Below are 144,179 nucleotides of genomic sequence, written 5' to 3' on the forward strand. Positions count from 1 at the left end.
CCCCTGTGGGCCCTCCTAGGCCGGCGGGGCTGCTATGGGCCCTCCTAGTCTCAGAGGGTGCCTTTCTAGGGGCGGCGGGTCTCTGCCAGGGGCGGCGGCGCCCCCAGGGGCCCAAGGCTACTTGAAAAATCTCTTGAGTTAGTTAAAGGATAAAGATGCCTCCAGAATACTCTCGGGATAAATTAAACGATCCAATATTACTGATAATGATTCATTGATTAATTTACACGCTTAATTATTAACCTGGTGTATAACTTCTTGATTAAAGAGTAGATGGGAAGCAACACGTAGTCTCAAGGTAAGCTAAGTCACCATGGTTGAGGTTCCTAAATGGCTATACTTCATGTAGGAAATTATATTAAACAATAATGACAGCAATAGTAATTATATTATTATTATTAACAATATTAGTATTATTGGTGATACCAATATTAATAGTAGTAGAAGATGTATAAATCCTAATAATAGTAGTAATATTACTAATAGTAGTAGTAGTAGTAGTAGTAGTAGTAGAAGAAGTAATATCGGCAGTAGTAGTAGCAGAAGTAGACTTGTCGGAGTAGTAGTAGTAGCAACAGAAGTAGTAGTAGTAGTAGTATTAGCGCTCAGCAGAACCATTACTGGAATAACTCTTGGGTTCTTCAACATCTGTGTGTGTTGTGAGTCCCTCGTCACTCTCTGCCTGCAACACATAAGACAACAGTGGTGACACGTAGCTGTGACAGTATAAGGAGACAGCTGTATTCTCTGAAACACTTTAGAGTTAAGTGGGATGTAATCCAGTTGTTTATAACTGTTATTGTGTGGAATATTTACAGAGGGTTAAAGAAATTATCAGAACTAATAGCTAAGTGATTCGTAGAAGCATGTATTACTATATCAAAGTATGCAACACAGCTATAATGTTTAACTTGTAGTCACCACAGGTAACACAAACTTAAAATGACTGATTCAGACAAACTGTGAAAATTTTTTAGTATATTATTAAAATATTTAAAATTCTGTTGAATATGCAACACAGGTAATTTAAATTGAAAGTGAAATTAGAATTCGTTACACTGATAATAATTTGTAAGAATTTGTGTATGTGTATATATATATATATATATATATATATATATATATATATATATATATATATATATATATATATATATATATATATATATATATATATATATATATATATATATATATATATATACTTAGAAGTACAGGAAATAGAATAACAAATAAGTGTATTAAAAATATATTAAAAAGTAGAGAAGAAAGTTATATAGCAGCAGAGAATAGAGGATAAAACTAATTGGATCACAAATCTGTTTATAAAGAAAATGGATAGAACAAGAAAGCTGATCAGAAGAAACACTATGTCTAAAGAACTTCACATTCCAGGCACACTAATGATATTTTCCTTAAAAACAAATGTGAAGAGATAGATGATGATAACGGGAGATAAGAGTGTAGGAAAATTAACAACAAAAAGGTCTTAATTGGGGTGGGATTCCAAAAAGTGAACAAAAAAAAATTATTTTTCAGGTAAAGACGTAAAAGATATGTTGACAGAGTATTTAGGAGAACTGTACAAGGATAATGATAACGGGGAGGTAAATAAGGAAACGAAAATTAATACCGAGCTACTAGTTTTAGAAACAGAACTTCATAAAAATATGAAATAAATGGAAAATGTGTTACTATTGTTTTAATAAAAATCGCAGGAAGAGAACAAACGTGTGTCTCCGTGAGATGTATTCATTAAAACATTCCCTTACAGCAGAATTTTTTAATAAGTGAACAGAAATAGCATCAAAAGGTGACCAGAATTTCATTAATTATCTTACGACGAAGACCTTCCCGATGATCTAACCATGCAAGAACACAAACGTAAACATACTTGCATAGAGTTGGAAGCCTCCCCAGCTGGGGGATTCGACCCGGCGTCCTCAGGAGGATGAGTGACCTCGACAGCTACTGAAGCGGCGGCAGCATCCTCCTGCTCTATTTGCGCCTGGAGCTGTTATTAACAAGGTTAAGTATCAAATCAGCTCACCTCATGAATAACCTCCAAATTAGCTGACTATGAAAATAATAATTAATTAGTAAAGGTGTTATTAATATAATACCTGACACTGAGAGCAGGACGAAAGTTCGGAGTACAAGCAACAGTAAAAGAGAAAAAAAAATCACTACAAATCAAAGTATATTAAGGAAGGCATAAATACATCCTCAAGATATCAGGAAGAGATGGCAAGGTATTGATGACATACACAAGAGTTGCTCAAGACTCCTGGAAGACACAAAGACTTGCCAAAGTAACACTAACACTCACCACTTCACATATAAGCTGTGGGTGATAATTCCTCCACAGATGATAAAGGATAAGTTTTTATCTCCACGTATTCTCACTAGTCTTATTATATCCAGGCAAGAAGTTATTTCCACTGGAATTAACGACCCGAAGATTATGTACTATACCTGTTAATATCATCCGTAAAGTTGTTGCTCTCTCTCCCCAGTGAAATCTTTAAGTGTGTTAGGGTTAGTATACAAGAAATAAATTCAACTCTACACTCATGTCTAGAATTAATATCGTGACCAGTGTACTTGAGTGGCAAATGCTTCACCGAATGAAAGGCCCATAAAATCTTACTTCCTGGAAAAAAATATACGGTTGAATGAGTCGTAAAATGCATTAGGATCGTTCGCAAAAATGCTTTTAGAATTAAACAAATTTTAATTATGCGAAAGACTATATATATATAAACGTACATACCTCATTTAAATACGCTCCCTCCTTATAAAATTAAAATAAAATTTGTGTGTTGCGAATACTGAGCAAATCTTATGCCATCAGGTCTGTCCACGACGGTTATACACGCTCAGGAACGTAACGACCCTGGGGCTGACGGCCAGCAAATCCAAATGAAAACAACGACCACATACTCTACCTGGACTGACATTTTCTTATTGTTTCCGTAGATTCATATTCTTCAACTAAGAACAAACAATAACACAATAAATATTCTCTCATGGTAACGGAATTTTCTGGAGTTTATTTCATAGTGGATATTAAACTGTTCTTCAGGCTGCAGCAGGATATACTGTGGATACTCGCATTTATAAACATACCAAAAGACACAACTCACTTCAGCCACCTGTCTGAAGTATTCCTCTTCAGCTTCTTTGATGGGGTCGACTGAGGGCTCAGCGTCCTCCTCGACGTCTACCCCTGGTCCTCCTAATGCACCACCACCTCCTCGACCAGCTCCTATCTTGACCCGATCCCTTAGTCGCTGCTCCTTATGTCTAGCCTCCAGGACGCGCTCTCGTCGAGTCTCTCGTTCAAGGATCTGTAATAATACCACCTCGTCACTTCACTAACCACAGAGTTCAATAAGTGGCTTATTACTCGCCTCCGCCAATCACAAATATTGCTTTCGTTTCTGTGACCATTAATTCATCAATTCTGTTTATACCCACCAATTAAAAGACTAGATTTTTGTGATATCATCTCTCTAGTATATATGTAACTCAAAAAAATATTAATTCCTCTCTAATCTACAATTTAAGACATAGATTTCCTTAATTGGGGGAGAAAAAGACTAAAGGCAATTGTAGTACCCACTGTGCAGTATTCTTCACCACCACACCCGTACTCATCATCACACCCGTACTCATCACCACACCCGTACTCATCACCACACCCGTACTCATCACCACACCCGTAGTCATATATTATACCTTTGGGAACTCACCGCTGTAAAGGCAGCCTTCTCGTGCCTGTCTGATGGCTGCACAAGCCTGGGAGGGACGTGCAGCAGGGACACCGTACCCAGCTGTGACCCTGAGGCCAACAGTCGTCCACCCTCATGCATCACCACCACCTCCAGGCCCTCGTCTACCACCTGTCAGAGTGAGGCAAGCTAGTAACTGGAATATCGGGATTAAGATGTGATAAATACGAGATAATGAGATATCGATCAAAGATAAGAGTGAAGGGTAAGTGTGTGTACAGTAAGAATAGGATACAATAACAATGGTAAAAAATTGGTAAATATCGGTGCTCTTGGATTGGCAGGCATTGGTTAGGCACCTCTCTCTCTCTCTCTCTCTGGCCCGACTACTATTACTACATACGATCAAATAATGTACATTATCTACACAAATATGGGGTTCATATAGTAAGTCCAAACAGTAGACGACATCAATTAAACTAAACTTATTAAAGTAACTAAACCTAAATTAAATTATACTAAAGTAGAAAGTACGTATAGCGACATATATCCTCTTTCTCTATACCTTTCAGCTGCTCTTTCCTCCCCTGAACTTCATAAATGAATCAAGAATATACACACGCATCTGTATTCATTAGAATTTGGAATAACATCTAACTAGAAACTAAATTTCCTGCGTGTTTCCTGTCTACAGTTTGAATTCGTCATTTTCTTTGTGCAGTGAAACCTTGTTAATGGGGGATCGCGAGAATCATCTACTTTTGTTTGGCTTTTGAGAGGAGGTAAAAGCTCATGCACGTATCTGATACTGTACGTCTATCTATCTCACAAGAAAATATTTTAGAGTAGACCTCCATAAACAATTTGGTTTGTCTATGTAGGTAAATAATATAAAATGACTATAGACGTGTTTTATTTATGTTTTATCCCTTATATACAAAAAATATATATAAAAAATTTAGTCTAGATTTTAAAGTAGTCTCGCCTCTAACACCACACACCAGACACAGAAAATTCCTTGTACGAATACCTGTGTCGTTCTTTTCTCATTTCGCGATTTGGGGTATCCACGGTGTTACGGTATTTTTGTTTTTGTTTTTACATTTGCTACCATCAACATCACGTGTCAAATTGATAACCAAAGAGGGGAAGGATTAACTCATCTTTCATTACTAGCCAATCACTACCCCGGAATAATTTGTTAATCAATTTACAACCCTCATCACTGCAGGGAAGCGAGAGGCAAATGGTGGAGAGTAGCTTATCGAAACTCTCCTATCTTCGGCCCCTGCGCTCACGAGACTCGCTTGATAACCTCTATCACCAAGGCAGCCACTTACTTCTTAATGAACTGACCTAGCCGTTCCTGGATCAATACTTTGACAGATTATTAATGAGATTATAGAGCGATATAATGATATAGTCCAGGGACAAATAACCTGATTAGGTGTGATTGTGATCAATAATATCTTGGCGGTTCCATAATGAGTTAATGAAGATTCATGATAACCAGACCACAATAACTGCGCTATGATCATGAAACCAGATTATGATCCAGAATAATTAAACCAAGATCATGATAACAAGACTATGATCATATTACCTAGAACAGGATCCAAGATAACCTGACTGTGTTCCTCACTGTACAGTATAACTTTAATTCAAGATCAATGTAACTTGCTGATGCTGCTACTGGACCTTTAGCTTTGAACGATACCAAGTCAATTATCGGTCTACGAGGGTGTAACTCAAAATTGAAAACAATGTGCCGCCGATTGCAGTTATATTACGATGATAGATTCTGGATATTTGTTAAAGAAAGAGCGAGTACTCCAAGCCTTTGACAAAACACCCCCACGCGGACTTCAAAAGACACTAATGTAGAAATCTATTTAGAAATCACAATGAAAATTATTAAATGGCCTCCTATTGTTATTTTAGCTGTACATACGTGTATAGCTGAAACACACACACACACACATATATGTATACACACATTGTGTGTGTGTGTGTGTGTGTGCGCAAGTAATTCACTGTAGGTGCGCGTGATCCAGGTATATGCTGATAACCACAAGCGCTTTCGTGTAATTCACATCTTCAGGGGTGAGTACAGACTAAGGAGAAATACTTGACAAGGCTAATATATACAGTAGAGGAGAGTGAGATCAAGTCCCTGTAAAACAAATGTTAATCAAGAACTCCCTCAACAATGTAGGCTGCATTTACAAGGTTCCTTGCAAGGAATGTAATATATTCTACTTAGGCCAGACAGGTAATGATCTTGTAACTAGACTTAAACAGCATTTATATATATATATATATATATATATATATATATATATATATATATATATATATATATATATATATATATATATATATATATATATATATATATATATATATATATATATATATATATAGTGTTAGGACAGGCCAGGAATCCAATGCTCTGTTCGTTCATATGAGAAGTAATAAGCATTGCGTTGACTGGGATAATGTCTCCTGCCTGTCTATTTGACGGGCTGCCTGCCTGCCTATTTGCCGAGTTGGCTGGCTATTTGTCGTGCCAGTATATGGGCAGGCAGGGAGGTAGGTAGGTAGCTATTTGGAGGGAGGGAGGGAGGGAGGCAGGTAGATATTTGATAGGTTTGGTAAGTATGTGTAGGTAGGTATTTAGGTATTTGGTCGGTAGGTAGATGGGCAGGTAGGTAGGTATATGGAAAATGCTGCCCACACACACTCACACACTGACCTGACAGGTAGAAGCAGGTTTACTCCAGGATGTGAGGAAGTCCCAGGCGTCTAGTGCACCATCCAATCGTGCCGTGAAGAGTACGGAGGACCGCGACGCGCTCCAACACCCACTGCGCATCTGGGGGAATACAGTTATTTTCTATCCTATTTGTGTCGTTCATATCCTTGGGGCATAAAGAGGATTAGTCTATAGAAGTTCGGATCTTTCTTTTGCCCACTTTTGTGAATTATCCAAATGAGTTGACCTCAAATTTAACCTCATCAGCTTTTACTCTGAAGGTTATGTCTGTGAATTATATTTTGTTTTGCTTTTAGGTTTTAATCTATGGTTTACCCTCATAAAATATACCGTATATGGTTTATTGCCATTGTGGGTTTTTTTTTTTTTTTGCCTTGCATTAAGCTGAATTTGCAGTTTACCTTATAGGGTGTAGCTGTGATTTTTGTTTTTTAATTTACTTGCAATTTCACCTCCTGGATTTACCTATGATATCCTTCCCTATTTTTTCCTATGGTTTATCTCCTTGAAAACAAAGGAAATTTGATTTTATCTTTTGGAATTTACCTTTTGAATTATCAAACTGTGGATTATTTTCCTACTTATGACTTCCTTCCAGAGTTAACATGCCTTTATGACTTCGCTAAACTAGCTTACAAAAATAGCATCAGTTGAGTCGATTTTCCTGGGATGGGTTTAGTAAGAGGGGTTTACCTGGGTGGATTTACTATAGATGGGTTTACTTGGGTTTATCTAGGTGGGTTTACATTGCTGGATTTACCTGTGAGGAGGCGGGTTTAGTCCACAACACAGGTGACTCCTTAAAATCCTCCGCCCACAACTTAATGGTCCAATCACCCACCGTCATGAAGTTCTTGAGGAAGAAAGGGTTTCTCTGGATGGAGTAGATGGGCGCGATGTGGGCGTTGTAGATCATACCTGGACATTGAAGTAGATAATAAGAGAAGTTTGACCATGATTTAGTTCTCATACAACTTACTTTGGAATGTTTTGTGGCTTAACGTGAAATTCAGGTGAGATTTAATCGTCGACATTAATTAATACGACATCTACTGCCACCGTACATTCCTCCGAGTAGCCTGACATGTTTTCCTTTCCCAGTAGTCCGTAACATCGTAGAACAGGCATGGGCAACCCGAGGCCCGGACCATGTGTTTATGCGGCCCGTGGAGTGATTGAGATTCTATTTAATGTGGCCCGTGGTTCAGGTAGAGGCAACCAGTTTATGGTGAGTAAAGCAATATTTATTAAAAGAAAAATCTTCACACATAATTCGTTACAGCTTCATCACCTAAGAGTAAGAAACTACGAAAATATAGCGGTGAAATAAGTATATATAATAAATAATATACAAATTTTAACTAGTGCGAGCTTATGGGCCAAGTTCGGCGCGTTTTGTTTGATGGATTAGCGTCTATGTGGCAGTGGGTCAATGGGGAATTCACTAAGGTTAGGTTTGTCCAAGTGGGGCACGGTCGGTGGTCACACTGGTTTTAACTAATTAAGAAATTTCAGAATAACACAAAAGCACTGAAATCACATACTTGGCGAGTAATTAGCGTTTAAATAATGTCATTAAAATATTTCAAGCGTCATTACGACCACTAATTATCCCGTAATCGAATCGTGGACCATAGATTCGGAATTAGCATGCCCAGGAGTACCTATACGGGGATTTTAAACGAAATCTAATTTTTGGCCAAAATATACCTTTCTCTTAGAATTAGAATTTAAAGGGTTATCTAATTACGTACTTCCAAGCATCATTACAGCCACTAATTACCGTGCAATCGAATCGTGGACCACAGGTAGACGTGAAGATAAACAATTTCACTGTCTGTGCTAATGCAATATTAACATTATTTTGGGATAAGTAGGCCCGCATAAAAATACCTACTTCGTAATGCGGCCCATGACTGAGGAAAGGTTGCCTATGCCTGATCTAGAGTGCTGGTCGATGTACACTGTCTAAAACCTTCTCACCTATCTAGATACAAATAATCTTATCTGTAACATCCGTCTACCCACTGATATTTATATCTGCACCTTCTACTAACTAACATGTTTTCTGATAGCATCTGCCTGTCTACGAATTCTCTTAGCAGCACCTTCAGTGTACTTATACAGGGTGATTAAGCAAAGAGTACATTAAATTGGAGGGTGAAATCGTTGGATAATTCTAAACCACAATGTGTCTGTGGTAAAATATCAGATTCTCCATAGTTTCCATGTTACAATACATTTAAGATATTGTATTAATGAGAGTGAATTTAAAGTGAAACTCCCATAGGTTTTTTAGATCATTTATTCACAGACCTCCACTTTGATTGTCTGGCGCGTTCCAGAATGCCTGGACTATGTTTAATTTGCTTGCACCTGTCACGAAGACGTGGGCATATGCAGAACCTGACATTTTACCATAGAGACATTGTGGTTTAGAATTATCCAAGGATTTCATCCTCCAATTTAATGTACTCTTTGTTGAATCACCCTTATATACTCTATCAGAATCAGCCGTCCAGTCAAAGAGCATCTTTCAGCACCACCTGTCTATTGTCTTATATACCTTTTACATCTGTCCTTCACACCATCTGTCTACCGCCTGATTCAATATAACCTTGAACCATTTTCCTTCCACATTTTCCTTCGAACCAACTTTCCGTTTGACCATATACAATTTTTAAGCATAATCTTTCATGCCATCTATTTACCCTTTATATACTTCGTGACCCCGTCCTTTCAGCTGTCCTATCACATTATGTTTTGTTGTCTGACCAAAAGGAACTCACTGATCCTATCAGGGGGACTTCTGGCTCTCCTGTTGCAGGCCACCACTTGGCCCTGTTCCGTGGCTACCATAAGCTTTGTGGGCATAGTGGCCTCGTACTCCAGACAGGTGGCACTCAAGGCCCGCCCGTGGTTAGGAGGGTCTTCTCTCAAGGGGTCGAGAACCAGGCTGTCCGTGGGCTGAGAGAGCTTGCGGGTGTCCCACCACAAGACCTGAGGAGGATGTCGTTATGACTCAGTTATACTGTAGATGGATGGTGGGAAAGAAAGAGAAAACAAGAAAGTAGAACAGGTTAGAGAGTAAAAAACAATGGACGCATCAGCGGTTAACTTGATCGTCATTATTCATCAATTTCCTACCGTTCTAAGTATGTTTATTCCTCACTATCACCTGACTGACTTGTAATAACCTATAGTAATCTTAAACAAGTCGAACAAAAGTGCAGGTGCTAACGAGCCGAGTCGTTAACGAGAATCCCAATCATTCTTGGTCACTTGGTAAGGCTATTGTTTACCTAAGAAAAATTTCATTTGTGCATCATTAATCGAGATCTGTTCATTACCAAAATTCTGGGTTGTGGACAGGTAATAAATCAATAATTATTAACAAATCTTTGCATAGATCAGTCTCCATTGTTCATACGATGGATGAAATTCCAATAACAATGTAATTTTAAGAACAGAAGTACCCTTAAACTAGCGAATTTTATATATTTGTTTACAGAGCAATCGTTACGTGACTGTACTTGTAGTCTACCGAACTGATGGAAATTCAAAATAACTATTTCCATATTTCTGCTGAGATAATTTTTTTCAAACAGGAAAAAATAATCAGTGAAGCCTATCGTAAATTTCCTCGTTTAATCTAGTTGTATTTGGTGATAGGACTCACCTGGCCGTCAGTGGAGACAGAGAAGAGCTCAGTGCGGGTCTTGTGGGCCATCCAGGTGAGGGCTGTTACCATCTGGGTGTGGCTCACCTCAAGCCCCGTCGACTCTACCGGCCTCGACCCCTGCCGCACATCCCACCACGCCACCTGCCCGTTGCTCACACCTGTTGGGGGCAAAATACATGTGTAGTGCAGGTCTGGTGGTGGTGTAGAATCTGCATAGTGTACTGCATATGCAGGCTCTATACATCCCTATATACATGTAATGCAGGTGTAGAACCAGAGTGGTATACCTGTAAGATAGGACATGTGTGGTACTGTACACTGTACAGTGTCACATGAGTTTAATGTAAGTTCTTTCCTCACACCTGTGGGAGAGGAGACCTACGTAGAGCAGGTGTGGTGCAGGTGTAATCTCTGACTTTTAACCTATCTGTTCTTGAGGGCTGTGTAACAGGGAGCGAGCATCAAAATTGTGCGAGTTATGCAAAGAACAAATTTAGGTCTGGGTGCAGAGGCAGATCTATATCAGGAATTTGGAAAAGTAGAGACAGAAAAAGACAAATATCAAGACGCAAAGAGAACATATTAGACGCTGGAAAAGAAGATAAGTAAACAGGTAAAAAAGATGATAATCAAAGAAGCAGAAAGTTAAATCGGTAAACTGCTAAACAAAACACAAACACAGACAAAGAAAACATTACCAAATAATATAACTGACTTTGGAGATGCCGGTCAAAAGTGTATTTTCTCTCTCTCTCTCTCTCTCTCTCTCTCTCTCTCTCTCTCTCTCTCTCTCTCTGCATGTCCTCCAACAACACAACAGGAGTAGGTACGAAGTAAATGAAAATACCAGTCTCAGTTTCGCCCCTTGTCTCTCAGCGCCCTCGTCTCCTTAGATTATGTTGTTTTTTCTTTCACGACTCACAGTTTACGAGAACAAGAAGTAACGTTGTCGGGTGTATATTATTTGGTGACGTGATTCAATCTTCGTCTCTCTACACATAATGGGAGTGAGAGATGTCTCGTCTTGATAAGGATGATAGTCGTCTGTCCGTATTCTTAAAGCCTCTATATCTTATGGACTTTCATAACTTAAAAGCAAATTCACAACATTATTTCAAATTAATTTCAATTTTGGTTTTGAATCAATTCAGGAAATTTCTGTGTAACTGAGCTTCGACACTTTAAAATAAAAATGAATGCTACCATTATACTTATATAATTCGTGATATCAAATGTCAAAATCCATTATTATCAGAAACATAAGTTGTCCCGACAGAGACTCATTTTACAAAACAGGTTAGGAATGTGATAGCCAGCCGATACTCAAATTATTTAGTAATTTATCTTTTACTGATATTCAAACACCGTGGTGACAGATAAGCCGACTGGTTCATGTGGGATACGGATGCCTCTTTCTTCAATACAACAAATAAGCGGGGCAGTGGTTGGTAGGCGCCTGGGCGAGTCCACATGCCAGTGGGCCTATGTGCCATCCCTCTGGGAGCCACTGCTACTCCGAGATCCCCTGCTGGACTAGTCTGGGCCCACAAGACATCCAGTTACCGTGTGTTGTCACGAGGAGGCACAGCAGGAGTCTTGATGGTGAAGTTGCTTCCCTGTTCGACACGAGGGCTAGCCAGCGGCAGTAGCTGAAAGCGAGAGGGAGCAAGTAGTGCTTGCACCTTAATACTAACATAATACTGCCACACGCACACACACACACACACACACACCTGCAGCTATTACGTTGTTGTCCTTTATGTTGTACTGCAGACACTGGATCCACGCTGGTCCCACTAACTCCAGCTCGGGGTGACTGCTCGTGTCTGTCCAACAAGATAATTGATTTGCTGTCACTTAATAAATTATGTCTACCAGTTTAGTATCCGATAGAAATTAATTATCTGATAGAATGTTAGATTATTTGATAGGCAAGGTGATTGATGAGCTGCTAGTTTGGCTATTGATAGATATGTCAGTTGGTTATCCAGTAGTTTGTTATTTGCTGGATTACAAATTATATATCAGTCTAGAGATGCCCGGATAAGCATTAGGCAGATCAAGATGTTGCTTACAATTAGCCCTGAGTACATGCAGTAACACCACTAGCCCGGAGTACATGTAGTAACACCACTATCCCTGAGTACATGTAATAACACTACTAGCCTTGAGTACAAGTAGTAACACCACTATCCCTGAATACATGTAATAACACTACTAGCCTTGAGTACAAGTAGTAACACCACTATCCCTGAGTACATGTAGTAACACCACTAGCCCTGATTACAATATTGCCCATTAAGGGGATGAAAGTCTAGATAAACAAACGTGACGTCATCACCCCGAAGATACATTATATGGGAGCAGAAATAACGAAGGGAAAATATTTTTAGTTCTCAGAAAACGAACACGTAGGTAGTAGAAACTTCTTGATGGCAAGTACATTGATATCTGTTTGTTTTTTATGCCATTCGAGGACGTGTTCTAGGTTTAATAATTCTTCGGCAACAAAAATAACCTTTCCCTCTCTGTACATCTACAGTATATCGTTATTTAATTATCTTTTATTTTCTTACTCTGCCTCTCTTCTGCCTTTATTTATTTACTCGTTTACTCTGAAGATAATGAATGGCCTTACTTATATCCCAAACGTAAGATTCTTTGGGTATTCCTTCTTTCAGTCCCATAAACTTGGAGGAGGAATAAGAAGCAGCTATCTTGTGTCCTCCCTCAGGGGCGAAGCTGAGAGACGTGACCATACGCTGGCCAGCGTGAGGATCCCTGATCACGTTCACTGTTTTAATTGGTTCAGGTTCCTCTACCATCGGGCTCTCTTCGTTTTCAAAATACATTTCATAGATGTCGATTGCGTTGTTTTGCCTGATACAGTGTTCGATTTTCTGAAATCACAAGTCATGCTTAGGAATTAACGTTATCTGGATGAAACAATAGATTAATGCCACATATATAAGTATCATAAGATGAATAGATATAACAAGATGATAATGCAAAAATGTTAATGACTTTATTTAAAGAGAAAGAAGGAAATATGGTTCCCATAGTCATACTGTACAGGTAAAATAATTCTTACTTATAGAAGAAGGATTTTCATAGTCACAGCCTTCTTACCTTAGCACATTCTACAGAAACATTTTGTTTGAGAATCAGTGAATCACAATGAAAATTTTTTTATCTAATAACAGTTCTCATATTTTGTTAGCATTCCAATTCATTGGGACAGGTGTAATTCAGGGAAATTGTAACTATAGGCCTATACAATGGTCTCCTGAAAATGAGACTTTCATTATTTAGCTTGTAGTCCTGTGGTTGAGTGAATATTGCGCTCGCCTCCTACCCTAAGGTCAACCAGGCCGGGAAAAATGGCTGTAAAGCCTTTATTGCTGAAGCCCCCCTTCCCAAACCCATCAATAATTCGACCTGTGAAGAGAAATCTAATTTCACAATTGAATAGAAAGTGATCGATTGTTTCTTTGTGAACCAAATAGCATGCATAAATGATGGTTCCTAATCATTTTGTCCAGAGCAAGGGTTGACAGTTGGTTTTGATTCATCATAACTTTAAAAGAAATTTAGCTACAATGTATAGTACCTCACAAAACTGTGGACTAACACCACCAGAGGGCCAAATTCAAATAAGCCTTCACAAATTTGAGTGAAATACGTAAACTGCCATAACTTTTGATCCATTGCAGATAGAAACACGTTCTTGGTGTTTAAGTTTATTATCTTTCACATAATAGTTACGATGGAATATGAATTTAGACATTCCAAGGTAAACGGCATCGACAAAATTCAAGATGGCTGTCCAAAATATAAAGTGAAACATAAAAATCTCTACATCTTGTGTTAAAATATAGAAATGCATTCTGTATTTTTATTTAGATTGCATTTGACATGATATATGTGACACAAGACCAAGTTCATGCTCACGTCCAAGATGGTTTCCTAAAAAATATGAATAAAAAGGCAATATTTACAGTCTCAATTTCCTCCGGTACTGATCTCACTGAAAGAAATTAAATTATCACCTAGTTTGTCTATTTAAATCATGGTCATCAATACATAAAGTAAAAATAATCCAAAGCACGTAATAGGAGATTCATATTACGAATCCCAGTCCAATTAAGATTCGCTACTTGACAATAATACTGGGTTTAATTCATCAAATTCACTTGAGTCACTGCTTGATATTTTGTGTGGTCTCATTGTCACTGGTGACCCTGGTTTTATGTACTGTACCTTAATGGACAGCACTTCCCAAATCAAAGATGGAATTTTTTCCGTGACCATAAAAACCTTACAACCTGTAAGGGGGTAAAGGTATCTGCTGTCATCTGTGCACTGCGAGCAACTCCTGAAGAATTTATGCTTGCCTCGATCGCTAATCTTGGATATCCATGTTATTGACCTTAAAATGTCTCATTTCATATTTCATCGTAAATATTATGTGAAAAACAGTCAGAATAGCCACCAAAACGTGTGTCTATATGCACTGGATCAAATGGTGTCAACCATTTTAAATTTGACCCTCTGAAAAAATGGTCACGAGACCATTTATGATCCAACTAAAATGCCTATAAGAGCCACTTATACATTCACTTGCCATAAATAAATTTAATTCATTCAATAACTAAGAAAAGGACCAGATAGTTCACAATGTGGCTCACCGCTCCGAGCTGTAGCATAGCGTGGATGTAGTAGTCATCCTTCTCGATCTTTTTCTTGTAACGGATCTTCTGGTCGTCCTCCGTCAGCGACACGTCCTTAGGCCAGCCTCCTTCCGTGTGGTTCATCCCAGCGCACGCGAAGTCAATGGTCTCTGTGTTCACCTGATAGGAAGATGCACAAGGGTAGTAGTTAGCTGCAGCTGAAATATAAGAACACCTGCTGAAACTGTAAGCCTAATGGCTTCCGAATATTTTGCCCGAAATATACTTTTCTCTCGGAATTAGAACTTAGGGGTTTTAACAAATTAAACACGCTTGCAACACATCTGCAACACGTCTACAGTACGCCTGCAATACGCTTGCAAAACATCTACAACACGACTACAACATGCCTGCAACACGTCTGCAACATGCCTGCAACACACCTACTACACCTCTGCAACAAGTCTGCTTCCTAAACACCTGCAACACGCCGGCAACATCTTTAACACCCCTGCAACACATCTACAGTACGCCTGCAACACGCCGGCAACATCTTTAAAACCCCTGCAACAAGTCTACAGTACGCCTGCAACAAGTCTACAGTACGCCTGCAACAAGTCTGCAACACTCAAACACCAAATCGCACCTTGAAACCCCATAGTTGGCGAGTAATTAGCATTTTAAAAATGTCATTAAAATCTTCCAAGCTTTACTACGACTACTAATTACTCTGCAATCGAATCGTGGTCCATAGACTCGGAATCATATTGCTCAGGAGTACCCAAATAATCTATACTAACTCCCTGATACATGGTACGTGACACTACTGACGCATGTTTACCGGGAACACACATAGTACATACACCATCAACAACTACCAGGAATACACACAAAAAAAAACCCATCAACAACTACCAGGAAGACATACAAAGAATCACTCGGGATAACGATGAGACTATTTTCTCATACTCAACACGTGTAACCTAAGATGCAAAATTAACGTCTCAAAACAACCTTCAGAGAACAGCTAACTTTAATAACAAGCAAGAGAATGGCAAAGGAGTTGATTAAGAAAGAGATTTGCAGAGAGACAAAGGGAGGGACGATTCTTATCAATTCATCTTTACATAGAGCATTGGTAATACCCCTCCCCCCCCCCCAGAGGTTCATCATTACCACTAATTGTGTACCAGATTTTATCCCATGTCTCCTTAGCCCTTTCACTTCTTCATATGCCCTCGCAGGTATTGGAAATAATGAGCACTGCTGCACCTTTGGGTGTTTTTATCTGTAATTATCTACCATTTTTATACCTTTAAGCTTCATTCGGCTATCCGTTCGTTTATCCAGTCCTCGGTACGGTTAGTTCATTATTCGGCCTGTTCATCAATCTCTCACTCTGTTTTCGGTCCACTAAGTTTCTCTATCCACCCTATTTGACTTTCCTTTCTAATTTCTCACTTTCCATCTATTCCTGCCTCCTTTCTGCCTCCTCTCACATTACCAATTCTCTCATAATCCCTCCCTCTCTCTTTGCTCTTCTTACACACTCCTCCCTCTTTTCTTCTTTTATACACCCTTCCCTCTCCCCATTCCTCCCTACTTGCCTCCCCAACCTACCTACCTACCTACCTACCTACCTGCCTCACTTTCTTGCCTCCATACTTCACTCCCTACCTACCAACCTACCTCCCTACCTACCTCCCTACTTACCTCACCTCCCTACCTTCCTCCCTCCCTACCTGCCTCACCTCCCTCCCTACCTGCCTCACCTCCCTACCTGACTGCCTCACCTCGTGCTGCGACATCTTAGGTACGGACTGTATAGCGACATCTTGAGTCTCCATAGGAACGAACTGTTGCAGGAGGCTGGGGTCAGGGTGGATGGAGAGCAGTAGCTGGGCTGGCACCTTGTGGAACCTGGCACTCCTACCCTGGTGGAGATATTGAGATAGGGATAAAGAGGAGGAAAAGGAAAGAGAGAATGGTATGAGAGTAAGGCAGAAAGAAAATAAAGTTAGAGCGAGAGATAGACAGAAAGACAGTGAAGTAGATCTTGTGAGATTTTTTTCTCCCTTGCCTTATGGGAGAGACATTGGCAGTAATTGTGTAAGATGAACAATGAAGATAATGATAGAATATGGATAACGTAAGAAATTAATAATAAGGGGTAAGTGATAACAACAGAAATTATCTAAAAAAAAGTATAACTAAAAAATAAGATAATAAAAATAAACCGAAGATCACAGAGAATCAGTTCATAGTAAATTACATTATCAACTTAAAATTAATCTTTGGTTATTTTTTGTCTGTGTTTTTTGTCATTAATGAAAGAAACGTGAGAATAAATCTGAAATACATTACCTTTAATTCAGATTCTTTCTTCCTCAGCACGACCGACATCTTGCCTGCACTAGTGACTCCACAAACATGAACTAGACCCCGTATTAGTGGTCGACGGTCGTCATCACTCCTGAAGCAGAGATAAAACCAAAATAGATTTCATTCATAGACCAACTAAAGAAACCCAATACTTATTGAATGGAATTATGATACAGTAGGTTGACTCATCATAGTCGAGGGCTTAAATTGTTATACTCAAAGTTTATTTAGAGGGTAAAGTTTCTTTTATTCCGAGCTGGTGACAACGGCTGGGTCAAAATAGGTCACGGCCGATAATGCAAATGAAAGAACACGACAAAAAAAAAAGACTTCACTTTCTCTGACTTTAAACACTGGGGATAAAGAGGTATATCACTTACCTATCAATACCATTAACTTCTGTCTGTTTGGGGAGACATTTCTTATACATGTTCACATCAAACAAATTCTAAAGAAAATTGTTTTTGACTTGTCTTTTATTAAACTTTCAGGAGGACGAGATATTAAACCAAGGAGGTCAAAGGTCAAGACAACAACAGTTAAGGGTCATTTGTTTGTACTATCAGGTGGCCCCAAACACTACAGCTTTTTTTTTGGGGGGGGGAACTTTATATTATACTATTTTACTCCAACTAGTGCAGAGTAAGCGCTGTAATCTCGTAATCTCAGTTAACACTTATCTATCCTTGGTGCTGTGCTCTTAATAGACAAAAGTAGTATAAGTCATAAATATATCCCAGTTCTTCTCTTCATCTATCCCAACAACTCTTTCTATCCCTCTTCCTTTTTTCCCCTTTTCCATGATCTATCAGTCTTTCCCTCTTCCATTTTCCTACCGTTATATGTGCCCATGCATAAATGAATTAAATCAAAAAAATTATATTAAATATTCGATACATAACTGCTGTGGATTTTTAATATACCAAACACAATCTATTTTTAATTCATATAACACTCCTAAATTCGTAACAACCCAGATCCTACATCAACACCTTTCGTGAAAGACTGTTACTTACACTTAGTACAATCTCAACTAAAGCGCAGGGTGTATACGATTTCTTGGCCCAGAGCACTTCGGCAAGTGTTGATAGTATTGGCGTCCTCATCACCATGACAACGGACCCACGTTCGGAATGCTCTACCGACTACGACTTCAGCTTTATTGTTTATTTTCTTATTTAGTCTATTAGTACACACCTTGATTTTGGTAAACGTGTCCATTATTTCCTATCATATGTATTTTTGTCAATATCAATGCAAAATTTACATTTAACCGCAAAGCGCTAGTTAAAATAATTAAATATATTTCAAAATTGAAAATACCGTAACATTTGTAACACTGACATATCTCTTATGCAATACCTTGACTTAAATATCAATACTAAATGGACTCTGTAAAGTATACAGTATGTCTGCTTAACACGTCTTCTATACTTCATGTGTATGATCTACAAAAATATATTTTCATCAACACACAAAAGGAAGAAAGCCTCCTCTTGTGTATGACCCTAATTTTCACAACAGTAAAGTACAGTACGTCGTTATTTGGACCACAAGTTTAGTGCCAAAAATAAATCAAGGTGTGTGTGTGTGTGTGTGGGTATGTGTGTGTGTGTGTGTGTGCGTGTGCGTGTGCGTGTGCGTGTGTGTGTGTGCGTGTGTGCGCGCTAGTACTAACTCTCTTTACAATTTTCTTGGCTGCCTTCCATACTCGTGCCAGTGCCAATTTTGCCGGTGGGGTGGACATCGATTACCGGATGAAGGGTCTTTTCAACATAAGACGACTCCAGGCAGCTTCTATTACTGAACTTCAGTATGCAGACAACCTCACTCTTGATACTCACACTGAACGCGACCTGCAGGAGATCCTGAACACCTACGCAGATGCGTATGCACACTTCAGCCTTCAGGTGAATGTACGTAAGACTCATTCTCTTTCAACCTGCCGCAGGTTCAGACACCACACCACCATCTATCCGGCTTAATAGTACTACCCTCTTTAATGTTGTCCACTTTCGGTATCTCGGCTCCCACCTGTCCACCACCGCGGACATCGATGAAGAGATTCAGCATCGGATAAGATGTATATCCCAAGCCTTTGGCAGACTCCGAAACCGTGTCTTCAGCTGTAGGGAGCTGAAATTATCTGCAAAGTTACACGTGGTCCTCCCCACCCTGCTATATGGCAGTGAGACATGGGTTACATACAGGCACTTTCAAGGCACTTGAAAACTTTCACCAACGTAGTCTACGTTCCATCCTCCGAGTTAGCTGGAAAGACAAGAGAACAAATGCCAGTATTCATGCTGACACCAACTGTAGGAGCATCGAGGCTACCATTATCCATGAATACCTGCGCTGGACTGGCCATGTTGCCTGCATGGACGACAGTAGACTGCCAAAGCAGCTACTTTACAGTCACCTAACGAATAGTAAACGTAACGCCGGCGGGCAACTGAAAAGGTGTAAGGATAGTCTTAAGACAAACCTGAAAAAGTGCCAAATCGACCCCCTCACCTGGGAGACGATTACTCCACATCGTAACGCTTGGAGGATCACCACAAGAGGTGTCAAGACTTTAGAGTTTGCCCGACTACAAACCGAGGCAGACAAGCGCCAACGCCGGAAAGACGCAGCCACCGCCCCTCCCGCACTCGATGTAGTCCTCCACATGTGCAACATCTGTGAACAACTCTGCCGGTCCCGTATGGGCTTCTTTAGTCACCTCAAAACTCACCAACCTAGGTGACATTCCTATTAACTCATATCATTGTATCATAGCTGGATGATCGTCATACTCACTTCCGAGTGACAGCAAAGTAGTAGTAGTTGTGTGTGTAGTTGTGTGTGTGTGTGTGTGTGTGTGTGTGTGTGTGTGTGTGTGTGTGTGTGTGTGTGTGTGTGCCCTCGTTTGTTATATTCCGTGTTATTTGGAAAGCTAAAGGTGATGCCATATACCGTGTAGGATTCAGGTTGAGAGGAGAGGTCTTATGTCTATATTGTAGCGCCAGTTATGACACGCGTACCATATAAAGGTCGGAGTGAGCTGTATTTCTTTGTTTTTTTAATTTCTAGTAACTTGTTTTCTTAGTTTTCTTTATGTAGATCATATACAGGAGTGGCCGTCCTTAACTCACCCAATAGGGATGAACCTCACGTTGCCTGACCACCTTACCCCAGCTTATCATTGGTATTTGAGAGGTAAAGTCTTTTTTTTCTATCATATGCACTTAACCTGTCTTTTTTTTTTTCAATTTTGAGTGAATATTTGGTGAAATCTGCTACAATTGTATCATGAAATACCTCCTCCCTGAGAAAAGATAAGACACTTGTTATTTAATATTATTTCAACAATTTAGAGTAAAGTTTGATAAAATTTTCCCAGCGGAGTGAGCAGTAAGACCTATTAATAGCCCCTTTGAGTTTTACAATGACATTTCCAATAACTCTGCTGTTGAACCCATCGCTTCAACTCATCAAAAATGATTTGTAAATGGAAAAATGATGTGTCGTTGACTAAATCACCAATAGCAAGGTGAAATGAAAAGACAGAAGGGGTGAAACAGGTAAACACACAGACAAATAGACAGTTAGACATACAAATAGACATATAAAGCGAATACAGTAGAAAGACATCCTCTCAGACCTGACAACTAGAGCCTCTGGACCTTCCTCAATATTTGCTCTACGATTCACACCGAAATGTTCACCCACACGCTTTCATGAAACAACATACATGACATATAGGTTTCCAGTGACCTCTGTATTAGTGGAGATAGTCTATTAAACCCTTATGTATTAACCCTCACTCTATTAAATAACATCATCTGGCGTTAGGTTAGGTTAGTTTCAGACAACCTAACCATCCGAATATATAGACGTGACTGACGCATTGTGTTTACTGTTGGGTAATGCTAACGTTACACAGCTCTGTGGTGATGGATGATGGGTAATATAAAACTGAGGCATAAAGCGGCAGTCATTATCATTGATAGCAAACATAACTACCATTCATTTGTTAGTAAATAGAATGGACATTTTATCAAACGAATCTGAATGGGCTCTATTCTAAATGGTTCCCAAAACTAATAGCTCACAAACCTAATAGTCCCAGACACAGACCATTGGCGTGACTGTGATGCAACGTAAGTTAATTCCCACTCACAACACTGATCAGGGTTTGATTCCCACTTAAATTGGAAGTGAGACAAATAATTCCTTACCGGTCTTTGGAAGTTGTCTCTGGGTACTCTACTATCTAAGTAACGTGCACAGTAGTCATCCCATTGTCCCAGCATCCCGTTTTCTAAAACGATTTCATTTGCTGTAAGAGAAAACGATTTGCCGTACCTTTTAATTTGTGAACTTTTATTTTGTATGTTGCTGTCTAAGCCTACATGTATGGCTTCCTTACGTTAAACACACACACACACACACACACACACACACACACACACACACACACACACACACACACACACACACACACATACACACACACGTATTGACCATAAATAAAATAAATAAAAATAAAAATTTACGCAACTTGTGGTATCTAAATTAAAATAGTCACTTATTTTAATTATATGGGATGTAAATTCATTATTTGAACTCAATTTATCATACATGGTTATAAACTTTCTTGAGTTAGGTAAGCTGGCGCCTCTCTTCGTTGATCTGATTGTTTGTGATGGTTTTACTCTTTATCCATTCACTGGTCATGGATCAAGTTAATCAGGCCTTTAAGACCTTCCGAGCGGATTCTCGAGTAATATTAAAATGTACAGAATTCGTTTTTGGAAACTTCATCATTAACCACAAGACTTAACAGCTGTTCACTCTACACATAAGACGAGAGATTCAGACCATAGAGTACACAAGACCACTCCACCACACAGCATCTCACAACACTCTAGATTCACCTAAAATATCCCAAGATCTTAACAACTCAATAACTCTCCAACTATCTTGCGGTCTACCTCACTCATCATACCTCCAATCATACGAACATAAATCTTCCCGAACTAATTACTTACCATATGCTCCAGGCTCCATGTGAATAAATCCCAGCTAGGAAGATTTCTAACACTCCCCCCCTCGCTTGGACTATGCCTCGACTTCCCAGCTCGTGATCCTTACCTACCTAGTTAAGATAAAAAATATAACATTATATAGGAAAATAAACTGAACACGCGAACAGGAGAACAGAGAACACTTCAACAACAATTAAAACACGAGACAATTATATTCAAAATAAAATAAAACTTCTTTATAACACAATAACTTGATAGATACTTCACTACTGTGTATGTTGGCTTGTTCCCGTAGGAGAGACGAGAGACTAATACTGTGTCAACACTGTGCGAGGAACTGCTGCTGGCTAGAGGGATATACATACAGGTATTGATGTTGTAGATGTAAAAAAAAAAAACGATTCTAACTACCCAGAGATGAAATTGTAGAGTCAAGAGATGCTCGGGTTATATATTTTGTTCACTGGCTCTTTTATTGCGTGTGTGTGTTTTTTTTAATCCTTTTATTGTCGTTAGGATTTTTGAAAGATAATATCACAATCCACTCTTTTCTCAAGTAGGTGGACTTTATAAGGTTTAAGGTAGACAAGAATGTTTTGAAACCTTAGCCATTGTATAGTGTGTAGTATAAAGAATCTACTGTATGCTAAAAGGATAGAGAAAATTAGAGGAAAAAAACACACATACTTACACTCAGTGAGAGTTGATTAGTTTGGTTTCGTTTCCAATCTGCACTAATGACTTCCATAATTGAGCTATGGCGGTGTTAGTTAACTATATCTAAATCAATTATATAAGTAATTATTTACTTCGTCTATCTTGTTTGTGTAACCATCAATGTCAAAGATCTATCATTTTTGGTTAAAATTTCTGACTGACTACAACCGCGAAACTGAGAGGGTTGTATCGATGGGACTGGGAGGTTGATGTCACTATGGAAGCATTTGGTGGCTCCAGGGTCTATGCTTCGTCCTTCCAGCCCTCTTTTCCCTCATAACCATACCAGCATTAAAGAGGAAACTGACTAAACAATCATCTTTGGTGAACAGTTGTCGCTGGATACCAAAAGGGTAATTGAAAACATTGGGTATAAGACATCAATGAGCTCGTTAATCAGAATATTTATCCCACAATCTTATGTTTTTATGTCTTCACTTATTTCAAACTTGGTCACTGTAAGAGGCTCACATGTATGTCCATGTTTTGTGTTAGTAGAGTTTACATTATAATACTTAGTTAAGCTGTATGTCAGTTCATTGCAATGGGAGAGTTTTTTGTCCTTCATAAATAGAAATACATTTTTAATTAACGTACTGTACATAGTAAGATAAACGTATATACACTTCCTTCGAGTCATCTGTTCTCGGTGATGGTAAATGTTCCTTAAGAATGCATGGGAAGATTAATTGTATACTTAAGAATATAAGTCATAAATGGGCTTTTACGAATACATTTCTGAATATATAAGAAACGTTTCGAATTATATTACTCAAAATTCTTAGGTATGTTTAATTATGATAAATTTTGTATATGACTTTCTATTTAATGTATGGAGGTCTGCTGCTCAAACCTCATGAAGAGGGTGATAGACTGACGCAGAAACGCTAAAATACATATATAAACCATTCTTGTGACTCGTCACCCCATAGTAGCCGTAACGGGGAGGGTGGAGGCGTCCCATACACTATCATGAGACAAAAACTCGACTCAGCCGTTCACCATAACCCGATATACGGTAGTGGTGAAGGAGAGGGATCGACTGCACCGAAAAATGAGGTCGATGAACAGGTCGAGCCAGTTGTTACAGACAGAGTAAAGGAACGAGATAAAATATGAATAATTTTTTTGGGGGGAGGGGGGGGTGGAAGGGGTCTTGTGTCAAGGAAAACGAGAATTGGGTTTACACAATCACTAGTTGTCTGTTTTCATGTTACTAGAGATACTAGTGGCAGCTGAGGATTGGGATTAATCTATCATTCTTATTTCCTTGATATGAACAGTATGCATGTATAAAGCAGGTGTCAAATATCACTGTTGGTATAATCAATTACTTACCTCGTCTACATCGGTCACCTTTATACAACACAGGTGACCCACATAATCAGTCTCTAACATTATCACTCAACCCATCGGTCTTCAACATCACTCTTCCATTATAGGAGTCACCATTCACTATCAACCACTGCACCATTAATCATTGCACCACTAACAATTCAACACTACTCTTCACACTCACCATTCACTATAATTTTTACAACACTATTAATACAACTTGAAGGTAACTATATCACAATCACTGCACGACCGGACACGCTGGCATGCTACTGCTAACAAGTGGTGTCATAATTTTCAGTTAATACACTTTTAGCTTATCATAAGTTAGAGGACAATATTAGCGTAAGGATATTTGCCTATAGTCTGTACTATAAGTAAACGTTGTGAATAGTTATCAAAGTCTCCTCATCCATTCCCTAACCGATGCTAAAAGTCGACCTAATAGAATGCTAGAGCTAAGAGTAATATTTGGAAGTATTTATTGTGTTTGAGCTTCAGTCAGACAATTAGATTCTTTGATCTTCAAATCTTCACTGAACGTCGAATTTCCATCGTACGAACCTTTAAAAATAACTGCACTTTGAGTTCTTCTTGCGTACACGACAAAAATTTCCATTAAACTCCGAAAGACAATTACAGCCACAGTGTATACAAACATCAAAGGTAGCCTGTGTCTGTGTGCCCACCACTTAATTCTAACTAACTGTGAGCTAACTTTGGTCTATCGAGTTAAAACAACAGCATTAAACGGTGCCTTAAAAAAAAACACCTCTACACTCCTGGCGTTGAAAAAGAGTTGTGATGAGAATGTTTAGTAAGACCGTGAAGTTATGTCCTTGAGTCATTACATTACTGTCAATATTACTATTTGTCATTCCTTCGACTCCCGGCTTTCTCTCTGTTGGCTGTAGGTCTTTTACTATGAGTTTCTTTGATCTTTTCTTCGCTTGATGTTTTCCCTTGTGGTCACAGGGTTCCTCTTTTATCAGCTTTTAGAGTATTTGTAGTGGAATCCTGTAAGAGGTCTACAGGTCGCCCATCGGCAACTTTTATAGGTAAATTGGATGTCAGGTGTGACAGTATACACAGGTAAGCTTCGATAATTGATGAGATGAAAATTATTTTATTAATTTATCTTACAAAAAAAAGGAGAAAAAGTCGATTGAAACAGAAAAATCTCAATTAATTTCAGTGCTTGATAAGATCTCTCTCTCTCTCTCTCTCTCTCTCTCTCTCTCTCTCTCTCTCTCTCTCATAAAAAACAAGATAAAATATATATAAAGGTCTCGATGGGTCTATATCAGATCTATTAAGCAATATTTAAGTTAGTACAGTAAATAAACACATTTAAGCACACATTGCTCACCCAACCTAATGGCAATGTTCATTTTTTTATTAATGTGAAACACTTGCCGTAAGATTTTGAAAGCCTTAATATCAAAATAAATTATTAAAATTATCTTAGAATTATGGAGTCTTTCTGCTTTCAAAACTCAAGAACTGGTTTAAATTTGCATAATCAGACGTAAGAGTGTTAACAATAAATGGTGTTACGGTCATGAAATACTGCAAATGAATGTTATCTGAATATGTTACTTAAGTCACTAATAGTTTGATTGACTTTTTACCGGCTTCATCATCTCTGTAATTACACCTTTACTCGCCAGGTGGTCGTGGCTTTACCTGTGGAACACCTGTCTGACAACACCCACACACACACACATTCTGAAGGCCATTTATTAAAATAAGAAATCACAGGAAATTCCTCTAGATGAAGGAGAACCACAAAAATATTTCTAAGTAATAGTTCAGTGACACATAACCTTTAAACTACAGCTTAAATGACTTACAGTAAACAACGCTAACTTTATACCACAATAAAGCTCTTGTGTTGTGTTATTTTTTTTACGTTAACTCAAAAGAAAGTTGGGCGGCCTGGCCTTTAAGGAAGAATTTTGTGGGTGATGGAAAAACATAATTTTAACAGTAATGGAAGTAAGTTGTAATGATTTTGTTAGGCCATCCTAGGTTTAACCGACTGCCTGTTTACCATTGTTAATATACCTGTACTACCTACATATTGTACCTTGTATACGTACACTGCGCATATACTGTATGCCTATAAATGTACAACCTGTATCAATGTGAACGTGTATGATTAATTAAGTGAATAGGTCTGTCTATAGGTCTATCTGTTTATAGGTCTGTCTGTCAATAGGTCTGTCAATAGGTCTGTTCGTCCGTCCGTCCGTCTGTCTGTCTGTCTGTCTGTCTGTCTGTTCACGTCAGGTCACTTTTATTGTCCTAGGTTCAAATCAGTAAAAATAACCCAAATGGCTGGACAGCTAAACAGACGTCGCCTCTCACGATTTCTGGGGTCAACTATCTTAACAGGATCTGACATGACCTAAAATTCACTGATAAAACAGATTTTCCATCACTTGCATATCACATAACCAAATGATTTATTAAAAACATAATCAACGTAACATACGAGTCATTTTTGATACCCGAATCACATAGGCTCTTGATATATGCGATGATCACCCAAAACAAGTCAATATATATATATATATATATATATATATATATATATATATATATATATATATATATATATATATATATATATATATATATATATATATATATTAATTTAGCTTAGCAAATATCCCGAATCCCCGATATGAATTAGTGGATTCCAATTACTCTCTTGAGGTTAAAAGAGAGAACGAAGCAGCAAACGTCTAGCGACAAAAATCAATCAAGTTTTATCTCTGAGTTGGAATCAGGTTCTCTCAATCACCCTAGAAAAGACACGACACAGATTGCAGCAAGGAAGAGTCACAGTATCAAAGACTATAGAGGAGTGTAATGTTCACAATTTAGGTCAGCACTAATGACACTCCTTCATCAAAGCGAGAAGATTATGAGGTAACCTAATCTTAATCAAAATCAATAGCCAAGATCTGTAATTAAATGTATATTGAGAATTAAACTTTGAGATGTTGATGTAATTTGTTAATAGTTAGCCAACAAGACATATTTCTGTTGTTTATGCTTCCGGGAATAAGATATCCAACCTAAACTACTAAACCGAAAACGGGAATCCAAGATATGGGAAGCAGGTTATCATCTTCAAGTGGTTATCCCTGTTTGACTTCCCGTTCTGTGTTATATAATGAGGTCAGTGAATAAATCAATCTCATAATTTCTTCATATCTAGTATAAAAAGTCTAATGTTCTATGTTTAAACCGACCAAACAGTAAACAACTATTCAGCCTCTTCCTGTGTTGTTTGCATTCTACAGCTACTCGATTACGAAAACACAAAACGGGAAGTCAAGCAAGGATAGCAGGTTATCTTCTTGACGTGAGCAATTCCTTATCATAAATCATTTTATTGACGCCATAAATAACATTATGAGACCCTGAAGTATAGTTTCACCCCCAGTACCTCTACCTCCTCCTCCTCCTCACCCATCCCTCTGTATCGAATATCCCGGTGCGCAACACGATTCGAAAGTGTAAATCACAGTGGCGGGAAAATTGTCACTGATAAATTGGTTTTCTTTTAAATGAAAGTAAGGAAGAGATATCCACTGATTGCTCTCTCTCTCTCTCTCTCTCTGTGGTGACCGTGAAGTGAGTTAGAGAGAGAGAACGATAAACGGCAGACTTAGGAGTAAACACAACCGATGACAAACAGGAAAGTCACAAAAGAAAACAGGTTTTAAGGAAGACTCACAATAACACGGATAGAAAGTAAAACTGACTTGACATTTACTCACTTTGAAACACAATAGCGAGCAGACGGATAAAAAAATACTATAAATTGATCATAAAGTTAGCAGAAATAATTTATCAAATGGAGTAAAACAAAAATCGAAGAATATTTGGATAAGTAGACAGTAACACACGATACCAGAGAAACGGAAAGACAGTACATTGGAAAGAAAAGATAGAAACTGTCAGAAGTGCAGAGAGACAGGCAAAATGCAAGTTGTTCAAGCAGAGACGGAAAAGACCGATAAAAAACCATGGCGGAAGTGATCACACACACACACACACACACACACACACACACACACACACACACACACACATTATACCACAGCATCGATTCAGTAAATTTTACAAGCCAGTCATGTGAAACTCCCACGGTAACTGAAACCTTTTTCTCCAATAGTAATCTGAAACTACGTCAAAACTGCCATTCTACGAGGCGCATCCCTACAGCAAATGAGGCCAGTCGGCCCGACAGGAGGAACTCTACCCCAGCACACCTTACGGTTTCTCCGATAGGAATGCATTCATCCGACAGACTGCAGAGTCTCCCATGAATCTCAACATTACAGATATCCTTTTCCTGAAAATTCCCGCAAAAAATATGAAGAATATTCTTATATATTAAAATATTTGAGAATATAATTTACAAATATACAGTATATATATATATACTGTATATATGTATGTAAAGACATTATATAAGATTATGTAATATACCAGACCTGGAGCACCGAAGAGACGTGTTTAAAATTCCTTAACTAGCAACTCGATCGTATAGAAAACGAACTGCGAGAGGATTTCACTGTACAATGTTGGTTGTGGGTTTTTACTCTGGTATTGCTTAGCGGTGTGGGACTCACCAGTGTGAAAGTTGGACGAGCAGTTGGTGTCCTAAAGCCGTAGGAGACAGACAAGGCGCACGGTGCGGGTTAACACCTTCACCATTTTTCCACGATAAACGACGAAAACGAAAAAAAAAAGGGGGGAAAGAAAAAGAGTGAATTATATAGTGTCGATAAGTGTTTATACGGCACATGAATCTAACAGTGAGTGAGTGCGGTGATCCCCTTAACTATGACGTTCTGATGCACCTGTGTCCTGCTTGTAACCCGACCTGCAGAGCCAAGAGGAGAGAAGAGGAAGAAGACTCCCCACAGAAACGCAGACTCAACTCCCTCCATACCATATAGCTCCTTCAACACCACCTCTCCAACACGTCAGATCCATCCACCAACACGAAAATAAAAATGAAGAATCTTGTTGGGTATTTGGCAATTTTCGTGGTGGTGGTGACCCCCTTGGATGGTCAGGTGCCCAGAGAGTGTAAGTACCCGTTTGGCGAGTCACCTGAGTGGGGGTCGGCCTCTCTTAGATTCTAGTTTCCTCTCATTCCTTCTAAGATTATCCTAACTTTTTTTTACGCCTTATCTCTGTCCTTTAATTGGGTTGTTTCCTATAGCACTAACTAGTTTTTCTTTAATTTCACCTTCTTTGGTGGTGTTGTCTGGTTTTTTTTAGGGGGATGGGGATCTGTATCCAAGTTATTATTTTGTCTGAGGAAAAGAACTTGGATTTTCTTTCGTTTCATTTCAATGTGATTTTCTTAAAGGATTATTTCTCAGTCTCCCGAGTTCTTCTTGTCAAGTCGTTTCTCATCGGCTGTCCACCCCCAAGCTGAGCTAAATGTCGTAAGGTGTTTGTCTTAAACTTCGTATGTGTTTTATTTTAATTGGTTCTTATTTATCGTATTAATTTTTCATTTCCTAATTACTTTCCTTTCATCGGTGTTGATGTTTTTATTGTCATCTTATTTATCAGTATTGTCATCATCAATCATCATCATTAACGTCAAGAACTTCACCATTATCATCACAATCATCACCAGTCTTTCCTTCATTATCCTACATGTATTTTACTCTTTTTTTGGGGGGGGGGTTAATGCAATCATCTTCGTCTGCCCCCCTCCCCCTTCCCCCCACAACACCCCCTCCTCCCCATTACCCTCGTCGAACGTACTGAGAAACACAAAAGTATTATTATTTTTCATCATCCGTCGATAATACGTGTCTCCCCCCCCACACACACACACCCACCTCCTACCCCACCTACCATTCCATCCCCACTTACTACCGCACACCTCCCTACCATCCTAACCCACTCATCTAATACCCACCAACCCCCACCTACCCCTACCTCACCCCCACGCTGCTCCTGAGAACCACACAGCCTTCAGTATCTCAGGTCTCCCATAAGAAGGTTTTATTTTTTTATCATAATTTTACCTCCGTATTACATTGCTACACTGTGTCCTTGGAGAGGGTACAAAGGCCGGTGGTAGTGTGGGAAAAGAGGGTCCGTTTTTTTTTTTTTTTTTGCCTTGTTAGTATTGAGGAATGTGTTTTTTTTTGCTGTTTTTTTTTTTGTCTGGCATTCTGTCCATTGTTTTCTCTTTCCATTGATTGTTTTTTTTTTTTTTTTAGCCGTCAAGTTCTCGGCAATTCATGTCTATCTGTCTGTCTGTTTGTCTTTCTAACGCATTCTCCTACCTTTGACTAGCATTGATCTCTCTCTCTCTCTCATTTTCTTATTTTTCAGAAGCTCCACTGATTAAAATTAGGTAACAAATTGCGAGATTGGTCTGTCACTTAACTTTATGGGGAGTGGTAAGATAAGACAGTTTTATGTCTTTATTATTATTGAACACACACACACACACACACACACACACACACACACACACGAGGGAGGATACCTAATCTATATAACTATTATAAATATAAATGGGATTATAATAGAATCAATATATAATCTAAATTAATCCATCCGACACGATATTAACGCTATAAAATAACGCTCTATCTCTCTCCCTCGATGCACAGGTTGAGAAAAAGGGACAAATGATATTAGCAATAACGTTGAATTTTTTTCGTTGGAATTGAATACAACACAAATCTTTTTTTCTTTCTTTTCTCGTTAACAATTCATACGTACACTTAATTTGATTTAGCTGTGGATATTGCTCTGAAAAATGTAATACTGTTATATACACAATACAGTCATAGTTGTATTGGTGGTTGTTCCTTGTGTGTGTGTGTGTGTGTGTGTGTGTGTGTGTATGTGTGTGTTATTGCATTAATTTTCCACCAGTTCTTTGGTAAATATAACAGATGGATATTAATTCAAGCTGTTATCACATTACTCTCTCTCTCTCTCTCTCTCTCTCTCTCTCTGAAAATAATGAATGCGAGCAGTTATATAAAATGAAAGGTTGAAAAAAATTAAAAAAAAAACAGAAATACTATATAATATAGACAAACATAAAATGATGTGTTGAATAAAAACTGAGAGACATTAATTAGGAGGGCGCCACTGTCCATTCACACTTACTTTAGGTTAGGTTAGGTTAGGTTAGGTTAGGTTAGGTTAGGTTAGATTAGGTTATATTAGGTTAGGTTATTAGGCTGAAATAAACTAGTGAGCAGGAGGAAAAATATTCATCTGATCTGCTTTCGTGGACTAGTTTGTTTTGTTTTGTTTTTGTTTTTCACTTAAAGACATAAAGCCTTAATGCAGAATAACAAAGAACAACAAAGATTAATGAAAACACTGTATCCCACTGTATCATACTCCCACACTACGATACCTTCCCCCGTGAGAACCGTAAATAGTATAATAAATTAGAATACAGTCACCACACCTGCAGTTCCGGGTCCTGTTTCACGAGGCTGGGTTGTGTGATCGTGACTCATTAGTCATGTTCGTTATTTTTATTGTGGATTGGAGTCTGTTTGATGGGGTTACAGGAAGAGATAGAGAGAGAGAGAGAGAGAGAGACTGTGGGTGTGTGTGTGTGTGTGTGAGAGAGAGAGAGAAAGAGACTGTGTATAAGAGAGACAGAGCCAGACTGTGTTTACGTGAGAGAGAGAGAGAGAGAGAGAGAGAGAGAGAGAGAGAGAGAGAGAGAGTGAGTTACATACCACCTGAAGCACACAACGAACTCCAGCATATTTTTTTTAAATAACTTTAATTGACAAGAAAAATTATGCAAATTATATCGACGTAATGTTGAAAGAGCCATTATTAGCCCACACGAGAGTTTTAATTTACCTCTTCAGCAATTATCTGCGAATTATCCCGGGTGTCTGTTTGTCCGTCTCTGCATCTGTCAGGATAACTGGCTTATCGGCTTACTGGTTGACAGGATATTTGATTGTCTGTCTGTTCACCTCTCTGTCAAACTGTATACTTGTCTTCTGTCTAGTTGCATGTCAGTCAAAGTTTCGATCTTGGTGGGTAGCTGTTGAGTTTAATTATCAAAGTTCAATAGCTACCAAGACCGAAATTTAATTAAGCGACTATCATTCTGTTTGTGTGTCTGTCTGTCTTTGATGTTGACTTGTTGATACTGTATGTTGTTAATTGGTGTGCTTGTTAGTCTTCATGTCCATAAGTCTGTAGTCGCTTATTAGCTTCTTGTGTTTCCTGCCAATAACTTGTTTGTCAGTTCGGGTAGTTGGATGATTGAGAGGTAAGCTCTGCTCTCACACACACGTAGAGACTGATATATAAACACCCACAGACACACGTGCATAATGACACAAACACAACTCAAAATAATAATAATAATAATAATAATAATAATAATAATAATAATAATAATAATAATAATAATAATAATAATAATAATAATAATAATAATAATAATAATAATAACAACTACAACACTTATATTAATATTAATAATAATATTTTCATTTATTATTATTATTATTATTATTATTATTATTATTATTATTACGCTATAACAGGTTATGGCAAACTGTGGTGGACTGTAATAGGCTGTGGTAAGCTGTGGTAAGCTGTGGTAGGCTGTAACAGGTTGTGGTAAGCCGTGGTAGGCCGTAACAGGCTAGGTAAGCTGTGGTAGGTTGGGCAGGCGGCGAGAGTGGTGGAGACGGAAGCTGGCGAGCGAATGAGGATCTGTCTGGGAGAGGGAAAGTATGTAGGTCACCCACCAACCTACTATACTGCTAGTGCTACCATACCCTGCGGTTCTACCCTACTTTTCTACCCTGCTGTTCTACCCTGCTACCCAACCTTAGTGCCCTATCGTGGTACCCTTCCCTGTACCGCTACCCAGTTTAAAAAGATGGAAACAGAACTGTACGAAAAACTGCAAGAAGAGTAAGGACGTCTTCTAACTAAAATCTTACAAGAAAATGCAAAATGACAGGAATCCATGTTTACTATGACACCCTCTGACAAGACGTAATAAAGTGAGAATTTTTTATAAAGAATCTTCCGAGGAAATGTTTTTTTTCTAAGATAATAAGGTAACATTGTTTCCTAAATTTTAAACCAATTGAAAATATGCAATACTATTTTTGTTTTCCTTTGCTAGAACAAAACAGAGACTGTAGATGTTAATGGAAAATTAGAAGAAAAAAAATAATGAACGCCTCGGTGGAATCATACAAGAAAGCGTAACCAGATGGGCACAATAAACGTCAGAACCTTATAAGAACACTTGGGGAGACTCATCGATGAAGCCTTCCTAGTGTACCCAGTGCCAGAGGGGGAAACTGCTCACTGCATTCTTAAAGAGACAACGTTAGGTGGTGTCTCGCGTCCGTCGATGCTTACAAGAAGAAGATGGAAAGTAAATGATTTCCTTACAAGTGACACTGTATCTCCCTGTTGTAACACACACACACACACACACACACACACACACACACACACACTACGTTGCGTGTGCAGCTGTAGGAGTTGGCAGAATAGACCCCGACCTTCCTTGGCCAGTTATTCTCTCTTGCCATAAAAACTGGAGCTCAAATGGGGCGAGGTTGTGATGGCCGCCCCTGGTGCTTGCAATCGAGGCTTAACTTTTCTGCAATTTTACACGTCATCCTTGAAAAAGCCCTGGTCATCCATCAATGCATCTCTCTCTCTCTCTCTCTCTCTCTCTCTCTCTTTTTTCTCTCTAGGTTTGTCTGTTTTTACTTTTTTTATCTATATCTCTTCTACCCGTCCGTCAGTCCGCCTGCCTGCCTATCTGTCTGTCTGTCTCCCCAGTTTATCATACACACACACACACACACACACACTGATTTGCTGGTGATATTCGATCATGTACCGTACTTGTGACTGTCGTGTTTACCCTGCAGTAGTGTCATGCGTCACACCACACACACACACACATCATCATCAACAAGTGACGCACAATCCAGTCGCCCACCTTGGGATGTGTGTGTGTGTGTGTGTGTGTGTGTGTGTGACTTATCTATCATCTCTAGGACCCACGAGTGTTCATTATGGGTTGTGGGCGGGTGTGGGGGGGTGTGGACGCCTTCTACACCTACCCTGAGTACCACGGGCGTTCACTGTAGGGTATGGGCGCTCCTTTACTCCTATCTCTTATCTCTGGAACCCTCGGGCGTTTACTGTGGGCGACCTCTCCACCTTTTCTGGATCCCCACACCAGTTTTTTCGGCCTGGTCTTGTTCGCTTCCTGTCGGTGGGGAACTGAGACTGGCTGCTGGTGTTCTGGGGGTAAGATTGTGTTGCATCAGCTAGGTAGTGAGTGTGAGGGAGAAGTGTGTGTTTTTTTTATTTATTAATTTAACCTTTCTGAGTATCTGAAATAAATGAAAAAATAACAAGAATTTCAACATGAATGGGAAGTGTGTATATGAGTATTAATGATGTAAAACTTGACAGACGACATACGCACATACACACAAATGCATTCATGCACATACGCACACAAACGCACTCACACACACACACACACATACAGTACACACACACACACACTACAAAGAACGAAAGCCATAGTACAGGCCTTCGAACACCTCACACTCCTTTAACCAGACCTGAGCCTAACACACCGCGTCCGAACACTAACACTGTCTGCTGACTTTAGTATACACAATTGCATTTTTTTCTAGTAGTTGAATATTATAAAAAAATAAAAATAATTTAGACATAACAACAATAATAAATAACAATGAATAAAGATGTTAGAGACGAGAAATTTAATAAAATACAGAGAAATAAGAAAATTGACTCATTAGTTTTAATTATGATATCAAGTTAGGTAGTTATCGTCTGTCTGTCTGTCTGTCTGTCTAAGGTAATAAGGTCGTGGCCGTCGGTCTGTCTGCCTGTCTGTCTGTCTGCCTGAGGTAATGAGGTCGTGGCCGGGGTCAGGTTAGGCCAAAGGCTGTTTACGGTCCAGTGACCTTAATTTTAATCTATCTATTGTGTAGGTTAGGTTAGGTTAGGTGACATCAACATTGAGGATTTAGTTAAGTTATATCATTAAAAGTATATAATCACTATATAACAGGTAACAGGTGTCATTAACAGGTAACAGGATTCCTTAACAGGTAACAGGTGTCATTAACAGGTAGCAGGCGTCATTAACAGATGTCACTAACAGGTAACATTAACAGGTGTCAGTAACAAATGTCATTAACAGGTAACAGGTGTCATTAACAGGTAACAGATGTCATTAACAAGTGTCATTAATAGGTAACATATGTCATTAACAAGTACAGATGTCATTAACAGGTAACATGTGTCATTAACAGGTAACAGGTGTCCTTAACAGGTAACAGGTGTCATTAACATGTAACAGGTGTCATTAACAGATAACAGGTGTCATTAACAGATAACAGGTGTCATTAAAAGGTAACAGATGTCATTAACAGGTAACAGGTGTCATTAAACAAGAGAGATGAAAGGCAAACAATAGACCCATGTTACTGTTCTTATACAGACCTACTTTATATAGTAGTATTGTTTATATGTAAATCTACGCTACCACACCATCGGACACAATAACTACAAAGGAATATTTCATATCCCCTACGTCGGCTTTTACAATGGTCCAATTATATAACGCTCTAAAAAAATATATGCAAATAAAAAAAAATGAAAAAAAAAAATCATAATATTTTTGGATATGCAAATTTGTAAAAAAAATAATAATAATTCATGCCACAAACGAACGGCGGCTACCAGGTCCTTTGTTGATTCCTAACACAATTGGTGGTTGTTTTGTTTACACGACACATGAACACTTTAGTAATTATTATTATTATGTTTGAGTAAAATAATAGTTTTATCGAGTTTGACGGTACAGTTTGATATTTTTCCCAACTATTTTTTTTTTTTAACCGAGATTATTATTATTAATATATTTTTATTTTGTTTATGGAAACTGATTTAGTTCTTGCAGTTGATGTTTTTATTAAGGACTGTTTCAATTTTATCCTGACTTCAGCGCTAATGTTTTTTTTTTTTTTGCTTTTGTATATTACGTGTGATTTTTGCCTCATTCTGTTTTCTTCTCAATTTTTCCTCTAATTCTGATCCTAAAACACATTATCCACGTTGAACATTAACGTCTTTTCCACGATGAACAATGGTGTGTTATCCACGTTGAACAATGATATCTTATCCACGTTGAACAATTCTATGATATCCACACTGAACGCCGGTGTCTTATCAAGTCAAGAAATAATAAAAAAAGTGAATTTCAAAAACCAAATTGAAAAAGTAAGAAAATCAAGGAACACGTTCTCATTCTTGATGTTTGTAAGCTTAGTATAACGTATTATCTTAAAATAGACCAAATATACTTCATTGTTAGATATATGAGTATGTAATCTACCACCTGCTCCTCGTAACCCGTCCTTAATGTCGAGTAATTGGCAACAGATGATATATATTAATATTAGTGTCTTTAACTCAAGTACAGTAGTTTCTGTTACGAGAGTTTGTTACATTAAACTTATACGTATTATAAAATAAATGTTTATACATATTTTTTTTAGCTTGGAAAAATTACAATGTTCTTTGATCTACTGATTCATGTTAATTTCAAGTAATAGAGGAAATTAAAGATGTGATTTTGTGAATAAAAAATCACAGTCAAAATGAAAACAAAACGAGTTACTGTTTTGTCATTCTCTAACTTGCATTAAATCAGAGTAGCAGTGGTGCAAGGACAGGTAGAGACACAGGTAATATGATATCTTCACTATGAAACTTAATACTATAAAGTAAATAGTGAAGAAGAAATAAATTATCTAACATGAAAGATAAAGTTGGTTAGGTTAGGTGCAGTAACTCGTCCTCGGGTGTTGATAAGAAGGACCTCACGTGTTCATGGGGACACCGGGTGGTGTGGTGTTCACGTGGTGCAGTAATTCGTCCTCGGGTGTTGATATGAAGGACCTCACGTGGTCATGGGGACACCGGGTGGTGTGGAGTGGTGTCACAGTACCCCACCCTACTCGGTGGTGTTGTGTTATTTCGAAGTCAGGTGTGAAGCCTACCCACTGTTGTTCCCAGGGTGGACTGATTAGTACCTCCTTGTCAGAAGATGGCGGTCAGTTCCCAGGGGTGCTTATCTCACTGGTGGGTCACGGTTCTCACTGTTACTGTCTAGTGCTGAATTCACTGGCTTAAACACGGTTCATCACTGTTCAACAATGGTCCCACTTCTTTCCCAAACGAAATTGTCACTTTTGATTATGATGATATCCTGGTGGTGAGGATGGTTCAGGGAGAGGGACTTGGGGAATGGGCCGAACATTGGCCAAGAGGGGCAACTGAGTAGCGGGAGCAGCGCCTGAATGGGTCTTGACCTTACGGTGTGTGTGTGTGTGTGTGTGTGTGTGTGCATTCTTCATTCCAGCCATCTAGTATTAAAACGAGAAAAGACGTGAAAGATTGGAGAAAAAATTACATTATCAGATTCATCTTTCGGCCGTTTAGCGTACAACATTTCCTTGTAACAACACATTTATCACAATGAGTCAGCGAGCATTAGCAAGACAGTCCTTGAAGATTAAGATTATGCATTTAGCGGGACAAACGACTCCCATTTGACAAAAGCAGATTTTCCGACTGTGAACCACACTGGATCAGGCGGCAGATCACCGGGGTCAATCACCGTGGGACGACTCTCTCTGGCGTCCTGTTGTGCCCAAAACATCCCCGTAAAAGTGAGATTCAATGATACACCACAAAAGACGAGCACCAGGAAGCGATATTCAATATGATTCTTTTAAAGACCAATGAAAAACGTCAAGCAACTCGATGACTGTGTTCTGTTTATCCTCGCTGTCCTTTGACCGTGACATTTGACCTTTCCTTGTGTCCTTAACTTTTGATGTGCCTGATTCCAAAAGAACTACTCTTGCGTAAATTTACTAATAATGACCCGAATCATTTCGTCTTTCATGTTACTGACAACCAACCAAACAGGAATGTCCGTTCAGCCGTGACATACAAAGTGCCTCTCCTTACATCGCGTTGATCAGGGTAACGAGACACTCTACAAGACCTTAAAAAAAAAAAAGATTCTCAACAGGTCAATCACATGAACGAGACTTGATAACTTTTTATTACCATGAAAAGAGAAAGTTGGTGCTGGTATCCCGCGTATTCTGACGACACATGAGGCTCAGAAGCCGGGCTACTGCACCATTATGAACACACTCAAGTATATTTGTTACGCATCATATATTTACTCTTCAAGACAAATTTACAAACATTGACTCAGGTTTAATTTCTGCTTCTGGGGTTTTCAAATGAGTTTACGCAGTTGATATTATAAAGTATTACTGCGCTTCAATAGCTAAGGTCTCAAATGATATACACTAATTAAGATTATACATTTGACATTAACCAATAATGATTACGATATGTATAATAGAATGACTGGACGAGCACGGGGTAGCTAGATACCATACACCATTAAGGGGTTGCAAATCTTACCTATACACCTTACTAACATTACAAGAAGTGTTTATAAGAACCTGGAACCATATCAGACCAAGTAACCTAACTAGGAGTGTCTTCCATCAGTTCATTATTACGTTACACTAGTCTTAACTAATAGCGAAACGTAACCAGTACAAACAAGGATTATGAGATAGTGTTTTGTTTTACCATTGGCCAATCGATATGATAGGATGTGCTAGTAGTCGAAGCATTAAAAAGAGCTTACAACTTTATGACCTAAACTGTTGTAAAACCAAACTAACTATTTCTTAGAGTAAACAATAATTGAACACAAACATGGAAGGACTTTATTTATACAGCTAGTGTGAAGTCAATGAAAAGAAATCAAAAGAAATAAAATATGTTTAAAGAAAAGTCATAAGGTTCTCCATCTTCTTCCATCAACCTCAGTGGTAATAACGTTACTCCTGTGTGGACGAGGGACTCAATAACCTTCAATATGAATGTACAGCACACTGACGTTGTGGGTACTCTCTCTCTCTCTCTCTCTCTCTCTCTCTCTCTCTCTCTCTCTCTCTCCTGCGTCACCAGCGCGTATATAACAAGTCACTGAACTTATAAACCAGTAGCAGTTCTTCTGGTGTACTATTATATCTCTGTTGAAGTCGAGGTCAGCACAAGAAAACAACAACAGTAATTCTCTGTTAAAAAAGTTGCATAGTTAGTGAGGTAGAACGGTCAAGTTGTGCTAACCATATAGATATACTGTATGTATATGTATACTTATATATATATACAATATTCATAATACCATAATAATAACAATAGTAGTAATAATATATCGTAGGTTTTAATTTTAATGTAAACTCCAAAATACATAAAACAACAGAGACAACAACAAACACTGCCTCAGTATATAATATTCTAGACTAGTTCAACAGTTCATAAAACATGACCTTCACCATTGACACAGGGACTTCAAAGGAACACTTATCACACAGACGGGCATATTGGAAAATCAATACCATAATGTATGCAATATTTATTTACTTATTTCTCAAAGGCAAATAAAGATGATAATATATGTATTCTAAGCCTCAGCTAAAACGGCTTCACTCATCTGAATATTAACGTCATTCATCTCGCACATTGTATGAGTCACTACACCAGCGAAATAACTCCACACACACACACACACACACACACACACACACACACACACACACGTAAGTAACTCGGCCAATAACAACATCAAAGGCTATACAAGAACTTTCATTCTTCACCGCGTTTACTGGGAATGTACAAAATCGCGACCTCGTTATTGCACGCTCTGAAGCTTACCAGGTCATTAGCGGAGGTGAAATACAGGTAACGAGCATATTAGCAATGTCTTGTCACTCGTTAGGGTCGTCGTTCAATTATGTGGTGGACCGATATATTGTTCTGTGGTTGAGGGTGTTGGTTAGTTTCCACCTGGCGCCCTCAGGTATGTCACAGGTACGGTACAATTAACTTAAGATATTTTCCTACTCGTTGTCACGTATTTATGGCATTATTTCGTATTTTAATGAGATAGTCTTTTGTGTTTCATTTAGGATCTGATTATATCATTATAAATAATATAAATGTTCTTCAAAATGATCAGAGAATTACTTATTGATTTCTAGGTTCCTGTTTATTGCGTCCTAATGAGTCCAAAACTATAGTAATTATTTAGGGTTCTAAAATAAAAAAAATATATATATATATATTTATAACCCTGTACATCTGTTGCAACACAAAAATTTAGATATTTGGTATTGTTTTGTGTCGAATTCATTAACTTGAAGGGTAAAAATGTGTTGATCAAACATGTCAATGGTTTAACTCTCTCTCTCTCTCTCTCTCTCTCTCTCTCTCTCTCTCTCTCGCTCTCTCACCACCAGCTAGTGATGGCTCCCCTCCCGCCACGACCTTGCTGTGTCGGCTGTACCCGTTACCCCACTTTTACCGGGAGACCAAATGTTGGGAGGGAGGAGGGAGGAGGAGGGATTCAGGTGGGGAGAGAGGAGGGATTCTGGTGGGGGGGAGGGAGTCTGGAGGGAGTCTGGATGGAGGAGGGAGTCTGGCGAGGGAGGGAGGAAGTCAAGTGGGTGGGAATCTGGTGGGGGGGGGAGTCAGGAGGGAGGAGTGAGTCTGGTGGAGGGAGGAGTGAGTCTGGCGGAGGAGGGAGTCAGGAGGGAGTCAGAAAGGGTGGATGGAGAGGTGGAAGGGTAGACGGTGTCCGGCTGTGCCCACCCTGGCATTTGTCTCAGACGTTGTGACAAACATTTGTTTATCTGTTGCCTGAAACACCATTATTCGTTCTCAATAAAGATAAGTCAGAATTATCCCCAAACCCTCCAGTCATCGCCACCAAAAGCAGTAAACAGTGCCAGGCGTTACCTTCCACCATGCAAACACACGTTTTTACTGTATGCCAAACGAGCGAACGTTTCGTCACATTCTGTCAAGTCAATCTTTTACGGAGAGAAAGTTTTCAGTGTACAGTAAGAACGTAACATGAACGACCGAGACTTTTAGACATTTTTAACATTAAGAGACACAAAGAAATATGTTTATACGTAGTGAAGGGCAGAAGAGGTTAGGTTAGGTTAGGTTAGGTTAGGTTAGGTTAGGTTAGATTAGATTAGGTTAGCTTAGGTTAGGTTAGGTTAGGTTAGGTTAGGTTAGGTTTCTTTTTTGTCAGCCCATATAACTGTAGTGAGGTGGGTGACCTTGTGTGTGATCCTGTAGGCTGTTGCTACACCATCGTCCTCTCCCTTCCGCGTGTCTCTTACACCAGTTCTCGTGACGGCGGTATGCTCCTTCTAATGTATCTAGGAATGTTGATGCATGTAAACTTCTTTTTTTCACCCTGTACAGTTGTGTGGTAGAGGCATACTGAGGTAGGTGTGGGGGTCATGCAGGTGTGGGGCCAGGTAGGTGTGGGGCGAGGTAGGTGTAGGGCCAGGTAGGTGCGGGGCCAAGTAGGTGTGGGGCCAAGCAGGTGTGGGGTCAGGTAGATGTGGGGCCAGGCAGGTGTGGGGGGTCAGGCAGCTGTTTTTTTTTGCGTTGTGACTCATTGGTTCTCGTCAAGCAAAATAAACTCGAATTTATTAATATTTGCACACACACACAAAACACACACACACACACACACACACACACACACACGCACACACAGTCGTGATGTCCCACAAGAGGTCAGTCAGGCTAATAGCTGACTTGCCCCTGACTCAGCCTACACCAGACAAAGAAATCCAACTCTATATGTGTATTTCGTTTTACTTTGGTTACCTGAACAAATCCACTGTCCGCTAGATGCCTTCAGGTATTGCTTGAAACTATAAATCACAAAGATAACAGATGAGGAGTAACATACATACATACATACATACATACATACATACATACATGCATACATATATACGAGAGTAATTTGATAGAAGGGGAATTGTGGAAGGAGAGGGAAGAGAGAATCGTGATGAATACGGGAATGACATATGAACACACGCATAGGAAGAGAAGGAGAGAAGAAAACAAACATAGGAGGAGAGAGATGAAGGGAGAAGTGAAGGTAAACAAGAAGAAGTGATGGAAAAATCTTGACTGTTGATGATGATGATGATGATTGATGATGTTTGATGATGATGATTAATAATGATGATGATGATGATGATGGCTTTCTTCCCTCATCCTCCATTTCCTCTTTTCTCTTCCTCCCTCTCTCCCACCCTTCCTTCCTCTCTCCCACCCCCACTTTCCCCCTCTCCCACCCTTTCTTCCTTCCTCCTCCTCTCTCACCCTCCCTCTCTTTTAATTTCGTCTTCTCCCCCCCCCCCACATCCCCTTCCTCCTCGCTTTCATAGCCCGGAAATACAAGTTCCGCAGCTATTTAACTCACCTTATGGTCTTCATTGTGGCGTAAGGAGGGCCAGGGGGCAGTACTCTTAGTGGCGTGGGTATAGAGTGGATGATACAGTATTTGTGGAGGCGGTGAAGAGGGTAGATGTTTACTTATGGAAATTAGGGGAGTTGGCTAATACACTTGATGGTGCATTAGGCGGGCGGGAAGAAGACGAGGTGGGGTGAGGGAGGAGAAGGGATGTTTTAGCATTGAAGGGAACACGGTGAAGGGGGGGGGGGGAAGGGGTAAGAGACCTAAGAGAGATAAAGAGAGAGAATAAGTTTATAACCTATTAGAAATTTAACTTTGGAATGAATTTATGTGAAAATATATCCCCAGGAAACACAATGACAAACAGCTTGTTTATACTTTACACTGTATGACTCGCACGTCGAAACTTACATAAGAGGAAGAGTTTATATCTGATGTCATTCCTACTTATCGTTAAATCAAAGTGTTCTTGTTCAGTATATTCTATAGGTGTCGTCATATACATATAATAAAATTAACTTTATATACTGTATTATATATCCAGTCAGGCTTAATTTATTCTCAAAGATAAAATTCGACACTAAAAATTTGGAGTCGTACTTTTGAAGACATTCCATATAACTGGTTTCTTGAATAGTTTCCCCCCATTGTAGTTTACTTCCTGTCCATCGTTTTCTATGAGTTCTTCTCGTTTTCTTCTTTCTCTTGATCTTTCTTCTCGTTTTCTTCTTTCTCTTGATCATCTTCTCGTTTTTTCTTTCTCTTGTTATTTCCTTTATTTGTATATCTTTCTTCTATCTTCCTTATCTTGAATTTTTCTTTATATCTTGTTCTTCTCCTTGCCATTTGCTTTAGATTGTGCCCCGTTTATTATTCTATTTTCTTTCTCCTCTCTTATCCCCAAATTCCTTTCTTCATCATTTCCGTTCTTCCACCTCCTGTTCCATTATCCACTCTCTCTTATTCATACTCTTTCACTATTCCTTTCTATCTCCATCCTTTATCTCTTCAACTCCTCTGACCCCTTTTCTGCCATCCCATCCTTCTTCCTCCTCCTCCTCCTCCTCCAACCTCTTCCTCCTCCTCTTCATTTGTATTCTTCTTCTTCTTTTCCCAATAACCATTCCTCCCTCCTTCTCTCCCTCCTCTTCATCTTTCATCACCTATTCCTCCCTCCTCCTCTTCCACATTACACTCCCCATTTATCATCTTCTCTCCATCTTACTCTCTTCTTTCCTCTTGTTTCTCTTTCTTTTCTTTTCTCCTCCCACCTGAACCGTGACTACCTCTTACGTAATCCTCCACCCTTAGGGAGAGGAGCAGGGAGGGAGGGAGGGACGGAGGGAGGGAGAGGAGCAGGGTGGGAGTGAGGGAGGGAGGGGGGAGAGGAGCAAGGGACGGAGAGGGAGGGAAGGGAGGGAAGGGGGGGGAAAGTTGACCTGTGTCTAACCCCTTACCTCACCTTCAGTATCCTACGACAGGTGTTGCGACAGTGGGAGGAGTTGAAGGGTGTGTGAGGGGAGGGAGAGGTGGGGGTTGGTGGGGTAGGAGGAAGAAGAAAGGTGTTGGAGAAGGAGGAGGAAGGTTGTTGCGGGGTGAAGGGGGAGAGGTGTGATGATGATGATGATGATGATGATGATGATGATGATGATGAAATCTGCATGTCAGAGAGTAGGAGTCTAGGAATGGATGAAGGGGGTAGAAAAGAGAGAGGGGGGTGAGAGGATGAGAGGGGAGGTAAGTGAGAGAGAGAGAGGTATACATCACACTCTTGTGAAGGCGACGACAACACAAGCGTAAAACCAAGCCGAGTGAACACAGTCTTTGACCCACTGAAAGGGTTTCACTTGGTAGCTCTCTCTCTCTCTCTCTCTCTCTCTCTCTCTCTCTCTCTCTCTCTCTCTCTAATATTACCTCAGCTCCAAGAATTAGTGGCCCAGGCCCTAACAATATATGAGGCTGAGAGTAGGTGAAGAACACCACCACCCTGTTTATACCACCTGGGGGGGTGGGGAGGATTAGTGGGGGAGGGTGGGGTAGTGGGTGGGTGTAGCAGTGGGGTGAGGTGGTGGGGGAGGGGGAGGGGGTGGGGTGAAAGGGTGGGGTAGGGGTAAGGGAGGGGTGGGAGGAGGGGTTGAAGCCTCATCTGCGATTTTGCGACGAATGAAAAGTTATAATTCCTAGGATTTAGAAAGAAAGAAAGAATGAAAGAAAGAAAGAAAGAAAGAAAGAAAGTAAGCTAGGAGGGGGACATGAAGGACGAAGAAGAAAAAGAACGAGAAAATGAAAATAGAATAGAAAATAAATAGATCAGTAAAAATGATTGAGAAAAATAAGGCGAAGAGAGATATCGGGAAAGAGGTTCAGAAAAATTCAAGAATATATCAGAGGGGAAGGGGGAGAAAGAGAGAGACAGAGAGACAGAGAGAGAGAGACAGAGAGACAGAGAGAGTGTGTGTGTTTTTCCTACTCTTTCCTCCTCTTCCAATCTTTCTTCTCTTATTCTTTTTGACTGTATCCTCTCCCCATGCCCTCCTATCGTCGTCCTTCCTTCCATATCTACCCATCCATCCATCTTCCCACTCCATCATCCCTCTCCATCATCCCACTCCATCATCCCTCTCCATCATCCCACTCCATTATCCCTCTCCATTATCCCTCTCCATTATCCCTCTCCATCATCCCTCTCCATCATCCCACTCCATTATCCCTCTCCATTATCCCTCTCCATCATCCCTCTCCATCATCCCTCTCAATTTCCCTCTCCATCATCCCTCTCCATCATCCCTCTCCATCATCCCTCTAGCTGCTGTCACTACTGTATTTTGTATCCCTGTTGTAGCTGCTGTAACTAGTCTTCTTTCTATCGCTGCTGCATCTGTTGTCATTACTGAATTCACTTTTAATAGTTAATTTATTGTTTCTACTGTAGTTGTTTTTATTATTGCCTTCGCTACTACTACTACTACTACTACTACTACTACTACTTCTGTTGTAGTCTGTATTAACTAATGTAGTTTGCATGTCGTAGTTGCTATTACTATAAACATTACTGTATATACTGTCGTAGTTAGTTGCTATTACTATAAACATTACTGTATATACTGTCGTAGTTAGTTGCTATTACTATAAACATTACTGTATATACTGTCGTAGTTAGTTGCTATTACTATAAACATTACTGTATATACTGTTGTAGTTAGTTGCTATTACTATAAACATTACTGTATATACTGTCGTAGTTAGTTGCTATTACTATAAACATTACTGTATATACTGTCGTAGTTAGTTGCTATTACTATAAACATTACTGTATATACTGTCGTAGTTAGTTGCTATTACTATAAACATTACTCTATATACTGTCGTAGTTAGTTGCTATTACTATAAACATTACTGTATATACTGTCGTAGTTAGTTGCTATTACTATAAACATTACTGTATATACTGTCGTAGTTACTTGCTATTACTATAAACATTACTGTATATACTGTCATAGTTAGTTGCTATTACTATAAACATTACTATATATACTGTCATAGTTAGTTGCTATTACTATAAACATTACTGTATATACTGTCGTAGTTAGTTGCTATTACTATAAACATTACTCTATATACTGTCATAGTTAGTTGCTATTACTATAAACATTACTGTATATACTGTCGTAGTTAGTTGCTATTACTATAAACATTACTGTATATACTGTCGTAGTTAGTTGCTATTACTATAAACATTACTGTATATACTGTCGTAGTTAGTTGCTATTACTATAAACATTACTGTATATACTGTCGTAGTTAGTTGCTATTACTATAAACATTACTGTATATACTGTCGTAGTTAGTTGCTATTACTATAAACATTACTGTATATACTGTCGTAGTTAGTTGCTATTACTATAAACATTACTGTATAAACTGTCATAGTTAGTTGCTATTACTATAAACATTACTGTATATACTGTCGTAGTTAGTTGCTATTACTATAAACATTGCTGTATATACTGTCGTAGTTAGTTGCTATTACTATAAACATTTTATATTAGTTGTAGTTCTTATTAGTACAACCATCTACAGTACACTAGTGTTGCCGCTACTGTTCCCTCCTCCTTTTGCTTATTATTATCATTTCTTTCCTCTATCTCACTCTTTATCTTGTTATTATCATTATTCTCTCTCCACCTCGGCTGACACGACCACAGGATAGGTACGCGAATATACACATAAAAGCTTTAAATATATAAAGATTGTTATACGTCCATCTGATTCAAGACAGAACACGACAGATCCTTACCCAACGAGCTCAGATTTTCATTCCCGAATTTTTAACCTTTGAAACCTCGGTCTCTGTAACCCTAATACTCTCGGTCTCTGAAACCCTAATACTCTCGGTCTCTGAAACCCTAATACTCTCGGTCTCTGAAACCCTAATACTCTAGGTCTCTGAAACCCTAATACTCTCGGTCTCTGAAACCCTAATACTTTAGGTCTCTGAAACCCTAATACTCTCGGTCTCTGGAACCCTAATACTCTAGGTCTTTGAAACCCTAATACTCTCGGTCTCTGAAACCTAACTACCAGTCTCTGAAACCCTAATACACACGGTCTCTGAAACCCTAATACTATCGGTTTCTCAAACGTTGAATTCACAATCTTTGAAAACTTGTTGGTCTTGTTGCTATTGTCAGATATATGCTAATGGGTGATCTTAGTTAGTTGGAACCTGTTGTATATTCAACTTCTCTGCAAGGCTTATGTAGTACAGGTAAGCATTGGGATGTTATTGTATGTGGATTTTACACCTTTACACACACACACACACACACACACACACACACACACTTAGACCCACACACTCACACACACTTAGAGACACACACACACACACACTCACTCACACCTCTACATTACCATACAAAGAAGGGGTAGAAAATATAGCGAGGATAATAAGCAACACTCATGCAACACTTAGTGACGACCAGAGACTTTCATATACCTACCGTCTTGTCAGCCTTCAGGCATATGGTGAAAACTCTTATTTAGTTTCACCCGCTAATATACTCGGTGTTACGATGATAAATTACGGATTTATGACAGGAATGTGGTGAAAGTACCGAGCTCAGATGGTAAACAAAATCACGTGGGAAAAGAAACGGTGCTAATATAACTACTCTCACTTGGTTGGGCAATTTATTATGTAGGATCCCCTCAAGCGGCAGACGGTAACTCATTTTCGGTGGAGAATGTTACTGGGTGGGGGCCTAATGATGAGAATATCCCTCCCTCCCTTCCCCTCCCTCTCACTCTCCCTTCCCTTCCCTTCATCCCTCCCCTCCCATTCCCCTCCCTCCCTTGTGAGCGGTAAAATTTGAATAGTGATGAACGTGAGGACTGATTACTATTCAACCTATCAGTCACTCAGTCAGTCAATCATCCTTCAGCCCATGTTTATGTGTCATCACGCTAATGACCGAATCATCATTATATTGCCTCACGGTCACAACTCCACCTGCTGAGGATGGTCACCTGCACACTAAGAGACATCAAGAGCAGTCAGCAGCCTCGAGCAATTTACATATTCACATAACTTTCTAGTCCAGGGGAAAATTGTTGATGCACTTGTGAAATATGATTACAAAACAGAGTAAAAATAATGTAAAAGTGTAATGGTTGTTTTTCCTTTGATTACATTCACTTGGGCTGCTTGTCATTAATTGCCCAAGTTGGTGGGTGACGTAGGAGCACTGGACTTAGGTGAGATTGAGAGGGAAGTAATAGGGAGAGGGGGAGATAAAGAGGTGGAAGGCTAAGTATAAGGGGAGGGAAGGAGAGAGAGAACAAGGAAGAAAGCTAAGTAGACGGAGTGAGTGAGGGAGGGAGGGAGGGAGGGAGGGAGTATATACTGTATACCAAACAGCTGACATCATTACTACACGTGAGGAGTAACACACACAGATAACTAGGGAAAATATCAGCCATTGCATCAAGAGTTTTATTTACACAATCTCTCTCTCTCTCTCTCTCTCTCTCTCTCTCTCTCTCTCTCTCTCTCTCTCTCTCTCTCTCTTTCCCATCTTTCATTTCCATCTGTCTTTCATATCTGTCTTTCCTGTTTACCTTTCATAATTTTGTCTGTCTGTCTGTCATATTTCTCAACATAGCGATAAGAGAAGGGGACAAGAGAGGGAGAAAGAGGTTGGGGGAATAGTAGAATGAGTGAGGAAACGATTGATAGAGTAAGGGACGAAGAGAAGGAGGCAAGGATGACAGATAGACAGACAGACAGAGAGACACGACCAAACGTTTACTCAACATGAAAAAGGATACATTGTAAGGTGGTCAGATTTATTATGGTAGCTACACGTGGAGGGTATATACAGTATATGTCGTTGTCGTGTTTATTGTTTTACTTTTTATTTGTCTGTCAATTTCTTTCCTCTCTTATTCCATTTTATCGTTGTTTATTTTATTTCCCATATTTCTTCATTTTTAGACTCTCTCTCTCTCTCTCTCACTCTCTCTCTCTCTCTCTCTCTCTCTCTCTCTCTCTCTCCATAATAACTTTCTCTTTTGTCAGAATCAAGACCTTATCCAGGAAGAGTCTGGTTAACGTGAAACATTATCCGAAAACTCTCTCTATCATCATCATCATTATCATTATCATTGTCATCATCATCATTATTATTGTTATCATTATCATCATCATTATCATCATCACCTCTCTTTCTCGTTTTCTTCTACAACAGTTCTTTCCTCACTTTACCTGTACACAATTTCTTTGGTATTTGGTCTAATAAATCTTTTCCTATCTCGTGGGATCCAGTTCAGACTCGTTGGGCCTCTGTTAATATCTCTTCATTTCCTTCCTTTATAAACTGGTGTCATGTGAGTTAGCTTTGAATCCTTACTCGTTTTCAATTCTGTCTCACTCGATATTAAGTGGCCATATTACCTTCGTCAGAGGAAACGATATGATGGAAGGTTACAACACTGAAATATTTCCTCGTTGAGTGTGATATTATCTTTTAATTGTCCTTCTTTAATTTCTTCTCTTCCTTCCTCCTTCCTTTTCATCTCTCTAAGTTTTTTGTCTCTCTCCCTTTCCCTCCTTCCTCTCTCCTTTCTTCCTCCCTTCTGTTTTCTACCTTCCTTACATTCCATCTTCTGACAATCCAGGGCTGAAACCGTCGGATGCAGCATGATGGCAAATACTCTCTCTTATGTTTACTGATGATGAACGTCCTAAGCTGGTGTGACACGCGCGATAACAACCGATAAAACCGATCGAAAAAAAGGGCCAAAAATTATAAAATCGATAATAAAAGGCAAATATAAAATATGCGTAGAAAATAATCGACGAAAAATAATTGATATCTCTTTTAAATCATCCCCAAAACACGAAATGCGGAAGTGTTTACGATTGGGCGTTGGGAGCCGTTCGTGTTTGCGTGTTATCCGAGAGGTTTGTGTGAGACGACCCTTGTCACTACTCCACTGTCTAACTCTTCTCTTAAGGTTCTTCTTGTATGGCATGATGCTTGCATAGCCTCCTATTGGAAAAATTATTCATTAATCTTAATTTATTTAGAATCGGTTATAGTAAACTTTAAAAATCTAACAAAATGTCTAATAACGTGATCTTGTTTATATATCTGTATGTAAATATAATTATGAAGAAGATTGCAATATATCATCTTTAAGTGATTTTCAAAGCATTCAAATAGTTTTCAAATGTAGAATAGATACCAGTTTTTTTTTTTTTTAAGTTTTAGAAGAATTTTTTAAACACTTTGCTAATCTGTTGTCATAATGCGTGTAGTGACAGTCGTTCTCTCGTCATTCCAGTGCGCAACCCGACACCAAAAGAAATAATTGCCCAACTGCTGCTCCGTCGGGCCCAAAAGGGGAACCTCACACCAGGCCCTGTCTTCCGCCGCACTGACCTCACTGATGAAGGAGAAGGTGACGGAGGAGGTGGTGGTGGAGGTGGAGATGGTAGTGTTGGAGGGGATGGAGTAGAAAGTAGTAGTAGTAGTGCTGGAGGAGGAGTAGGAGGGAATGATGGTGGAGGAGGAAATGGAATTGGAGGTGGAAATGGAGGTAAAAGAGTAAATGGAATTGGAGGAGGAAGAAGAAGAATTATCGAGTCGACCCGCCATGAAGTGGAGGACGTGGCCAATCTCGTCACTAATGAAGGTTGTTATAATATGTTGTTGTTATCACCCGCTGTACATAAGGCTGGATAATTATGCATGTACAAAATATTGCTCTCCCCAACCTTCCTCTTAGCCGTGCACGTAACAAGCATGAACTAGCGATTTAAGAATGCATGTGTAGCTGTAATTTATGAGGAGCCTAAACAATCAAGTAACTCATATCTATAATAATAAGTACACACGTATATGCAATGTAACATACAGTTTAATAGTTTTTACTTACATGTGGGTAATACAAGCTGTTTGTGCACACACACACGCACGCACACACACACACACACACACACACACACACACACAAACACATACACACACAAACACACAAACACATACACACAAAACTACTACTTTGCTGTCACTCGGAATCGAGTATGACGATCATCCAGCTATGATACAATGATGTGAGTTATTAGTGATGTCACCTTCATTGGTGAGCTTTGAGGTGACTAAAGAGCCCGATACGGGACCGGCAGAGTTGTTCACAGATGTTGCACATGTGGAGGACTACATTGAGTGCGGAAGGGGCGGTGGCAGCGTCTTCCCGGCGTTGGCGCTTGTCTGCCTCTGTTTGCAGCCGGGCTAACTCGAAAGTATTGACTCCTCCTGGTGCCCCTCCAAGTTTTACAATGTGGAGTAATCGTCTCCCAGGTGAGGGGGTCGATTTGGCACTTTTTTCAAGTTTGTCTTAAGATTATCCATATACTTTTTCAGTTGCTCACCAGCGTTACGTTTACTATTCGTTAGGTAACTGTAAAGTAGCTGCTTTGGCAGTCCATGCGGATAACATGGCCAGTCTGGCGTAGTTGTTCATGAAAAATGGTAGCCTCGATGCTCCTACAGTTAGTGACAGCAAGAATACTTGCATTTTTTCTCTTGTCTTCCCAGCGAACTCGGAGGATGGAACGTAGACTACGTTGGTGGAAGTTTTCAAGTGCCTTGAGGTGCCTCCTGTATGTGACCCACGTCTCGATGCCATATTGCAGGGTGGGGAGGACCACAGCTCAATATACGCGTAACTTTGTACATAATTTCAGCTCCATACAGCTAAAGACACGGTTACGTAGTCTGCCAGACGCTTGAGATGCACATCTGATCCAATGCTGAATCTTTTCATCGATGACCACAGTGGCGGACAGGTGGGAGCCGAGATACCGAAAGTGGGCAACATTAGAGAGGGTAGTACCATTAAGCTGGATGGGTGGTGGAGGTGTGTCTGAACCAGGGACAGGTTGAAAGAGAATCTGAATCTTACGTACTTTCACCTGAAGGCCTAAGTGTGCATACGCATCTCCTGTAGGACGCTCTCAGTATGAGCAAAAAGAGCGAGGTCGTGTGCATACTGAAGTTCAATAATGAAAGCTGCCGACACCTTTGTTCTTTCCTGGAGTAGTCTTATGTTGAAAAGACCCTTCATCCGGTACTCGATGTCCATCCCGCTGGCTAAATTGGCACTGGCACGACTAAGGAAGGCAGCCAAGAAAATGGAAGAGAGAGTTGGTGCCAGTACACACCCTTGCATAACCCCGGTTTGGATAGGGAAGAACTCAAACTGAGTGCCATTGTGCAGAACACTGCCGTTTATGCTATCGTGGAGTTGCCTCACAATGACGATGAACTTTTTTTATGGGGTGGGGGGGGGCAGCCAAAACGGCTGAGGGTCCACCAGAGGGCTTCCCTGTTGACCGAGTCGAAGGCCTTGGTTAGGTCGATGAAAGCCATGTACAGGTCATGACGCTGTTCCCTGGACTATTCCTGTATCTGGCGGGTAGCAAAGATCATGTCAGTGGTGTCACGTGAGGGTCTAAGGCCACATTGAGATTGTGGGAGGAAGTTTTCCGCTTCAGGAAGAAGTCTGTTTACGAGGACTCGGGCAAAAATGTTGCCAGCTACAGACAGCAGCGAGATCCCGCGGTAGTTGCCACAGTCTAACCGGTCTCCCTTGTTTTTATAAATATTGACGATGGAGGCGTCTTTAAGAGCTTGGGGGGGGATTTCCTTCTTTTCCCATATATTCTCCAGGAGAGAGTGGAGACGGCTGGTAAGCAGAGATCCTCCTGCCTTATACACCTCGGCAGGGATTCCATCAGGCTCTGAGGCTTTGTTTCTTTCATCTGTTTGATGGAAGCAGCTACCTCATCCAGTGATGGAGGATAGCTGAGGTGGGTCAGCTGTGGATGCTGAGGGGCCTGCTGGGTAGTCAGGACATCCACACCAGTGTTTCGGTTGAGCAGTGAATGGTAGTGCTCTTTACAGCACTGAAGTAGGCCTGCGTCGTCCTTAATTATGGAGTTACCGTTGGATGAGAGGAGGGGGGCTGCGGCACGAGTGATTGGCCCATAAAATGTTTTGGTGGAATTGAAAAAATCGCGCGCCTTGTGCTGATCTGCACATTTTTGTGTTTCACATGCTTTATTTTTAAACCAGTCATTCTTTAGATTGAGAATTTCCCGCTAGGCTACAGCTTTCGTCTTGCGGAAGGTATCAGCTTTGGTCCGCGACTGATGGTTGTTCTGACAGTCAATTAAAGCAGTACGTTAATCATTGATGAGTACATTGATTGTCGGGTCATATTGTGAGTAAAGACTCCCGGCAGTCATCTCTGCCTGTCCCCGTCGCCACTCGTCCGTCGCCATAGGACTTTTGGGGGTATAGGGGTTTGATGATGAAGAGAGGTATGATGAGCTGGATGATGGCTGCACGTAAGTTGATTTATGTGGTGTGGCAGGAGCGCAAGTTGAAACAACACATCTTGGCTCTCCCTTTTCCTGGTCCAGTGGTGGAAGTGTTGCAACGACTGGGGAGAGGGAGAGTTGCAATGGACTGCTGATAGCTCAGTTTGTTGGGTTTCGCCTGAGTAGCCTGTCCATCAGGCATTGCCTTCATCCGCCGGTGTAGTCATTAGGTTTCCATGGTGGTCACCTCTTCCGCCTATAATGCCGTTGGGGTCTTGTTGGAGCTCTGTAAACATGTCTGCCTGATGCGGGCTCCACCGCAGATTTTTCGTTCGGGATTTACTCCCGTAGCCTTATACCTACCAAGGTTAATCTGCAAGGCAGCGGGGCAATGCCAGGACGTGTCGACATGCCAGTGGGCCTATGCGCTGTCTCTCTGGGACCCACTGCTACTCAGAGATCCCCTGCTGGTCTAACCTGGGCCCACGAGGCACCCAAGTACCGTGTGTTGCCACGAAGAGACACAGCAGGAGTCTTGATGGTGAGGAGGATGTGTACTGGCAGGGGACGACCTATGCAAGTTGCTTCCCAGTTCGCCACGAGGGCTAGCCTGCGGCGGTAGCTGAAAGCAAGAGGGAGCAAGCAATGCCTGCACCTTAACAATAACAGAATGCTGCTACATTAGACGCAATACACCACCCTGTGTACACACACACACACACACACACACACACACACACACACACACACACACACACACACAATTAGTTTCCACATACATTTCATACGTGTACCAGGCTAGAGAAAGAGTTATCACATCAATATATTTCAATTTTTTTATAATCTTTTCATATAATATTTTCTAAATCAGTTGTTATTATTTTTTTCTTAAGACTGTATTAAGAATTTGACACATATGTATCCAATTAATCAAGATAACACGTATAAATGATCAGGATTTTCTGTGGTCTTTGATGTGGTCAGGTGAAAGCCTCGGTGTTTCACATGTGTCTCTGTCTGATTACTTTTGTTTCCATCTGATTGGTAATATTATAGCTACACTGACCTCGACGAGTACAGTTTATTATGAGTGAATAAAGCTTCTTGTTTATTAGGATGGATGAAGTTTATTATTATCTGGATGTTTGAGTAAATGAAGAGAACATTATTATTATTATTATTATTATTATTATTATTATCATTATTATTATTATTACTATTATTGTTATATTATTATTATATTTTTATTGAACATTTTTGTGGAAAATTATATGAAATAAATATTATATCTTCCCTTAAGAGATTAGTTAGAAAGCTGAACACCGCGAAAAGCAATAGATATTTTTTATTTATTTTTTTTTACGAAAGTATGAAAGTCAGAGAAAATTTGAAAATTATCTAAGTGGTAGAAATTCTGAGTAAAATTTCACCATTCAAGGTAATTATGTCATCTTCTCTTGCCAGTTTATTCAGCCATAACCTGAACCCAAATGTCCTTGGCTCAACTATCGGAACACAAACGATCATTATAGTTTACTCAATCGCTAACGAGTGGGAATCCAATTATCCTGCCTGTAATAGCTTCTTCCATCTTCTCATTCCTCTGTTTCCCACATTTATTTTTCCTCTCTCTCTCTCTCTCTCTCTCAGATAGCGTGAATTTTGTTGAGGTGGAGTGTGTGTGTGTGTGTGTGTGTGTGTGTGCGTGTGTGTGCGTGTGTGTGTGTGTGTGTGTGTGTGTGTATTATTCCTATGTCTTCTCATTCAACCTGATCGACTATTTACATGCTTCTTGTCTGCCCATTTGTCCCTCTGTCTCTCTCTCTCTCTCTATTCCTTTATCACCCATATATCCCTCAGGACATCTATATATACTGTAGTACTATATATCTCTACCTATAGGGCCTATCTGTTTCTTATCCCATAGGCCTATAACACTATTCCAGACATTTTTCTACTTGAATTTATGTATTACTCTACATTAAGTGGTAAAACGAAACGAGTATATAAATGGTTTAGTTTCCCGAGCCCAAGAAACCAATGAAACGTGCAATACATTAATGAGCACCTCCAGCCTCTTTCCCTTCCTCCCACCCTCGTCCTGCCTCCCCGTCCACCCTCCCTTCCTCCCACCCTCATCCCGTACCTCCCCGTCCACCCTCCCTCCCACCCCTCGTCCCATGCCTCTCGTCCACCTCCCTTCCTCCCCCCTCGTCCCGTACCTCCCTGTCCATCCTCCTTCCTCCCACCCTCGTCCCCCGTCCACCCTCCCTCCCTCCACCCTCGTCCCTCCCGTCCCCTCCCCTTCCTCCCACCCTCGTCCCCCTCCCCGTCCACCCTCCTTCCTCCCACCGTCGTCCCATGCCTCCTCGTCCACCCTCCCATCCCCAACCCTCGTCCCGTACCTCCCCGTCCACCCTCCATCCCCAACCCTTCCCCTACCTCCCGTCCACCCCTCGCATCTCCAACCCTTCCCCTACCTCCCCGTCCACCCCTCCCATCCCCAACCCTTCCCCTACCTCCCTCTCCCGATACTGCAGGAATCTGAGCTTGATCTCGTGGGAAATCACAACCAAAGCGGGAACACGACAAGACCTGCATCTCCTAAAATGATCTGGGAGGAGATGGCAGCAGGATGGAGGCGTAGGAATCGAATTAGTCCCCAAGATGCTATGACGGATTAGTTTTTTTTTTTTTTTTGTAGATTGGTGTCGTAAATACTGTGATTATTGTTGTTATTGTTGTTATTATCATTGTTATTGTTATTATTATTTGGGTTGTTATTGTTATTAATATTGTTACTGTTATTGTTATTATTATTATTGTTAGTTGTTATTATTATTATTATTATTATTATTATTATTATTATTATTATTATTATTATTATTATTTTATTGTTATTATTAGTAGTAGTAGTTATTGTTTTTATTTTTATTATTGTTATTATTATAGTAGTGGTAGTAGTAGTAGTAGTAGTAATAGTAGTAATAGTAGTAGTAGTAGTATTGTTACTTCCAAAATTACGTGAATTTGTTATTGTTTTATTGATTGCATCATTTATTTACCTGCTTAAGTACCTCGTTAGCGATGTTTACTCTTACCACGCTTATCTCCACCACCACTAGCCATCACTACCACAACCAAGATACTCACTACCATCATTCCCAACAATATCAGCACCAGGATACTTAACTATTACCACCATAACCACCATCAACCACTAACTATTACCAACACTATTGCCACTACTACCACCACCATCAAGACACTAACTATTACCACCACCACAACTACTACCAACACCATTACCACCACCACCACCAGCACTACCACCAACACCATTACCACCACTACCACTACTAATACCAACACCATTACCACCACTAACACCATTACCACCACTACTACTACCACCACAACTACCACCAACACCATTACCACCACTACTACCACCACCAACACCATTACCACCATCAGGACACTCACCCCATCACCATGAAACCGCTTTTATTACCCTCTCCACCAACACACAATCTAATTATCTGTTGTCGCCTCAAATCGGGTAAGTGCATCAGATCGCCTCCCAGGAATGCAAAACAACTTCATAATAGGTATCAGGGCGCATTATACCACACAGGTCCTCGTTGGTGGTCAGGAGGCAATTGCTCCGGGTTTTGTCATTCCAAAGGGCGAAGGAAACGAGAATGAAGGAGGAAAAGACAGACAGACAGACAGACAGACAGACAGATAGACAGGGTGTGGACGGGATGTATCGTATAAATATGTGTCATGTCATTCAATCTTCATGTTCTCTTTTGGTGATTTATTTTCACTTTTCATCTTTTTCCTTATCTCGTTTACTGCGTCTCTCTCTCTCTCTCTCTCTCTCTCTCTCTCTCTCTCTCTCTCTCTCTCTCTCTCTCTCTCTCTGCCACCTTTCCATCTAGTTAATTCTTCTTCTTTGTTTTTCCTCACCTTATACCCATCACCCCCGCCTCCTCACCCCACACCCTCCCCACTCATACCAATCACCTCCATTTCTCACCCCCCTTCCCCTTATACCACTGCCTGACATCTCCCCTAAGCTATAACATGATCCCCGAATTATTGAAAAAGAATCCAGGTTTTCCCTTTATATATTTTTGTTTTTCTTCGTCCTCTCTATCTCTCTGTTTCTCTGTCTCTCAATGTCTCTCTCTCTCATTTCTCTTTCACTATTCCCTCTTCCCTCCTCTCTCTCCATAGTCCCTCTTACCTTCTTACTCCCTCACTCTCAATTTTCTCCCCACCTCCTCCCTCCTCCTCTCTTATTTCTTCCACAATTCAAAATCCTTACCATCGTCCCTCTACCACCACCTCCTCTCCCTCTCCTCCTCCCCCCCAGTGACGTAAAATAGGTTGTCATTCCGCCTCCGGATTTGCGATAAATATCTTCATAAAACTAATGAGGTCAAAAATGATACCACGTATACCCTCCCATCCTTTTCCCTTCTTTCTTTTCTTCCTTCATTCCTTTTTCCTTCCCATTCTTCCTCCTCCTTTTCCTTCCATTCTTCCTCCTCCTTTACCCTCACCCTCTCTTTTGAACTTCTTTTTTGTCCTTTCTTTCTTACCTCTTTGTTTCCTCCTCTTTTTCTCCTCCTTTTCTCTCTTTACCGAATTCCCTTTTCCATTATCCCTGTCCTACTTCTCTCCTCTCTCTTTTAACCTAATTTAACTCCCTTCCCTTATCCTATCTTCTTCACCATTCTCTCTTCCCTTTCATTGTTCCCCCTCGTTTCTTCTACATCATCAGTCTTCTGTTCCTCCACTCTTTCCTCATTTTCTAGGATAATCTCTCTCTCTCTCTCTCTCTCTCTCTCTCTCTCTCTCTCTCTCTCTCTCTCTCTCTCTCAACCCATTAAGTCAATTACACGGTCAGTCAGATCACAATTTTGGTGTTTCATAGTAAAAGTATTGACCCGGTAGAGTAAACAGGGGCTATTATGTACTATTTTCCATTCATTAGTATAGGTGATTCCACGACAAGACTTTCACTCATTCACAAGACTCAAGATTATTGACAAATACACTGTTTTACCTGGACAAGTTTAGTTATCTATTAAGGAATTGAACTACCTGTTAATTGGTTAAAGTATTACGTGACTGAGGATTCGTGAGGTTCTTAAAATATGTGAGAAACCTCGTGTACTTATGAGGTGAAGCACCGAGTCAAGCAGCGACTCGAGAGCTGGCTGAAAGTTGGGCGATTGGAAAAAAAAATCAATCAATGTAGGTCTTAAGTTATTGAGGCTCCTGGGGTACTCCTCTACGAAACACCATGGGGTATTTACATGTATCAATATGTAGTGAAAGACACACACACACACACACACACACATTCATAAAAAATATTGTGATTAGAGTTCATTAAAGTTCACATCATCAGAGAAAAATATAAATTTCACTCGATGATTTAAGCCAGGGAAAGATTTTAGCATCTGACATCTTTAATGTTTAGTCTTAAGAAAGAGACAATTATGTTGCTCTCGTAAGACTCCGCCTTCTTGTAAAGGTTGAGAAGCTTACATGACAGATGGATAAAGAACGTGGGAGGGAAGAGGATTGTGTGTGTGTGTGTGTCAATGTTTTTATATATACAATATATTCAAACCTGCGAGAAAACAAAACACGACATTAACAGTACTATACCAAGTAGTTGCTTATAAAACAAAACACATATTTTAACTGTATTACATAATAGTAGAGAGTAGTAATTACCCGCTTAAAATACTAATAACATTAAAGTAGCCGTAATTACTAAGTGTAATGTTTATTTATTATTTTTTTTGGAGGGAGGGTAAGTTAGTTGTGCATTGTTTGTGTATTGTCTGAGAGCTGCCATGACACCTATAATGTTGCCCCGCCTCGCTCTGTTTGTTGCATGTGTCAGTCATAAAGGTGTGTTAGCTGTCTTTGTCTTACCATCTTCCACAGGTATTATTGGTACTCTCTCTCTCTCTCTCTCTCTCTCTCTCTCTCTCTCTCTCTCTCTCTCTCTCTCTCTCTCTCTCTCTCTCTCTCTCTCTCTCTCTCTCGTTTCTCCCAGTAATGACTGTCTACCTGACTCCTCTTCTCGCTTGTTATGGGTGTCTGTTCTTTCTTGCCCTGTCTTTATTATTCTCTTTCTTTCTTATTCTCTTTTTTTTTCGTATTCTCTCTAATTTATCTATATGAATCGCCCCCTCAAATGAAAATGCTCCCATTCCATTCATTATCTTTCAAACTTCGCCATTTCCTTAGGTCAACATATACATGAGATTAAGAGCAATCATATTATCACGATTATGACTTTCCCTTATTTCTTAACATATTTTTTTATTATCTTTATTCCCTGTCTTTACCATAACCTTATTTCTTGATATTTATGTATTTCTTTGTGTTCCCCCCATGATTATCAGTGTCTTTCTCCTGCCATGTTCTTAAAGTGTGTGAGTCTGTTTGGTTGGTTTGGTTCTTTTAGTTTATTCAGTTTTATGTTTTTGTTTTGTATTATTTATTTATTAATTAATTTGTTTGTTTGTTTTCTTCTCAGTCTTATTTAATTTCTTTTAATTCTCTTTATCCTTGTTATCTCCTTGTTATCCTTTTATCTGTTCTGAGTCTCTCTCTCTCTCTCTCTCTCTCTCTCTCTCTCTCTCTCTCTCTCTCCTTACGCAAGCATGACCTCTCCCCTCCCAGTGCTGTTCCACCCTCTCTCCATCCGTCCTCCCCACCCACCCACCCCCCCTTCCCATCCTTCTTCCCCTTCCCTTCTCCACCCTCTTGACCTAGCTCTCTACTCCCAACGCCTCTTCCATCCCTCCCTTCCTTTCTTCATTTCTGTGTCCATCTTTTAAATTACCTTTCCTTTTTTTTATTTTCTCTTCCTATGTCTAATATTTAACTCTTCCTCTTATTATTTTTTTTCCATTTCTTCCTTCTTTTTTTATTTATTTATGTATTTATTTATTTATTTATTATTTATTTATATTTTGTCTTTCATTTTTCCAACATATACTATATATTTTTCCCCACTCATTCCCGGATATATAAATTTCCCATCCAATTCCACATATAAATCCCTATCAAAGTATTAAATCCCTTATATTTTTGTCTAACCAATCCCTAATCTCTCCCCCCCCCCACCCAAAACTCTTCCTATAGTGTTAGATTCTCTTCTAACCCACAACACCATCCATTCATTTCCCTATTGTTTACATTCTCTCTGAGTGTTGTGTGTGTGTGTCTCTGTTATGGTTCTCGTTTCCATCTACTGTCAGTTCTACTCTCACTTTCTGAGTCATCTTAGTGTGGCATTCTTTCTCTTCACCCAGTATTCACTCTTTCTAAATACTTAACATACACAAACTCTCTCCTTTTCTCTTATCTCTGTCTCTTCTCTCTCTCTCATACGCACCATCCAAGACGCAGAAGCATTGTATCACTTAATTCTCCTCCTTTATTTTTCCCCTTCGTGAAATTTGATTGGGTGCTTGTAGGTCAACACACAGGCGCGCGCACAGATATGTCCCTCCCTTTCTCTCTCTCTTTCTATCAATATCTCTTACAGTATATACACATACAGTAGGACTCATAATTAAACATACATACAAACACACACACACACACACACACACACACACACACACACACACAAAGGTCTCCTCCCTTCCGCCGTGGCTGGCTCAGCTGTCAAAGGTCACGGTACCGCTAAGAGGTCACACGAACTAACCCACACTTAGCCGCGAGCGAGACAAGGCCGTGACGGTGCGTACCTCCCCGATGGAGCTACAACCACCGTCTTCCTCAATCTTCATTTCACCATCGATGTTAAGTATGACTCTTAAACCGTGACTACTGGGAGTGTGAAGACAGTGCTATGATTACACTTCATTACGGTTCATTTTCACCTTGAGTAACTGAAGATAGTGGTATGAACGTCATGCTTTGAGGTCGGGTTTTTTTCTGTTTGTCTCGAAAGGATGAACATAGTGCTATAATCGTTCTCCATTAAGATCTTTCAGCCTTGGGTATGGAATAAGACTTCCCGACTTAAATATGTGATGGAAAATGAGGCGCTCTTTTTTTTTCAGGTGTTTCAAATGGGAGGGATGAACAAGGTCACTTTTCAGTAGTGTAGTCGTCAACCTTGAGCTGTTGTATGTCAGTGGGTTAATTTAATGAAGTAAATACTATAGTTGTGCTCTTCTGTTGTTTATAGTCAGCGTAGATCCCCGGGTTAAAGTTGAGGTGAATTTAAATGCAATGACAAGGCAAGGAGAAGATCCGTTCTCTCTATTAGACGAGTTTTTGCTTCCCTTCGAGGTTACATTTAATCAACTTTTGCCTCACCTTCCACGGCTACCATTATAGGGGTTAGGTTAGATCAGGTTAGGTTAGGTTAGGTTAGGTTAGGTTAGGTTAGATTAGGTGAGGTTTGGTTTTCTATCTATATTTGAAATCTTATTCTTCATTGTTCTCCTTAAGTGGAAGGTAATGTGATTCTTATTATGAGTTTTACTGAAGAACATCATCTGTTACTACTCAACACGAAGCTGCTGGTAATGTGTTTATTTACCCGTTCCCCCGCGGTGCTTGTACAGAGATAGGTTTGTGTGTTTTTATTATTATTTATTATAGAAAATAGTTAAGTCTCGTTATTTAAAGGTGTAGTTGGGACCCAGTTGTAGTTGACCTCGGCCCTAAATGGACACTCCTAACCTAACCTAACCAAATCTTACCTAACCTAACCTAACCTAACCAAATCTTACCTAACCTAACCTAACCTAACCAAATCTTACCTAACCTAACCTAACCTAACCAAATCTTACCTAACCTAACCTACTGCAACTGGGGTTCAAGTGACCTGCCAGTCGCCTCACCTGTTATGAAGAAACCCACCTGACTTCACTCCCCCACCTCCTCCCCCAGTGTCCCCGGCCTCCCTCTCACTCTCCCTCTCCCTTTCACTCCCACTCTCACCGCTTAGTAAATATTGTCGTCTATTTCGTGGGTTATTCAACTTTTGTTATCTGTTGAATGTCTACATAGATATCTGTCTCTCTCTATGTGTGTGTGTGTGTGTGTGTGTGTGTGTGTGTGTGTGTGTGTGTGTGTGTATCTATGTCTCTTTCTCCATCTTATCCGCTTCTTTTTCTCTTCCTCTCTATAATTATTTTACCTCCACTATCCATTACTATTTCCTTTTTCTCTCCCTACTTCTCTCCATCTCTCCCTCTCCACCTCCCTATCTCTCCACCTCCCTCTCTTTCCACCTCTCTCCCTCTCCACCTCTCCCTCCCTACCTCCCACCACCATCAACAGGTCTACCCTCCCCCCCCCGCCTTGCCCTGGACACCCCAGTGACATTCAGAATGGATCATTAAGCTGCAGGTTCGTGCCCAGTGCCCCTGACCTCCTAACAGCTACATCCAGTTGCTCGAACCTATTAAGAGTCCTGGGAACCTGTAGCTGATTGTAGGTGATTGGTAAAATCTGAATGTAACTAGGTTATTAATGACGATCTGAAGTTAAGAATCTGATTATTAGGTGTAAGGTTCTGAATGTCAGGTGAATAGACCCTATCCTCATTAGTTGATACCTGATTATGTTTGTTAAGTTGCACCTGAATCTGTCTGTAGTTGGATATTATTGTGTGTTAGGTGTTAGTATAATACATAGTCGATTTAATAAGTAAAGTGGGTTTTAGAGGCATAATATAATCTGATTGTTAGTTGAATGGCATTTTTATTCGTTGGTAGATGATATAGTCGGATTATTAGGTTAATCCATGGATTAATCAGCGTGGGAGTCTCTACTATAATAGGCTGGAACTAATAGACCCTTTGGGTATTTCTTCATGGATTAATTAAGTTAACACTATTGTCAGTGGCAGATAATAAACACTTTAGGTATTGTTCTTTATAGCACGTCATTACCTGCTCGGATTAACCACTGTTGCTCGTTAAGTTGTTCAAAAGTCCTCGCTAAGAAGTAATTAACGAGCCGAAAAGATTATTTAATACCCAGATAATGATTGTCGGGACATCAGCTTTAGTTAAAAAGCTCTTACGGCTTATAATTATTACGAGCTACACAGTAGCAGGGAGGGGCCGACAGCAACAGGGAGGGGCTGACACCAGCAGGGAGGGGGGTGACAGCAGCAGGGAGGGGCTGACAGCAGCAGGGTATAGATTTCATATTAAAACTGTATATTGTTTTACTATAACCCAATATATATCAAATAGATTTATACATACAAAAAAATGGAAAATTAAAACAAAACATTAAAAGAACTACAATTTGTTTTTTATAAGTTTTCGAAAGTAGATGTATGTTAACGTTAAAGGAATGTTCGGAGTATGAAATGTAAGTCGAAAAGAACCTCACCTCAGTGCTCACTCGGGGACCCTGCCTCCACGGTGTGTGAAGTGGAGGAGTTACACGCTGGGGTGGTAATGAGGCGTTCGAGTGTGTCAAGGACTCTGGCTAGTGATCTCCAGACGAATATGTTGCAGTAAATGTTAGACATACTGACTGAGGTAAACTTTAACCTATCGTCAATAATTTTCGTTATTTAATAAAAGAATAAATGGTGGAAAGTTATTGATCTCTGAATAAATGAAACTGTAGAGATATTTGAGTTACTACCCACTTTTTCACTGTAGTACGGTGACCAGAACTGAACTGCGTAATCCAAGTAAAGTCTCACATACGCAAGATATATTTTAGGATAACCTCGCTAGTCTTGTAACTAGCACTCCTTTGCTAGCCTTGTTCCGAGCAAATACACATTGTTGTCTTGGTTTAAGATTCCTACCCCTAAATCTTTCTCACAGTTGGATGTCAGTGTAACAACGTTGTTCATCTAGTATCTGGTTCTTTATTAACATCATCTAGGCTAAGTACCTTTACATTTTTCCACATTAAATTTCATCTGCCACTTTTCAAACCATAAAAAAAAGTTTGTTTAGATCTTCCTGTAATTTTGCGGAGGCCTCGTCAGATTTAATTACACGTCCTATTTTAGTGTCGACAGCCTATTTACTCATCAGATTTTATAAATAATTTCCTTCCAACAATAAATACGTTTCGTCTATTTACATGACACCATGAACAATTACCACATTTTTCTAATCAGTCTATCACGTCATTAATAAATACCTGTTGGCCCTGTAGATGACACCTGGGACCAGTTGAAGGTGGTGTGAGTCTCCTAGTGGTAGCGGGAAGTGTTAGAGTTTCACCTTCACTTTTGTAAATATATTTTGCCTTTACGCAAATATTTATTTTTGAATTTCTCGCTTTTCTGTAGCTTTTGGCTTTGATGTTGTGTTGTGCCTTATGCAGCATTTTATTTCGCTCTCTTGTCTTCGCATAAGAAAAAAGGTTTAAATTTTCGAAAAAGAGAAATATATAGAAATTATAGCTATTTCCCAAATATTCCTATTTCACGTCAACACCGCCTCACTACCAGCTGTCCTGTGAATCAACCTTGGACATCATAGAGTCATCCAGCTTTCATCTCGTTCATCCACCTCTATAACTTCCCACTTCTTTTTTTAAACCTTCTTTGTTGTTATACGTAATGAATTGCCTCATTAACAACCCCACATCTGGAAAGTTTCCAGCAATTTAATTCGCCTGAAGGCTATATAATTAAAGAGTCGAGAAAAATCGTGACCACTATTTTATAAAGCGTTTCCAAATAAAGATGAAATAGGGGGATGTAGCCGTGAAGTCCCGGTAATGAAGTTGTTTTATGTCAGCTTTACTGTACAACCAAAGTGTTTTAGGTATGTTGGTTATTTGAGTCTCTCTCTCTCTCTCTCTCTCTCTCTCTCTCTCTCTCTCTCTCTCTAATCATGTTCTACATCTCTAAACAACATACAAATTCCTAAATTTGTCAATTCGGTTTTTTTCTCTGTTTTTTTACGGGGATAAGCCCACCCGGGCACAGGTCACTGACCCACATCGGGGCCTGGGGGACTAAAATGTTATTATAATAACAATAATAATGACGACGACGACGACGACAATAATAATAATAATAATAATAATAATAATAATAATAATAATAATAATAATAATAATAATAATAATAATAATAATAATAATAATAATAATAATAATAATAATAATAATAATAATAATAATAATAATAATAAATACAAAAATTAAAAAATATCAAAAGTGAGAAACAATATATGTATGTTGTGTTGTCAATAGTAAGAGAAGTCAGATGAGCAACCTGGGACTTGGTCACAATTTTCGTGATGCCATATGGCAGCAGGGTCTACCATTAGACAACACATTATGCTTCCAATATCATCCCAGGCGGCAGTACCTCCTGTTTGGTAGCTGCCTACTACCTACTTCTTGTGAATGTTATTACCCACAAACTCACCTCCACACTCCCTGACCCCTCTCCTACCTCCACTCTCCCACCTCCACTCTTCCCGACCCCTCTCCTACCTCCACACTCCCTGACCATTCTTCCACCTCCACTCTCCCCGACCCCTCTCCTACCTCCACACTCCCTGACCATTCTTCCACCTCCACTCTCCCACCTCCACTCTCCCCGACCCCTCCCCCACCTCATAAACACTTCATGTTTTTTCTCTACATTTATACCTGCCCTCTCCCACTCATTTCCTCTCTTCAACGTAAATCCCTCTCACCTTCCCATTTTTCCTTCCACTCTCACTCCTCTCCTCTCACCATTTTACCAAGAATAGATCGCAGTTTAACCTGGTATGATGTGCTCGTTAGATCTAAGCTAAAGGGATGCAGTCATTAATTTTTTTTTTGAATGGCAGGTGGTTTATAAATAGATGATGTCTTTTATAAGTTATTAGTTTGTGATATGAGCGTGGGCGAGCGTGGGCGAGCTTGGGCGAGCGAGCTACCGGGATATCTGATTTTAATGAAGCGTTCAAGTCCCCTTAACAATGTCACATTCTCTTATCAAATATCCAAAGACGATGCCCCAAAAGTTTATCTCAAGAATTAAAAACGTGTCATTGTTACGGTATAGGTACAAGCCTTAATGAACTTGTCAGGTGTGTCTGTGCTCCAACCCGTTACCTGGCAACGATCACCACATTACAGTCTTAGTTCTGTTATTGTGTTTGGGGTCCATGCCGTTACGTCTTAATATATAAAATAATTCTTTCTTACTTGTTATTGCTCTCTGATCTGTGTGTGTGTGTGTTCCTCGGTTCTTTCTTAGAAATCATTATTTTTATTGGTGATTGTCTCTTCCCCTTGATTCATCTGTTTTATCTCAGTCTTACACTCTTACCGCCCCCTCGTTCCCTTTTTATTATGTCTTCTCTCTCCCAATCTCCCATCCTCTTCCTCCCTCTCAATATCCCCCTTTTCCTCTTGTCTTCTCACTCCCATTCATCCTGATTAACTCTACATTATACACTATAATTTACCCACACTGCTCTCTCTCTCTCTCTCTCTCTCTCTCTCTCTCTCTCTCTCTCTCCCCCTTCCCCCTACGCCCTCTCACCTCCCAGTATCCCTGCCTCTCACCTCTTCTCATTCATATTCTCCTGTCCTTCCCTCCCTCTCCCTCCCCCATAATCTCATCCTCCTCTCCCCTAACCCCCCTTCTTGCTTCTCCTCCCCACACTTTCTCTCTCGCCCACATTCTCCCTCTTTCACAATCTAATCCTACTCTCCTCACCCCACCCCTCACACCCTCGTCTCCTAACCCCTCTCTCTCTCTTCCTCTCAAACCCTCTTTATCAGTCTTCCCTACCCTTTGTCTTCCTCCCCTCCCCACCCCCTCTCGCCCTCTTTACCAATGTCCCCTGCCCCTCCCTCCCTCCCTACCCCCTTTCCTCCCTCCTCCTCCTCTCTCACCCCATTCGCCTGACCTCTACCCTCTTACAGCCATCCCTTTGCCCCCCCCTTCTCACCCCACCCCCCCTCGCCCCACACCTCGGCCCCCCCCACCGTCCTCCTCCGCCGCCCCGCTCTCCTTGGGCGTGACCGTAAGCGACGTGAAGGTCAGAAGGATAACAACCAGATTCCGGATCCTCAAAAGATGTCTACGTTGATATTTTTTTTTCCTCCTCTTGACTGATCTGAAGACACACTCATCCCTTTGTGGTCTCATTGTAAACATCAACGACATATTGTTCCTTCAGCTGATGACACACACACACACACACACACACACACACACACACACACACACACACACACACACACACGTTCTCACATCACTATTTTTCGAGGTCTTGAGAATCTACAGCAGAGACTTTACTCTTTAGTCGCCACCTTCAGGTTTCATCTCTGGGCGACGGACTTAGGATCTCACACCCTAAGGTTTCGCCCTCCTAGGATCTTACTCTCCTAGAATCTTACTCTCCTAGGATCTCACCCTCCTAGGATCTTACTCTCCTCGGATCTTACCCTCCTAGGATCTTACTCTCGTAGGACCTCACAACAGTGCCACACTCTAGACTTATATCTAGAACCTTAATGGAATGCAAATGAAGACCTCACCTTAGGAAGCTCACATGTGTAAAGCCACACCCTAACATCATCACCTAACCTAACCGAACCTGCCACCTGCCACCAGCCACCTCGCTTTAATATTTTAATCCGTGACTTTTGTGCTTCACTGAAAACTCTAAATTGACGCGCAATTAAATGAAGGATTTTTCACCCTCTCACTCACCCTCTCGCTCACCCCCTCCTCCTCCTCCTCCTTCTCTCATGATTTTTCTATTTGTGTTGTTTGAGGGATTTTTCACCCTTCCCCTCACCCTGCCACCTCCCTCCTCTTCCCTCCTTTCTTCCTTTCCCCTACCTTTTCCTCCCTATCCTCCTCTTCCCCGAGTCCCCCCCTCACCACTTATCACCATACTCCCTTCCCTCTCCTTGTCCCCTTTTCCTTCCCCCTTACTAGCTCATCTTTTCCCCCTTCTCCACCTCTTCCCTTCAAACTCCAGGGCCCCATCTCCGCTCTTCCTTTCCTCCCTCATCACCTCCCCCTTACACCTGAACCTCATCCCCACTCCCCACTCCCTACTCCCCACCACTCCAAACTTTCAATATTAGTATTTATAAGTCATTTAATTTTTAGCAGGAGAATATATCATCAGAAAGTCATAGTAAAATTCGGTGTCTTAAATTGTCGACTGGACTGAGCTCTTTCGATGTGACTTGTTTATGACGTAATGTTAAGTGTTTATGTACGGTATATAATTACGGGTTGTGGTATAAGGTCACATAGAGGATTGTTTACAAGAATGTTGTAGTGTTTTGTATATGTGATTATTATGCTTTGTGTGTGTGTGTGTGTGTGTGTGAGTGTGTGTATATGTGTACGACAGATAACTGAGGAGGTTCGTCGTCGCTATCATCGTCATCATCATCATCGTCGTCGTCGTTGAGGGCACCGTTGCTTCGTCCCCAGTATTTGTAAAATGTGGTCGCCCTTGAGCAGCCATGTTGGAAGCTGCCTCCACCTTTGTTTAAGTCCCTCCCCCTTCTGGAACACTCCCCCCCCCTCCCTCCCTTTCTGGAACACCCCTACCCCTTTGTAACACACACACATCCTCCATCTTCTTCAGTCACTCACGCACAGGAGTTTTTTCTGACCTGTGGTAATGTAACTGTATTGTCCACTTTACCGGGACGTCCAATAGGTCAGTACAACTCTCCTCTCTCTCTCTCTCTCTCTCTCTCTCTCTCTCTCTCTCTCTCTCTCTCTCTCTCTCCTTTATCTTAATCTTCCTTATCTCCCATATTCTTCGCAGGTGCCGGGCGAGGAGACACGATACAATATCTATTATGAAAGTCTATTATCTGGTCACCTAACATTCAGAAGTCCTCCGTGGTTAATCAGGCTACGTGCGATGAATTCTTATTGGTTAAGGAGCAATTTAATTTGAAAGTTGTTTTCTGGTTGGTCAGGTGGACGGTATGACGTCAGAGATTGCTTTCATATAGGTCAGACAGGTTGATGACGTCAGAGGTTGTCCATTGGCTAAGTGGAACTTCTGATGTCTGTGATTGTCCGTCCATTGGCCAGGTGGAACTTCTGACGTCACGGATTGCCCTATGGCCAGGAGGGTCTTCTGGCACCATATATTTCCTTTGCTCGGGTGGATCACCTAACGTCAAAGGTTAGTCATTGGCCAGTTAGAAATTTCGACGTCACAGATTGTCATTGGTCGGGTGGAACTTCTGGCGTCAGGTGTGTATGTGAGTGTTTATGTGTAACTGGTTAAACGCAAGACCTCGTAATGCCCAGCTTGCTCACTGATTGGTCAGCGGGCAGTTTCAACGTCAGCATGAACTCTGCCAAATAAGAGAATTAATCTATACTGTCAGAGGTCATCACGCTGCCTGGAGGTCAGACCAAAGGTCACGGAGTTACTGGGCAGAAATTTTCAACAATTCTTACGTAAATTTATTTTCCCGTAATATAGGATTTAAGAACCTAACCTAACCTGACATACCTTACCTTACCTTACCTCACCTCACCTCACCTAACTCCAGATAAGACTCAAATAAAACAAATAATAATGGTGTCGATATCATACTATCTGTCACAACTTGTAGTTTCTTTTCCATTCTCACTTCAGATAAAACAAGAAAAGAACGAAAATTTAAGAATCTAGATAAAGTTTCCCAAAGAATCTGAACGATAATGATTCCTTCTTCAGTGGTAATAAAGTGACGGTTCTAGTTAAGGTAGAGTCTCGGAGTATTAATGGTATTTTTTTTATGCTGAACATCATAGATAAATCGAACTGTTGAATTCTTAAGTGTTCAGTAACGAGGAAAAGCGTCGCTTGAAATCCGGCTCGGGAACCTTGTGTGGTATATTAACAAGGGGTTTCTTATATCTCCCTCTCTCCTTGTCTCTCTCGCCACTCCCCTTCCTTTATCCCCTCTGCTATCATCCTCAACCCTATTTCTTTCCTTATCCTCCCTCCCTCCCTCATCCCTTCTCCCATCATCCTGCCCTGCCCTGCCCTGCCCTGCCCTGGTGACGACACAGGTAGCCTGGGGTCACCCTGCTCGTAATAAGTGGTACACGTGACCTCAGAGCTCAACTAGCACAAGCAAAGGTCACGGTGTCTATCCTCTCCTCTCCATCTCCCCATTTTCTTAAACTGTACGTTTCTTCTCTCCTATTATCCTCTCCACACCTCTTAATTCTCTACCTCACTTCTTATCCTTTCCCTTGTCCCTTTTCAACCCCTTATCATCTCCTCTCTTCCATTCTCTCTTACCCTTCTTCCCCTTTTTTTCTCTCCCTCTCTCTCTTCATTATTTCATTTACCACACGTGGCTTCTGTTACCAGCCAATCCTCCAAATCTATATTAAGTCGGCTTAAGCTTTTTAGGTTTTATTTTTTAATCTATTTCACAAGTTTCGTCCTGTTTATTTTGTATTGGTATTCATATATTTCAGGGATATGTTTAAGACGTTCTGAATGAATTAATTAAAGTCGGACTCTCAACGCTGTCTGTCTTTTTATCCTTGGGTGGGTTTTTTCTTGTTCTTTTTATCTAAAGTTTTAAAGTGTTTACAATTTTCAGTCAAATTAAATCACATCTGAGGATATTAGCAACACGAGTCTTATGTGTGAGAGAGAGAGAGACAGAGAGAAACTTCTCCTGGTACCTGTAATACGGAATTATATAAGACCATACCCAACACACACACCAACAAGCTTTCTCACCCCCCCCCCACACTGTTCACAAGGCGAGTGGAGGACGTGGCCTTACTATCGATACATCCAGGTATAAAACTCCTGTTGACCACCAATGATTGATTTTCCTTTCCACAAGAATTTATATTTGTTTTGTGACGTAAGAGAAACTTAAAATAGCTGTAGAAGAAATTGCGATTCTAGAGGAGATTCGAAACCTAATCTAGCCACCATTACTACCTACCATAGTTACCACCATCACTACCTACCATAGTTACCACCATCACTACCTACCATAGTTACCACCATCACTACCTACCATAGTTACCACCATTACTACCTACCATAGTTACCACCATCACTACCTACCATAGTTACCACCATCACTACCTACCATAGTTACCACCATCTACCTACCATAGTTACCACCATACTACCTACCATAGTTACCACCATCACTACCTACCACCATACTACCTACCATAGTTACCACCATCACTACCTACCATAGTTACCACCATCACTACCTACCATAGTTACCACCATTACTACCTACCATAGTTACCACCATCACTACCTACCATAGTTACCACCATCACTACCTACCATAGTTACCACCATCACTACCTACCATAGTTACCACCATCACTACCTACCATAGCTACCACCATTACTACCTACCATAGTTACCACCATTACTACCTACCATAGCTACCACCATCACTACCTACCATAGCTACCACCATTACTACCTACCATAGTTACCACTATCGTGAATTCTCGTCGAAGTTCAGCTGTAATCACTTGCCTCCCTCGTTCTCTCGTCCTGACCCCAATTACGACCTACAAGATCATTATTTTCTCACCCTTTTACCCTCTCTATTACTACCCTATTATTATCCCGCTCCCCCCTATTATAACCCATTAAGATCCCATTACTATCCCATTACTACTCTTACTATGTCATTCCCTATTCTATTTTCTATTCCATTATTTCCCTATTACTATTCCATTCATCACCCTTATCATTGTCTTACTTTCTTTGCCTTACTCCTTCCGTTTCTTTCCCTTTCTCCTCTCTTCCAATCCCGTCCCATGCCCATTGCCCAATCCCCTCCCTCCCGTCTTCCACCCCCACCTATTCCCTCCTTTCTCCTCTCATCTCCCTCCCTCCCGTCTTCCTCTCCCCGGGGTCGTATTACAAGGTCACCATCTCTAACCTCGTTCCTCCCTAGTCTTCCCAGGTAACATCACACCCCGCCAGGTGTCCAGGTATACAATTAAGAGAATGGTATTGAGGAACAGAGGTAAATGAATAAAGGAAAGGAAACAGGGATAGGAAAGTGACACGTAGGAATGTCAAGTGAAAAGAAGAAGAAGCATAGGGTGATAATCGTAGGAGAATAGAGAAGAGTAAGAATCAAGAATAAAGGGGAGATAGAGTAAGGGGAGAAACGTGAAATAAAAAAAAAAGGAACATAATTTACCATCATCACTACCTATCATAAGTCATTACCATCACACCACCATACTCACCACCTACCCTAAGTAACCGTCACCACACCACCATACTCACCAACTACCCTAAGTCACCATCACCATCATCACACTACCATACTCACCACCTACCCTGATACCCTAAGTCACCATCATCACCATCATCATCACCATTAGACAACAACTCTTAAAACTAAATAAAACAATAAGGTCTTTCTCTCTCCAACTCCTCATCTTCCTCACATGTCCTTCAGAGACGTCAAGGAACAAATTAACTCTGAAACACTATACATTCTAGTCTTGCCTCTTCTTCCCTTTATTTCCCTGTCTCTCTACCTTCTCCTTAACCCTCTTTTTCCCTCCCCTTCCCCTTTATTTCCCTGCCTCTCTACCTTCTCCCTAACCCTCTTCTTCCCTCCCCTTCCCCTTTATTTCCCTGCCTCTCCTTCCCTCCTCAGTATCCCCACCTGCGCATGTGTACCTGTTGGGAAATACCTGGATGATTTAAAAGACGACAATATACCTGAGCCAGCCAGAACACCTCAGGACTATCATCAGGTACACGCCGCCCTATACACACACCCAGAGCCACTAGACAGGTGTTTTATAACTCATTAGCACAGTACGCATACCTGCACGAGCAAAACAATAGATAAATCAATCCCCCATCTACATATCAGTATAAAGATATCTCTAAAAATTAATAAATTTCTTTTGGTCGTCCGGTAAATTTTGCTATGAATATTCAACAGAAGTTTCCATGCAAGTTAATTTTATGTTTATCCCGTATGTAAGGTAATGGAATAGATCCACTCCCCTCGGGCACCTGAATACTTACGTTAAGAGTACCTCACCATTTCGTCACCTCTACAGACTAAACAGATTCAGACTTATGGCTTCCTAGAGCAAGATGAAGTAACCCTCATTTATTTTACTCCTTTCTTACCTTTATTTCGGTATCATTCGATTGAGGAAATTACACCGTGTACACTTTCAACGTTTCATCAAACACCATAGAACTTTCACTTGAACACACACGACGTGCATCCTGCGTCCTAACCCTCTTCTACACCCTATGACATACACCTTTCACCCTAAGTAACCACCGTCCATGATCTTAAAACTCTCACCAAACACTATATAAACAACTTTCCCTCGAGCACACAAAACCTACATCGTATACCACTTGAGAATATTACAACTAAATTCCTTCACTTACCTACATCACAGCTTATGCACTCATACACAACTCACTACCCTGCATCAGAGACAGTTAACACACAGGCGAATTTCACTTTAACCTAACCTAACCTAACACCACACACACACAGTCTATCTCTTATGCCATAGGTCTTTGAATTCAACAAGCTACACCAACACTTTATACTCGGAACCTTGGAGCTTCATCATCGTGAGAGGAGACACGGGTAGTTGTTGCTCCTTTCACCCTCACCTGGTCAACCCTTCACCAACACCATCTGACTTGACCTGATCTCCCTGCTTAACAAACCTAACCCTACTGTACTGCTGCCTCCCTCTGTCTCATTATAAAGAAGAAAACCTTATCTGAACTTTCTTAACACTCCCTTAGTAACCCAACACCTCCTTCTGTTAACAGGTCCTCATCCTCTGGTCTTCCTTCCTCTGTCACTTGCTTTCTGGCCTCCCACTTCTCTGCCCCCTTAATGATCAAGGGGTCATATTACTCTACTATTTTAATAACATGTAATCTATTGTCTGATTAGTTAGGTGAAATATACTGGTGGATACACGCAGTCAGTCTCTCTCTCTCTCTCTCTCTCTCTCTCTCTCTCTCTTTGTCTTGGTTAACGAGGAAAGAAATGATTTCCTGTATTTGTGTGAGATCATCGATGAGAAATCGTTTAAAGAAGGTGATGATTGAAGAGATAAAGAGAGAAAAGAGAGAACAAGAGGGAGAGAGAAAGATATAGAGGTAAAGTGATAGGTATTTAAAGACAGTGACAGAGAGTAAAGAGAAATAAAATGGACAGACAGACAGAATATTAGATCCAACTTATACATAACTCAATATTCATTAACGTCTCCAAACATTTACGGATAAAAATAAACTAGGCTTTCGGAGGCATTCAGAAGTGAGACTGTGTCGAGATGAAGATTTATTCCCGAGTGTTGTGACAAAAAAGAAAAAAAACATCGATACTCTTTTCATATGTCTCTTTTATTGCTAGGGTGAAGACATATAACAAACAGGCTGTCTACCTTACAAGCGACTATCTAGGTTCCAGAAATAGGAGCGTTCTGTTGGCATCCTGTAGGTGATATATCAACACTGATCCTCGTCTACTACACCACTGGGTAGGGCGGTCATTGTCTTAGTTTCAGCCATTCACAGTCAAGGTTTTCTTCACAGACTCGCCGAACAAAGGGGTCGGACCTGCGTTGATTCTGTGACCTCGTTAGAAACAATCCCTTCACGAAACTCGTTTTGTCACCATTTTGCTAAGGAGCTTTGCTGGTAACCTATGGGCTGGGTGGAGGGAACACAATACGCTTGTTGTCAGTTTTACAGGAATTTGAAAAGAGCTATTTCTTATGTTTTGTTTTAGAAATAAAATGCGAAATAGTGTAAAGGTCAGAGGCAGAAGAGACTCTTCTTTTGTGTCATAAACTTCAGTTTTAAAAATTGAGAAAGATTCTTCAATTCATCATCACTCCTGCTTTAACGTCATTCACAGTCAGGGTAATTGCATAGTAAAGTAATTGATTTTATGAGCAATATAAAAAAAAATAATTTTCACAAAGAAATCATTCTCCTTTACCTAAATCAATCCAGCTCTCTGAACATAAGAAACGCTCACAACTTACAACCCCGAATTTCTGTCATTTAGCTAAAATATCTTTGAAACCTCTCCCTCTCTAATACATATATAACCTCAGAGAAAAATTACATTGAAATCATTTTCCTTAACTTTAAACGTTCCGTCACCTTGACATACAACGGTAAATAACGTGAGGTGACCTCCTCAGACAGCCTCAAAGATCAAAAACAGATGTTCAAAATTGGGGTGAGAAGAAAATGTTGATCGAATTACCTGGTCACTGAACCCAGAGGAAACCTAGAGAAAATAGTTATGTAATATTGGTTGGGACAGACAGTAAGAACTCGAACACACACTCTCTCTCTCTCTCTCTCTCTCTCTCTCTCTCTCTCTCTCTCTCTCTCTGTAAATAAAGACAAACTCAACACAACACATAACTTGAAACACATTCCATAACGTTCACAGTATACACATATAAACAAACGTTACCAACAGTCAAAAAAAACCTCGGAAAATGCACCCAGCCCTAAGCTCACTCCAACACACTGATCAATACACTTCTTTAAGAGCTCATTTGGCTTGCTAGAATGACGTGATTCCCGCTGCTAACGACCAGCCAGTTCCATCATTCCTCAATCTTCCATAACATGTCATTTCAGAGTCTAGTTTTCTCACATTATTTCCTCGTTAGTGTTTTAATTGACCTTTTCTCGGGGTTTTGCTCTCTCTCTCTCTCTCTCTCTCTCTCTCTCTCTCTCTCTCTCTCTCTCTCTCTCTCTCTCTCTCTCTCTCTCTCAACCCAATGACTTCTTCATAGTAGAGACAAGGACCTACATAAATCACTCGTGAGATATAAAATCATTTATCTCACGAATAAAATCATTTATTACCTCCTGATACATAGCTCTCCTCACTTCAGGGACACACCGATGTTCAGTATCTACTTCAACGAGTATCATTCTATAAACTTCAGTGGTATTGAATTCATCCACTTCAGAAACCACAATCTACAGGGTGTCCATAAATGATTACCCTAAAAACAGTATGCTCTCAAGTTTTAATCAGGGTAATCATTTATGGACACCCTGTATATTCTAAAAGATATAAACCCATTAGTTTCTTTTCTATTCTTTTTCAAGTGTATTATTCATTTTCACTATTTTTAGAAGCCTTGGTCTGTTCGTATCAAAGGCTTCACTACGTATGTATTTTATTCTTTATTTCTTTCTCGTTTGTATTTTTGTTAGCACCTCACAGCAACGACCTCAAGCCTCCCTCGCGTTTAATATTCATGGTTCCTGTGTACTTCTTTCCAGACCAGCCAGATATTCCAACACCACCACCATATTCTCTCTCTCTCTCTCTCTCTCTCTCTCTCTCATGATTACATTTCGCCCGGCCAGTCACGTTTGCAACCTCACTGCTCGATCAATTTCCTCTCCCTTCTATCTCTTTTGTATGTACATTTTTTTCCCTCTTCTTTCATCTCCTCAACTAGACATTCTGAGTTGCCTTTCAGCATCACTCCTCCCTCTCCTGCAACCCCCCCCTGCCCTCCTCATCCCCTCTCACCACTCACTTTCCTCATATCTCCCCGTTTCTCCTCACTAATCCCCCCACCCTCCCCTTTCCCCTTTTATTTATCTTCAATATTCTTCCCCATTCCTCTTACCCTCTCTCCCAGCACCACACTCTCCCACCTCTCCTTCCCTCTCAACATTTCCTGCAGTACGTAAAAATGTAGACAGATAGACAAAGCGAGAGAGAGAGAGAGAGAGAGAGAGAGAGAGAGAGATAAAAGGAAGGAGGAAAGGACGATGAAAAAGTGAAAGAAGAAAACGAAGACGGAGGGAAAAGTTCGAAAGAGGAAAATTCTGTAAAAATGAGGAAAGAAAAACAAATATGACCGTGTTTTTTCACTCACCTCCTTTGCTCAGTTGGTATTGAGATCCGCCTCGCCAACGGGTTCGATTCCTGAGGATGACTGCGTGCGATCCCTCCTGCAATTCAGATAGATTTTATAATACTCATTCATATTTCTATATCTACTTTCATCTACCACATATAAACTTACTCCTTTGTTTTGAAAGTTCCTCCCCCTTACCAACCTCTATTTCTTAACCAATCCCTACAAGTTATCTACTATTTAACTATACTCAATCCCATGTTAGCCTTCAACCGGTCTCACTTCATCCTTACCTATCCATCAGTTCTCTTAGACCCTCTTACCCTCCAATCCCTTTCCTTTGCCCTACTACCCCTTAATCATTCTCCATCACCCTCTACCCCTTAATCATTCTCCATCACCCTCTACCCCTTAATCATTCTCCATCACCCTCTACCCCATAGCCATTCCCCATCGCCCTTTAATCATTTCCCGTAACCCCCTACCCTTTCCAGCATCCTACCACCTAATCAGCACCTACCTTCCCCGCCACCCTCTCTATGCTATCCATGCACCCAGGAGCAGCACTCTTCCACTCCCTATGGCTTCCCTATGGCTTCCCTACGGCCACCAGTCCTGTTTGAGCAACCCTTTCACCCACCCTTCAACTTTCCCATTTCTGTTACGTCGTACGGAATAGGAGGGGGGAGGGGGGAGGAAGAAATGGTAAAGGAAGGGGGGGTAGAAAATAGAGGAGTAGGTGGGGAGGAGGAAGGGGAACTAGTAGAGAGGAGGTGGAGAAGGAAGAGGGATAACGGAGGAGGAGGATGAAAGGAAGAGATGAAAATGGGGGAAGGAGTAAGAGAAGAAGAAGAGGAGGGGGCGTAAGGTGGGATGGAAGAGGGGGAGATTAAAGGATGGGAAAAGGACACTAACCTGACAACATTACCAACACAGCCCTGGCAACATTACCAACATGGCCCTGACAACATTACCAGCACTCTCTGGCAATATTACCAACATAACCGTGACAACATTCTCAACACAGCCCTGACAACATTACCAACACTCTCTGGCAACATTACCAACACAGCCCTGACAACATTACCAACACAGCCTTGGCAACATTACCAGCACTCTCTGGCAACATTACCAACATAACCGTGACAACATTATCAACACAGCCCTGACAACATTATCAACACAGCCCTGACAACATTATCAACACAGCCCTGACAACATTGCCAACACAGCCCTGACAACATTACCAACCCTCTCTGGCAACATTACCAACATAACCGTGACAACATTATCAACACAGCCCTGACAACATTACCAACATAGCCCTGGCAACATTACCAACATAGCCCTGGCAACATTACCAACACAGCTCTGACAATACAGTGTAGCCAACACAATTCTGACGGTAACTTCTTGAGGAAACACCTGACCGTGTAGTTCGAAACACTCGCTACTTTAGCCCAGACATGGCCGCACCGAAGCTCTAATTGTCTCGTCAAGAGCAGAATAAAAACATTTATTAGAGTGCAACCTGTCATTCTCGATCATATCCGATAATAATATAAAACAATGCAAATTCCGTCCTTGAATTTGACCGGTATTTCCGGTAATTAACTGTCATTAACAATATTTATCGATTCGTTTTGATGGTGTTGTACAGTTTTAAATTATTGGACAAGTTGTCTGTCTGTCTGGCTGTCTATTTATCTGTCTGTCTGTCTGTTTAGTTAAAGATCATAATCATGTTATTTGGTGATCGTGAACACTTGAAGCAGTCAAGTAATTCACTGACTCATTCTCCTAAACCATTAATACACTCAGGAGATCCTCGTTAGTTATTCGGTGGTATTATTGAAGTAGTTAGAGCACGAGGGCCGGGGGGGGGAGGTGGCTGATGTATGATCTTCACTAAAGGCGTATACGACCCTCAAATTGGAGATCATAGTTCCCACTTTGATCTTTATTGACTTGTAACTTAACGCCGCCCTTCAATCTATTTCAATGTTCTCAAAGTTTTAACATTACGAGGCTTTAGAGGATAATTTGAGATGTTAAAGTTTGGTCTCACGGTTATTAGATTAAGTATTGTTTATGAATTAATGTAGAGAGCCATCTGCGTCAGGAAATCAGAAAACATTTGATCACTAGACGTTTAGAGAGACAATGATCTACAGTTACTGCGGTATATATATATATAAGACATATCTATTACCTACAGACGCATTCATAGACTTGACGCAAAGACGATGGCGCCAACTAGTACGTCCAGTGTCAGCAAGGTCTGGAGACTGTCAAGGTGAACAGCACCACGAGGAAATACTTTTACCTGTCCTAAAGATATACATTCTTCCACCGCCCACCCTCCACGTATCACACCCGCTCTTTATCGCAGCTATTACCTTCGATGTAATGATATAATCTATATAACTGTTTATCGTATGGAGAAATAAAAGACTTTATTATGAAACAGACCCAAGGTGGTGTATAAAAATTTCCCCACAAGATGCAGGATACAGTTTTTCGACCTGGATGTCACTACAGCAACACGTGACCACCATAGTATGTAGACAAGGTCGTTGGCAAGACTCCACCTTCCATACATACAATGGGGCAGTGAAAAATGTGACTCAACCTTCTAACCTATTGTGGAATGTAACGTTCAGTTCATTAGTGTACCTTTATTTAGCAGTGTGTGTGTGTGTGTGTGTGTGTGTGTACGAACCTGACATTTCCAAGGTTGCAAATGTCATACGATAAGCTGGTCTAACTAACTGTACTCTTGCCCCTGCTCCCCCACCATCCTCCTCACCCCCCCCCACACCATCCTGATTTCCTCCTAGACCCAACAAAGAACGTGATCATTTTAGAGGTAGTGTCTGACAACATACAACTAGACTTACAAACTATAACTCATTTCTGATCAGTTTAATTTACAGAACCCAACCGAGATATAATTATAAGTTACGGGAGTATAGTTCATCACTGTATAATCACTGTGAACTACTCTGCTCTTGATAATCCGGAGGAAATCAATATGCATTCTACTCTCCCCTTCCTCAACGCCCCTCACCCCGTCAAAGGTTGCGCGCGCAGTTTTGTTGTCAATAGGACTCTATTATTACGTTTTTCTCTCCCTCCCAAACGAGATTGGGTGAATTTAGAATATTACCTCCTCTAGAGTGTGATTATCCTCACCAACACAACAGGTGGATAAAAAGAATTGACTTAAACAACCTTGTGGGAGAGGAAAAACCAAGTACATTGGCTCATCGTGAATGGCGACTACCTGGGGGCTGTGTTAACACCCACCTAACACATCCCAACATGGTCTTATACCACTTGAGGAAATTGGAGTTGGTGGTATTTATCCACTTCGTTGGGATGGATGGATGGATGGTCTCCTGAGGGAGTTTGTACAGTGAAGGATGAGTGATAAGTGACTCGACTACGGTGTCTCTTGTCGTTAAGGGAAGTGAAGTGGTGAGGGTGTAGACTTATCCACCTATGTGTGTGTGATGCATGACCTAGGTGGAGGAAGGTATTAGATATGTATGTAAATCCATCCATACATATGTAAACAGGAGTATACATAATCCCATATACTGAAGCATACATACACAGTCATACAAGTACACATATACGAAAAATACACACTGACATACATAACACACAGGACATCTACCCACACAAAGAGATTACTAATACACATTCCTACTTTACAAACATATAATCACGTAATATTATAAATAATATCTCTTTTTTTATGTCACTTAATTGTATATTATTATTGGTTCAGTGCCAAGATCACATTCACGCCAGAAGTCACACCCAGCTTGTAAAAAAAAAATAATAATTCACCTTACAACTACCATCATTCTTTTTCATGTATTAATAATGCTAAGATTCATAATAACTACAAGGTAAAACAATAAGTCTCAACCATGATGTTCTTGTTGTAGTGTCTGTCTGTGTCTTTGTAATTGTAAGGCCCTTGTGATGTTACTGTGTGTCCCTTTGTTGATGTTTTAGTGCCCGTAATTTGTTTCTAAATTGGTGATGTTTTCTTCTAGTTTATTTTGTTATATAATTTTCTTATACAATAGCTTATTTTATCTTATTTTTTATGTTTATTCGTTGTTGTAAAGTTATCTCTTTTGTTTTCTTTTATTATCTTAAATCATTGTACTTGAAGAGTTATTATCGTACTTAAGGGGTTAAATTATCTTGCTCAAGGGGTTATGAAAGGAATAACCACATCTTGTTCTCAGACCTTTCATCCTTGGCTGTAATTCTGAACTTGTGAATCAGGAAAACAACACTTAAGTTTACTACCTCCAGGGACCCCCCGCTACACAATATGCGGAGACTGTCACACTGTTCAGGGAAGAGATTAAAACCCTACTTCGAAATTCTAGCCTTGTGGTAATTCTCAAAGTCGATATTCATGTATGCTTCCGAGTCCAGATAAGGATTACAGCCATCAAGGTTACAAAACTTCTGTGTATGATGATAATGTCTTTGTTATCTCTATACAACAGTTGCTAGTCATTTGATGTGTTCTATTAAATAACTTTTTCTTCTCCGTTTATTAACTTGTGTTTAGCTTGACAGATTATTTTTAGCTTTTCATAAAATGTTAGTTATAGGATCAAATCAAGTTTACTTCTGACGAATCTTGTGTTTATAGTTTTAAAGTTATGAGCCGTAATTCTAAAAAGATCGACAAAATTAGCCACTTTGAGGAATATATATTTATCGTCAGTACGTTTACTTTAGCCTTTAAGTTGCGTGTCTTAATTCTTAGAACACGTCGGCGTATTGCTGGAAGAAAACATTATAATTAAGGTGTTAAAGTAGATAAGGCTGGGAGGGATAGTGATAACAGGATGTGGATATAGATAACACTAATGGATAATGTGGATGATGGATAGATAACTCCAGGGTGTGGCTAGTGGATAGATAACTCTAAGGTGTGAATAGATGAGTACAGGGGTGTGGCTAGTGGATGAACGACTACAGGGGTGTGGCGAGTGGATAGACGACTACAGGGGTGTGGCTAGTTGATAGACGACTCCAAGGGTGTGGCTAGTGGATAGATAAAGGTCAAGGATACTAGGGACAGCCAGACGCAAGGGGGCGGGCTGATGGGCGTGGTGATATGAGAGTACTTGTTGTTGTTGGTGGTGGTGGTGGTGGTGATCATTGTGATGTATGTATGTATGTATGTATGTATGTATGTATGTATGTATGTATGTACTGTAGGTGTGTATGTATGTATTGGTGTCACTTTTATAGCCGACATAGAGATGATTAACTTGTTTAAATATTCGGTTAACTTGAATGGCCTCTTGCGCGTGGAAGGTACTTAGACAGCGGTTTGGTTATCTTAGACCACTTGACTTGGTTATCTTTGATACTTAGACATATGGCATAGTTATCTTAGACACATGGCTTGGTTAGGTTAGTCATATGGCTTGATTATCTGAGACATATGGCTTGGTTTATCTTAGAGAATGTGTGTCAGGCTGAGACAACAAGAGGAGAGACACGGAATTATTGGCTTCCGGTAATCCACACCAAGTTTATCCTTCCCTCCCTTATCTTCCTCCCTTATCTACCTCCCTTACCTTCCTCCCGCACCTTACCTTATCTCCCTCCCTCTCCCTCTCTTACCTTCCTCCCCTCCCTTACCTTACCTCCCTCCTCTGCCTGCCTTCCCTCCCCTCTCTCTTACCTTTCTCCTCCCTTCCCTTATTCTCCTCCAATTGTTCCTCCATTCCCTCCTCCCAGCCTTTCTCTCCCTTTTTCTTACTCCATTTATTTCATCTTTCCTCTTCCCAACTGCTCTACCATTCCCCTCTTCCTGTTTATTCCCTTTACTCCACTCTCCCTCATCTGTCTTCTCCAAGCTCCCCTCCCCCTCCACTCCCCCGCTCCCCTCACCCTCACTCCCCTCTTCCTCGCTCCACTCTCCACTCCCCCTCTACCTTCTCCATATATCTCCCCTCTCCGTCTAGCCTTCGCGTGATCGATAAGTGTCCCTGTCCAAGTGACCTACAGTAGGGTGAGGTGTCTGGATGACTAGTTGTAATAGCAAAAAGTATACTGCATATCATTTTCTGCTGCAGTAACCAGGTTTATATTTTAGGATATATTTGTTAATTTATTCAAAGGTGTAACTTATCTGTCCTGTATTCTCTGTGCGTCCAGAAAATAATATTGACGATTTTCTTATCATTATTTGGAAGTGATATATTTTTTGTGACACTTTAAATGGTTTTCTATGTGGGTGGAATTGTGATGTGTGTAAAAGGGGGACTAAGCCTGTTGTGATGAAAAGTCCAAAGAAAATGATTGGTATCTTTCCGTAGGAGAAATATTTTATGAAGGATTTTTCAAAAGCTGCCAATTACTGTCACTGGAACATTTACTGCCCCGAGGTCTTTGAAGATTTTTACAGTAGCGGCCATAATGAATATATTCAGTGAAAAAGGAAGACGAGATTTGGGTTCTGACAGTTGCCTACAGGGATAGAGATATATAAGTTAGGATCAGAGCTAAATTATACCCCAACGGAGAGAACCGACAGATTTGAAATTAATAACAAATATTCAGAAGTTAATTTGAAGATAATAGATTTTCCGTAAAGCTAAAGATTCTAAAAGACTTCCCCCTGTAAAATATTTCCTTCTAACCAGGAGTATAAATATATTATTACCGCAGATCATCAATGACATGTCGACTGGTTTTCCTGAGGGCCATCATTTTTTATGGTGTTTTTACATCACCAACGGAGAAAAAAAACTCTACCTCAGGGCAAAAAAATAAAAAAATCAGCTTCCCTTACCTAGCAGCGTAGAAGTATATCTAGCAAAATACTAGCAGTAAAATATCCATATTTCTATGTTGGATGATGAAAGTGCTGATACAAACACCTCACTCTTCCTCCAGTCCTTCCCTGAACAAGTGATACAAACACCTACAAAGTATTTCCTTCCACAAAAGTCACCAAGCCTTTGATGTTGTTGCATCGCTGCTTATCTTTTTCTCTCTCGTTTCTCTTTGATCATCACTGTTTTAATAGTCTCAACATCATATTTTATACAACAAGGTGAGGAAGTATAAATATTCAACAGTAAACTGGCTGGATAGAGTAGTTTTAAGGTGTTAGTCTTTTACTGTACAAGAGTGGAGGTGTTGGCAGGTGTTGTCAGACTCGTTAATGGACCCAGTAAGCGAGTTTAAAGGTGACACGAAAATGTTTTTTTGATGACTGTGTATAATGTAAATTTGGCTCAAAGAACGAATTCGCTCAGTAAGCTAAAAGAAAATATTACCACAACGCGCTGAGAACGTTTTCAAAATAAACAGAAAGTGAAATTTTGCTTGACCTAACCTAAACCTAAACCTAACCTAAACTACATGGCGATTAAACTAAATTCTTGTTCTTTCCTCTACAGCCTGTACTGATGGCAGCTGTGGCGGTCATGAGTCCTTCAGTGATCGGTGGACTATGCCCCTCATGAAGCTGGGGGATAAACGCTACTACTTGGGTATATTCTTCAAGGTATGTTTAAGGGTATATACGGTATATTTAAGGTGAAAGAGTGTTAATATATTCTTAAGGGATATATTACAGATAGGTTGAATATATACTAAAGATAATATTGAAGCTAAAGTGAATTTGTTTTCTTTTGATAATATTAAAAGTAAGGGAGGATATATACCCTTGTAAATATAATGAAAATAAAAGAAATAATGTTTTCCTTTAATAATTATAGAGGATAGGAGAATAAACTATAGTCATGAAAATATACTTTAGGAAAAATAGTAGAAAGAAGAGATATACTATATAGGGTGTCCCAGAAAAATGCCCCTGCCTCCCTCCCTCCCTGCTCCCTACCTCCCTCCCTACCTGCCCCTTACCTCCCTCCCTGCCTGCTCCCTGCCTCCCTCCCTGCCTGCTCCCTCCCTCCTCCCTGCCTGCTCCTACCTCCTCCCTGCCTGCTCCCTACTCCCTCCTGCCTGCTCCCTCCTCCATGCCTGCTGCCTGCCTGCTCCCTGCCTCCTCCCTGCCTGCCCCTCCCCCTCCCCTGCCTGCTCCCTCCCTCCCTGCATGCCCCCTACCTCCCTCCCTGCCTGCTCCTTAACTCCCTCCCTGCCTACTCCCTGCTCCCTACCTCCCTCCCTCCCTGCTCCCTGCCTCCCTCCTTTCCTCTAACTCACAGTGTCTCAGGGAGCAGACAGGCAAGGAGAGAGAGAGAGAGAGAGAGAGGCACACTTTTCTGGGGCACTCTATATACATTTTTTCTGTGAGTATACAGTGGGATGATATATCCTCATGAAAGTATTGAAAAGAGGAGGGATATATTGTCGTGGGAGTATATCATTAAGTGTAAATAGAGAGATTATAACGAAAATAAACTCTGAGGGTGAAATAGACGATAGCATAAAGGAAGATAGCAGGTTATGATACACTACATTAACTGGGTAAAAGATACGGTAGGAAATATAACAGAAGTAAACTAAAATAATAGAAAGGATATACTCTTAAAAAGTATTTTAGTTTATCGTTTAAAATCACTGGTATATTTTCTACTAAGAAATATCTAATGTAAGAAAATTTATCAGCTGATGATATCAAATTCAGAATGCATAGGAAGATATTGGAAGCTATAGCGTTTATATAAATAGATTATCCTATTTCACATTGAGGTAATTGTGAAGTGTTTAGGTCAACGGGAGATATATAACAAAGACAGATATTACTCGTCTATTAACCCAACCATTTATTAATATTTATAATAAGTACTACACAATTATCCTAACATTAACAAATTCATCTATATTAGTCAAGTTTATTTTCTATTATAAGTTTGTTTTAATCATTTAACAACATAAAGAAATTCAGGTAAATATATGACATTTTAAACTCTCAAGAGAAGTCAGTACAGAATTTATTAAAGGCAGTTGTTATCTTATTAATTAAAGATCAACTAACTGTTGTCTGATTTTTGTCTGAATAAATTAATTGATATGAAAAAATTATGACTTTTAGCTAAAATGTTAAGACACAGAAAAATCATTTATAATTAGTATGTTGACCCTCCGAGTACAAAGATAACCCTGAGTACAATGATAACCCTCTAAGTACAATGATAACCCTGAGTACAATGACATCCCTCTAAGTACAATGATAACCCTGAGTACAATGACATTCCTCTGAGTACAATGATAACCCTCTAAGTACAATGATATAACCCTCTGAGTACAATGACAACCCTCTGAGAACAATGATAACCCTCCGAGTACAATGATAAAGCGTTGAACAACCTCGGTACGCGCTGAACAACCCTGTAACAACAGTATAGCGTCAGCGAGTACTGCTCTTACTTTAATCTATTTTCTAGAATATAATAAAAAACATTCCACAGAAACACAGCTAAGAGGAAATAGCTGAAGGCACACTAAAAACGTATTAAAAAAAACATTCGATGAAAGGCAAGAAAAATTATCTGGGAAAAGTTTATTTGAAAAAATGTGAAAAACACGAGATTCAATTTTGTAAAAAAAAAAAAACACCGGCGAAAACACACACAGGAAATGAGAAAAACACATTAAATATTCATAAATAAGGAATCATGACATAAACCAATGAGAATATAGACAAACACCGATGTAAAAACAATTGAAAAAAAATAAAAAATAAATCAAGACGAGAAAATGAACGAAAAAAAATTTAGAAGGAAAAACCCAGGAGAAGAAATTATAAAATACTAAACCATGAAAAAAAAACACGGAATATTAACTATTAGGATTTTCTCTAAACATATAACGAAAAAAAGTACTGAGAAAAGATCCAATAAAACTCTCAAAAAATATATAAAATAAATCACCCAAGATGTTGATTCTGATAAAAAAAAAACATAAGATGAAACAAACTCTAAGGAAGAATCAATAAAAACACGTAAATATTAACTGGATATAAACAGTTTCGTAAAACAGACTGGTTAAAAAAAATATCGGAGGAAATCAAAATAAATAAATACCTTCAGTTGATATAAAACTGACAAAAACGCAGACGCACATCCTGGGTCTCAAGGGCACGTTCGCTCTGCCTTCATCCTGGCTGTCCCATTGCCGTGAGTAAACACGCTGTCGGTGTCGGCCATTAACTGCTGTTACGTTAGTCATGGATTCCTGCTACGTTGGCTGTGGATTCCTGCTACGTTGGACATGGATTCCCGCTACGTTGGCCATGGCTTGCTGCTACGTTGGCCATGGATTCCTGCTACGTTGGCTGTGGATTCCTGCTACGTTGGCTGTGGATTCCTGCTACGTTGACCATGGATTACTGCTACGTTGACCGTGGATTCCTGCAACATTGGCCATGAGACCTGCTACGTTGGCCATGCTACGTTGGCCATGGGTCCCCTTATAATTTTTGCATCCCAGAATCCAGGAACTATTGATCAGTATAATATAAAATCTATAACAACGTCGTAATCAAATCTGGAAAACCCAATCAACACTGCTTCTGGGACCCTTCTCTACTGATCGACTATTGGATCTCGGTAGTCGGTAACATTGGACTACCTGATGATGAAACTTGGTGCAAGGAATTTGGGTCCTGGAATTCCAATATATCTATCCATTAATTCTGGTATCACGGTAAAGTACATAACTCCGGAATCCTGGTACAGTATATTAGCCTAGGAATCTGAGTACAGTGTGTTGGTTCAGTAATGTTCTGTTTTATATTCAATCTTGTCATCATTACCAAGAGTGGGAGAACGAAGGTGTGTTTGTAATTATTCACGTGTTAACTGTCTACATACTACAATGTTAATTTCAGAGATAAATTGTATCTGTGTCTAGTTCAAGTGCGCAACACAAAGCGTACACTCAAAAGCACATGTCCCGATGCTCACTTGTTACACATCATTGGTCTTAACTTCTTTTGATAGTTAATGTTTACTTTATGATCTAGCTTAGTATACGAGATCTTAATTTTTAATGAGCAACAAAAAACATGAACAGAATTATTTGTATTACATAACGTTACAAGAAACAAAAAAAAAGGTAACGGTGTTATTATAAAGAAACATGACCGTTATATTAATCGTTATTCTTTGCGTTATGTTAGTTACAAAAAAGACAGGCCTGATTGTGGCATAGTGAGAGAGAGAGAGAGAGAGCTGTTATGATTTCTACAGTAATTATTGAAGGACTGGCGTAATTACCAACTTTGTTACGCTCTTCAAGATCTTAGTTGTTGAAGCGTGGTAATAACATTAAAATTATCCATCCACTAATGAGTCCGTAGTTCTTACACTAAACTACATATTGACTGGCCATGGTGGGTATAAGAGTAACATGTCACCCAGGAAACAGACGTATCTACTGTACTGTGACGGTCTAAAAAATATATTGCTTTTCCCGTGCACTGTAAACATTCCCATTTGTTTGGTGCAATATATATATATTTTTTTTGTACTTTTACTGGCGCTCTGTGTGGTGGGATTTAATCTAATGGCATTTCATCTCCATAAACTAAATTCCCTCGTGTAATTTACCTGAAAGGGGAGGAGTTTTGTTGCCTTGGTGGAAAAATAAGCTAAGTCGACTGTATTGATATTTAATTAACATCGGCAGAAGCAGAATTTCCTTTGTACATATTTATTCAAAGTTATAAACTCGTTGTGTAAGTAAGGAGATTTAAAATATATAAATGGCAAATAAAAAGTATTTTTTAGTAACTATGCGTAACAGAGAGCTAAAATATACAGGTATTCGTGTATCAGTTTTCCCAGGTGGTGTAGTGCGTCTGACTACCAAGTTAGGTTGCCAAGTCAGTGAAAGTTATCAATATTAGATTTCACTGACCCTATAGTGTTACCAGTTTGAATTAATGACTTTCGCTAACCCAATATAAAGCAGCTGAAATTACATGAAATCTCTATGTAATCTTCCATGCCTTTCTGTATTTCCTGGAGAACTTAGGTGTGGACAGACTGACGCCAGACTAATGAAAACTATCATATAAAGTTTACCTGAGTTATTGTTCCTATAATAATTAAATTAACTGTTGTGTGTAAAGCAGTTTTTGGAGAGAAGAGACAAGACAAAACTTCAACTGATGAATATAACAATAATATACTGCACTTACTGTACATATGTCTGTATATACATGTAACATTCCTATTTATTCGATTTCTGTACTAATCAATATCTGTAGACTCTAGAATGACAGCTGCAACACACCAGAGACCACTATATAGTTCCGTGTGTCTGTAACTATAGCCAGTGCTTCACGACTCTGGAATGACGTCATGACTCTAAACACTGCCGATTGGTCAGGACACGGACGTATTAATAACGATATGTTATGAATAAATATGATTAATTATTATACTAAATCTTAGGCATTTCATCTGAACACACACAAATATATATCATGTACAGTAATTCACCATGCACTCTCATGCCGATTCTTTTTGTAATCAACTTTTTAAAATGTCATCATCTCTCTTGTAAACTAATTATCTTGTACAACATTTATACCTCACGATCCCTTCATTTTCCCTCACTCTCATACAAGTTTCCAGCTGGTGAGACGTTCGTCGATGTTCCCGGATTATTATGTCAACAAATACCTGATGACATAAAGCATCAACACGTGTAGTGACGCATATTGCAGTAATGCTCGCAGTGCTCCTTAACCTTTGCAAAAGTTTCAGAATTTTTTCGCTGTACTTTTTGATTGTTCATTCCATTGTTGTTGCTATCGTTGCTTTTTTTTTTTTAAGCGAACGTGATTTTTTTTTATTTGGGGGAGGGGTGTTTTTATTTTGTAATTTGTTAACTAATTCACGTGTTTTTTTTTATTATTATTAAAGCCACAAACCAAGTGAGTTAAAGTTCTTGACTCAATCATCTCTAGATATTCTTTAGTGATCCCGGCATGCTGTCTCTTCATCATTCACTAAATCATTGAATTGTCTTGAAGAAAAAGGAAAAATTTCTTGTATTTTACCCCAAAATGAATCAGCTTTCAACTCTTCCCAAAATACGTATATTAATATCCAAGCAAAAGAGTCTATGAATGTAACCAAATTTACTAATGACATTAAAGTATGTCAGATTTACATCACCTACTTTACTAACTCAACAATTTATTTTACAGTTGTATTCTATATGACTAACATTAACACACATTATAATTTTGTCATCAAAATTATTAAAACAATCAAAACAATTTTCATCTTTAGTCAAAATGTTTAATGTCATGGATCTTGTTGTTGTGTTTCTCCAAGTCATAATATCCCAAAATAATTCCTGGAAATTAGTAAAGAGTTTCTGCTTAATAGTTTATAACCAAAAGTGTCAGTTATACATTTATTTACATCAGTTTTGTTATAATTTGTTACAAATCTTAATTTTTCTTTATAGATTTTGCTATCATAACATCAATTATCTAACTCTAACTAAACAATCCTAAATCAGTGTCTTAACTTATGAAATAATTACCCCCCAAAAAATGTATGAAACAGAATGAAAGTCCACTCACGTCCTCACCCAGGGAGGGGAACTACCACCCCTTTATGTCATCCCATCAGTCAACTTTACGTCATCCCATCAGTCAACTTTACGTCATCCCATCAGTCAACTTTACGTCATCCCATCAGTCAACTTTACGTCATCCCATCAGTCAACTTTATGTCATCCCATCAGTCAACTTTACGTCATCCCATCAGTCAACTTTAAGTCATCCCATCAGTCACCTTCACGTCATCCCATCAGTCACCTTCACGTCATTCCATCAGCGACCTTTTAATCCCCTACTCCCCGACCAATACCTTTAACCATCCTATCCATTATCCCCATACCATCCACTTTCGTCCTCCCTATCCATCAATTACTTTCACCTTCAGGTCTCCTCTGCCGACTCCACCAGCCCCAACCGCCATCCCCTCCCTCGCCATCTCCTTCGCTACTCACTCTTCATAGTCCACAACGAGCATACCTTCACTATCGCCACCACCATATTATCTCACCAGCACCACACTACCACCTTCACAACTTTCTTGGGTCGTCGGCCTTACTAACTCGGGTCATTGCAGGCGAACTGGTACAAGGCGGCCCAATTCTGTCGTTTCCATGGAATGCTGCTAGCAGGGGTGGAGACAGAGAGACAGAACAGATTCCTGGAGCAGCACATTCAGGACGCAGGTTAGAGTCTCCCCCACCTCTCAACCACCCACCCCTCCACACTTCATCCCAAGCATCGCCACCTCGATATCCTCTCGTAGCCTCCAGGAGTCGTCGGCCGTGTTGTTGGTCTTCAAGTTGTTCCTCTTCGGGTGATGGTCTGTGGATGGTCTCCGCTTCTCGGTGATGGAGGCTTGGTTGCACTGCCTCTTTTTGCAGGTCCAGGTGGATTGTCTTAAGCTTCATTCTGTGATTCCGATGTTGAGACAACTCACCTACAGCTTGCGTGCCAAGAATCAAGCATTGCGGTCTCTGCATCATGGTTTTTTGCTTCAAGGGTTTCGTCATAGCTTGGCTATATGCAAGGATTCGTTTTGTGCGTCTTCGTCTGCGCAGTATCTTACCGTGTCGCACCCTCAGCACCTAAGTTTATGCATCTTGAACTGTGCATGTATTTTAACACAACGCATGTTGATCGCTGCAAATCATCCTTTGATTCTAGTCAGAAGATGATAATGTTTGAACAGTTAGCACGATTTTATCCTAACCAAATACAGAACTGTAGAACCGTCTCACTTTGCTCTCATTTTTCAAACATTTTACTCTTTCTCAATTTCTCTGGCTTATCTATTCATACTTATGTATAATGTTTTCTTGTGTCACTCACGACTTTCCTGTTTCATTGTCTATATAATTACCAGCAACTATACATTTATTTACACCTTTTTCACTTCCTAATTTCAAAGCAACACTTTGAAAGTAAGAAGTAATATTTAACAGTGTTTATTCTAGCATGTTTTAAGTTAATAGTCTTACTTCCAAATATAGTTACTACACTCCTATAGTTAATAGACTCCTCCTTGAATGTTTAACTATTAAGCAAGGTAGAAAGAAGAAAGATGTAAGTGTTCCTACTCGTGTTGTCGGGAAACTTAACAACAGTTGCGACTCTCAAGGCCCTGTGTTACCAAGCCGCTAAATGAGGAGATACAACCTCATCTACCTCCACTGAGTCAGTCTTAACATTTTCAAAGGGTATATTTATGCAGAAAACTTTCACCTGGACTATCCTAGGGAGGCTTCGCCCCCCCAAAAAAAAATTAATGAGTCTTTCAAGATGAGTGAAGAAAAATACCTTGGTTAAATAGTAATTTGAAAGAAGAAATTATTGTCAGGGTGGGAATTTCGCGTCCAGCTTGTGACGATTGTGGTTAGAGCATCACTGGGAGCATAGCCACACCTTCCCTCCAGCCTCTGTCAATATTGATGCTTCTCGTTATCAATGATATCACAAGTGACTCTCTCTCTCTCTCTCTCTCTCTCTCTCTCTTTCATACTGTTTGGCGACCTTAAATCTCATGATATCCTCCCCCTTGCTCCCTCTCTACCTGTCTATTAATTTCCCTACTGTGGTACAAACGTCACGTATATCATAACCCACATTGTCTTCCCACATCAGCATCTCGTTTACAAATACAAGTTTAACATCATCTCAACACTCATTCTCTCGGTGTTTTTTTTTTCATTTCAGTGATGATTTAGCGCCAACAAATCGTCGAGAGTAAATTATCTTCACTATCTAACACAAGTTTACTGTACATAATGCTCATGGCGTTGACTCATCCTGACTCAGACTTCACGGAAAAAAAAGAGAAAAAATATTAGCATGTCTAAGAATGTATTAGGTGCATGTGGTTATGTCTATACCATTCTCTCGTGACTAATATATTCAACTTTTCAGGGGTTTAGTTCAGACATTCTTACTCTCATCTCACTTTGAAACTCTTTCCTATATACAACACATTAGATAAGTAGAGAAGTTGCCATTACTTGGTTCATTATCAATAAGTTGGTATGTAAATATTCAGAGATTATCAGTTAACATGCATGATGCTCAATAGACTTGTAAATAACGAAAATGGCGTTTATTAATGAACCAATAGGGTGGCACCTTGTCGGCAATTGGTCTATTTGTTTAATCGATGGCGGCAACGGGTTAATGTGTGGGACTGACGCGTTGTTCCAGGCTAACTGGTTCAAGTCGGCGCAGTATTGCCGGTTCCATGGCATGCATCTGGCCTCCATAGAGACGCTCAGGGAGAACACCAGACTGGAAAATTACATCCAAGAAGTCGGTAAGCTCAGAGGAGAACCTGAAGCCTGAGTGACTCGTGGTACTGGTTGTGTTGTTCCCTCAGACGTTGACCATGTTATTATAAACCTTATTTTTTAAGAGTGAAGTCTATGATTAATCCAATGAAATGCTCTCAACATTAACCATTCAATCTTGGTAATTGATAAAGTACATGAATATATATTAAGTCTTTTCAGCAAGATTTTTTTAATTAACTAAAAACTTCACTATCAGTCAAATTATATATTAGTAATTTAAGATCATCCAGTACAGTGCTCGAGCCAGGATTTTCAAGGACTGCCACGGTAAATTGTCATCTCTATATAAGGGAAATAGAATATAGTCTGTTACGATGGAATTTTGTTACAGTCCAACACCACTATCCTATTTGTAAACGTTTAAAATAAATAAATCAAGTCAACATTGAGCAAGAACTTGTGGGGGATAATTCATCTCGCGCTTGTCTCTTGAGATTCCTGAATCAGTATGTTAAATGAGGTAACACTGAGATCAACTGTGTCTGACATATCTGGAACACTACAGGTTTAGGTCATGAACACTTCTGGACCTCTGGGACGGACCAGGGTGAGGAAGGACGCTTCTTCTGGATGTCCAACGGGCAGCCTATCACCTACACCAACTGGAACGCTGGAGAACCCAACAACTTCCAGTATGTATTTACCTATACCATCGACTTCCTTCTTGGTGAATTTAATTATATATAAACAAATCATATGTAAAAAGTTTTCATTGTTCTTTGGGGAATGTTTATGTGGGAAATAGAGTTTTCTTCTGGACAAAAAACGCAGCTATTTTTTCTTTAGTTGTTTGTATGTGAGTTGACGTTCAAGTGAGTGAGAGGGAGTGATAGGGAGAGAGAGGGAGGGAGAGGGAGTGAGAAGGGAGTGAGAAGGGAGTGAGAAGGGAGTGAGGGGGAATGAGGGAGAGGGAGTGAGGGTGTATCAAAATAAGTGTAAAGACAGAGATTAGTCCCCAGTTTACACACCCTAACGCTACTTGGGAATTAGGTTAGATTAGATCAGCGTTAGGGCGGTTAATCTTAACGTGAAATAAACTATAGCTAATCTTGAAATGATCTAATCAGTTACAGAGATGACTATAGAATACTGAAATAAAATAACAAATATATATATTAGCTCTGACAGGGTAAAACTAACAGACCAAAATGATTTTCCAATGAATGAGTTAGACAGGTTCAGTAAACAAAGAACTGATGCCACCCAAAAGTCTAACACGGGATACTAGGTCGATCTAATGGGTCGATTTAATAGACTAATGGAAGCAACATTAGACAGCCAGAAACCTCGTCTGATTTACCCATAAGTCTTACTGGAACCTCATGATAACCTTGATCTATATATTGTAAGTTCTCTTGTTTTGGCCCAACTCCCGGGTCACTTGTTCAGACTCGTGAATACTGAACCACCTTTTTATAGAGATACTTTTGTTTACACTTACTGGTTCATATGTATATACACACAAACAAACACAAACTTACACAAATATATTTAGGTTCATACAGACACAAGTACACATACATACATACATGCAGGTAAACAAACAAAGGCATACCTAACACACTGATAATATATATATATATATATAGACGCACACAATATCACATGTACAAATAAAAATACACACACAAGACACAAGCACACACACACACACACACACACACATACACATACACATACATACACATACACACACACACACACACACACTCGCGCCCACCCAAACCTTAAACATACACACTCACATTCACCCACACGCACACTAGAGGTAATTACAAAGATTCATGGGCAGAGGTAACAGCATTTCAGTATTTCAGGGAACAACCTAAGCTTCACTAACGCCAACATCAACAAGCTGTCTGAAGCGAAAGCAATTAACCCGCTTAGATGTATTACCATACCTTGTTATTCTGCATTCTCTCAACAATTCAAGTTCCTCCATCCATATCTCACCTTCTCTCCATCCATATTTCACCTTCTCTCCATCCATATCTCACCTTTTCTCTCTCTCCATCTTCACATTCTCTCTTTCTCTTTCATCCTTCACAATTATTTCCTTCCTTTGTCTTCGTCACAAAAATTATCCATAATATACAATTTTTCTATCCGTCTTCATCACCAATCCATGACCTTGTTACCGTCACTCTATATGAAGTAATTCATTATTCCACTTCCTTCGTTATTCCACATACTTCTAAAGACTTTTATCACTTAATATTTTTCCCCATTCTAAGTACTTGATAATCTAATTTCTCGTGATTAAATACCAAATTATTTATCATTCTCATTGTGAATTTTGCACAAGCTATATGGGAATTGGAATTATATTGTGTCTTTTTTCTTACTGTTTTCCAGCTCCTAGGTTGCTCGATATTACAACTGCAGAACAAAAAGTAATCTAATAATTGGAATCCAACCCAGAATTGAACCCATTGTACTCTACAGCCGAAACACACTTTTTTTTTTTTTGGATAAATTTAACATGTTACTCTTCTCTGTTTTGATATTTTAGGAGACTACTTAAATTTTCATGTGATAATTGTTATGCTGAAATCTGTTGAAATAGTAAACAATTTATATAATAACTTTACTGAAACTGACTATGTATATGCACTGGAACTAAGCTTAGTAGTCTCCATTAGGTGTTGGTCGGCTGTACTCGAGTTATGTTTTATTCTAAGTGTACTATTTTGTATGGAAACTTTGCATTCAGTGTCAAGTTTAATATATTTTACTAACACTTTAAATGTTCTTTCAGATATGAGAACGGTGAAATGGAACACTGCCTGGAGTTGTGGAACAGAGACGGGAAAGGTCTTAAATGGAACGACAGCCCCTGTTCCTTCGAGACTTTCTTCATCTGTGAGGTGGCCTAGTGACGCTGTGTGACGGCTGAGGAAACTTCACTAATGATAGCTCTCTCTCTCTCTCTCTCTCTCTCTCTCTCTCTCTCTCTCTCTCTCTCTCTCTCCAGCTTACACTCAGAATAAAGAAGCTGCAACATCCATAAGACTCGTCCAATTCTCCTACAAGATGAAAAAAGACGCCACGAAAAATATACACACAAAAAATCGCCTTTTGAAAACCCTTAGAAATAGTGGGGGCGAAGATCCCTTAAATAAAAATTCTTAGAACTTAAGGAAGGTTCATAAAAATCTTAAAGACTTCCCTTCAGAATCCTAACAAAAATGAATAAATAAATAAATAAACGGAGAATTCTAAAGAAGTGGTCGGTCAAGAAGTTCAATGGAACGTAAACATCCCAGTATCAACAAGGCCTCGTGTTCCTTTAGGATACTAGCGGGGTCGTAGTCCACCATAGGATATAAAAAAAAAACCTTAGGTACATAAACTAATATCCTCTAGGAGTAAAAAAATTTAAATTCAGATCAAAAATTAACATTCAATCATATCTTTAAAATTTACCCGTTTTACTATATATTTAATATTATTCCACTCAATTACTTTCCAACGTAAAGGTCTTTTATTTTGGATATCCGCAACAATGGCATCAAATTTTTTGTATAAAGGAGGGAAGAATTTTCTTTTGTTATGTTAGGATTTTGTTTTTAGTTTTGTTTTTCGTCACAGGATTTAGTATTAGAGGGGGAGCTCTTAAGACACGTGTTAATAAGTGTGAATGTTGGACGTCCTTTCTTCCTTCTTGTACCTAATCCCCTTATTCATCTTTTTCTTCCTTCTTTTTCCTGTACTTCCTCCTCCTGATTATCTCCCTTGTCTTCCATCTCTCCTCTTCTTCTCCTCTTCATCTTCCTTGTCGGTATGATTATTATCATTGGCATTTTCTTCTTTGTTGCTCCTGTTCTTTCTTTCTTTGTATTTATCCCTTTACGTGATCCTTCTCTTCAGCCTCATTATCACATTTATCCTTAACGTATTATTTCACTTTCCTCACGTGACTGTTTCTCTCTCTCTCTCTCTCTCTCTCTCTCTCTCTCTCTCTCTCTCTCTCTCTCAAGACTACGAGTTTTCCTTATCCTTTAAAACGATAAAATATTCATGTAATTATCCTCCCCAAGTACATAATATTGCTACGTTTAAGATAATTTTAGATGAGTCTCCCTTACGTGTATATAAATCCATATACATTCCTGTTGTATAATTGCTTAGTATAGATTTGTCAGTATTGAAATCGTGTATAAAGAAAAGTGAAGTGTTTATACTGTATAATAATCTTGAGTAATATAAATATGATGATTATAAGTGGTGAATTAAGGCCTTTGGTTTGTGTCTCTGAAAACAACACATTTCCGACTCATTGAAAAGACACAACATTCAATAACTCCCTTTCTTTAACTTTCATAAAAAAAGCATTTTATCTAATTTAAATAATTTAATAAAAAAAATTCAAAGCAGCGAGTTATATTTTTTTCAACTTTTTTATTACATGTTTTGTATAATGTCAATATTTCTTTTAAGTTTTGTATATTTGATGATGAAATGTGTTTTATTTACATGTTTACGGTCATGTGTATATTTTGTTCATATTATAAGAGCCGACTATGTTTGTGTATATTCAATATTTTAAAGTATATTGTTATATTTCTTAAATAATGTTTATTTTCTCTTTTTTAATCCACATATCTTTTTTTTTCTGTTGATACATAAAAGACCAAACATTTTTTTCTCATTTTACATCAGCCAATCATTTTTTGTGTTTATATGAGCAACCAATCACAGCTTTTGCTGACATAATGGTCAACTAATGACAGGCCATGTTGACATTATGTTCAGCCAATCAACAAGCTTCGCTAGCTGTATTTTCGCGCTTCTTGTCGGCTGTTGCGGAAATCATTCAAATTTTAGCTTCTAGTTTTATAAATTTTGCAACTTGTTCATTATTCATTATCAAAAGCATCGTTATTATTTATAATTTTATTATTTACGACCTTTGCCAGTATCAATACATCTTAGGATATAAATCAAACAATTCGGTTCATTAAATAAAGGAAAATCTAAAATAAAGCATCTCGGTAACTCAACTCTAGATACATGTACAAAAGAGATTAGCTGTTATGTATTTTTGTAACTTTCTGTAAATATCATATAATTTTTGTAACTGATGGAATAAACTAACCCTCGGTGTACAATTATTCGTACACCGATGTCTTCCTTTCTCTCTGATATAAATAAAAATCAAAACTTTCTCCTTGTTATTGTTTTGTCGCCCAAATAGAACCCTAAATGTAATCAGGAGGGAGAGTAACATAATGAGATGAGGAAATGTGGTGCGTGGGAAGGTGGTCCCGAGAACAATCGTGATAGGCAGTATCAATGATTCGTCCCTTCAGAGCGTTTTAGCCGAGTTAAAAGGGGAGCTTAGTTGAGAATACGTTCGAGTGGGAAAAAAATAAAATTAAGGGTATTTTGGGTGAATATATCCCAAGCCAAAGTTTCCAGAGGTAATTGAAAGCAACACAAAGTTAAGATACACAAAGCTGGAACTACTGAAGCTAGAACAGTACCAACCTGATATAGTCAAGGTGTAAATAGTTCGAACGTTATAATTCGGTCAAACCTGTTGAATACAATTCATTTTAGTATTTAAACTAAATCATACATGGCAATCATAGCTATGTAATTAGTCTAATCTTAACACTTACAATGAGTACTTAATTTGCCATATTTTATGTTGTCACAATGATAAACGATGCAATGGACACAGTCTACCTGTGTACATAATAAGTACCAGTTAAACTTACGTGTTGAAAGTCTCAAGAGAAACCAGGTTAGGTGTTGCCTCTGTGGTCTGAATATCTACAGTGCCGATACCCTGCTGTCGCCTCCCCAACCCTCTCTCGATGGGCGAGGGCTGAGTCAGGTGATTATACACAAACAAGCTCCCTTACTACCACCCAACACCTCACCTCCTCTGGATCTCTCATCTTCCACCATCTCAACACTATATATATACTGTATACGGGCAGGCACACCCAATAAACATGACATGACTTAGAGCCTAACATAATGTTTGTTTATGTGTCATCCTACTCATTACTGCTTGCAGTAACAAAGAGATTCACTGAGAAAAAAATGTACGCATGAGGGGGTATAACTTTTCTCCATCAAGAAGAGGACCACTCCAAGCTCATCTGTGTTTAACTTAAGTAGAGTTAAGCAAAATTAAGTGTTTGTTGAAGACTCAGGTGAACTTAGCATCTCAAGTGTCGAGGGAGAAACATTAGAGAAACGGTAGCAAATACTTGATAGGTAATGACAAAGTTACCTCGTGTCAGACTCTCTGGAATCATCCAATGGGAGTTGACTCTTAAATATTTGCTTCTAACATACTTGAATCATAACTTAAATATCTTCCTATAAATAACTGCACTAATGCAGAGAGACCTAAACGAACTATTCAAATGGAGTTGAGATTGGCACATGCTCTTTAACATGTCAAAATACAAGACCCTACACTTAGGGTACAACAACCCTAATTACAACTATTCTGTAAACAACACTTTCCTGGACATTGTCAATAAGGAGAAATATCTAGTGGTTGTGATAAATCACTCACTGAAAGCAGTTTAACAAGTGGGAGCAGCAGTGAGAAAAGCAGCCCGAGACTTGAGAAATGTAAAGCGTACACTCGGTAATTAAAAAAAAAAATAGCGTCACAATCCCTGCGCGAAACAAACTGACACTACAAGCGAAATGTTTCAAAAGGCCCCCCGAGGCATTTCTCGCATTGGTAGCCCTGCACGTATATGGGTTCGACCACACATGCTCGAAACAAGGTTCATGAACCCATAGCTCTCATAACAAAGGTAAACCCAGTACTAGACTTTCCGGAATTATCGACCGTATGGCAAAAACGTCGTTGGGCTTGGGTCCAATTATGACGGCATGCGAAACTGTGGAGCTATTCAGATGTTTCGGAACAGCATGGTCTGTTTTCCAATAAGAATAACGAATGACAATGTGGCAGTAGCCCAAAGTGAAGTAGCAATACAAATACAAATTCGAAATTCGGTTGCTAAATAATCTTATACCTTTACTATATCCACTAATTCTGCCAAACAAATAATGCATTCCTATATGGCAACTCATCCACTTCCATGGTTACTGTAGTCCACGGTGTGTGGAGCATTTAATATAAGATACAGTTTAGCTTATCTAGATATACTGACATTCGCCAGTCATATTGTAACAAAATAATTCAATATTGTCAATGAAATAGCTAATTTTGGCCTACCAAGTTAAGTAGGAAATGTCTTACTTGCAAGCCTACCAACACTCGCGAGACAACGGGAATGTTCAGTTGGAAAATCATCGGACCCCACCGCTACAGTTGTTTTATTACCGAATGTACCTTCGAATACAAAGACAAGGAAATAATCCTTCAACTGTACGAATCTCACATGTGTCCCAGTCTGGATTACTGTGCAGGCATGGAAGCCCTACCTCCAGAAAGACATAAAGACCTAACATCCCCTAGAAAATATATAAAACAGAGCAACTAAGATGATTCCGGAACTATGTCATCTTGATTATCCAAATAGATTGGGGGGCTGAGGACTAACAACCCTTCAGACAAGGCACAATAAGGTAGAACTCATTGAAATATTCAAAATCTTGAAAGGAATGGAAAGCGTGAACCCGGGCCCTTTCTTTGTGATGTTGTAATGACCACGATCGTACGCGTCAGTTAACGTAAAATCAGATGATTCATATTGCGCTCAATAGCCCACAAAACATGTAGCAATGTCTTCTTTATTGAGTCCCCCATCTGAGGCGTCCGTTTTGTCTGACTTCCTGGAACCAACCTCTCTATACAATGAATTTGAATATGAGAGAGGACACCATTGTTTTGAGTCAACTTGGAGGCGTCTGATTATAGTTAAAGCATACAAGATGTTGAAAGTAAGTGAGTGTCGAGTCTGCCAGTACGAATGGCATCCCATGATATTGTCCCTGGGGGGTCGCCATGAATTTCCAATTGCTACTGAAGTTAGATTGTTTTGATGCCCAAACATCAGAGAATCTGATATTTGTAGTTTAGTTAGTGTCAGTTATCTATTAAGAAAGTCATTACTCTCCTGAACTATTCTGTCAACCTGTATAATCTCCAAAATCTAACGTACCCCTGTGAATAGTTCCTTGTTCGCAGCTGTGCTGAGTTTGTAAAACTAGTGTTAACAGCGTGTGTAAATCCACTTTTTCCTGGCAGGCTCAATCTCTGATTAGATTATATGAATAAACTTAAGAGGCTCGCCTGACCCGTGGCATTGAGTGTCATAGTTAAATGTACTGCAACTGAGTTGAATATAATTTCTGTCATTGCGTGAATAGCCTTTCTGGCATGTGTTCCGCACAGGCCTGAGTTGGGGTCAATTGTTATCTAGCTGTTGGGGTCAATTGGTATCTAGTTGTTGGGGTCAATTGTTATCTAGTTGTTGGGGTCAATTGTTATCTAGCTGTTGGGGTCAATTGTTATCTAGTTGTTGGGGTCAATTGTTATCTAGCTGTTGGGGTCAATTGTTATCTAGCTGTTGGGGTCAATTGGTATCTTGTTGTTGGGGTCAATTGTTATCTAGTTGTTGGGGTCAATTGTTATCTAGTTGTTGGGGTCAATTGTTATCTAGTTGTTGGGGTCAATTGGTATCTAGTTGTTGGGGTCAATTGTTATCTAGTTGTTGGGGTCAATTGGTATCTAGTTGTTGGGGTCAATTGTTATCTAGTTGATGGGGTCAATTGGGATCTAGTTGTTGGAGTCAATTGGGATCTAGTTGTTGGGGTCAATTGGTATCTAGTTGTTGGGGTCAATTGTTATCTAGTTGACTAAGCTTTCAAAGGCAAGAATTAAACTGACGTCAAGTACTAATAATGACAGTGCATTGTAGGAGGAGCTTCGCGAGCAGATAATGAGATTTTATTTTAAGTTCCAGCGATAAGTCATTACTGTCACATTTCAGAAGACTATTTACTTTCTATAACAACAATTTCAATACTCCCATCGGATTCTCTGATGTTCATAGATCAAAAATATATGACTTCACTTTTGAATTGCTGTCCCATAAGTTCACAAGAAACATACTGATTTTCAGCTGGCAGATGGGTACTCAAAACACAACGTCTTAAAATTATGTACTCTATACATAAAGATATATGGTGCCTTCAGCATATACTCAATACACCTAGAATGCTTTCTCTCACTGTAGGTATATCTGATTTAAGGTACAATAAATTCATTCACTCTCAATTTCAAATCTCTGAATACCATAAGGGGTATTAAGAAATATCTAAGTCTCTAAGCCTCTAAGGGGTCCATGAGAGAAAACGGAGAACTAAGATGTACCGAAGTGGTGAGAAAACGGACCGTCTCAACTGGTGGACTCAACAGTTTCACACATGTTTTGTGGGCGGTGGAGCATAATATAAACAATTAAGTGTTAAACAGACTAGCCATGCTACTGTGACCATGACAATACCTGCCATATACTACCACATACCTGCCATATACTACCACATACCTGCAATAACAACCACATAACTGCCATATGCTACCACATAACTGCCATATACTACCGCATCACTGCCATATATTACCACATACCAGCCATACGCTACCACATAACTGTCATATATTACCACATACCAGTCATACACTACCGCATCACTGCCATATATTACCACATACCAGTCATACACTACCACATAACTGCCATATATTACCACATACCAGCCATACACTACCACATAACTGACATATATTACCCCATACTAGCCATACACTACCGCATCACTGCCATATATTACCACATACCAGCCATACACTACCGCATCACTGCCATATATTACCACATACCAGTCATACACTACCACATAACTGCCATATATTACCACACCTTCGTATATTGGTATCTAAGAAGCTGTCTCAGTGAATGAGTTTATCAAACCTTATTAAATACTTCACATACATCTTCTAAAACTCAACTCGTATTTATATTTACATATAATATTAGGTTTTCCTTGCTTGTATGTATGTATCTATGTCTTTCCTTCTAACTTCTGGAAGGGTTAAATTTACGCTTCAGGCCTCAAGGGTCTTATAAGAGGTTCAAGTTTGCAGATCTGAGACTTTCCCACTGGCAAATTGGTCAACCTTGATATTAGTGTAGACATGCTTAAAAAATGACATGGGGATGAGTTACGATCTGACGGTCACGAAGTTGCAAATTTTCTACGATGAAATGAGTGAGAGCAATAGGTTAAAGGGGGCTATATCACAGGCTAACCCAACAATAACATACACGTCCCAAACAATATCCCCCTAAATAGTTGACGACGAATACTTCAAGTGCCGCTCTGACTGGAAGTGTCCTAGAGCACAAGTATATGTTGCCCCACCTGCAAGTGTTGGGGCAGAGCGAAAGAACTTTTGAGGTAGTCATCTGATTTAATGATGCTTCACAGTAAACAAAACATCAAAGCCATCTGAACCTGGGAACTGATATAATTAAGGAAGCCAATGAAGTAAATTAGTAAATAAGGCCATCACACTAGACTTTATAAAGAGCTTCAAACTCCAAGTCTAAATTCTATACGTCTCCAAGTTTTACTCTTAGATCCGGGACTAATATGACTTTTCAAGAACAACAAGACTAAGAATTGTGCAGGCAGAAGCTAAACGCCACATAACGAACCTGTGCCAGCTGCTCGTACACAAATGCAAATGTTTTATCTAACAATTTGACTGATCTGAAATTCCGCCCATGTCATTATGTATAATAATGGCTTCCATGTTTGTTTCCCAAGTCAAAACCAAAGAGACTACACGATTCCCAGGTAAAAGAAAAAAAAATCACAGCATGAAAAACATACGACGTTCCATTTGTTCAACAGAATATCTTGGCAGACACTGACCCCAGTCACACACCCTTGAGTGGATGATCCTAGCACCCCAACCACATACACTCGAGTGGGTGGATGGTACCAGGACCCCAGCCACACATTCTCCTATGGGTAATACGTCATCATCATTACCGCTCTACTTACTATAACATAATCGACTTAATGCCTCCCCTTTCATCACAAGCTGAGAGTTCTGGAGACGTGTTTTTTTCTCTAAGAGTCTGTGGCAGAGAGCATCCATAAGTATTCTAGATAAACTCCACATTTTACAAACTTCTTGACTTTTGATCTCCCATTATGAATAACTTAGTTTAATAGCAACAGAACTAGTACTCACCTTCCCCTGGTGGTAGAGGAAGCCTTGGCATCACCCGTCATGTCTTGGGCCAGGGACCATCCTGCCTGAAACAACATTCATGAATGAGGCCACAGTTCTGCTTTCATTGCCATAATTATATACAACTTCATTGATATCAAACCAAAATTTTATAAAAGGTAACACAAGATACGGTGGATACTACCATCCCTCAACAAGGGTCAATATAACTTGAACTTGAAACAGCGAAGTACAAGAAGTCATAATGGTCAAAACCCTGAAGAGTAACTCACTGACAAACCTACATTGACATTTTTCCAACGCTGCGATTCTTATTTGCTTAATTAGGAATATTGTTCAATCACATTTTCTCTAAAGTTAGTGATCCCAATATTCTCATGACCTTTTACCCCTCCTTTCTCCTTATAGTCCTGCCCACTGTCAGGTTTTAGTTAATATTAACCATGAGATATGCATATAACCTACCTATTTTCTCACCAGTTACCGTATTTTTTGCAAGACCGCTTCTCCCTTAGGTCGAGAAAAATTGCAAATTAGTAACAGGATTTGCAAGTTTCATCCTTTTTTTTCCATTTTCTTTGTCTCGGTATAAATAATTAACATATGTCTGCCACATCCGTCTATCGTCAATTTTTTTTTCTTCACATACAAACGTTTACCAACAATCAAATGCTTCCAAGAATAATGCAAAACAGTTTTATGAGAGGAAGGTTAGGTTATGTTGGTTCATCTTATTTATAGTGGAATATACTATGGGAAAACAAAATAAGAATACTACAATTCCTTCATCAAGTAACTAAACTGAAAAAGGTGGTTTACTCATGAGAAGTATAACCAATTTTTCCAGCAACTTTACCCAAGAACATCGCAATTCTAGCACTAATTTTACAATAATACAAAAACACAATGTTGGGTCATCATGGTTAGGTTAGATTAGATCAGGCTTAATTAGTTTAATTTTTTAGTGTTAGGTTAGATTAAGTTAGATTAGGTTAGGATGAGTTAGATAAGAGATTAGATTAGTTAAATAGTTAATTTTATGCTTATTAGGTTAGGATAAGTAGGATTATGTTAGGTTAATTTAAGTTAGGTTAGATTAGATTAGGTTTGACTAATTCATTCTATGTTGTTAGAAATGATTTCGTCTCGTAGTGGCTGACCCGAATGTAAACAGACTTGGATATTTTCATCAGTTTAATTTTTTTTATGGAAAGGTAATCGTGTTTGTGGTCATATCTGATTCAACTATTTATAACGACAACCGAACTAACCAAACCTGATTTAGCCCACCTAACTAAAATTTATAGTAAAGCCATTTGGTTAGGTTAGATTTCCTTGGTTCGATTCCCAAATTTTGCAAGTTGTGTGTTAAATTGCTGAATCTGATGCGCATTTTATATCATATTTCTTCTCTCATTCCACCAGCTGACGATGTAAACATAAGAATGGAATGAGTGAATTTACAGCTTCAAAAAATTCTTAAATTATTCAAATACTCAATTTGATGTATCATTCCTAAATAAGATAATGTTTGTATCGTATTTAAAACAACTTTACATACTGTAAGGAAACATCTACAGTACAGTCTTGTCTTATATTTTCACCGCCTCCGAGCAGATCGAGACGCCATATTGTAAACAAACCGACAGATAATTTGCTTATTTCTCACTTGATTAAAACAATATGTCTATGTATTCCCCTAAGTAAGGCCTTGTGAAATGTTATTTGTGTGTTTTTCGTGGAGTAACTGGGAAGAGTGTTTTAGTGAAAGGGAATAAGGTAATGTTATATAGTGTTTGCAGTTAGTGATGTTGCGGCCTACACCACAACAACATCCTCACCGTGTACTGTACCCCCACAAATTTAACACAATAACCTCAACAAATACAATAAGTGATAACCACCGCTTACCTCTTGATCTTATATTTCCTCACCAACGACGACAATAACACTTCGCTATCACACTTCTTAACACGACAACAGCAGCAACTGAACTGACCGTTGAGGTTCATGACAGTGATTCATAAATCTAAAACCTGGTGTCGGAGCTTCATGGGACTGAATGAACCTGTCTCGTTACTGTGAGAGGACTTTCATTGTATCTTTCTCTTTGAATTTAAGAAATATCTAGTTCCCTGCTCTAGAATCCATGTACGTACTGACTTTTGATTTGTTTACTGAAATTATTCTATGTGCTAGCAGTCATCATGTCTCACTGACTTATCAAATGATATAGACAAATATGCCAATGATCCTCTCACTGAAAGAGAACAGGACCCTGAGAAGTTTTGTAGATACAAAATCTATTTCTTCTTACACAAACTTCATTCATCTTTAAAGTTAACCATTCAAAGCATTTTTTATGTTACATTGTGTACTAGAAATATCAAATATTTAACAATAAATTATGTTCCATGATATTTATGTTATGAAGCACACCAAATTAGAAGTTCCGATGTCCCGAACGGAAGTAACCTTTCAATGTTTGCTTCATTAGTTGTGGGATGAGTACAGTCTTCACGACACAAAATATGCACAGAGACCGGGACTTATGTCACCAAAACGGCCATAATCAATGTTTTGGCTGACTTGCATAAATTCAAGTTGTCTGAAACTAAAAAAATCACATACATATATAAGTGACAGAAAACCTAGTCTGCTATATGAACACGTAAAATTTTGTGAGAAAGCCACAATACTGTAAATGTTTAATACTGAGGGTGTATGATGCCATGAAATAGTAGCAAATACGTGGACTTCAGGTATACTGCTCAGTCAATTTGCCACCATACCAGTGTGAGTTCTGTTCAAATCAATGATATGCCTCTTTACCGTGTTTGTAGACAATGAAGCTTATCACATGTTCTGGAAATTTTCTGCAATGGAAACTTATTTATGAAAGGAAGAATAATACTCAAAATAAACTTTATCTACTTTATTATTAAAATTTAACCTTTATATTTCTATTTATACTTCGTAAACAAATACAAAAATATAGGACCTTCAATTTAGATCACCTCAATAACACTTAAGTAAGAGGGACATTCATTACACAGACAGGTAATGCATCTTCTTGAATACCCTCATCAAAAGGAAAAAAACACAGGTACACTTCTCACCTTACAGTCTTAAAGAATAAAAGAAGTACTTAAACATACAATTCATAAATACCTCACTAAAACAGGTGGGTTCCAACTTTCAACATATACCCTCAGGTCTTGGACCCGGGCAGTACAGTATTCCTGTTCTTATTAAGGCTGGATTGGATTCATCCTTGCAGACCGACCCTAAAGTTACTAATGGCTACAATCACACAGTCTCTCATCTTATTTCTTAATCCTAAATTTTATAATCCAATTAGATGTTTGAGGCTTCAAAGTTTTGGTATATTTACATTAACTGTCTCGAATCACGGGAACGTTGTAACTGACTCCCTTTTGTCTCATTACATTGAACAAAGATCATAGACTAACCTCAACCTCTCATAAACATCTAATGCTTCCGCTATATTCCCTGACTCCTTCACTTTACTTCTATTTTGACACCAAAATTTATTAACTCTGCAGCAGACGTAAATATGTCCCTATCTTTAAGGTAAAAACCAAGCAAAACCTCAGAAATTATTGCATTACTCAATATAAACACAGTTTGGTACAATAGTGTCTTCATACATTCCTATAAGCACCTATGAATCTCACTTAATGTTAACTATGTACATCCTTACAGTTACAAACGCAGATTTGGGTGTAATTCGTAAATTGAATGCAGCTAATCATTTTTATCTACAAATATACGAGCTACCCCAATGCGAGATAGTTTTCTGTGGCGCATTTCACAATACAATGGGAGACTTAACTATCATACACATGTTAAAGCACCAGGAGAAAAGTAAAAATTTTAGTTGGTATGTAGCTGTAATATAAATCACAAGAGATGGTAAAATACAGTAACAATGTCTTCAGAACAGTGGTATCACGGTTAGCACAAGGTTGATCCAATGGGGCATTTTACGTGAGTCTAAACCAGGAGGCCACAACCCTCATATTTCCGCCAAAAATTTATATTTGCGGCATCCAAAATATGTGATGAGCGGCCGGCTAAGTTGGTAATGAAAAATAAGTCTCTTTGAACACTTGATGCAGCAAACACCTAATCTGATTTATACTCATTGTAAGACTGGGAAATATTATACCTGGCAGCTGACATCACACACACAAGTGCATAAAATGATTGTAAATATTAGTCGGAATTCACAGATAGTTTTTCTGAGATTCACAGTAAGAAAATTGTTTCAAATCCTATTCCCCTTAAGCAGACGAGGTCAGTCACTGCCAGCCATATATTGACGAGGGAAATCTTGGTGATGCATAGCTATAACTCCTGGACCAGCAGATTAAAGGTACAAGGGGGAAAAAATGTCACCTGAAGATTAGACATCCTAACTTATCTCACCTGAAGATTAATTACCCTAATGCTACCTGGGGGAGTTAAGTAAGATTAGGGTAGCATTCAAGTGGTTATTTTCTAGTGAAATAAAGTGGATGATCTAATCTTCAGGTGGTCCAAATAATAAAATCTATCCACCTTTTATCTACACCACCATTTGTTTCCTTGATGTCAAAAACTTCCACAAATCCTCTCTTCTTAGTCCTAAAAAAAAAAAGGAAGTTGGTATGGGTAGGTGTCCATTGTTAGGAAGACAAGTAAGGTCAAAACAAGTGGACATGAATAAAATCCCATACATTCCCTTGTCTTTTCTTTGCTGCCACGCTTCCCAATAAACAGACTAAATAAAGCTAACAAGAGAAACAAAGGAAATAATAGAAGTAATAGCCGGGCGCATGTTGTCGTACGAGAAAGCGAAAAGAAGCAAAAGGCTGGAATGTGTTGAGGAAAGAAAAAGTGAAAGGCCAGAAAGCAAAGAGTGAAAGTAATGCCTGAACACAGATGAATTGTGAGAATGACAAGAGTGTCTGAGATGACCAGGGAAATGTTGAGAGAGAGAGAGAGAGAGAGAGAGAGAGAGAGAGAGAGACACAACAGGCCATGTTATAATAAAAGTGGGAGGAGAGATAACATGATACAGTAAGTGAGAGGAGAGATAACATGATACAGTAAGAGAGAGGAGAGATAACATGATACAGCAAGTGAGAGGAGAGATAACATGATACAGTAAGTGAAAGGACAGATAACACGATACAATAGGTGAGAGATAAGATGATACAGTACAATATACAGCAGAAAGAGACAACACAATAACACAGTCATGAAAGTGTGTGTCTCTCCCTGGCAGTCAGTATCGAAGCTCTGATCGGGTTTCCTTTTAACTCTCCTCGCTGTACCTGCTGAGTCACAAGAGGCAACACACACACCTGATGATTAAACACTTTAACACTAATCTAACCTATCCTAATCTAAACTTCCAAGATTAGGGTGTTTAATCATCAGGTGCAATAAGCTGGAGTTTAGATTAGGTTAAGGTCGATTAGGATAAGTTATGTTATTGTTAGGGTGTTTAATCATCAGATGATCTAAATATTTCCATTATCTGACTGACTCGCTGAAAGTTAATGGGCTCGAAGGATCAAATTAAAATAAGACTTTTAATGTAATCAGATGCTTGAGAACAGGGAACTTTTACCAGTCTACCAACCCTTTCTCTCTCTCCCTCTTTCCTTCTCTCCTTCCCTCCCTCCCTTCCTTCCTCCCTCCCTCCCTCTCTCTCTCTCCTTCCCTCCGTCCTTCCCTCTCTCCCTCCCTCCCTCCCTCGCACCTCGGGAAAGTCAATGACCTGTCTCCCATATATTTCGCGAGCGGCTCACTCATAAGGCATTTCCCCTCCTCGCGTGTTTCTTAATAGTGAACTTTCTAGGTCATCCAAGCGGTGTGTCTCATTGACTCGCCCCTCACACTATAGTTCATGATGAGTTACGTATGGTGTCACTGTTGTGGTGTGTGTGTGTGTGTGTGTGTGTCGATGCATTCGTTTGTGTAAGTGTATTTATACCCATTCGTTCATCAGCGAATCTACGTATGTATATCTATGTATTAACCTGTCACGGGAGTTGGTTAGGTTAGGTTAGGTTAGGTAAGGTTATGTTAGGTTTGGTCACTGATACATGTTGGCCTTAACTGATCCAACAAGCGATAGTAGCAGCTCCATAATGCCATTTAAAACAGAGTCGCTTGTTCGTGTGACGTTCGTGACACTCCCAGCTAGACGGACACCAATCCTGGAATTGAAATTTAAAGCAACATAAACATTTTAATTTTACTGGCCTAAAACACTGTCTTAAGAATTGTTAATGAACGGATTTATCTACAATAGTACACCCAAAATAAAATACAAACATTAAGAATTACCATAGAAAAATTACAAGTGGTAAGCTCTTTGTGTTGAATAGTGAATAAAAATCTTCCATAAATCATTACGAGACTTAATTACCAGGATTACATTTATTTCACCTCAGATCCTTAACGTATTCAGGAGTTTCTATACTTAGAATTTGAGCCATACCTTTGCTTCTTTGTTTTGCGAAAGTGGTTCATACAAGACAGTGCAGAATAACCCTACCAGCAAAATAAATCACCACCGTCATCCTTTCCCAACTTCTAATGAATATATTTCCATTTTAGACGATATTTTCTTCTACAAGGCGAGGAGAGGAGGAGAGAGAGGGGGAGAGAAGGGGGAGGAAGAGAGAGGGGGAAGATAAGGGGAGAGGGGGTAAAGGTGGAAGGATAGGGGGAAGGAGGAAAGGGAGAAAGGCGAGGAGAAGGAAAGGGGAGGGAGGGAGAGGGGTGGAGAGAGTGAAGAGGGATGGAGAGAAGGGGGAGAGGGAGGGATATCTCTTAAAGTATGTTCCTCTCATAGAATGGTTGTGGCTACTACACAAGAATGCGGAACCAATGCCCACAGGCGCCTTATAACAGCCCCAAGTTGCCGACTGTCTAGATCATTTTATTCGATACGTTCATCCGTGTGTGTGTGTGTGCGTGTGTGTGTGTATGTGTGTTTACTTGTTTTTGGACATTATTTTTTTTAACTTAGATCAGACAGTTAGAGTTGTTGTTTTTTTTTAGATCCCAAGTTACTAGAAAAATTCACCCTACGAATCTTATGGTGTGAATCTGTTACTGAATCCTTAACTGAATCACGAGTTTTAGCATCGTTTGTTTCTTAGTGTTACTTCTGTTGTCCGTGTGGTCTTAGGCGCTTCAACAACTAAGACTTCACCACAACTCAGGAGTCTTTTTGGTTTCTTCACTGAACAACAATTACTTAGACTCAAAACAGATATTCCTTTACATTTAATATTTGTTATTAAATTATTTACTTCAATTTATAAACCCCGTTAGTCTTTGCACTATTTCTTCTCGTTAGCTAGCCGATTTGGGCACAATTCAACGTAATACTATGCTCGTAATGAGAAATATAACTTGGGTTCACAATTTGAGGATTACCGCTTCAACTTCGGTGCCTTTAAAGTCAATATATACACAACTGTTGGTTTTCCTATTAATGAAAGCAGAAGATCCCGACACACAGCCAAACTTGTTGTCTATTGTTATTTACGTCAATAACTGGATGTGGACATAATGAAGCAAGATGTAGGCTGTGTTTATATACCTACTGACTCTTGTTGCTTGTTTACCTTTGTCTTGTACTCTGTTGTGTTGATAGTTATTATATTTAGTGTCTTTCTAATTATATTGTGTTTATGTAAGTAGTAATTTGTTGGTTTGATTTACATTTAAGTCATTACTGGTGTGTGTGTGTGTGTGTGTGTGTGTGTGTGTGGTAAATCAGCTCTATAATTAACCCAAAGTAAAAAAATAAGGTTATATTTCCAGAGTATTTCACCGTCTCTTATAATTATAGTTATCTAGAACATCTTCACTACTCTTACATTATCACGAGAGAAGTGGAAAACCTATTGCTTATTTTTTTCCGGTTATGGGCAACTTATTCAAGACAGTAAATATGGCGTGGAATATATAGAGGGAAATATGTATATACGAAATATTTGTCCTGATAAAGATTACTTGAAAATACTGAAACCAAGAACTTTATACATAAGGAGAACTGAACTATCTATCAGAACAACTCAAAATACTACATAAGGAAATATTTCAAATAATAATAAAAAATATAACGATCGGTTTTATGAAATATACTGTTAATTATATATTTTTTACGGAATTTGTTTTGTTAATTTCTTTCTCTCTTGGTAATAAGAACTACTATGATTTTTTTTCAGTATCATTTATTTTACATTTCATAAAGATAGTCTTAATAATATAGTCAATACAAATCTGAATAAAAATAATAGGATGAAGATATTATTATTTTCGTAGTTTTAAATTTACATGACTCAAGTATGTCAATAAAGCAAAGTATATAATTGAATTGAAACTCTCAAATATTTTTTTTCTTTTTGGAGGGACAGACAATTTTGAAGAGTTAATGGTAATACAAACTGTCACTTTAAACTTAGTATTATTGGTATCTCAGAGTGTTATTGTACGGGAAAATAAAATTATGGCATCCCATCTGAGTGATATATAAAGGAAGTCTGATTATATGTTGATAGAATAGGAATAATTAAGTGAGGCATCGATATATTCACTCAAATTTAACCTTGTTCCTACAGTTGTCATAGAGAGAGAGAGAGAGGGAGGGGGAGAGGAGAGAGAGGGGAGGAGAGGAGAGAGAGGGAGAGAGGGAGAGGGGATGGACATTGTACGTATTTGTAAATCATCTTCAAGTGGATGTTGCGTGGTACAGATCACAAACCTAACCTAACCTAACCTAACCTAACCTAACCTAACCTAACCTAACCTAACCTAATCTAACCTAACCTAACCTAACTAATCTAAACAAATTTAACCTATCCCCTTCAAGTAACATTAGGTTGTTTGATCATAAAGTGAAATAAATTGGGTTGTCTAATCTTAACATGATCCTAAAATAAATATCAATTAATGAAAGAATTAAAAAAAAAATAAGGAACAGGTAAAAAAATAATAATAATAAGAGGCAATAAATAACGGGTTAAAAACAACAACAAGAAATTACTAGTAAAGATAAGTAAAAAAAAAATGTATTCCTCACTTACACTCAAATTGCCGAGTCATCATGAATTGCAAAACTATCTCTTTATTCCTCCTCACCTCTCCCCACCCCTGCCTATGCCCCCTGCCCCTGTTCCCACCCCCCTACCCACTCTTTCTTAACGTGAGCACATGTACTTCACCTCAGTATTGCCACATCGTTAACCCGCCAGTGACTCGTCTTCTTTCACTCGCCGCGACCAAGGACGTCTCTCTTCTGACTCCTTACATCTGTTTCCCACTCTCCTCGTGTTTCCGTTAACAGTATAAAAGGAGCATTACGTAAAGGTACATATACATTCTGGTACAATGTCGGAGATCGCATAAAACAAAACTATTCGTTGGTGTAATTTCTCTCAGTGTGGAGTTGTGTCTTTGCATATACTGTGTTGCCTGGAGTACCTCTGACCCAAGACATTATGATCTGGTTAAAGTAATACTGTGTACCAGGAAGTGTGATAACCACTAGTGCTGCCCAGGACTGGTTCATCACACAAGACATCTTCCACGACACGAGAAATTTAGAACACAACTGAGACACAAAGCTACACTTTCACCTTTAATTAAAAACTTCCCAATAAACGTTATGTCGGGGATGATACCTGGCCAACTTTTTATGTCTATTATACTGCCAGAGATAAATACACTGATTAATGTAAACACCCAAAGTATATTACACTATTACAGTGTTCTCTTTCTGTCGTAAGGCCACTGTCTCGGTCATAGGTATACCTAGAGTTCACTCAGCTGTAAATGGACACCTGACTTTACAAGTTGGGAAGTGAAAGTGGCCAAGTACAGTGCTTAGTATACACTGTACTGCATCCACACTGTCTCTAACGAAGTCATGCCCAAAGGAAACTTTTTCATTTCTCACAAGTAGATGCTGTTCCCGGATACCCTCAGTAATGACATGCAGTGACACTCTCACATGGGTGGCAGCGTCATTGACTAGAACATAAGTAAATAAGGAGTCTGCAATAGGCCGGTTGGCCTGTGCATGGCAGCTCCTGTCGAGAGTTACTACCACTCTCTATCATCCGTGAATCTATCTAGCCTCCTTTTAAAACTTTCCAGCGTTCCAGCACTTACTACAAAGTTGCTAAACTTGTTCCACTCGTCTACCACCCTATTTGTGAACCAGTTCCTTTCCATCACCCTCCTAAACCTAAACTTATCCAACTTAAATCCGTTGCTACGAGTCCTATCCTGCTCGGATATTATAAGAACTTTATCTGTATCTCCTTTATTGATTCCTTTCACCCACTTAAATACTTCTATCATATCTCCCCGTACTCTTCGTCTTTCTTGAGAATGAAAGCTTAGTTTCTTTAATCTATCCTGATATGGAAGGTTTCTAAGTCCCTGAATCATTTTCGTCATACTTCGCTGCACCGACTCTAGTGAATTTATATCCATTCTATAATAGGGGCACCAGAACTGAACAGCATAATCGAGGTGCGGCCTGACTAGCGCAAGATATAGTTGCAATATGACCTCCGCACTCTTATTACTTATACTTCTAGATATAAAACCTAATACTTGTTTGCCTTATTTCGAACATTAACGCACTGTTTGTCGGCCGTAGGTTCGGGCTTGCAAGTATCCCTAAGTCTCTTTCACAAGTCGACTTCTCTAGGTTGATGTTGTTAAGGCTGTATACATTGACAGTATTTGGTCTTCCAATATTAAGTACGCTGCACTTGCTGGTGTTGAATATCATTTGCAATTTTCTGACCACTCCTACAGTTTATTTAAATCCTCCTGTAGTGCATTCGCATCCTGCCCTGAATTAATCTTCCGCCCTATTTTGGTGTCATCAGCAAACTTGCTTATGTCACTGCTGAGCCCAATATCTAGATCGTTTATATAGATTATGAACAAGAGTGGGCCCAGTACTGACCCCTGGGGAACCCCACTGGCTACACAGCCCCACTCAGATTTAACACCATTTACGCTGACCCGAGAGAGGTATTGGTGGTGTAATAACACTTGTGTGGCAGCAACTCCAGGTAGTGAAGGTGTTAGTACTTTCGTGGCAGCAGGAAGCCTCGTGTCAAAAACTGGTGTTGACAGCAGTCACTGTCCGGTGCCAGACACAAAGTGAACAGGTTGTGGCTAACAGACTACACAGAAACAACTGTTATTAGTGCTGGCTGCCTCAGTGCTTTATAAAAGACTATCTTAACTTGTCTTATTTACACGCGTATTTATTTTTAACCATATAAATCACTATTAGGCACCTCGAGGCATATGTCTATCTATTAATCAATACACAGTAAACTTGGTTTACATAAACGGAAATTAATGAACAGGATCACTAATTGACCTAAAACAACCTAAATTAGATATGGCTTGGTCATTTTTTATGATAAACGACGGCTGAAGTAATACATACATACATACATACATACATACAGTGATTATAATGATTGCCCCTCGTGTAACGAGGATGGCCGGCCCAAGGGCCACCGAGGCGTGAATTTGTTTAAGGTGTAGAAACTGTCGCCAAGACAACAACCACACCCTGAGTTAACGCGTTGCATGACCCAGTGTCAAGGAATAGTCCGAGAAGACCGAACAACTCGCCAACTGCGCTGGCTAACCATTACCCCGGAATACGATCCGCAAATCGATTAACATCCAGGATCCCAATTACTGCTGGGTAGACAGAGGCAAATGGCGCTTGCGAGGCGAGGATGCTAATCATACATACATACATACAAACTTATATATATATATTTATATATATATATATATATATATATATATATATATATATATATATATATATATATATATATATATATGATCACAAACATATCAGTCAAGTTCACTCGACTTATCAAACGTCAACACATGAGGAAGCAAGGCGTTAAGTGATCGCCTGGGAAAGTCTGCATACCTGACCTACTCATCCTTGCGATTAAGATCTCCTCAGAAGCTAAGAGGACACGCGACCAACCCCATCCCATAAAAACCAACCAAACAACAACCAAACCACACTAAACTGCTACACCTCCACGAAAAACCGGTGTTAGTGGAGTGTGCTTGTGCGTGATAACTTTCAGGGTATGTTTGTGCTAAGGGGCGTCTCCCAGCTGGTGCCGCCTCGCCACAACAGTGAAGGGAGTGTGTGTGTAAATATCTACGTCAGGTTTAAGACAGTGGTTCCAGTTCTTGGTAAGGTTATTAGGTTATTAGGTTAATTCACTAGATGACCCATGGATTTTGGAAAGGACGTAGGATTCATTGGTGTGTGTGTGTGTGTGTGTGTGTGTGTGTGTGTGTGTGTGTGGGTGTGTGTGTTATCCTATACCTGGTAATTAAGAAAAGTTTTCCATATGCCGGAGACAAATACACTGATTAATGTAAACACCCAGAGAACACTCACACCCACCACATAACCACACCCACCACATAACCACACCCACCACATAGCCACACCCACCACATAACCACACCCACCACATAACCACACCCATCACACCACCACACCCACCACATAATCACACCCACCACATAACCACACCCACCACATAACCACACCTACCACACCTACACTACGTTCCGTTAAGTCTTGAGTCATCAGAGTAAACAAGAACGATTTGACTTTTTACAGTAAAGTAAGTTAACTAAATATGTGTTTGTGTGTGTGTGTGTGTGCTGGTTCTTGCGTTCTTTGTGTTTCTCTTTTTACCGCCGCCACGCCTCTCCCTGCTACGCCTCTCCCTGCCACGCCTTCCCCTGCCACGTCTCTCCCTGCAACGCCTCGCTACGCCTCCCCCTGCCACGTCCCTCCCTGCAACGCCTCGCTACGCCTCCCCCTGCCACGCACCAACAGAAATTACTAGCGCATTTTAAACTGACATTATTATCATACACCATCCAACATACACAACATACATCATACACACTACACAACATACTGTACATAAGCCAAAACTGCCTGTGCCCCATACTACCCGTGCCCAGTACTATGGGGCACGGGTAGCATGGGGCACGGGTAGCATGGGGCACGGGTAGTATGGGGCACGGGTAGTATGGGGCACGGGTAGTATGGGGCACGGGTAGTATGGGATACGGGTAGTATGGGGCACGGGTAGTATGGGGTACGGGGAGTATGGGGCACGGGTAGTATGGGATACGGGTAGTATGGGGCACGGGTAGTATGGGGCACGGGTAGTATGGGGCACGGGTGACAAAGCAGTAGCAGATGAACTCAACAAAACACCAAAATCAAAAAGTTAAATCCGGGTTATCAAGATTGGCTAATTAACCTAATATTAACTTCATCAATCACTTAAAATTAATAAGTTAGTTAACTTATATTCTACTTTCTGAAACCGGGTCCTTAATTAGCAGGTTGAAGAGTACCTGTATTGACATTTTAAAGTAAATAGGTCAGGTGTTTAAGCCTTGCTATGCTATGATTTTACCTGCCACTTCAAAGGTCATTAGAAGATGTGGTGGTGATGGTTCCACGTTTTTATGCTGGATCTTTGAGGAACCGAATGTACAGTCTAAACCAACACGATGTACCTTTGGATCTTGTCAAGGTATCCAGGTTTGGGCTTTACCAGCTCGGGGACAAAAACTTGATTCCTTTAAACTTGCTAAAGCAGAGAATCTTCACTGCTAAAGTTATAGTTCAAGTGACTAGACACGGTAGTTAACGCTAAAATACTTCCACCTGTTAACATCCTGACGCGGGAACCTTAATTAACATATTTCAGAGTACCTATAGTCCTATGTTGACGTGCGAAAGGAAATTACACTTCTGAAGAAAAACGTTCTCAAGCCATTGTGTGGGAGGTTAAAAAACATAGATACTTTTTTTTAATATCTAAACGTTACTAGTCGTGAACGTACCGACTCAGGATTCGACCTTGAAAAGTTAATTTCTTACAGTCTGACGCGCTAATGACCATCAAATTATTTTCACCTGCGATTCAAAGGTGTTAGTTATCAGTTATCCAGCTGCCTGAAGCCAGGTGTATTGAAGTGTCAACATTTCAAGTAAATTAATTTCTGAAAAAATACTAAATGATCAACGCTACAGCCACAACGCCATGCTCGGGTCCGCTACTTCCCACTCCGCCACACCTGGTGGTGTTGCACCATCCCGCCACACCTGGTGATGCTGCACCATCCCGCCACACCTGGTGGTGCTGCACCATCCCGCCACACCTGGTGCACCATCCCGCACCATCCCGCCACACTGGTGGTGCTGCACCATCCCGCCACACCCGGTGGTGCTGCACCATCCTGCCACACCCGGTGGTGTTGCACCATCCCGCCACACCTGGTGGTGCTGCACCATCCCGCCACACCTGGTGGTGCTGCACCATCCCGCCATGCCTGGTGGTGCTGCACCATCCCGCCACACCTGGTGGTGCTGCACCATCCCGCCATGCCTGGTGGTGCTGCACCATCCCGCCATGCCTGGTGGTGCTGCACCATCCCGCCACACCTGGTGGTGCTGCACCATCCCGCCATGCCTGGTGGTGCTGCACCATCCCGCCACACCTGGTGGTGCTGCACCATCCCGCCATGCCTGGTGGTGCTGCACCATCCCGCCACACCTGGTGGTGCTGCACCATCCCGCCATGCCTGGTGGTGCTGCACCATTCCACCACACCTGGTGGTGTTGCACCACTCCGCCTGGTGGTGCCATGCACCATCCCGCCATGCCTGGTGGTGCTGCACCATCCACCACACCTGGTGGTGTTGCACCACACCTGGTGGTGCTGCACCATCCCGCCACCCTGGTGGTGCTGCACCATCCCGCCACACCCGGTGGTGCCGCACCATCCCGCCACACCTGGTGCTGCACCATCCCGCTGCACCACCATCCCGCCACACTGGTGCTGCACCATCCCGCCACACCCGGTGGTGCTGCACCATCCCGCCACACCTGGTGGTGCTGCACATCCTCCCGCCACCTGGTGCTGCACCATGCTGCACCATCCCGCCACACCTGGTGGTGCTGCACCATCCTGCCACACCGCCACACCTGGTGGTGCTGCACCATGGTGGTGCTGCACCATCCCGCCACACCTGGTGGTGCTGCACCATCCCGCCACACCTGGTGGTGCTGCACCATCCCGCCACACCTGGTGGTGCTGCACCATCCCGCCATGCCTGGTGGTGTTGCACCATCCCGCCACACCTGGTGGTGCTGCACCATCCCGCCATGCCTGGTGGTGTTGCACCATCCCGCCACACCTGGTGGTGCTGCACCATCCCGCCACACCTGGTGGTGCTGCACCATCCCGCCACACCTGGTGGTGCTGCACCATCCCGCCACACCTGGTGGTGCTGCACCATCCCGTCTACACTGTTGACAGTTGTGATGGTGGAGGGAGTTAAGCTCGTGGGAACATTTAGCAGCCGCTCACAGATGTCGTGGTGAGTGACACTGAATTTGTTCAAAGCCGTAGGGAGGTAATGTGAGCATAATTCATTACAGTCAGGTGGTGACGGCAAGCCTCGGGAGTCTCGCGTCTTCGTCTTCTTTTTTTTTAATGAGGAAAATGTTCTATCTACATGTAGTTAATCTTTACTATTTTCTCAGCGATGTGAGGAGGATCGACGGGTACAGAAACCTCAAAGGGAAAGAGTGATGCAAGACGTGTGTGGAGAGCCAGAGGGACGGACCCAGACAACTCCCACACAGTACGTGTCCATATCGTCAAGGAATTGTTTATAGGATAGAGCTAACAAAATTACAGAAGTCCGTTGCTCTCAAATATTAAATCCAACATGAAAATTAAAACATGATCTAAATGGTTAATATTTACCTGATACAAGATAACATCATAACCCACAAGCTGTATAAGGAAGAGTTACAGTAATGTGACCACAACAAAAAACTTCTAACAACTAGTTTTCCCGAAACACAAGAGTGTATTCATGCCTTCCCCAGGCTCATGGTGGCCAGCTGAAGAGTTTTAACTAAAGAAATATTCACTCAGACCAGCAATGAGATAATTTAAATGTCAATCGCTTCAAATTAGTGACACGAAGCTGAGAGAAGATATTACATGTTTATAAAGACAAGTACAGGAATCTTAGACCAATGATACAACTTGTGTTAACACTATCCAAACAAATCCCGCTACTCCAGGTGTCACCAGTCTCTTTACTCCTCTCTCAGCGAGTGGTAAATCCCTCTCCCTCCCTCCATGAGTGGTAGATCCCTCCCTCCCTCTCTCCCTCCATGAGTGGTAGATCCCTCCCTCCCTCCCTCCCTCTCTCCCTCCATGAGTGGTAGACTGATAATGAACTTGTATCAACACTGAACACTGGAGGTGCCCCCACCGTCTCCGCCATTGTTCTCCGGCTACTCCAAACCCTTCTTCACTCCGCCCACTCCCTCCCACCCACCCATCCTCCCCCCTCTTTGTCACCAATTCCCCTCACTCATTTGTCCTTCGCAACCGTCCTAGTGTGACCGGACAAAGTTTGCATATCAAACAACTTTAAGCGGAAAAGTGGAGCAGCGACCTGTGTGTGTGTGGCGCCTCACCACTGTGCATCCTCGGTTAGGTGGCCCTGAGCCCGTGTTGACACTTCTGATGTAACCCGAGTGTTGTGTTCCTCGCCCCGAATTCTTAAAGATTCGTTCGTGAAGTTTTATATGAACACAAAAGAACACCAGTTTTGTAGCTCTAAATAACAGGTTAAAGTGTTTGTTTACATCTCCAATTAATGAAAAATTATACCCGTGAATGGTTGAGAATTATGGTATAGTCTCCTGCTACTCGATCGTATGCGCGCGCGTGTGTGTGTGTAGCAGAGGAAAGACAGTCGCACAACGCACAAGGAAAATAAACATGAAGATTTACTTTCATAACTGTGACTTAGAAGTGTCTGAGGTAAGAGTCAGTGTACAGGCTAGTTAAGAGTCAGTAAGTGATGTGTACACGATAAGACTCTTCAGTGACTTAGTCAATGAACCGTAGTGTAGTAGAGTGGGCATTGTAAAGGTAACCTCCTCATTATGTTTACAGCTGAGTCAGACAAATCAAGCGTGCACAAGTAGATGCCTTAAGGAACAAAAACCGTAAAACAGGAAAAAGAAGAAAGAATAATTTAATGCTATAAATCCGTTAAATAAAAACTACGTAAGGTTAGGAAGGGCCTGAGCTGACTATGGCGAACCATCAACCCACCATCAGTCGCCCCTCAGCAAACTTGTACACACACTTACCTGAGTGTCGCGTTGAAGTAAAATAATTGTGAGGTCGTTTAATACGTGACTCTCAGCCATGTGGGTCCGTCTTAGTCTGTTTTCACGTACTTCAGAAAATATGTTTGAATCTTCCTCTATGGGTGTTAACCTTCCTGCCGCTTCAGTGTTTGTTCCTGAAATAAAAACAAGATGTTATTCCCAGTTGTGACACCTTCATCACGTAATAAAAGCTAAATTAAGTCTTCTTCATACTACAATAAAAACACTGCATTATCCCAACTCGCAATGGTTTATAGATTCATTCGGTAATACAAACTAAATTTGAATTCCTAGTCCAGAGAAAGCTGTATGATGTCACCTGGCGGGACACCTGAGTAATTTATCTAGGTGAGTCATCTGGGTGAGTCATCTAGGTGAGTCATCTGGGTGATTCATCTCGGTGAGTCACCTGCGTAAGTCACGTGGGCAGGTCACCTGAGTAAGTCACCTGGGTGGAGTTACGTGATGAGTGAAGGGACTCAATGTCAGAGGAGGTCAAGAGTGCCCTCACACACAGACATAGCCCAGCCCCGCCCCGGCCTGCCCCGCCCCGCCCCGCCCAGCCCAGTGACTCGCTGCCCCGGAGCAATGTCTTGTATCCACACTTCATCATAGATGTAAATTAACTCTGAAAACATTATACAATTTCTTCACATCAGCCGGACCGAAGAATGTTTCAAGATCAAGTTAAAAAAAGGAAGATTAATTATTGTTCCTATTTTACATATGAATGAAACCTTTTTGTTATGCCTTAAAACCAAGTAAGACAAGACAAATATAGAGAAAACTTAACCAACGGATCACAAAAAGTTTTAATACCTCAGCTAATTTCACCTGATGATTAAAACTACCGTATCTCTAACCTAACCTAACCCCCCCACCCCCCACCCCCCACCCCACCCCACCCCCCAGGTAAAGTTGGAAGGCTTGATCATTGGGTGAAATAAACTGGGGTGTCTAATATTCTGGCACTACGGAACATCAATCAACTCTTGGTGATAATGAACAGTTTTTCCAGAAATAATAAGTACATTTGACGCCTAAAATATGCACGTATATGACTGTATAAAGGTTAATGTATCACAAAGAAATATACACAATATAAACTTTCATATAAAAAACTTAATTTCTCATATTTGAAAACGTAAATTTATCTCTGAGAAAAAGGTAGTGAAGAAATCAGATCACACACACACACACAGACACACACACACACACACACACACACACAAACACACACACACACACACACATAATACAGTATAAACGTTACACCACAATAAAAAATATATGTATGCAGTAAATAATTATTTTACCATTGATATTAATTTCTATTTAACACTGCGAAATACTGCAAAGGTTACCCAGTGTAAATTTGTAATGAAGAACTCTTTCCACTCTATCAGGTCGCCAAAGGAATCAACAATAATATTTTCACTATAATTACATTATTGTGTTGGGAATTTAACAACAATAAGAGAAAATTTTACTACAAATTAATGATAATATTAATGAGTTCTGAAAGATAAAATTTAAAGATTCTTCAGATGATGTTAAGTGATACTTTTTTCCCTTGGGGGCATAAAGTAATGTAATGTAAAATAAGTAAAATAAAATAAAATAAAATAAAATAAAGTAATGTAAAGTAAATAAAATAAAATAAATTAAACTCTAATCTTCTCTACTGTAACGTATATACACAGTACGGATCATCTTTACTTTCAGGTATGTTAGTCTTTAGCATTATTTTTTCTTTCAAATAATGTCCTTTACCTCGTCCCTGAAGAAGCAGTGAGTGGTGAAAGTGAAGCATCTCTCCTTTCCCCCTCACCCCTCCTCCTCCTCCTGCCCTACGCAAGTTATTACACATACACAAACACACTCCTTATCTCCGTAATGTCCCTTGTTAAACATTGACTCAGACACACACAGAGAGTTTATTCTCTGTCATATAAAAGAAACAGGAATTAAATAATGAAATGCTGATGTATTATGAGGGAGGGGGGAAGGAAGGAAGGAAGGAAGGAGAGAAAAAGAGAAGGAGAGGGAGCACAGCAAGTGTTTAAAGGGGAAATGGAGGGGTGTGACGGTGTGTGTGTGTGTGTACCATGACATCACCACACACACACTATAACAAATATACTCCAATTGCCCTGCGCTCATCTAATACACCACCATCACCACCAACAACAACACCACTACCACCATCACCAACAACACCACCCTCACCACCACCAACACCACTATCATCATCACCAACAACACCACCACCCTCACCACCACCAACACCAGTGGGTGGGAGGCAGAGGTTTTAAGAGTGTTTCAGTAATGTAATAATATTTCACAACACACATCTAATATATACCTCTGCGGTCTTTTCGGTCTTCCTTACATATACAAATATTATTTACATATAGAACTTACACCTTTTAAGGCTTCAGTTTAGATTTTATTAAGCTCAGGGTTGACAAGTGAGACCAGGGGAAAATAAGACTCACTCAAGAGACGCATTTGGGCATAAATCTTACCTCTGTTTACTCTGAGGACGACAACGATACCTTGAGGGAGGGAAGGTAAAAAAAAAGGGTAGGGAAGAGGTACGGGAAGAAGGGAGAGAAAAGGGTAGGAAGGAGAAAAAGAAAAGGGTAGGAGGGAGAGAAATAAAAGGATAGGAAGGAGAAAAAGAAAAGGGTAGGAGGTAGAGAAAGAAAAGGGTAGGAAGATAGAAAAAAAGGGTAGGGGGAGAGAAAGAAAAGGGTGGAAAAAGGAAGGTCATAGGGAGCCGGAGGATAAAAATGACTTCGAGACTCTTTAGGCAGACGAACTATAGAGGTGTAGTTTTGGTGTTGATGATGGTGGTGATGGTGGTAGTGGTGGTGATGGTGGTAGTGGTGTTGTCGGTGATGGTGGTAGTGGTGTTGTTGGTGATGATGATAGTGGTGTGGTGAGTGATGGTGATGTTGTGTTGATGATGATAGCACCCACACCCTTCTCCTACTCCACTCCCAACCCCTGCACTCCATCCCTCCCCATGCACCCCACTCCCCTCCCCATGCACCCTATTCCCTCCCCATGGAACCCACTCCCCTCCCTCTGCACCCATCCCTCCTGCAGCATCCACCCTTCTCCTACACCCACTTTAAACTCCCTGCCACCACCCTTACCCCCTCTCCCTCTACCCCTGACCCTCTCACGGAAAAAACTCATTCTTAAAGTACTATACCGAATGTGTGGTCCCAGAAACAGCAGTAACTTTGTGAATAACTAGATATTTCCCTAATACCAGTATGTGTAAATTACATTATATCATGAGGAAAAATTCTTGTGTTATATCAAAGTTTCAGAGAATATATTCACTGCCAGGATATATCGTTCTGGTTACAGCTGCCTCACACTAGAACATCTTGGATTAAAGGCTCCATCGATAACTTGTCTGATATCTTGCCATTTGACCCCAGAGTATGGTTTCATCGCACGCAATGGAACATTATCGTAACCTAGCTTAAACCTGGCCCAAATATTAACCAAATCTTAATGTAACCTAACCTAACCTAACCTAACCTAAACCTAATTTTAACCTAATCTAATCTAACCTAACCTAAACCTAATTTTAACCTAATCTATCCTAACCATAATATGATCTTTTTTTTTTTTGGGTGGTCATTTTTTATCTTTCAAAAGTTACAACTTAGTTATACAGCGACCTAATGTCAGGGGGGGTGGGGGGAGGGAACTGCCTAAACCCAGGAAAGCTTCATTGTTTATGGCTCCGGCTATTTAGTTGTAATCACTTCCTTGTCAGAACATATCAGGTCATCTAATGCATCACTCTCGCTTTATACTTCAGAAGAATAAACACCTCCCGACACACCACACTCTTCACCTGTACTCTACCCGGGGTTATTTCCTTTCATGTGTAAAATGATGGATTGACTCGGCTTCTTGTAAGCGAGTCACGCATTCTTGTATACCACAGCCGGCGGGTCACATGCCCTTTGTCAGTCTGAGGTAATACTTTCAGGTCTGGTACAAAAGTCACGTCATTGTAACCTGTGATTTCCGAGCGGACAACACAAGGGAGTTCAGTTATTTCCCCTGTATGTAAATTATTTTCATCGTGTGAGTCTAACATTCACTGGATTTTTATAGAATCAGAAGAGACGTATAAGTGTTCTTAAGACATGAATGTTCAGTCCTGCTCCTTAGACATCTGAACACTAAACGAGTGAGTCAGCCTAGGACTAGCCTAACCTCTCGGTCACATGCACGGCCGAACTTGGTAGCATCTTCAGGTTGTCTTCTAAAGGCCAGCATTTTAGCCTTCGTCCTAAAGACCCTCCGTAATCTTAAATTGTTTACAAGTTCAGCCAAAATATCAGGATCTTTCAGGCTGTGTATATCGGAACTTACTACATTGACAGCCAGTTCTAAGACAATAACAATGAAGCTGATAATAATGAACCATCCACCTGAGACACGCTCAGCCGCCCAACAAAGATCCCAGACTGTTCAAGAGGTGAAGGGGTGCGGTACCGTGGACACAACACTGACCAACCCAAAGGTCACGAAGAACGGTTTAGGTGTTCACCCAACACTCGACAACGCTCTTGATCTTTAGATATATCAGGTCAATAGTATTTACTGAATCCTAATGAACTTAAAGATGACCAGGAGTCTCTCATGATGCTCTGAGTTAAATGTCTTTCTTGTGATCGACAAACAGTGCATAAGAAGTTTCTGTGGATGTTACCCGAGAACCTTGAATTCCGAAGATTCAAGAAACTCGTTGCATCATATTTGAATGTCCAAAGCTATGCGCGGCGATCTTAGAATAGCTCAGACGTGCGTGGGGCCTATCTATAAAACAAATACAATATTATCTTCCATTTTACAAGGTTACAAAGCCAAATAAATAAAATCAATACAAGAACAAAATTTAACGCAAAAGGTTGAATTGCGTTTGCTCCTGAAATAATGAATCTAAGATGGTCGCGCTATTTCTGTGCCCAGAAGACAGGACGGTGAAATCTTTGGAACATCGGAATTCGAGTTTCACGCCTAACACTGACACTCACGTCGGCGTTTAAAGGGACAAAGGGAGTTAGGATTCAGATTCTTCTTGACTCCTTAAGGGTAAAATGTAAACTGTTTTAAAGAGATGCAATAAAAGACGACCAAGAATTTCTACTTAGAGGTGAGACAGCCTCTCCTCTAGTTCCATAATGTTCGGTCTTGTTAAACTTTGACTCAGTCACTTACCAATAAGAAAGTCGAATTAGAATCGACAGAATTAAATTTCATGAAAGGCAGTCAAGCGGGCGTCGTGACTTTGGCCAACACGAGGATTTATAAGGCACACCACATACAATATTTTACAGATGCCAAGTTGGAGTATGTTGTAACCGATGAAGGCAATGGAGAGTATTGGAGTGTTTGGAGGTAAGCAATGTGTGTCCTCTTTCCTGAGCGTGTGTTGTGAGTGACCCCGCAAGAATGCTGCACTGTCACCCACCAGTCATCATTACGTCTTGTGACCAACAAATCCTATAAATGATTTATTCCCACATGTGATTTCTTATTCGCCCTTGAAGTCATGTTTACGTGTAAATGTAAAATGTTTGTGAAAGGTAGATGTTATTTGACCGTCCGCGGGTAAGACTCTTCTCAAGGCTCCCTGACTGAAATGAGGTTAGGTTAGGTTACGATTACTTAAATTCAATTACATCCTTTCTTAAGCAGAGTTCTTATTATCTACTAACTGTGTGACGTCACTGTCCAAAAGAGGTTGTGATTGGCTGAATCTTCGGAGGATAAAGATGGAACTTGTCCAAATTTGACTGACCTGACCTGACGACTTTCCCGCGACTGTCTCAGCCTGAATTATCCTGATCTAAAACCTTTAAGAACGATGTCGTAACGGGATAATTACTTCAGGACGATATAAAAACTCAAGAAGATGATTGAATGGGTTAATAGTTCAATGCCTTTTGAATAGTGATGTAGTTACTCAATGACAATTATTTACCAGTTTTAGGATAATGGCTTAACAGGATAATTTCTTGACACGGTAATTTAATGTTTTAATTAATTATAACGGCTTAACCCTACCAAATGTCAATCTACTAACCATTGCCCTCAAAGGGGTTAAACACAGCAGGTTCCTCCACTGAATGAGAACACACACACACACACACACACACACACACACACACACCTCATTGGGGCCACTGGCGTACTCACAGCTCAGCCAAATATCCATGTCATTATCGCTCAAGACTCGTAAGGGCGGAGAAATACCAAGTACTGTAATGTAAAGTGAGAGAGATATGGGGCCAAGTTTTACGCATGTCTGGATTTCTGGTTGACCCGGAGAGAGAGAGAGAGAGAGAGAGTGCCTGTGTATGTGTGGTAAACAGCTTGTATCCCTAAACTAATATTGACATATGCTAATCTCCATCGTGTGCAAATGTTACCCTCATTGATTTGTACTATATTGAGGGTTTTTTCTGCAGTAACTTGAAAACTAAAACATCCAGCAGTCAAGTCAGAGAGGGTGGGTTGTGTAGGTTAGGTTAGGTTAGGTTAGGTTCGGTCAGGTCAGGTTAGGTTAGGTTAGGTAAGGCTATGTCTCCCTCGTACAGGTAAAACAACTCTTTTTCTGAATATTGCAGGTAAGGTTAATTACAGATGAGTGATGATACGTATTTACAGGTGATAATGATGATGATGATGATGATGATGATGATAATGACGATGATGATGATTAGCATATTAATTGATGATCTGTATATTATAATGAAACTATATGTTGAACCTATAATGAAGTCGGATGGTGATCTGTGCATAGTGATGGAAAATGAATGCCCCCACAAGGTTAACTCCTTACTATTTACCAACATTAACTAGACCTTTATCATACACACACACACACACACACACACACACACACACACACGTTGACACTATCCTGGCACTATGGCAATATACTGGCACTATCCTACCCTGACCTACTCTGCCCTCCCCTGACCTGACTTGACCTGACCTGACCTAGAAGGATGTCCAGCTCCTATCTACGTCCTTCAGGTCACGATCACTGGCTTTTACTTTCCGCTTCACCAACACACCAGGTCACCGCGACTCTCACCTCACCTAACCTAGCCTAACCTAACCTAACCTAACCTAAACTAACCTTTTTCATTACACAAATACACTCGTTTTCCATGGCAGCCAAACAAATATTGACATAACACGGCAATTTGATTGATTTGTGATTGATTGATTAATGGATTGATTTGTGATTGATTGATTACTTGATTAATTTGTGATTGATTGATTGGTTGATTTTGTCATTGTTTGATTACTTGATTGATTTGTGGATTGATTGATTGATTGATTGATTTTGAATGATTGATTGATTAATTTGTCATTGATTACTGATTGATTTGTGGATTGATTGATTGATTGATTGATTGAACACCAACCCACAGAGAGAATCAGTTAATCGTCAATTTCGTCAACAGACCACAGGCCCCCCAACTTCTCCCTACCGTACTGCTCTTCCCACTAATGGACAATGTCCCTCAAGAACAATGTCCCCTCAAGAACAATGCCCCCTCAAGAACACTGACCCCTCAAGAACAATGTCCCCTCAAGAACAATGTCCCCTCAAGAACAATGTCCCTTCAAGAGCAATCTTCTTTCAATACATTATAACACTAATATTAATAACTCTTTGGAACTCACAGTCACATATTGTTTTTCTAACATCATAATATAACCTCCAAGAGTTAAAAGTATTTTGCTGTAAAAATCTTCACTATTTCACAAGTGGTCGTGCCACGGTGACTACTTCAGACAGAGATATTTATCGAATCTCTCCCTAAACAGTTGAATAAAATAACACGTCACGACCAACCACGTTTACAGAATACTGGCACTATGTTGCCATCATGCTGATCATCTCTATACTGTATACTGTTTGGGTGAGGTTAAGTACAGTAAGGACAGTAACAGTGTGGAGAGGACACACGGACACACACACACTAGGAGCTGGGTGGAGAGGACACACACACACACACAAAGACAGAGTGGAGGGGACACACACACACACACACTAAGGGGCAGTAACCACCTTGTATATTGGTCGAAGTGTTCAAGACGACCTCTTCAACACTGCCAAGCTCCTCTACACACTGCAGCAGCCCTTGACCTCCTTCACTAAACTCTTAAGTCATTCACCTACGCCTCAAATCCTTTGTAGATTAACGTGATATTACAACTTTTTTTTTTACACATCCAGGCAACAGAACAAATAAAACAAAAACGGGGTTTAATGTTTTGAATATGAAATCAGAATACTTAACATTAATGGACGTCTTTGTGTAGAAATTCTTTAGACCGGGGAAACAATAGAAAGTTTTTGTTGTATTATTATGTGATAAATGTTTGATATATTCTTGTCACTGTTTTTATTGTGTCAGTATGTCATGGTGGGTCATGTTCAACAGGTCATGGTAGGTCAAACACGTCATGGTAGGTCAAACAGATCATGGTAGGTCATATATGTAAGTCTGCCATAAATCTCATCTACTTACAATAATACAATAAATTGTTTGTCTAAAGGTAATGCAGTTACTGTTAAAAGTAAACAAAAATGCGGTAATATCCAGCTCGGTTACTGTCGAGTGTCGAGTGATTTAGAGTATCAAACACTATTAACAGATTGAGGTTTGACATGAGCTTCCGTCTGTCTGCCTGCCTGAACCTTGTTGGTATCAGTCGTGTAAATAAGAATTAAAATAAGCAAAAGCTGATGATGATGAAGAGTTTAGTATAATGGTATAATAATCTAGGCAGTATTGTTTAGTTAACGAAACCCTTTTTTTTTTTACTGTATGCGAATTTGTGTGTGATGATCATGTTGTTATGTGATGTTTGACTTTTTGGAACTCGTTTACAGACATCACTTACAATCATAAACATCGCTGTATAAGACCTAACATCAAAATCACGTTAATTTCGTTTAAAACTACCGATATATTGGAGAAAAAGTCAACATTCCACACACACACACACACTGAGCCGCTCCCTGAGTATGGCACTCCGGTTCAAACATGACTGACTAGGCTGTGTTGCTAACATGGACGAATGATAATTGAATTCACACGAGCACGAGAGAACAGTGACTTTATGGCGAACCAAAAACTAGTAGAAGTAAATAAAATATACACTCACCTGGTTAAGACTCTCATGAGGCAAGATAACATGAGTCTTAGATCCCCTGAGGCACTAGCACAAGGCGAATACGGTCAAAGGGCGACAGCAGCCCATGAAGCGGTTTGCTATTTTGTAATTTATTTTTTCTCTATTGTTAATTAATGTTCAGTATTTAGTTTTTTGGTGTACAGTAATGAAGGTCTTGTTTCGAAATACCGTAAGAAGTCAATGATGATAATATTTCTTTGATTTAAAGTATTTTAAGTTAAGAGAAGACTATTGAACCACGACCGTGATCACCAGGCCACTTGACTGGAAGACGTCTATATTCTTAGTCTTCTACTAACTCAGGCTGGAAGAGACACAGGATCACATGAAGATTAGCCCCCAGGTTATTTCACGTTGAGTAACCACTAACGCTAATTTAATTTAATGTTAACCTAGCCTAACCTAACCTAACCTTATTTAATCAAACCTAACCTAACCTAATTCTCCAACTAGCGTTATGGACGTTTAATGAGAAGATAAAAATAACTGGGGGGTCTAATCTTCATGTGATTAAATGGCTGATTATACGTACATTTGATTATGGCATTGGAATTGGTATCATCTCATAACCGTTGTTGGTGTAGACAGCCCCTACGTGATCTCTCTCTCGTCCGCACTTGGGCTGTCAGCGTCGAGGTGTGTACACAACAAAAATTTTCCTCCTGAAAATCACAACAACAATAAATTCCAGACTACGAGACACAAATTATGGAATTTTTTGGTGGATAAAACAAAAGAGCATGGTTTTTTTCTCAGATTACATGTTTATTGGTGTTTAAGTTTAGATTATTTACGTTGATTAAGGAAAATAGAAAATGGTAGTTAGGTTAGGTTAGGTTAGGTTGAGTTAGGTTAACAGCTTCTTGGACACTAGGGAGAGGGACGAATGAATTACAGACAGACAGAGACACAGACAGACATAGGCAGACAGACAGAAACACAGACAGACAGAAACACAGACAGACAGAAACACAGACAGACAGAAACACAGACAGACAGACAGGCAGAGAGAGGAGACAGAGGGGGTGTGTGTGTGTAAATAATGTTTGTAAAAGTAGGAGGAAAGGAAGGAGGAGGCTGAGGAGGGCGTGAGAGAGAGTGAGAGTGAGGTGATGTGTAAGGGGCTGGGGTTATTACAGGGTGAAGCAGGTTACATGATCACAGGTGGAGATCGCTAAGGGTAACGTGAGATGGCGATTTCTTTGTCTCAAACTCGACATTCTTTTGTTTTTCACTTTGACTTTTATTAATAACATTCTATTGGGATGGTATTGTTTAAATCAATCTTTAATTTATCGTTATCTGTAGCGTCAGTGTATGGAAAAATTTATATTGATATTCTGTTAGTCTAGGATGGAACACTGATTGTGAAGGAATTATTGAGAATATTTATCGTTTTTTTTATGAATGCTGAAACGGATCATCCACAAAACATTACAATTCTTGGTATGAAGGTGACTTGAGGGTGAAATGTGAAGTATTTACCTGAGTGATAGTTGAATGTAAATCTGCACACAGTAATTTAAAACCGTACATCAATATTTTCTATTTTTTCTCAGTTATATCCCAGATGAACAGATGAATCTAATTATTATTTTGTGTTACCTATGGTTATTAAGTAAATGTGTTATCTCGGTTAGTAGTTAAGATATTAATAGATGGTAAATTTACTAACTGTGTAAATAAATCAAATGTTTTGTTTACTCCTTTGTGCTGCGAAGACTAAAATCAATTCGTATTTATCTCTAAAGAAGACAATAACAGGCTATCGTGTTTTCGGGCGGATCCTGTCAACCCTAGTTTTTCTATCTAACAATCAAGCTCTGCGATGCATCTGATAAAAGCCTTGTACTGTAACCTGTATTCCCTACCTTAAGTGCAGCAACGTAACTCGTATTTAATGTTCAATCCCAAACAGTCATCTTAAGAGGACATATGACAGGTAAAATAAAGAGCTGACATTCCAGGTAATAAATATTGTGAAGGAAATATGACCGAGCCTAAGACATACATTGATCTGAATAACCACTAGATATTTGGCCTCACTTTTAATAACATATGAAAAAGGAGGAAGTTACCTGAAGAAGACCAAACGTTAATTAAGACATTGAGGCAGTAAGCGCGAGTAAACAACATTAGTGAGAAGTGGAACTATCAAGGTAACCATACACCACTGTGAGACATTGTGAAGAAGTAACCAAAGACTTGAAACTGACTAAAGATAATTTAACTCTCAAACAAATGTATTCGATGCCAACGTTAGATCCGAGAAACGACTCATTTAACCCTCAGAAGTCATTAAGGATCAGCGTGAAGATTAAAGTAATGATTATAAGAACATCAATAACATATAAAAACAATACGTATCAACACCTAGATAAAAAAGGTAAGCTAATGAGGGGAAATAAAATGTTGTTGGTAGTGGTAGTAGTAGTAGTAGTAGTAGTAGTAGTAGTAGTAGTAGTCCAGTCACTGAGCTACAGATGTGTACAGTATTACTATGATCAGGTGATGATAAAGTTAAATCTACTAAAACTAGGATTATTTACTGCATATTTCCAAGTACATCGACGTCTTACAAATCATACAACATCTCAGAAATCATACAACATCTTACAAATCATACAACATCTCAGAAATCATACAACATCTTAGAAATCATACAACACCTTACAAATAACAACATCTAAGAAATCATACAACATCTAAGAAATCATACAACATTTTAGATATCACACAACGTCTTAGAAATCATACAACATCTCAGAAATCATACAACATCTTACAAATCATACAACATCTAAGAAATCATACAACATCTAAGAAATCATACAACATTTTAGATATCATACAACATCTAAGAAATCATACAACATCTAAGAAATCATACAACATCTAAGAAATCATACAACATTTTAGATATCACACAACGTCTTAGAAATCACACAACATCTTAGAAATCACACAACGTCTTAGAAATCACACAACATCTTAGAAATCATACAACATCTTAGAAATCATACAATGTCTTAGAAATCATACAACATCTTAGAAATCACACGTCTTAGAAATCACACATCTTAGAAATCACACAACATCTTAGAAATCACACAACGTCTTAGAAATCACACAACGTCTTAGAAATCACACAACATCTTAGAAATCACACAACATCTTAGAAATCACACAACGTCTTAGAAATCACACAACGTCTTAGAAATCATACAACATCTTAGAAATCATACAACATCTTAGAAATCACACAACGTCTTAGAAATCACACAACATCTTAGAAATCACACAACATCTTAGAAATCACACAACATCTTAGAAATCACACAACGTCTTAGAAATCACACAACATCTTAGAAATCACACAACATCTTAGAAATCACACAACGTCTTAGAAATCATACAACATCTTAGAAATCATACAACATCTTAGAAATCATACAACATCTTAGAAATCACACAACATCTTAGAAATCACACAACGTCTTAGAAATCATACAACATCTTAGAAATCATACAACATCTTAGAAATCACACAACGTCTTAGAAATCATACATCTTAGAAATCATACAACGTCTTAGAAATCATACAACGTCTTAGAAATCATACAACGTCTTAGAAATCATACAACATCTTAGAAATCACACAACGTCTTAGAAATCATACAACGTCTTAGAAATCACACAACGTCTTAGAAATCATACAACGTCTTAGAAATCACACGTCTTAGAAATCACACAACGTATTAGAAATCATACAACATCTAAGAAATCACACAACGTCTTAGAAATCATACAACATCTTAGAAATCATACAACGTCTTAGAAATCATACAACATCTAAGAAATCACACAACGTCTTAGAAATCACACAACATCTTAGAAATCATACAACGTCTTAGAAATCACACAACGTCATAGAAATCATACAACTTCTTAGAAATCACACAACGTCTTAGAAATCATACAACGTCTTAGAAATCATACAACGTCTTAGAAATCATACAACGTCTTAGAAATCATACAACATCTTAGAAATCACACAACATCTTAGAAATCATACAACATCTTAGAAAGAACACAACGTCTTAGAAATCATACAACGTCTTAGAAATCACACAAGGTCTTAGAAATCATACAACGTCTTAGAAATCATACAACGTCTTAGAAATCATACAACGTCTTAGAAATCATACAACGTCTTAGAAATCATACAACATCTTAGAAATCATACAACGTCTTAGAAATCACACAACGTCTTAGAAATCATACGTCTTAGAAATCATACAACGTCTTAGAAATCATACAACGTCTTAGAAATCATACAACATCTTAGAAATCACACAACATCTTAGAAATCATACAACATCTTAGAAAGAACACGTTTTAGAAATCATACAACGTCTTAGAAATCACACAACGTCTTCAGAAATCATCTTAGAAATCATACAACGTCTTAGAAATCATACAACGTCTTAGAAATCATACAACGTCTTAGAAATCATACATCTTAGAAATCATACATCTTAGAAATCACACAACATCTTAGAAATCATACAACGTCTTAGAAATCACACAACGTCTTAGAAATCATACAACGTCTTAGAAATCATACAACATCTTAGAAATCATACAACATCTTAGAAATCACACAACGTCTTAGAAATCATACATCTTAGAAATCATACAACATCTTAGAAATCATACAACGTCTTAGAAATCATACAACGTCTTAGAAATCACACAACGTCTTAGAAATCATACAACGTCTTAGAAATCACACAACGTCTTAGAAATCACACAACGTCTTAGAAATCATACAACGTCTTAGAAATCACACAACGTCTTAGAAATCATCTTAGAAATCATACAACGTCTTAGAAATCACACAACGTCATAGAAATCATACAACGTCTTAGAAATCACACAACGTCTTAGAAATCATACAACGTCTTAGAAATCATACAACATCTTAGAAATCATACAACGTCTTAGAAATCACACAACGTCTTAGAAATCATACAACGTCTTAGAAATCATACAACGTCTTAGAAATCATACAACGTCTTAGAAATCATACAACGTCTTAGAAATCATACAACATCTTAGAAATCACACAACATCTTAGAAATCATACAACATCTTAGAAAGAACACAACGTCTTAGAAATCATACAACGTCTTAGAAATCACACAACGTCTTAGAAATCATACAACGTCTTAGAAATCATACAACGTCTTAGAAATCACACAACGTCTTAGAAATCATACAACGTCTTAGAAATCATACAACATCTTAGAAATCACACAACGTCTTAGAAATCATACAACGTCTTAGAAATCACACAACATCTTAGAAATCATACAACATCTTAGAAATCACACAACGTCTTAGAAATCATACAACATCTTAGAAATCATACAACGTCTTAGAAATCATACAACGTCTTAGAAATCATACAACGTCTTAGAAATCATACAACATCTTAGAAATCACACAACGTCTTAGAAATCATACAACGTCTTAGAAATCACACAACGTCTTAGAAATCATACAACGTCTTAGAAATCACACAACGTCTTAGAAATCACACAACATCTTAGAAATCATACAACGTCTTAGAAATCACACAACGTCATAGAAATCATACAACGTCTTAGAAATCACACAACGTCTTAGAAATCATACAACGTCTTAGAAATCATACAACATCTTAGAAATCATACAACGTCTTAGAAATCACACAACGTCTTAGAAATCATACAACGTCTTAGAAATCATACAACGTCTTAGAAATCATACAACGTCTTAGAAATCATACAACGTCTTAGAAATCATACAACATCTTAGAAATCACACAACATCTTAGAAATCATACAACATCTTAGAAAGAACACAACGTCTTAGAAATCATACTACGTCTTAGAAATCACACAAGGTCTTAGAAATCATACAACGTCTTAGAAATCATGAAGCAACGTCTTTAGAAAATCATACAACGTCTTAGAACATGGGCTAAACGTCTTAGAAATCATACAACATCTTAGAAATCATACAAACGTCTTAGAAATCACACAACGTCTTAGAAATCATACGTCTTAGAAATCATACAACGTCTTAGAAATCATACAACGTCTTAGAAATCATACAACATCTTAGAAATCACACAACATCTTAGAAATCATACAACATCTTAGAAAGAACACGTTTTAGAAATCATACAACGTCTTAGAAATCACACAACGTCTTAGAAATCATACAACGTCTTAGAAATCATACAACGTCTTAGAAATCATACAACGTCTTAAAAATCATACAACATCTTAGAAATCACACAACGTCTTAGAAATCATACAACGTCTTAGAAATCATACAACATCTTAGAAATCATACAACATCTTAGAAATCACACAACGTCTTAGAAATCATACATCTTAGAAATCATACAACGTCTTAGAAATCATACAACGTCTTAGAAATCATACAACGTCTTAGAAATCATACAACATCTTAGAAATCACACAACGTCTTAGAAATCATACAACGTCTTAGAAATCGCACAACGTCTTAGAAATCATACAACGTCTTAGAAATCACACAACGTCTTAGAAATCACACAACATCTTAGAAATCATACAACGTCTTAGAAATCACACAACGTCATAGAAATCATACAACGTCTTAGAAATCACACAACGTCTTAGAAATCATACAACGTCTTAGAAATCATACAACATCTTAGAAATCATACAACGTCTTAGAAATCACACAACGTCTTAGAAATCATACAACGTCTTAGAAATCACACAAGGTCTTAGAAATCATACAACGTCTTAGAAATCATACAACGTCTTAGAAATCATACAACATCTTAGAAATCATACAACATCTTAGAAATCACACAACGTCTTAGAAATCATATACAACGTCTTAGAAATCACACAACAACGTCTTAGAAATCATACAACGTCTTAGAAATCACACAACGTCTTAGAAATCACACAACGTCTTAGAAATCATACAACGTCTTAGAAATCATACAACGTCTTAGAAATCATACAACGTCTTAGAAATCACACAACATCTTAGAAATCACACAACATCTTAGAAATCATACAACGTCTTAGAAATCATACAACATCTTAGAAATCATACAACGTCTTAGAAATCATACAACGTCTTAGAAATCATACAACGTCTTAGAAATCATACAACATCTTAGAAATCACACAACGTCTTAGAAATCATACAACGTCTTAGAAATCACACAACGTCTTAGAAATCATACAACGTCTTAGAAATCACACAACGTCTTAGAAATCACACAACATCTAAGAAATCATACAACGTCTTAGAAATCACACAACGTCATAGAAATCATACAACGTCTTACAAATCACACAACGTCTTAGAAATCATACAACGTCTTAGAAATCATACAACATCTTAGAAATCATACAACGTCTTAGAAATCACACGTCTTAGAAATCATACAACGTCTTAGAAATCATACAACGTCTTAGAAATCATACAACGTCTTAGAAATCATACAACGTCTTAGAAATCATACAACATCTTAGAAATCACACAACATCTTAGAAATCATACAACATCTTAGAAAGAACACAACGTCTTAGAAATCATACAACGTCTTAGAAATCACACAACGTCTTAGAAATCATACGACGTCTTAGAAATCATACAACGTCTTAGAAATCATACAACGTCTTAGAAATCATACAACGTCTTAGAAATCATACAACATCTTAGAAATCACACAACGTCTTAGAAATCATACAACGTCTTAGAAATCATACAACATCTTAGAAATCATACAACATCTTAGAAATCACACAACGTCTTAGAAATCATACAACATCTTAGAAATCATACAACGTCTTAGAAATCATACAACGTCTTAGAAATCATACAACGTCTTAGAAATCATACAACATCTTAGAAATCACACAACGTCTTAGAAATCATACAACGTCTTAGAAATCACGCAACGTCTTAGAAATCATACAACGTCTTAGAAATCACACAACGTCTTAGAAATCACACAACATCTTAGAAATCATACAACGTCTTAGAAATCACACAACGTCATAGAAATCATACAACGTCTTAGAAATCACACAACGTCTTAGAAATCATACAACGTCTTAGAAATCATACAACATCTTAGAAATCATACAACGACTTAGAAATCACACAACGTCTTAGAAATCATACAACGTCTTAGAAATCATACAACGTCTTAGAAATCATACAACGTGTTAGAAATCATACAACGTCTTAGAAATCATACAACACCTTAGAAATCACACAACATCTTAGAAATCATACAACATCTCAGAAAGAACACAACGTCTTAGAAATCATACTACGTCTTAGAAATCACACAAGGTCTTAGAAATCATACAACGTCTTAGAAATCATACAACGTCTTAGAAATCATACAACGTCTTTGAAATCATACAACGTCTTAGAAATCATACAACATCTTAGAAATCATACAACGTCTTAGAAATCACACAACGTCTTAGAAATCATACAACGTCTTAGAAATCATACAACGTCTTAGAAATCATACAACATCTTGAGAAATCACACTGACGTCATGAAATCATACAACATCTTAGAAAGAACACGCGTCTTGAAATCATGCAACGTCTTAGAAATCACGCACAACGTCCTTACAATCTATACTGGCGTCTTGGGAAATCATACAACGTCTTAGAAATCATACAACGTCTTGATCATACAGCGATCTTAGAAATCGCACAACGTCTTAGAAATCACGGCGTCTTAGAAATCATACAACGTCTTAGAAATCCATACGCATCTTAGAAATCATACAACATCTTAGAAATCACACAACGTCTTAGAAATCATGTAACATCTTAGAAATCATACAACGTCTTAGAAATCATACAACGTCTTAGAAATCATACAACGTCTTAGAAATCATACATCTTAGAAATCACACAACGTCTTAGAAATCATACAACGTCTTAGAAATCACACAACGTCTTAGAAATCATACAACGTCTTAGAAATCACACAACGTCTTAGAAATCACACAACATCTTAGAAATCATACAAAGTCTTAGAAATCACACAACGTCATAGAAATCATACAACGTCTTAGAAATCACACAACGTCTTAGAAATCATACAACGTCTTAGAAATCATACAACATCTTAGAAATCATACAACGTCTTAGAAATCACACAACGTCTTAGAAATCATACAACGTCTTAGAAATCATACAACGTCTTAGAAATCATACAACGTCTTAGAAATCATACAACGTCTTAGAAATCATACAACATCTTAGAAATCACACAACATCTTAGAAAATCATGCATCTTAGAAGAACACAACGTCTTAAAGAAATCATATAACGTCTTAGAAATCACCACAAGGTCTTAGAAATCATACAACGTCTTAGAAATCTTCAGCGTCTTAGAAATCATACAACGTCTTAGAAATCATGCAACGTCTTAGAAATCATACAACATCTTAGAAAGAAATCACAACGTCTTAGAAAGTCATACAACGTCTTAGAAAATCACACAACGTCTTAGAAATCATACAACATCTTAGAAATCATACAACGTCTTAGAAATCACACAACGTCTTAGAAATCATACAACGTCTTAGAAATCATACAACGTCTTAGAAATCATACAACGTCTTAGAAATCATACAACGTCCTAGAAATCATACAACATCTTAGAAATCACACAACATCTTAGAAATCATACATCTTAGAAAGAACACAACGTCTTAGAAATCATACAACGTCTTAGAAATCACACAAGGTCTTAGAAATCATACAACGTCTTAGAAATCATACAACGTCTTAGAAATCATACAACGTCTTAGAAATCATACAACGTCTTAGAAATCATACAACATCTTAGAAATCACACAACGTCTTAGAAATCATACAACGTCTTAGAAATCACACAACGTCTTAGAAATCATACAACGTCTTAGAAATCACACGTCTTAGAAAACACACAACGTCTTAGAAATCATACAACATCTAAGAAATCACACAACGTCTTAGAAATCATACAACATCTTAGAAATCATACAACGTCTTAGAAATCATACAACATCTAAGAAATCACACAACGTCTTAGAAATCACACAACGTCTTAGAAATCACACAACATCTTAGAAATCATACAACGTCTTAGAAATCATACAACGTCTTAGAAATCATACAACGTCTTAGAAATCATACAACGTCTTAGAAATCACACAACGTCTTGAAATCACACAACGTCTTGAAATCGCTACAACGTCTTAGAAATCACACAACGTCTTAGAAATCATACAACGTCTTAGAAATCATACAACATCTAAGAAATCACACAACGTCTTAGAAATCACACAACGTCTTAGAAATCACACAACATCTTAGAAATCATACAACGTCTTAGAAATCACACAACGTCTTAGAAATCATACAACATCTTAGAAATCATACAACATCTTAGAAATCACACAACGTCTTAGAAATCATACAACGTCTTAGAAATCATACAACGTCTTAGAAATCATACAACGTCTTAGAAATCATACAACGTCTTAGAAATCATACAACATCTTAGAAATCACACAACATCTTAGAAATCATACAACATCTTAGAAAGAACACAACGTCTTAGAAATCATACAACGTCTTAGAAATCACACAACGTCTTAGAAATCATACGACGTCTTAGAAATCATACAACGTCTTAGAAATCATACAACGTCTTAGAAATCATACAACGTCTTAGAAATCATACAACATCTTAGAAATCACACAACGTCTTAGAAATCATACAACGTCTTAGAAATCATACAACATCTTAGAAATCATACAACGTCTTAGAAATCATACAACATCTTAGAAATCACACAACGTCTTAGAAATCATACAACGTCTTAGAAATTACACAACGTCTTAGAAATCATACAACGTCTTAGAAATCACACAACGTCTTAGAAATCACACAACGTCTTAGAAATCACACAACATCTTAGAAATCATACAACGTCTTAGAAATCACACAACGTCTTAGAAATCATACAACGTCTTAGAAATCACACAACGTCTTAGAAATCATACAACGTCTTAGAAATCATACAACGTCTTAGAAATCATACAACGTCTTAGAAATCATACAACATCTTAGAAATCATACAACGTCTTAGAAATCACACAACATCTTAGAAATCATACAACGTCTTAGAAATCACACAGCGTCTTGAAATCATACAACGTCTTAGAAATCTTTAACATCTTTGAAATCGCCAACATCTTAGAAATCACACAACGTCTTAGAAATCATACAACATCTTGAAATCTACAACGTCTTAGAAATCATACAACGTCTTAGAAATCATACAACGTCTTAGAAATCATACATCTTAGAAATCACACAACGTCTTAGAAATCATACAACGTCTTAGAAATCACTAACGTCTTAGAAATCATACAACGTCTTAGAAATCACACACAACGTCTTGAGAAATCACACAACATCTTGAAATCATACAAGATCTTAGAAATCACAACGTCATAGAAATCATACAACGTCTTAGAAATCACGGCGATCTTAGAAATCGCTAACGTCTTAGAAATCATACAACATCTTAGAAATCATACACAACGTCTTAGAAATCACACAACGTCTTAGAAATCATACGTCTTAGAAATCATACAACGTCTTAGAAATCATACAACGTCTTAGAAATCATACAACATCTTAGAAATCACACAACATCTTAGAAATCATACAACATCTTAGAAAGAACACGTTTTAGAAATCATACAACGTCTTAGAAATCACACAACGTCTTAGAAATCATACAACGTCTTAGAAATCATACAACGTCTTAGAAATCATACAACGTCTTAAAAATCATACAACATCTTAGAAATCACACAACGTCTTAGAAATCATACAACGTCTTAGAAATCATACAACATCTTAGAAATCATACAACATCTTAGAAATCACACAACGTCTTAGAAATCATACATCTTAGAAATCATACAACGTCTTAGAAATCATACAACGTCTTAGAAATCATACAACGTCTTAGAAATCATACAACATCTTAGAAATCACACAACGTCTTAGAAATCATACAACGTCTTAGAAATCACACAACGTCTTAGAAATCATACAACGTCTTAGAAATCACACGTCTTAGAAATCACACAACGTATTAGAAATCATACAACATCTAAGAAATCACACAACGTCTTGAAATCACGCGTCATGAAATCCTTACAACGTCTTAGAAATCACCACAACGTCTTGAAATCATGTACAACG

At 39.4% G+C, this 144,179-nt stretch overlaps 2 protein-coding genes across 3 annotated transcripts; one reads left to right on the forward strand and one right to left on the reverse strand.

Moving 5' to 3' along the window:
* Positions 1–517: 517 nt before the first annotated feature.
* Positions 518–18,348, reverse strand: LOC121874828 (dynein axonemal intermediate chain 2-like). The gene is made up of 14 exons (XM_042379113.1): positions 18,261–18,348; positions 17,227–17,335; positions 16,656–16,796; positions 14,881–15,042; positions 12,831–13,092; positions 11,926–12,018; positions 10,190–10,350; positions 9,300–9,510; positions 7,271–7,428; positions 6,490–6,609; positions 3,756–3,905; positions 3,147–3,350; positions 1,895–2,014; positions 518–682 (listed from the first exon to the last, which is right to left on the reverse strand). The coding sequence occupies exons 2-14, from the start codon at positions 17,263–17,265 to the stop codon at positions 599–601; spliced, it is 1,905 nt and encodes a 634-aa protein (XP_042235047.1). The 5' UTR covers positions 17,266–17,335; positions 18,261–18,348; the 3' UTR covers positions 518–598.
* Positions 18,349–28,983: 10,635 nt separating this feature from the next.
* Positions 28,984–99,158, forward strand: LOC121874853 (collectin-10-like). Of its 2 annotated transcripts, none has more exons than XM_042379140.1 (6): positions 28,984–29,444; positions 50,650–51,000; positions 85,068–85,174; positions 91,731–91,839; positions 94,496–94,622; positions 96,749–99,158. In XM_042379140.1, the coding sequence occupies exons 1-6, from the start codon at positions 29,369–29,371 to the stop codon at positions 96,864–96,866; spliced, it is 888 nt and encodes a 295-aa protein (XP_042235074.1). In that variant the 5' UTR covers positions 28,984–29,368; the 3' UTR covers positions 96,867–99,158. The 2 variants fall into 2 exon arrangements, with proteins under 2 accessions (XP_042235074.1, XP_042235073.1); XM_042379139.1 differs by lacking the exon at positions 91,731–91,839 and adding an exon at positions 93,845–93,953 and having other exon boundaries at positions 28,985–29,444.
* The last annotated feature ends 45,021 nt before the right edge of the window (positions 99,159–144,179 follow it).

This window comes from Homarus americanus, unplaced genomic scaffold (genome assembly GCF_018991925.1).
Source record: "Homarus americanus isolate GMGI-L3 unplaced genomic scaffold, GMGI_Hamer_2.0 scaffold56009, whole genome shotgun sequence".
NCBI lineage: Eukaryota > Metazoa > Arthropoda > Malacostraca > Decapoda > Nephropidae > Homarus > Homarus americanus.

Excerpts from the sequence above, each read along its gene's own strand:
- LOC121874853 (XM_042379140.1), top strand. The coding sequence starts at position 29,369 with ATGAAGAATCTTGTTGGGTATTTGGCAATTTTCGTGGTGGTGGTGACC. Across the intron at positions 51,001-85,067 it reads CAATCTCGTCACTAATGAAG|CCTGTACTGATGGCAGCTGT; the intron begins GTTGTTATAATA and ends TTTCCTCTACAG. Across the intron at positions 94,623-96,748 it reads GGAGAACCCAACAACTTCCA|ATATGAGAACGGTGAAATGG; the intron begins GTATGTATTTAC and ends ATGTTCTTTCAG.
- LOC121874828 (XM_042379113.1), bottom strand. The coding sequence starts at position 17,265 with ATGTCGGTCGTGCTGAGGAAGAAAGAATCTGAATTAAAG. Across the intron at positions 10,351-11,925 it reads CAACAACGTAATAGCTGCAG|GTGTGAGCAACGGGCAGGTG; the intron begins GTGTGTGTGTGT and ends TGCCCCCAACAG. Across the intron at positions 7,429-9,299 it reads AAGTCCCCCTGATAGGATCA|GTATGATCTACAACGCCCAC; the intron begins GTGAGTTCCTTT and ends TTCAATGTCCAG.